This window comes from Serinus canaria, chromosome 5, assembly GCF_022539315.1.
Source record: "Serinus canaria isolate serCan28SL12 chromosome 5, serCan2020, whole genome shotgun sequence".
NCBI lineage: Eukaryota > Metazoa > Chordata > Aves > Passeriformes > Fringillidae > Serinus > Serinus canaria.
Genome location: NC_066319.1, coordinates 22788884 through 22933062, shown reverse-complemented (window position 1 = coordinate 22933062; position 144179 = coordinate 22788884). Strand labels below are relative to the sequence as shown.

The 144179-nt window shown below is 36.6% G+C and overlaps 1 protein-coding gene across 6 annotated transcripts; it reads left to right on the top strand.

The window, feature by feature from the left end:
• Positions 1-36936: 36936 nt before the first annotated feature.
• Positions 36937-133424, top strand: FUT8 (fucosyltransferase 8). 6 transcript variants are annotated; one of them, XM_050975391.1, is made up of 13 exons: positions 36937-36991; positions 58529-58605; positions 79198-79292; positions 86978-87106; positions 88446-88866; positions 97091-97206; positions 97341-97509; positions 103486-103600; positions 109648-109885; positions 123273-123519; positions 124681-124857; positions 128683-128833; positions 132454-133424. In XM_050975391.1, the coding sequence occupies exons 5-13, from the start codon at positions 88664-88666 to the stop codon at positions 132769-132771; spliced, it is 1734 nt and encodes a 577-aa protein (XP_050831348.1). In that variant the 5' UTR covers positions 36937-36991; positions 58529-58605; positions 79198-79292; positions 86978-87106; positions 88446-88663; the 3' UTR covers positions 132772-133424. The 6 variants fall into 6 exon arrangements, with proteins under 6 accessions (XP_050831348.1, XP_050831349.1, XP_050831351.1 ...); XM_050975394.1 differs by having other exon boundaries at positions 36956-36991; positions 58529-58609; XM_018907775.3 differs by lacking the exon at positions 36937-36991 and adding an exon at positions 37579-37702.
• The last annotated feature ends 10755 nt before the right edge of the window (positions 133425-144179 follow it).

Sequence of the window (144179 nt, the reverse complement as noted above, 5' to 3'; positions counted from 1 at the left end):
TCCCCTGCCAAAGTAAAAGCTCATGCACTAGACAGAGTCTTTAATTTCAGATCCAGGTCCTATTTTGTGCAGAGCAGTACCTGCAGAGTCAATATTTTGACTAAAATGGCAAAGTCTCTCATTGCCTGTTCTTGGCTATAAATGTATCCTCAGGTAGAGCTGTGTTACTTCCTAAATTACATTTTCCCATGATGGGATTTAAAGGACCCAATGGGTTGATGTAATTGTTAAAAAATTATTCTAATGGGGGATATCTTGTTGTTTTATATGTTTTAAAAGATCAGGTTGAATGAAAACTGGTATCTGCTACCAATGAAACAAACCCACAATCCTCTTTTTCAGATCTCTTTCTTCCTAACAGAAGTATTGTATTCTTTGGTGTACAGCATTTCTGCAGTTAGGTAGTTCCTACTTGTTTCCTTTCTTTGAACCAAGACGGAGAGCTGAGATAAAGTATCTGACTACGTTACACTGAAAGAGACAGAAAATCCCTCTAAGTTGGTGGTAAAAGATGAAGATCAACTAAGACTTTTTCAATAAAGAACTGGATTTGTTTTCAAAATGTTGTGCTAGTGTCTCCTACAAACCAGATTCGGCAATGAATGGGAATATCAGCCTGAAGATAACAATTCTTTCAGAAACAGCATATCTGTTGCAGTGTTATCAGGAAGCTGCAAAAAGCTTGGATTTTTGTTACAGTAAATTCTGGAGCTGGTTTTGCCAACAGCTTAAATAATGGAAATCTTTGTCTCAATTTATAGGTGAAGATCATTCAGACATATCTGAAGATGAATGCAGATATCATCTCTCTTTGCATGATAGTACCAGCCATTTAAAGACTCAAAAAGATGATGGTGTGGGAAGCCATTATCAAAGAACTTCCCTCTTCTCTGCCTTTTTCCAGACTGATGGACAGCAGGTGCACTAATACTTTACTTTGCAAGAATTAATGCTTTTAAATAATAAAGCAGATGGCAACATGGACTGCTTTTATGAAGGGCAGTTTGCAGAGACTGCAGTTCCCTGTCTGTGATATCACACACATGTTTGAGTGGAGGATCTTTGGAGTACAGCGGAGGAGGAGCAGCCACATGTACCAGTACAGGCGTTAAGCACAGAAGCATTTTTTCCACAGCCCCAGGGGAAGCTGACAAGTTGGTTTCCAAACTAGGAAGGGAGATCTAAATATTATGTGTGAAAATAACTTGATGCATTGGTAAAGCAGAATTCCCTTTCTCTCCTGTCCTGTCCTGTCCTGTCCTGTCCTGTTCCCCTGCTGTTATGAGAACTTAGCAGTAAAGGCCCATATCTAAATAGGGTAGGAAAAAAAAAATTACTAGAAACAACAAAAAAATAAATCTAGGGCTCACATACAAAATCTAAAGGAAGCACCTGATGGAGAAAAAGGTTTCAGCTGAACAGATTTGCCAAGGATTTCTTTTTGCAGACAGCTTTCATTGAGGGGGAAAAAAAAAATCAAAGGTTTGAACATTTTTTCAAGCCATAAAATGGATTTGGAGAGCTATTTTCAGTCCCTGGATTTGTCTGTCAAACTTGATAGTACCTGCACTATGGAAAAGAGCAAGAAGAGAGGTCACTGTGCCTCACAGAAGGTGTAAGCTGAAGGAGAGCTCAGCCTCCAGGGGAGAGTGTGGGCATGAAGCATATGCCAGTCTAGGGAGTTGTGGCTCATCATTGCGCTGAGACAGAGCAAAATACTTTGTTTCAGCTTCATGTATTGGAACCTAAGATTTCTCTCTTGGAATACTGAAACATTTAATATCATATTTAAGGGGGAAAAAGAAGCAGAAATATCATTAGTTTGACAATTCTGAAAGTCCCAATTACCCAAGAAAACACCCCAAACCCCAGTATGTTTGTAGAAAATGACCCAAAGAGAAAAGAATGGTCTGTCCAGCCTTTATTCCAGTAGGAGACTGTCATGTTAACTTGTGGGTAAGAGATGAATTGAAGGTCTTTCAACTTCAGAAAGTGTTTCTACAACTTGGACAAAAGCACCTTGGGAGAATACCTAGAACTAGGTATTCTCCCAAGGCAGATCTTAGAAAAGAATCTGGCAACTTTTTGCCCTCTCTCCGACCAAAAGGAAAAAGGTAAAAGGTACGAGGAAAAAGAAAGCAAGTAATCAGGTTTTGTCTGCATGGGATGAAATCTTGTAGATGCTGATGGAGCACCAGCATTGCAACCAAAACCGCGTGAGGCTGTTCTTCTGAGAACAAAGCTGCTTTCAGAGGGCTGTTGTTTCCATTAGAGAATATTGTGCTCTGGCAATGAAATCTTCATGTGTTTTATGCATTCTGCTTTCTGTCAGTGAAAGTGCTTTATCACATGTTTGTCACCCTGCAGGATTCAGGCCCAGATCTCTTCTAAGTGACTAATGCTATCACCTTTCAGCCTGCCACTGACAAGCTCACAATCCCCTATTACTGTTAGCATTGTGGGCATGCTGAAGTATTAAAAGCTCTTTCTTGTTCCATCAAAGGAAGAATTAACCTTTTGATCTACTTTGCAGCATTCTGAATCTTGGGTTGTTTGTTTCATGCTAATGAAACTAAATCTGCGCAACAGCAGAGGCTTCTTAAGTCTTACAATTCTTCAACAGAGGCTGGGAATGGAAACCTGATCTCACAAGTATGGTCTGAAGTCTTGCTGTCAAGGTCATTCAGCCTTTTCTGAACAGAAAGTAACTGCAGGAAAAAAGAATATAAAATGTTTTCTGCTTTTTTTTCACCTTTTATTGGACAAAAGATATTTTTCACCTTCATCTTTAATATTAGCTCTAATAACAGTCCTATAAACAGCCTCCTCAAAAAATTGTCTCAAAGCAGTGCTGTGAAAATGTATTCTTAACTCTGCATCAGAGAATAGCTGTGAGGTCAGTGCTGAATTAATTATATTAGAGATTATTCTAGGTATTTGTAAGACTTTGGTTCATCTCTGTATATCCAGAACACATGTAGAACAGCATCACTGGGTTCTTTTTTGAGGGATACTGATGGATGGCCTTTAGTCCAAGAGCTGAGGATGACACAGTGGAAGAGTGGTAATGACACTAGATTCTGTCATTGATCATTAAAATAGTAGAGCTGGGCAGGAAAGATGCTGGCACTGTCTGGCTGCAGGGCACATTTGTTCTTCAAAGCATAGTTTGCAGTGTTATGCCACGTCATACAACGTGTGAGGAAAAGAGGCTGCCTTGCTGTTGGCAGCAATTTTCCACAGCCGTTTTTCTTGTTTGGATCCCTTGCATGGAAGACCTGCAATTTCCATGACTCCGGAGCAAGTTTTTCTTTGCTTGAAGTAAATCAGTTCTGTGCTGAGATGGGGAATGCACTACAACTGCAGAACAGTGATGCCATAAACCTTTTAAATTCCTTTTTTGTTTTTGAGAGGCTGTAGGGTAGGCAGCTTGCAGCTCATGCACTCGGAACTCTTTGCCCTTGTAATAAAGTTATTGAAATGAATCTTTCACAAGATATGGTTCAGATAATACCACAAGAATTCTCAGCAGCTTTTTTGGAACTTACTTTGACTGCCAGACCAGTGCAGACAGGTGGCTTAGTGTGCATGTGTGTGAGAGGGGCAGAGCTTTTTCATGTGACTGTGGCTATCACCTGGTTCTGTACAGGCTGCAAGATCACCTTGTATCCTGATGCATCAGCACTTGCAGTGTAAGCTCTAAGCACAAATACAGAGGCACAGCCAACAACAAAACCCTTTGAATAGATGCAAGACAGAAATAGGATTGGTTTTGTGTCTACATGAACAAGCAGCAAGATCCACTGTCTGCCTTACAATTTAAAATGTAATGTGAATTATGACTGTCATACTTCCCCTTGTGTACCAACAGAAATTGAGGCCACAAAGAGAGAAAAAGCCTGGCTTGAGATGATACAGCAGTTCTTCAGCAGAGGCTGGGAATGGAAACTTGATCTCACAAATATAGTTTGGAGTCTTAATGTCAAGGTTATTTAGCCTTGTTTGTACAGATTAAAACTGCAAAAGAGAGAACGCAATCTATTTACCATTTAATTTTGAACTGTTTATTGGACAGAACTACAAATTTCTGTCTTACCATTAATACTGCTTCTTCACCCTTGCTTTGAAATGAAAAATACTTCAAGACATGGAAACTGTCTGAAATTGGTAAATGTTTTGTTATCTAGTCCCACACTGTATCACTACTCTTTTTTGCTTCTTGTTTTCTTTAGGAGTGAAAAGAGATGTCTAAACGCTGGCATTGATGCTTAATTTGTAGACTGTAAAAACAGATGTTTGGAATGGTACATCAAAATTGATTGGAATTGTGTCATTCCCAGTGCAGTTCATTCTTGTGTAGAAGACTAAACTCCAAATTCCCTGGTTCACTGATGACAAGATTTTGCAGTAATCCTAATAGCGTGGCATTTAGCCTGCAAGGGCCAGAGCTGCATGCAGTGGTGCCTCCCTGGCCTCTTTTAATTCCTCTTCAACTCTCTGCAAAATAAATTTACAGGTAGAAAGTCTGGATGTGGTACAAATGCCTTCTGCTCATGTCTGCTCTTATTCCAATGACAGAAATCCTCTTTTTCTGGACATGTGTCTAACTTTCTGACCAGACTGTATTTGCTTCCTTATTTTCATCTATCATCTCCATTTCTTAAATAATTAAAGAGCTTTCCCTGATTAGATCTGTACTTTAATGCTTTGAATGCATATATGCAGCTGCAATTTTCACCCTCAAGCATGAGGATAAATAAGGATATTGTGCCTCTGAACTGTTCCACCCTTGTGGTAACAGTCCTAAAGTAATCTGAGTAGCCAAGATGCTGAAGGAAAGAAGTTGGTTTTGATCTGTCCCACTAAATTAATTTTCCTTTGCATCTCTTTGTAGATTAGCTATTTGTCCTCTGTAAATTAAAGCACTTGAGTATGAAAAAGAAACAGAGAAACCAAGAAAAGAGTCTTTTTGTAAAAAATTTAAAACAATCTCTTCAAAATTAAGAATATGAATTTTTATCCATTTGCAATAAAAACATTTCCATTGCAGTTGCTGTGGTGGGCATTAGGACAGCTTTCTATGTGACTAAGAATACATAACTGCATATTGAGTGTAGCTGTCCTCTGTTTTTAAATTTTATGGATAATTAACCTTTTCCAGTAGCTTTTACTATGGAGCTGAATATTTGCCAGGATGGAGGAGGTGAAAATGCTTTGGAAGGAAGGCAGTATAGGATATTAGAGAAGGAGAAATACCCAATTTAATTATTTTTTCCTTGGGATAGTCTTTGCTTCTTTTCTTTTTACAAGATTGCACTATCTGAATCAAAGCTTCTCCATAAGCTCAGTTCTTCTGCTGTGTAATCTTTTCTCTGCAAGGTACACCACCACTTTTGTCCAATTTTGAGAATTTTTGTGGCACTACTCACAGAATATGTCAAGTCTTCCATTATTAGATACTGCACTGACCATTTTTTTTCCCAGTCATATATAATGGGAGCTGTTCCTTGGGTCCATGGTTTTTGGATTGCTTTTTTCTTTTGCCTACAAAGAGCAGCAGCAAGAGTAGCTTCCTCATGCCCTTCTTAAATCTTCTGGATGGACCAAATCCCAATGCACACGTCTATAAGTCCTGCTCAAGTTCTGTCTATAACAACTTTTTATTGCTTTCAAGATGAATTTTCAAAATATTTTTACCATCTAGTATTCCCATTTTGTATGTATGATGGAAAACCAGACTGTTTTACATTTCATACAGACATCTGGGGCAATATTACGTATTTTGTGAGATAACAATAGGGAAATACAGATTCTGTAAACTAGATTGTGCTGAATCCTGCCTGACAGTTAGTTTTGGAGCAAGTATTTATCATGTGCATGATCTCATCTCAGTCTTCTGCTGGTATTTCATATTTACAGTCCAGACTAAATAACTTAATAGTTTGTATGCAGTTTGTCTTTTAAAACCAGCTATGAATCATACATTCTAGACATAATCTTGATCATGGAAACTTCAGCCTTTGCATTATACTTTCTAATGAAGCTAGCCTAGTTTGTCTCTTGTCCGGAAATATTATAAATAACATTAGCAAGCAGTGTACATTTATATTGAATGGCCCTTTCTCTTTCCCTAGCTTTCCCCCTTCCTTCTGGTAAGAAATCATCTCTTTGCTGCAGTTTATTTTAATGGAGATATGAAAGAATTTTTATTTTCCTTCTGATTAAGAGAAATTTATAATTTCTTTTTTTTTTTTCATTTTCATTTTTTTTCTTTTTGGCTTTATAGCTTGTCTCTTATGCAACCAATTAGTAACTATAGTTTTAATTACCAGGTGATATTGGTGATATTTCATGGGTGCCAGAGTTTTGGGGGAAAAATCTTGTAACTGCTATAATTAGAGTTATTTTGCCATTTTATGGTTGAGTCATAATTACCTTCTAATGCCCCATCCTCCAAAGGTTCTCATACACATGACATTAACATGTTTTAAAAATGTTCTCAGTTACTGTGTTTTAATCTTGGGAATTGGAATCTCTTCTGAAATGTTTCTTTGTGCTTTTGGCTTTGTTTGCTTGTTTTGATGAAAGAGGGGCAAGAAGTTCCTGAATTTTACCAGATAATTTCACCTGCTTGAGCTACCACACAGGGCTCTAATTAATGTCTTAATTTATACACAATGATTTTTGTTTAGTTTTTCAACCTTTTTCCCCTGCATGATAAGGCAGATGATTTTTGTAGATAATTTTGATCCATTTGAAAATGAATCACAAAATAATTTCTCCAAAATATGACGCACTTACCATTGATAGCTAAAATGTTAAAGTTTTCTTCTTCATATTCTGGGTGTGCTATTCCATATGGAGAAATCCTGTTTTATATTTTCATATTTATATATACCAAAGAGCTACTTTTTTAATAAAGCCTTTTGGGTGCTGCTTCACCCTTGTAAATATTTCTGTGCACAATCCTCAACAGCAGCATTTAAAACTCCTTCACTTGCATTCAAGAAGGAGGTCCAGAAGACTCTGGATTAAGAAAAAAATTCCATATTTGGTTTAAGTTTTAAAATTGCCTCTTTGTGACAAGTTGATGATCAGCAAGCCTTCTGTCACTAGAGTGAAGTGTTCTTATAATCAGGGAAATGACTGTATCTCAAACATTATGCAGCATTTATGAGCATGTCCATTTGTTCATGTCTCCTTCATTTCTAAGAATTTCATTGTCTTACTGAGTTCACCAGGCTCTTTCCTTATATTAGAATCAGACATTTTTAAACCTGTTTCATACTTGCTCTTGCAGCAAAACAAATTGTCTTGATTTTCTTGTTTACTAGAGCTTATTTTCTAAAATGCTCTGAAGTTGCAAACAGCCTTGCTCTTTAAATATACCATTTTTGTCTTTAAAGTGTAGTGTGGCTGGCTGGACACATTCATTTGAAATCACTCAAATTCCTAACCTCTGTGACTTCCCCACTTGCAGAGTCTGTCTTTGCCAAATAGATGAGCTGTCTGGGATTTTCATGATATCAGTGGTTTAGATGCCATTTGCATGTTTTTAATCTCTTGGAGAAAGTCTGCATCATTCTGCAGTCATCTTGCATTTTCAGGCAGCTCATAGTGAGATTCTGGGAGGTTCTTAGAGACCACCTCACCCCCAACTAGAGAAAAAAATGGGACAAGACCAACCAAAGCCTTGAAAAATGCTAGTATATGTGAGGTTTAACTGAAGCCTGCTGTTTATCTGTGAAATTACAGAGCTTTCTTGCATGCAGATAATTTTTGAGAATCTTTATGTTTGGTGTAGTGGTGAAGCTTTATTTAAGTAGGATTCGTGAACGCTGACAGGGAAGAAAGGTGTTTACAAAGAGGAAGCCCTTGAGTTCATTGTTATCTGGTATTTTGAAGCAAATATCTGATTAATCACAATTGACAAGGATGATGAAAATCATCCAGAAGGCTGAAATGAAAATATTTAGCATTAATCAGTAATCTCCACATTATCAGCAGTGATAATTAAGTGATTCTGTCTACAAGTGACAGTTAAATGGACATGTGGCAAAAGCTACCCATGAGTTTCTTTGTATTATCTTCTCTCTTCCTCTCTTGATAGCTCATGTGAATGGAGAATTTGCTTTTCTTAACTAAAGATGATTGCAAATGAAAAGTGCAAGCTGCTTTGTTATGCAGCTGTGGGCTGGCAGTCAGTTACTGTCAGATTTCTTTGGGAAGTTCAAACATGAAGCACATTAAGCTTCGAGTAAAGACCAAATTGGGGTAATCAGTTTGGGTAAATCAGAAGAGCTTATTTGACTTCAGCTAAAAATCTTGCTGTCTGGGTCTGATTCTCAGTGATACCCTTGTATTTACATATTTAAAAACTGGGAGTTGCAGAAACCTAACTTGTGATAGCAGCATTTTTTCCCTGTTAAATGCAAAGCAGCAGAGAATTAGGTCCCAGCTTCCAGTCAAATTTGGAAAAATAGAACAGCAGTGGGAGATAGCTTTTAAATATATTACAAAGTAAAAAAACCCCAAAACTCTAATACACTCTTCATTTATTTTTCATCACCTTCCTTGTATGTGTGAATAGTCACACTGAAGCACAACTATATTTAATCCTTGTTTAAGTCAGCTTCTGTCAACATAAGTTGTAATTGAAGTCAGTGCAACCTCACCCAGGAAGCGATTGCAGCATGAATTGCTTCAGCTCCCTGCCTCTCAGGGCACAGAAACATGTGCTGCAGTGCCTGGGACCTCACCAGGGCCAGGGCTAGAGACACCAAGGAGGGCATTCTTCAGCAGACTTGTGGTCCCTCAGACAATGCTGTGTCCCAGCAGGAAGTCAGGTAACAAAGCCAGCTCTCGCTCTTGTGAGGACAAATCCCTGTGGATGACCAATGCACTGTTGACAGCAGGAGGGGTGACTCACACGCTGGGTTTGGTTAACTGCAATACCAACAGGGTGATTCTGGAGTTGTGTTACTGTTGTTCCTACCACAGCAAAGACTCAAAGTGTCAGGAACTGTCTAGGTCTCAGTGATGTTTTCATCTTTTTACACTGGTAAGTGCAATAGAGATGTTATGAGCTGAAAGTCAGTAATCCTTGACCCAAATAGGTAAGTGGTAAATCATGCAGGTATAGAAGCCGTGTAATAGATCCTCAATTCAATGTACAATTATTATGAGATATATGAAGAATAATTGACTGTCTTAAATGTGTGCCTTTTTCACATTCTCCTATGTGAAATAGCATGAAAATGTGATTACCCAGTGAGTGGGAAATTAACTGAAAGAAAATTTCGTAGATCTGAGCAAGGTGTTTGAATTCTGCTGCATTTACACAGAGCCTCTCACATCCTGACTGATGTCATCAAGTGACATCATAGGGGAACTGACACAATGCTCTTTTAAATGTCATCAAGTCCAAAACTTGATGTTTTTGGTACACTCAGTGAGAATAAAACCTCAGGGCATCCAGTCATATTTTTTTTCCATAGACTTCTTGTGGAAAAGATCCTTTCAGCTCTTTTTGTGATTCTCTTCCTAGGTTCCTTTTCTCATACTGGGATAATATGCACCATGAATTGGTGAAAATGCTATTTAATGTATGTAACATGGTCCTGAGGATTCAGATTAGTGAATGCTATTGTGCTAATGTTACTTTGCATCATCTTCCTCTTTTATCTTTCAGATTGGTGAGTTTGTCTCTTGCACAGCTCTCCCAAAATGGTTAAGGTTCTGAGTGCCTCAGTGCCCTTGTGAAATCCTGCCATTGTTTCTCTAAAGGCCATTACATTAAATAGAAGCTGTAGTGATCTTTATGAAGGCAAGAAAACCTGCCCAAAAATGATAAAAGAGCAGCCACACACAAACTCTTTGGTAACTCTGTTATTGAGTGAATGAGTTCCTTGGTCTCTTGGGATTACTTCAGTATATTTTTGCTTTAGACTGAATTTTGGTTTAAACCATAAACTAGTTTTGTCAGCACAGCTACTCAAAATGTAGAAAAAAAATTAGAAACATAATCCAGTCAAAGAAACAGGGCTACTGAAAACCTTGACAGCAGTACACTTTTCTGTGTGGGGAAGGATGCCAGATTTCTTCAGCTGCTGCTAAGGCTGATGAGACTGGTTGCCTTCCCTGAAAACAGCCCAAGGCATAAAGCCACTGGGCTCCCCTACTCCTTGTTCATATGGAAGTGCAGATAGACAAGGAGTCCACAGAACTGGGTATCTTGGGTCTTTCCTGTGAGACTGCTTTCAAACCATGTACTCTGATCCATGGCTTCAGGCTCTTCAGGCTATGACAAGCAATGACACAGCTTTCTGCTTTCATGCCTATGAATCTGGGACCACTGAGGCCACTTGAAGGCCTCCAGTACAGACATTGATTGCTGTGCAGCCTAAAATGTTTATAAGCAACTATTTGTGGATCAATAAATGCAATGTTTCAATTTGAATGTTGTTTTGTAATGAAAATGGTGCCCTGCTGAAGGCCTGGTCAGCTAGGCTGTCCATGTGAGGTGTCTCAAGCTGGGACAGTCCCTCAGAGCTCAGATATATTGGAGCTTGTTTGCTTTCCTGATGTCCCACATGGACAAGGTGTTAAGGAGCAGAAGATAGACACAAGTAGGCAAGAGGAGGTCTCCTGAATTCCATCTTGGCTGCCATGTGCCCTGACATCCAGACTCCTGTTTGCTGTTTGGTCAGCTTGTGTGCACTCTTTAGAGGAGATATGATGACAGCCTCTCTAGTCCAGCTGCAAGGGATACCAAAGAGGATGCTTATATTTTAGACTTCTGTAATTTCAGGGTAATGTTTACCACCTAAGGTTAATTACTTCATGCCTCAGTTTACCTACAGTACAAGCCATCCACCTCTTGGATTGGTGCTAATGGATACCTCCAATGGTACAGAGCAGAGCTGCTCTAGAAGCAAGGGTTGGGAGCTTCACCATCTCCAGAGTAGTGTCTGCAGGTAGCTGAGGCTCCCCAGCACCTGGATTTGAACTTGGCATGAGACAAGGGCTGCTACTGATCATTTGCCTTAAGGAGGCAAAAATGCTCTTGAGCTGGTAGCAACATGCCTGAGCTAAAACTGGAACAGCTGATTTCCCTGCAACAGCAAAGCTGAATGAGGATTTCTTCTCTTCCGTGCAGAATGGGACATGTCACATAAGGATCTGAAAAGTAAAATTCCAGAAGTATGGCACTGGCCAAAAAGTGTAATCAAAACAGCTTGGCAGTTAAATATCTTAAAAGAACTTTTTTTTTTTTTTTTTTTTTTTCTGAACTTCCAAATTTCAGAAAATATTCCCCAGGAAAATTTAATAAAATGAAAACTGGTTTTGGAAAAAATTAATATCAGAATATTGGTATTTCAATTTAGCATATGGTGCTTTTACTTTAATGTATTTTTTTCCTTAAGTTTTAACTACTAGTGAATGTTTTATGTTACTACTGCCATATTTTTGGTAAAAGAGCTGTGTTTATCTCAAAAATAATTATTTGAGTTTACTATTTTGTAATGGTTAGGAAATTTTATCTGTTTGCTAGATTAGAGTATTATAGTATTATATTAATGGTATCATAATGAAACTATTAATATAAATAGACAGCACTTTGATCTAGAAAAAGTACTTGTTTCAACTTATTGTTGTTAACAACTTATTGTTCTTTCAGATTTTTAAATGAAGGAGTATCTATGTTTCTTCAGGAAGCTCTTCCTGACTTCCTTTAGAATTCCACAGTAAAATAAATATATTTTTCTCGCACAGCATAATGCCAATGAGACAAAGGTTAGGGAGAATTTTACACTGGTACAAATGCATTTGTTGCTCCTTTCAGCACTCCTGCAGGAAGCAGACAGGGAGATGGAACTCCAATGTCTTTTCCTGGCCAGATGCATGTGATCAAAGCTCAGGTGTCTTGACCTTTGACATCCTGCCTGCTGTTGTGGCAGAAGGGATGTGCTGCATGTGTGACTGAACTGCACTGCCCAGCTTCCCTGGGCCCCAAGGCAGGGGTGGGGAGGGATGGGGATTGTTTCTGCTTATGAATGAGCACAGCCTGGCTGACCATGGTGTTGGGTACAAAAAGCTTTCTTCTACAACTGCTTCTGGCCAAGGGTTGCTTACCTTGTTCACTGGACTGAATGCAGCCTTCCGTAACATGGGAAAGGGAGCAAGGGGATTGAACAGGGTAGGAAGGAGAAAGCAAGGATGGATTTCTGGATTGCTTCACATGGAGGAAAAGGCAAATGTTACTCTTGTTTTGGTGAAGGAGAAGGTCATTTCTGAAGCATGAAATGCAAACAGAGACTCTTGTGTCATTCTGGGAAAGGGAATAAATTGCTTGGAAGAAACTTTAAAGAGGATCTTGATTTTTGACGATAATGGCTATCAGAGAATGATTACAGGATTTTGTGTGGAGAGGACTATGAGACCAAACGAAGCAGAAGAATCACAGAAAATGCTGATAGAAAAGATATGTGCAAGATTAAAAATAAACACTTGTTTTTTTCTGGATTATTTTTGCCAACTGCTGGAAGTAGCTCTTTATTCCTGCTGGAAAATATCTCACTGTGTTCTCAACCACTTCATTTTATTCCAGCAGGTTTGATTACTTAAGGGCATACATTTGTCTTGGTATATGATTGTGCAATGCATTTTCTAGTGGCTAGAAACCAGAAGTAGTATCAAGGTCACACTTGGTAAACAAGGAAATAAGATGCCAAGGTTTATAGATATATCTTTCACCTGCAGAGGTATCTCATGTGGATCAACATAAAATAACAATAATTGCAAAGTCTGGAAGAAGTTTGTACTATTGCTGTTGCAGGTTTGTGGCTGCATGGAAGATTTCAGCCTCAGCAGCCACCATCTCACCAGCATCTTCTCCACCATTACAACATATCTTTCCTTTTGCTCAGACCAGCCTGAGCAAGGTGCTTTGGGAAGAACTGTGCGTGCTATTTGTAGGTAAAGGACTTGCACAGTCTGGTCTATTTATAGATAATACAGTTAATCTCATCTTGAAAACAAGGAGAAAAGTGATACAGGCAGTGGCAGCTGTGACACCAATATATTATATTTAGCCGTCGCATCCTCCTCTAACCTGCTGTTTATTGAATGTCACGAATGCACACAATTAGTCACTGTTTTGTTGTGGCTGGTTGTCTCCTGCTGGTCTGCTCCATTCAGCTTTGCAGACTTGTTAATAGTTAACTTGTGATTTTCTTCAGGGAGCTTAACCCAGTTTATTCAAATGTTCAAACCGTATTTACCTGGGAGGTTTATATTGTTCCAGCTTCGTTTCCCACACAGCTGTACGTGCTTCTTGCAGACAAAAGATCTGTACAGCCCTATTTATTTATTGATTACAAGATTCACACTGCTTGGGAACAGGAAGAAAACAGCAGCCAGTGGCAGGTGAAACACATTTTTCCAATTATAGTTGAGAAGTCTTTATCATTAGTCCAGTTATACTCATCAGAGCATTCTGGACTGACCTGCCAGTATATCTTCCTTGGAAATTACCCCATCCAAGGCTGTACTGAACAAGATGGTCAAGACTGCATCCAGCATTGCAGCATTGTGTGTTTCCTTGAGCTAACCACTGCTTAATACTGATTTTTTTTTTTTTTTTTGCTATGTTAAATATTTCTCTCCTGTATATAAGAAATCCAGAGCTACAGATTAAAATTGACCGCGAGACCCATGAGAGAAAACAAATGTGGTTATATCAGCAAATGATCTCTTCCAGATGGCCATGATTCTACAGTTCTTTGCTCAGAAAGGGCTTGGTCATTATTTTTGTTTTGTCATAGACCAGAAACTTGCTATAAAATCCTTGTCCCAAAGCTCATCTATGTATAACACTAAACTCATAAATAATACAGAGAAAATGTTTATATCTAGAAGGATGAGTCTATCTTATAAATACTTGAAATGTGAGACAGTAATGGTACTAGTAAAGATAACCTTACAGTTACATAATGCTCACAGTTGAGGGTTAAATATTTTTTCTATATTTTCCATTTTTTAGTTACATCCCAAAACCAGATAAAGAAGACTATTTTTTCTTGTAATAGAAATATTCCTTTCTAAACTACAACATGTGACATAATAAGGTGACATTTTAAACTTGGTCTATGTCAGAATGATACCAAAAGAACAGCTAAGACAGCAGCAAGGAGAGATCATGTTAAAGGCAGCTAACTTCTTCCTGATAAGTAACATGGAGAGTAGCTCCTGCCAGATTGTCACTGCAAGAAACAAACCCTGTGATCTTAACCAGTTTCTGTGTTTCAGCAGTGGCTGACAGAGAAGCAAATCTGCTTTTTATTGTCCTTGTGCAGGCTGCTGTAACGTCACTGTGGCTAACCTCTGACTGTGTGAAGGACAGGACATTGCAACAACCTCAGAGAACATGATAGAGAAAGTCAAGAAATGCGATACTATAAATTGTGAGGGGGAGGAAAAATTAGCTGAAGAAATATTTTGGAAGAAATGTAACTCTTTTTAGTTTTGTGTCATCTTTTGTGTCTTTAGAAAGCTTGGATTTTAGTGAAGCTGTATCCAAACATCAACAAAAGAATTCTCCTCCATGCTGTCCCCAAGAAAAGATCCACAGGCATCTTCTGGCCTGTGTATACACTAAAATTACTGGGGTTGCATCTCAGAGTATAGAAGCCTGTTTCCAATTTATAGATGGTGATATACAAGTGCAGTAAATAATAGGTTGAAATTTTCAAAACTTCTCTTGAGTTGAGGAACAAATATTCCCTCGGAAAACATCAATGATGAACATTTACAGTTTATTGACTCAGTTTGTACTTGTCTGTTCTGCACCTTTGCTGATCTGGAACAGTGTCAGCTGAGGGTCTCTTCCCCTTTGCATGAACTGCATTTGAGAAGATCCAAGTCATGCCAGAAAGATTTTATGCACATTATTAAATCAGTGATGTGTGTTGAAGAATGATGCACAAATTTCCAAGCGCAAAAACTTTTTAATGATTCACCATGACTCAGAAATCTATGATTCTGCAAATTGTAAATATATGTGGCAAACAAAGTTGGCCAAATCTAAGAAATACAGATATATTTTATTTAGACTGGGAAAGAGACCATTTTCTGATGTTTCCTGTAAGATGGATTTTTTGTTGTAAAGATGGTCTGCAAATACCAACACATGAAATGAAGTATGACCCCTGGCAGCTGCTGGCTGAAATTGGTGTGGTGCTCACTGGGCTCGGTGCTGCCCACCTCCTGAATAACAGCTGTGCCTTTCATGACTGTGTTAATTTTGCTCAGTGTCTGCTCCCTTCCCAGGTCTGGATTGCTTGGATGTGTCTGCCCTCTGGAAGCAGTTTCAGAGTTTCTAGGCCCCCAAGCCAGTTGGCTGCCTTGCTTGTAGGGGCTGGATGCCTGGCAGTCTCTTGGAATTCCACTCCATGATTCATCAAAGATGCAGATCTCATTCCAGTGCTGATACCAGCCTGCTCTGATGAAGCCATGTCTTGTTGGAGAGTTCACAACCATCTTTGAATGGTAAAAATTATTGATACTCCCAGAGACACTGATACACAGGCACAACATTATCATTAGTTCCCTTGCTGTATAATTACCAGACATAATTCAATATTTCTCCCATGAACAAAACATTTACCAGTTATGCTCCACCTGCCCCTTTGGCAGTGTCCACAGCACAGAGAAGCTGAGCAGGCCTGCCAGCCCTTTCCAACCTCATCCTCACGCCCTGGCACACAGTTGCAAGGCAGAAGTGATCTAATGCCCATTGCCCAATTGTCTTCACACAGCTCATCCTTATGCCAGCCCATCCTTTCCCCATCTCTGTCCTTGGCTACCTGGGCCCAGTGCCTTCTGTCACTTCAGTAAGGTGGCACTACTGCATTTTCCACTGCTGCATATGCTCACTTTTCTTCTCATTATCTCCTCCTTCAGTTCACTGAGCTCTCTTCTGCCTTCAAACCTCTTTTTCCATATTGCCTGTCGCTGGGGAGTCAGAGCTTCCTCTTCCCTTCCTACTTCAGAAGCAGTCAGCAGTCAGACACAGCCTTTTCACATCCCATCCCTTCCTCTCCTGCTTTTCAATAAATCACTCTCTTTTGCCTTTTTCTCAGGTCTCTATTATACACTGTCTTAATATGTTTTACCTCCTCTTTCACTATTTTTCCTGGAGCCACGACAAAGTCGGTTTTCTCTTTGTCTTGCCTCATTCATCTCCTTTCCACTCCATAACCCCAACTCTTCTTCCACTGGGATTTGTTCCACCCAATTTGTCTTATTTCTTAAGGCTTATTTGATTCAGCTATGTGTGTGTTTCTGTGAGCATCTAAATCTAATGACCCATTCTTTAACCCATTGGTAAGCTGAAACCACAGCAATAACAGTGAAGATCTTACAAATATCAACTTCCTGCAGTTTTCATGAAGATTGAGGACTAGGTGACGAAAAAAGATTTGCACTGGCCTTTCCTGCTGGAAAGGCTGCAGCACGTGCTCCTTCTTCCAGTGAAAGTACAATTATTAGTTATTATTAATTGTCAACACCAGGAAAAACTTCACTCAGAGTTTGCATTTTCCTTGACGAAGGAAAGTGTAGTCCTAAGAAAGAAATTTTTAAGAAATCAGACAACAGGAATTCTGTTGCTCACAGAACTGCTCCTTTTTCACTCTTTAACTCAGTGTTTCCTTATTTAACTTTGAAGTTTTACCTTTTTATTTCATATCTACTTTTAGCTACTTTTATCTTGGTTTCATCGAAATGTCTCATACAAATTTTTAGTTGCTCAGGTTTCTGGTTTGACCTCCATTTGTGAGTCTGTTCTTTCTGCATCTTGACTTCTTCTTCAAGGTATCCCTCTTCATGTCTCCTTTCACCTTTATGCATTGTCTCCTCCCTTAGTGCTTCTATTTCTCTTATTTTCTCTCTGAGGGCTCTTCTCACGAATGTCAGTTCCTTAGTTTTGTAGCTGCTGGTGACTGCCACCATCCCTGAGCACCTTCTTTATAGTCTTTGCCTCTGTAAGGAGAAAATTGCCTTTTAAATGCAGAACTAAAAAAAAAAGAGAAAAAATAAAAGGCATTGATTTATCTGGAAGAGAAGGAAAGAATATAGAACCTTTCTGAAACCTTGTAAATTAATTCATAGCCACAGTGAAAACTGATCTGCCTTCTTATCAGACTTGATAAATTTTCATATAAATGTGCACAATTCTGTCATGTACAGAAGAAATCTTTCTCTTATTATGCAGATCTGTTTCTGAGACATGTAAAGTTATTCTGCACTACAGTTCATGCAACGAGAAGGCTGTATGGCTTTCAAGTCACACAAGTCTTATTTTGCTTATTTTATTCTCAATGACCTCTCAATAGTATTTAAAAAAATAGTGGGAAATGAAGTTGGGACCTTCTGAATAGAAGAATATCAATACTTGGCATAGAAATCTAATAAAAACCAAGAAGACATGAAAAAAAGGAGCAGGATAAATTGTTCCTTCATCCTGGAATACCATCTGAATTGTTTCATAAATACCACCAATGAGTAAAATTCAGCATTTCAGAGATAAGATCCTAAATCATATACTTGCAGAGAGAATTTCTTACAACCTGAAATAAAAATATAACTTTTGCAAGAAATCAAGGATAGAAGTCTTTTATAATTGAATGACACATAATGAGAAGCAGCAGAGAATAGATGCTCTCTAGTGGGCCTGGTTATGAGGGATGCTCCTCATTTTCAGTCCAGGAGCACATAGAGCAATCTCTCCAGCAGAGTTTTCAATCACTGTATTACATAAATCCCACAGACCACACACAACTGCCTGCATAGGAGAGGAATTAGGATCCTGTACTAAGTGAGAATTTGATTTTGCCCTGAGCAATTTCTGCAGAAAGTTTTCTTAGTACTTCAGCCTGTGAAGTATTACAGGTCCAGTGTTACAACAGATAGCTTCATTTCCACAACCAGCTAAGAGCTCCTGAGTGACAGTAGGTACAGCTCCCAGTTTCACACCTTAATTGAGTAAATGGAAATCAAATAAATAGGAGCAAGGAAATTGCAGCTTGCTTGTGTATGATCAGATCAGACCAGACCATAGCTCTTACACTAACATGAGATGAATGGGCACATCATACTTGACAAGCAATAACCTCAGTTCTGACCAATACGTGGAAAGTTTTGAATTTTTTTTTTTTTTTACCTGGATTTTAGTCTTTATGTCAGGCTAGAAAAAGAAAGCTTCTCAAAATATTATTTAATATATGTGTCAAAGCCTATTGTGTGGAGAGCAGTTTATGCTTTAAATTTGTAATAGCTGTCTGCCTTGTAATGCACTGCCATTCATGTAATTGCCATCAAATTTTAGTGTTTTGGTCAAATAGTTATTTGCTGTTAAGTCACAATCTGCTTCTTATGCACTGCTTGTAGGGAACTATGAAATTATCCATCTATGATAAAATAGCTTATGGAAGTGGGTAGCAGTTGGGGCTAATAGTAATAGTTATGTAATTGCAGTGAAATGTGGAGAGATTCTTTAGGTCACTATTTTTCTAGGGTCTGTGCAGACAAGTAGTTAAAAAGTGCCTACTTAATTACAGGAAACATTGACTGTACGAAACACACAGGAGAAAGGGGAAGCAATTATGGGTACATATAAACATAGCTAAACAAAAATAAAAGTAGGCCCACATATTTTGTCAATGAGAATCTTCTTCATGTGAACATTTCAAGTGGAATACAGCAGACATTGCAGACACACTGAATCAGCTGCTGGAAAAAAAAAGGGTAAATTGATTAATATTATCTCAATGGCACTGATTTTGTACTTCAGATATCATAATGTTCATCCTTTGCTCCAGACTGCTTCAGTGAAAACAGTAAATAAGTATACTTGCCTTACTGCCTCATATTCTTAAGTCTTCTCAAAAATCTCCCTTGCCCCTGGATTAAATGCCAAACCTTTCCTCACTTGATTTATTTTGCTTTTCTTCAGCTTTCTGTTTGCTGCTGATTCCATTTTTCTGGCATTTCCTTTTAAATTTGTGGGATTTTATTCAATAAACTTTATCCAGGAAATTGAGTGAAATGCAACCACTTTGGTAGAATATTTTCCCCAGATCTTCCATAGCAGAAAATAAAAGCAATGTAAACCTCTGCCATTATCTCATTTAAATCTGTTTCTGCTTTCAGATTATAGCCTCACTAAATTAGCATTAGAGAAACAGACCTTTATGTTAAATTCATTGCAGGGTTGTGCCAGCAGGACTAGTTGCATTTTAGCGGTCCCTCATTGCCTGTTTGAGCAAAATTATAGCAAAGCCTTGAATAGTAAATTAAAATGGAACACAACCTTTTTATGTTGTACTTTGAGTAGTTGAAAGCTTAAGCTTCTGTAGAACCCCATTACTATTGCATAAAGCATGTTTCCCATATTTAAACCTCTGATTAATTAAAAACACTTGCAATAATTAACATGCATGCTAGAGGAAGCCAGAAATTACCTACACAAAATTGCTTGTGGTTTATTTTGGTGTACATACAAGAAAACTTGATATACAAACTCTTTTCCTGGACTTCTGACTCCATGAAGTAACACTGTCTGGGTGTCTGGTTTTATGGTATTCCTTACAGCAGGTTTTTCTCTTACAGGCAGCTCTGTCTCTTTGAGCAGATTTCTGCCTTGTATTTCATGTCCCCAGTTTGTGTCCCAGCAGTTTGTGAACAGTTCTCCTCTTGCTTACTACCTCTACCTTTTTCTGGCCAATGAGCCCTTCTTTGTCTTCTTCACATGTATTACTGTATTAATCTAATAGTGGACACTGTAGGAAATGTAATAATTAATAAGTGATAACCATTGCAACAAACTGCAGTGCAACCAGGGTTGCTGAAAGATGTTGCCAAATGAGGTGAACTCAATGGCACTTAACAGTATTTTTGCCAGTATTTTGCCTTACCTCCCTGCCATATATTTCTTTCAAAACAAGGGTTCTCTGGGCCATAATCCTACAAAGATCCATAATAAGATGAAGTGTCTGTACATAATTTAGGACTAAAAATTGCTAAAAGGATATACTAAACACCCCACACAGTTTTATAGCATTGTATCCCAGTAAGCTCCTCTTTTATTTTATAGTCTGAGCAAGAACAAGAGTAAGCCAAGCCCATCTAAACAGTAAAGATATAGTGCTGGTTTTCATGGAAGTTTTTAACAAAATCTACTCTGAAAAACAGATTTTACATGATAGCTAACCTGCAAATGCACACTGAATGAAATGTGACAATACTGAAATGGCTTTAATTCTTTCATAAATACAAATAAGATCCATATCAACTTGTACCAGAAAACAGGCAAAATATTTAAATATTTAATCCACAGTTTGTTTTGTTTTTGTTTGGGTCTGGGTTGTTTGGGAACACATGGCTACTACATGTGTACTAGACAGACCACTGAACCTGCTTCAGTATCGTCACAACATCTTTTTGTCTAATCTCCACATCTTGAGATTTTGAGTTGATTTTGATCATACTTGTAAAAGATACTGTAGAGTCTGTGGGTGATCTGTTTATTCAGAGTGCATATGTGTCCAAGCACACCCACTGAATGGAAATTACTCATCTCATAAAGCTGGCAGAAGACAGATACTGAGTCTGCAGCTCCCCCGAAAGCTCTCCCAGAGTTGCAAAGGTGAGCTCACCTACCAAGACTGACTTACTGGATCTGGTTTTCCTACCTATTCCTAAGGCTGTGAATTCAGTGTGGTGCTGTTGGTAGATGCTATTCTTCTCCCCTGTTTACTAACCAAGGAACAACTGCGCTTCTTCATGGATATGCACTTGTGTATGAACAGTCTGTGGAAAAGACAAGCTCAATGACTTTCAAAGACCTGTGCTTTCTTCCAGTCAAACCCAGCACAGCCCCCCAACTTTACAACTAATAGCTGCAAGTGTATTTCAAAGAAAAAAATGTTTCTTCTGTATATGCAAAATTTCCTTATTAAAATAACCTCTGTGCAGTGCCTCATATGGGCAACTACAATGTTTTCCGTGCATTAAGGTGGAAAGACTTCAGGTGACTAAAAATGATTTTTAGACAATAAAACTCATCTTTAGATGATTTTTAGACAATAGAGAGAAGGTTTTTAGCAGTTAGAGACCATGATACTGCTCACAGTGTCTGTCACTTATAACTTTGTGTAAGTCTAAGTTGTCAGGTATAAGATACTGTGACATTAATTTTTTCCTGCATGTGGAAATAGACTATAATAGTTATTGCAAGCTGGCTGAGATGTTGTGGATTTATCTCCTGCTTTATTGTGCACTGATTACTTCTTGTGGACAAGCCCATTAGTCTCTGTTAGTGTGTTAATGGTTTCCCCAGACCACTCTGCAGCAGGACTTGTGATGATGGAGTCACCTCACTTTACAAGTAAAGCAATTTGAATGAAAATCAAATTTGAATCAAAGCTTTCCTAATTGTTTAGGAAGTTGTTTCCTAATTATTTATCCCTCTTTGTTCTTTCTCTTGTTAGTACATAAAGACAATTTTATTTTACCACACCACCATGAAAGTTTTTTATCATTGTTTGAGTAATTGCATAACTCAGTCAAGAAAAACATAACTAATATAGATTCAAGGTGGTGACACCTTTGAATACCAACAGTTATGCATTCTGTATATCATATAAAGTATTATTAACTCTTTGGGGTTATGCAGAAATCAATTAGCCAGAGTGTGAGGATGTCAGACTACTAGGCTACGTATTTGCTGGTATTTCAAATTTACACTTGTTGGTAATTTATTTGATTAAAAATTAGCATATCCAGATTTTGCCACGCTGTGATTATGAGGGCTGATTTAGCAACAAATTGTAAACCAGGCTTATTTGGTAGTGTGCTGCTCTAGAATAGGAAGTGGTGCTTAAGTTTAATTTTACATGGGGTTGAGGAGGTAAGGCTTCATTTACTCTGAAATGCATCGCTGATGTTTTCACCCAAGAACCTGAATCCTCTAAGAACCTGTACTGGGTGTACTGGGTCAGACAAGAGGCCCAGCTAGCCCAGTGCCCCATGTCCAGCACTGGCTATACAGAGAGGCCCAGGAAAGAAGCACAAGGCAGGCAGGAATGACCTTTCTCCTAACACACTCCGGCACTCCAGCTGTTTCCAGCCATTTTTCCTTGGGCTGAATGTTGTTTGGCAGTCTTAAGTAACCCGTACATGACCTCTCTTTGTGCCCCTGTGAGATTTACAATCTGCCATTGTGACAAGATATTTCACAGGTCCACCACCTGTCACATGAAAAATTACCTTTCTTGCTTGCTTTGAACCTGGCTGGTGCTACCCTCTTCTCCAGATGATCAGTATCCAATCCAATCCAATCCAATCCAATCCAATCCAATCCAATCCAATCCATTCTTTTCCAGACCTGGGAGCCCTAACTAATTTAAATTATGCTCTAAATGGACATATTTCCTTTTGCCTTTCAGCATTACTGCTAGATTAGACCTTCCTGCCCTTTCATAATAGAAATTGTTTGGTAGCTTTTAGAACAGCTGACTCCACAGCTTCTATTGCATGGAAATATTTAAATTCTGTATATTTCTGCATACACGTATGTCTGATCCTGGAATGGTGCAAATCTGTGAATCTGCTGTTTTCAAAGCAGCTCTGTTTAGACCAAATGAAGCTGTCACTGAGGATTTGCCTTTCTGTTTATTGGTGATTATTTAATAGGTGTTTGAAGATTTTTACAACTTTTGTAGCCTACCTTAAAGATAATCAATAACCTGAATCTTCAATATAATCTCTGTACAGAATTAAATGATAAAGAGAAGTGTGTAAAACAAAGTAGAGCTGTGTTTTCTCCTTTTTGGACTTAGGCCTACTTGCCAATTGATTTTCATCTGATGTTACTGATCTGGTGAGAATTTGGATTATCGAAACAGGACTGCCTTATGTCATTTATTCCATGGGTAGTATGAGAACACAGCATGTTTCAGTAGTGAATACTTCAGTGCAAATCTGACAACAGTGATTGGCATGGATGAGTAGCCTCTATAAATGAAAAGTCCTTTACATTGTGTACATTTGGAAGGAATATTCAGTAGCATTCAAATTAAATGTGAACCGTAATGAAACAAAGGAAGATCATAAAATAAGCAAAGTGAAGCTGCTTTATTTATTTATTTATTCAAGGATTCTGTGGAAGAAACAGGAAAAAGTGTAGGCACAGTCTGGCTTTTTAATTACCATGTTAAAAATCAACATGCAAATTGTTTATGCAGAAGTTAAAACCAAACCAAGCAAACTACCTCAGAGCTGGGCAGCATTCCACCCACAGAAGATTTGTTACATCATGCCTTAAAACTGCCAGCAAGAGCTTTGGGGAATATTAGCAGTGCAATGTTGCAACCACCCAAGGAACTGGCACACAGAGTGCACAGCTGGGCTGTGCTTTGTAGGTCTGATCACAGTTCTATTGCATGAATTCAGTGCATAAATATTAACTTTGAGCCCCACATACGCCCCTTTTCAAGAGTTTGAACAGTCATCTGAGACAATAATGCAATAAAGATCCTGTTTGCAAGTCCCGAATGAGACAACATTTAACAGGAAGCAAGTCAGATAACTGACTTCTGCATTGAAACCTGTCACATGACAAATGGTATTTCACATTTAAGATATAAAACAACTCTGTCATTCCTTGTTGCCTTTTGAGCCAAATTTTATGCCTTTTTGAGAATGGATTTTAGCTTCTTTATGGCTTAGTAAACTTTGGGTAGAAGGTGACAGCCTGAAGAATTTGCTGATGTGTCATAGTTTCCACTTCTTCGGAGATACAGATGTCCAGTTTTAAGCAGCTGATTTTGCTAAAGCAATGAAATTAAAGGTTGACCAGGGATATAGACTCTCACACTAAATGCCTTTTATTACTGAATAGAAGATGGAGACATTTGCTGTGGCAGACAGGTTATTTGGATATTTGGCTAGCTGCAGATCTTCCTTTGGCACTGCTTTATTAGTCTCAGCTTACAGGGAACCTTCAGCAGTGCCTTCAGAAGACCAGGGAATGCTGAGAGGCCATGGCAAGTCACAGCAGAGGCAGGGCCCTGAATGCTGAATGAAGTTTCAGCTACCAAATCCTCCGAAACTGTCAGCATCAATAAGACTCTCTAACACTGTCTTTTTAGTGTCACTGAGTAAGGCATTACTTTATTCTTAGCCTGGAGGCATGTGTGTGGCCAGCAAAATTCCGGCCTCTACACAAATGCAGATACAAAACTCATTCACTTATTTATACATTTTTAGCAAACAAAGAAATTAATGTTCATTGGTCCTAAATTACATAATTGCTCTTCATTAATCAGTATTATGTTTTCTATTGGTTATTGGTTTCTCATTTCTCATGCTAATTATTTTATATTTTTCAGTCTTTTTTAGTATTTATTTTCCAGGTAGAGACTTTTCCGCACACATATACTGAGTCTTTATTAGCTTCTTCTCTATCTTCTGGTTTCTGCAAAATGTCCTTGCAGTCCATAAACTCTGTGCTTCTTGTATCCAATTTCAACAATACATGACTCTCTACCAGGCCTTGTTCATTGAAGCATATCAAGGTTAGCTTAGCAAACTTAAAGTTTCATTAATTTTCCCACGCTCTATTCCCATGGTAGCTGCTTATGACAACTTTGCTAAATGCTGGCTAGGAATAATTTAAGAATAACACACTATTTGTAATATATATATATATAGGTTACAATGAAACAATTAAATTAAAACTGTTAATTAAAATTATTAAGAGGTTCTATTGTTTCCAACACTTCCAGAATAATTTCACTATTTCTGTGCTATTTCATAGTGCCAGCTTGGGACATCAGCAATGCCTATGCTGCTGTCTCTTAGTTACTTATACAATCAGCTGATTTATCAAAGAATAGGAGTTTCAACCAGTTTCCCTAAATTAGGCATGGCACAAAACCTTTTCCAAATTATTTGTCACTCACACCCTTTAGTGTGGATTCTGGGCCATAGCTTCCTCTTGATGTCAAGGAAAAGGACCAATTCCTTGTGAAACTACTGCCAGAGCCATACCATTAGCTAGAATTAAGCTGGTTAGCCTCCTGCAATGAAATGCCTTCTGTGCTACATGATCACCTAATTTGTGAAGCCTTATTTAAAAATGCACACAGTGTACCAGGTGGAAAAAAGCTGCACGGAGCTTGACACTATTCACACTTACCTGAACACAGGAATTATACTTCTATTGTTCTGTGTCTACATTTCTGACATTTTCCTTTGGAAAATTGGTAGCCATGGAGTGTTCCCTGGGTGTGCATGCAGCAGCATTTTGGGAACTGTGGCCTTATATTCTCTTTTGGCTTCTAAACTGACTCTGTAGTACCTGAGGTCCATTATACAAAGCCATCTATGTAACAGGGAGTATTTTCAACTCCTCACCCTGCAGGATCTCAGAGCATTTTCCAAACCAATATACATGTGTCATTTACTGAGCACTGTATGGGGCTTATTATGGCTTAGTAAATATTTTACCTGTTCAATAAAACCTACATTCAGAGCCTACATAGGGTCCGTGTCTGTAAGAGTTCAAGAGGTGAAGAGAGGTGGCAATACCAGAGAATATAAAATTTACTGAAATAAAATTTGAACCAATAGGACTGTTAAGAGCCAAAAAATCCCCCAGGAACAGGGTGTGTGATGAAATCTTATGATAAAAAAGCAGCTTGCCTGCATTCACTGAAGGTTTGAACTTTAAAACAAAACACTCCAATGCAATTAACCTCCCCAAGATACCAATAAAAGAACATCTTTGTCATGCCAACAGAGAAATAAAACTTTGCAATAAATTCTGATGAAAATCCAGTGTCCAATACAATTTAAAAAGAAACTGCAGCATCGATATTTGATACATCCCATTGCTGTCCTGCGAGAGCCACCTTCTATCTGGGGATTTCAGATCTCTCTGGCACAAGCTGGCTTGCTGCCTTTGAGAGAGTTGTTATCTCACCATTCTCCAGATGAGAGCAGGAAAAGTAACGATGAATAGAGTTATATACTGATCAAAGTTCACACAAAAAATCAACAGCAGAGCTGACAGGAGAAATACCTTCATTCCAGTTCTTCTACTGTAACCACATTTATCCTGCCAGGTTAGTGTATACAAAATGTGTCAGGTTTTGTGGGGCTGCCCCGCTGGAGGCAGGGGTTAACAGTTATAGTGGGAATGTGGGTTTTACTGGTATTTGGGTTATAGTGTAGCACAGCTACACTATAGCCATGCACCCCAGCACACCAGGTCCACACCTGTCCATCGAAGTGATGGACTAGAGTTTTACCATTTGCTTGGCAAAAAATTTCAAAAGTAGACAAAACCCAAATTTAAAATCTGGGCAGAATAAGTTGGAGAAGAGTGGATTGGAAAAAAAGAAAGATTTATACAGGAAATCCAGATCAGTTTTACAGTGCTGGTGAAGCTCATAGGTACTTCAGCCCAAGGAAGCAATTGGTCTTGGTGAAAGGCAGATTGCATGAATTGCATGATTATTCAGCAAAAGCCATTTCACATGTTTATCTTCCAGCCACTTCACATATTTCTCTTTCTTTGGAAAGAGACTGCCCACACTCAGAGGAACAGAATAGCATGAAAGTTTATCTTCACTAGGGACCAATAATAATTTCTGGCAATAGCAGCTACTTTGTTCATGCCAGATATTTTGAAACATTTCAAACTATTACAGAGAGATTTAAAATGTTCTTTTACATGTGCATACTCTGATTCAGAATATTTAGAAACTTGTTAACAAGAACAGCTCTACTATTTTAAGATGTGAAATGGTCAAAGGCTTTGTTCATATTTTTATAGCTGTATTGATGATGAGAGTGAGATATGGCTGACTGCCACACAGAACTCAGAGAAGTCATTGGCAGATGAAACATGACCTGTATCATTCGTTTAGGTGGGAACAGAAGCTGCTTTGCTTACCCTGGATATGTAAAATATAATGTCAATCAGATGGGCACACACATTTCTTTTCATGAGCTGCTGCTGGTCACCCTCTGGGACTCTGCCTTTAAAAAGTGCTCCTAAGTTGCTTATGCAACCAAATCCTTTTGGGTTTTGACTGACTGACATATTTGCAGTGAGTGGGAAAACATGTACAGGTATTTCACAACAATACAATTTATCATTTAATTCTCTAATTGCATTATTTTAGCTATATAAAGTTTTCTGTTACTCAAGTGTGAAAGAGAAAATAATAAAAAGCAATCTTATAATAATTACTACAGGTCTGAAGGCTTTCTGGATTGAGACCATCCTTTCTGGCATTGCTGGAGGAACCCTGGAATGATTGGACCCTGCTATATAAATCTTCTCCAATACCTGTGCTGCCATTAATGTGTTTTTGACTCAGTGTTTAAGCTGTATTTACATATGTCAGTTTTTACCAGTTCTCTCTCATGGCACTCCTATTTCTCTTATCAATTATGAACTTGGCTGTAGGATCAAGAGGAAATAGAAACATCAAAAGGAAGTAATAATTTGTATTAAATCATGTTTGTAAAAGATTATGTAAACTTTTCACCCCTGATGTTTCCAATGACAGAGGAGCTAAGCCTTCTTCAACTCTTCCCTGGAGGGAACTCTTTGAGTTCAGACAAATAGCAAGCCTTATTTGAACACAATATAAATGTAGACCACGTTGGCTTCATAAGATTGCTTTGCTGCACTAGTCATCATTGAGGGTGGAGTAAAATACTGCAACTTATCAGTTGTTCTGTGGCCACTCTGCAAAGATAAATTCAGTTAGGCGGAATTAGGAAAGAATTTTGGTTTACCTCTGCTAAGATAAGACTAGATAGATTATATATGTGTTCCTAGCCCAGTCTGTCTACCATCTGCAGCATACAGGGGAAGGGAAGAGTACAAAAAGAGGCTCACCCATTTTGAGTCCTTATGAAGTAGGAATCTGTACTTTGGGGGTAATTGCCAAATTAGTAAACCACTTCACTCTCAATTCCCTGTGCAAATTAAAGTTTTGTGCTACCAGTTTAGATAAAATAAATTTTAATCTCACACATGCATCATATTCATGTCCAAATTTTACCTTAGAATTGGAAAAAGCTTGCAAACAGTAGACTGCTTATGATTAGTGCAAATAAGCACTACCACGGTAGCCAAACACATATGTGCTTAGAGAGCAAAAGTGGGTCTTTTAATCCTCTTTCTGCACTGGCCAGATCAGTAACTGCCTTTGGTAGTAACCAGGTCCTAACCTGGGCCTTGCTCTGCTGCTTTCTGTGTTGCTAAAGGGCGTTGCAGCAGCTCGGCTAAATCAGGCACAACTGAGGAGAGAAGGCTGCCTTAGGCAATGCTTACATACTTAATCTAAGAACTATCAGACTTCACAAAAAGTGTACCTGTATATTACTGGAATTGAACCCCCCTGGCTGATTGATAAAGATGCTCTGAAATAATCACTTGAATGTTAATTCAAGAAAGGTGAAAGGTTAGCAAGGAAAACTGTTTCAATTTTTCATATCATGCAATATAATGTTTTTCAAAATTACTAGAGAAGTTTTAATTATTTGGCTTTTCTAACTATATTGAATAATTTTCCTTCTTAAAGGTTAGAAGTAAATTGATTATCAAAAGAATCCAGAGAAAATTACTAAATGGGATAGCCAGTTCTAAAGCCTGGTAACAGTGCAGTGCCTCTGAGCATTACTGACAAAGGCTTTGTTTCTCTCCACTAGCTGACAGCTTTGTGATTACAGTGGGACACTAAGGGAGCTGCCACCAAGTGGGAATGCTGGATGTTAGAAGCAGAACCTTAAACAACCTTGGCATTTGGTGGAGAAACAACACAGATGGGCATACCAGAGTAGCTTGCTCTCAACAGCCCTTCCTTCCCTACAGCCTTTCATTCCCAGCAAAGAGCCTGGTATGTTTTTAACCATCTGGAAATCGGTTTTTTCTTTGTTTGTTTGGTTTTGTTTTTTGTGTTTTCTTTTTTTTCCCCAGAGTTAATACAGTTTAATAAGTTAGAAATAAAGTCTTGAGTACATCTGTCAGTGTAGCAAGACCCACTTCCAGAGTTGCAAGTAGATGTTTTACTTCAACTATAGAAGAGCTGGTGGGAGTGAAGGCTTTATTTCTTTTCTGGCTTTTTTTTTTTTTTAATAAGATACAAAGCCATGCTTAATTGTTAGCCACAATCTTTACTTTGTGTCAATGCTTCTACAAACAGGAATGCAACTCCAGTGAAGGCCCTGCACATAACTGTTAAATTTCCAGGTGGGGTACAGTATCTGGTTTATCTGGCACTTGCTAGGAGGTAGATCCTTTTTCTTAATCTACTTGCTAATGGAAGGAAAAACTGGTAGTTCAAGTTACATGTGGGACATGTGACGTGAGAATGGGCTGATAAGTAAATTGCACCCAGAAATTGATTTGCTTGCTTATTAGCTGTTTTCCATTTGCGCCAATACTGATAGGCGCAATAACAATGAAATGCCCTTGGGAAATTGAAGAACTATTTCAATTGCAGCTACTGATGTAATAATAAATTCAAATAAATTACTCAAAAGGAAAACAAAATAATTGAGTCTAATGAAAGCTTAATTGAATGAAATGTGTTGGTCTTGCCTGGTTTTAGTTTACAGAAGTATTTATGTCCAGAATGCAGCAGAGTTCCATGTGACGTGCCAGGCCAGTGCAGCAGACTGCCCTTCTCCAGCAGATCTTTCATTGGCTGCTCATTCTTTGAAAGTGTGTGCATAAACCTCTTGCAAAGGCTGTGCTGAGAAAGAGGACAGCTGGGGTTATTATTTGAAAAGCCGATAGTACTCTCTCTATAAGCCACAGATAAAATGTTTCACATTTCTATTTCAGGCTGTAAACCAAACCGGGCTGTTCTTGAGTGTAAGTTTACCTTCACAGGAAATCCATTGTTTGGAAAGCTAATGAAATCACCACACCCTGTGAGCACACAGATGAGGCTCTCAGATAAATTCTTGTTCTCCATGAATACCAAGAAATTATCTGATAATCTATTGTTAAATTGCAATATTGAAAATCTTACAAGAAATGATACATTTATTTACACAAATCTGTTGGGCTCGGGAACTTGATCTGAGAAAGGAAGCAAAACAGCAAGCAGGAATTTTAATGTCCAGTGCAATGCAAAGATAAATGATCAATCTGGAATAAATCACAGCAAGTTAGCAAGAGCGAGCCTAAATTCCAAGTCTAAGATCTTAAAGCAAGAGAGCTTGACCTGTTGTATAAAAACATTGGCAACCCAGTAGCTTTATTTATTCCCCTCTGGATGTACACAAACCAAAAACCGCTCTGAAGAAACATTCTTGCAGAGTCAAGCATTCAAAAAAATTTAGCACTTTCCCCTTCCCTCTTGTGGCAGAAATAGGAGATGAGTAAAGATAGGAAATTTTCATGTGAAAATGTGTGGGTGATGAACAAGTGCATTTTCTCCCTAGATGGAAAGAAGTCCAGAAGAGAGAATTAATACAGCTGTAAAGTACTGTGAAAATAGTGTAGACACCAGCACTCTTTTGAATGTCTTGCATTCAGTTCTCATAAAATAAATCTGAGCCAGGAAACCTTGAAGTATTTAGGCAATTAGCATCTCAGCAAACCACAATGACATATTTAGAAGTTTGTAATTACTACTCTGCTCTAGAAATGCTGCTTCTTCTAGTATTTTACAGTAAAAAAGTGATGAATTTGTCTGTCTGTAAGGATACCCTAGCTACTCCAGGCATAAGAAATGCATGGAAATGATGTGAAACATGAGAGAGAAGACTTCCTTCTTTTTGTCTCCATATACAGCAAGACCAGGAACTCAGTTTCAGATTAGGTCCCATTAAAAGAGCAGGCCACATCCATTAGAATATTTAGAAAATTTGATAAGAAAATCTAATTGCAAAACTCAATTTGCTTATATGACAGTTCTGAGGGTGTGAGACATCTGATTTTTAAAGTTATATCCTCCCCCTTGCTCCTTATAGAAGTAGTCTGGCTAAATACACATAGATTTTTAAAGGAAAAGCTAAAGGCACGTTTTACCTGCCTAATTCTGACACATTTGAAACTGTCACTCCGAAACTTAAGGGACTTGAGAAAAAAGGGACACGGCTTTAAAAATGCTGGTCCAAGCATCTGAGAGTTTGTGAAAACAAGTATTTCTGCTGTCAGCAACTGAAATGAGATCTTAGAGTGGGAAGTGCTGGGCCAACTTCAGGTGTTAGTGTCTACATTGGTGTGTTAGTGTCTGCAGCTCGTCCAGCTCGTAATGCAAGTTACATTGTTGGACTTTAATCCTGAAGTAGCTTTTACTGTGCATAGTTTTGGATAATCCAAATCACAAGTTTTGGATAATCTGTATTTTACTTACTCATCTGCAGGGAGAAATGATTGTGTTTACACAGCTGTACTACTTGAGGCTCAGTTTAAAGGAAGAATGTACACATGGAGAGGATCCTTTTGCCTTTGCATTTACATTACTGTCTTTCCAATATAACACAAGAATGGTCTCTGTTCTGCTGAGCTGTAGAGACTGCTGCTGTTAGTGCAGCTCTCCCTGCTTCATTTCCCCAGAAGAGATACCACTGTGCAGCTGTATTTTCCATATAACCATAGGCATCTCTGATATTTAATGAACATCCACAATATGATTTTTGATTACACAACCTACCCAGCGCATTTTGTGTTTGCCCTTTGTTCCTTTTGACCTTTAAGCCTTTGCTTGCAATAAAACCAGTAAATAAAAAGAAACAAACTGCTATATCACATCAAATCAGACTACAATTCAAGGAGAAGAATTGTAAATGTGGAAGCGTCAAGAAAGAATAAGTTTGTCCTGATTCATATAAACACTTTACTCAAATGTTTTGGGTGCAGATAAACAGTCCTTGTGCAATGTTTATTATGGTTTCACCTGCTTCAAGCTGGAAACTGAAAGTGTTTTGGTTAATGGGACAGAAAAGTTTCTTGAGTTGCTCTGCAGCTGCAAGTACTTCTGTATGTTGTGATGAAGCACTATCTCACATCTTTTAACAGCAATGCATCTCATCTTCAGATTTTTTTTTTGTTTTGTTTGTTTTGTTGGTGTTTTTTTTCCACAGAGGAGGAACCATTGCTTTGTAGTGCACTTACAATGGCTGGCTGTACTTGCTGGCATTTCCTGGAAAAGCAGAAATAAACACAGATTTTCTTAATATCTTTTAATGGACACAGATATAAGTCTCAGTAAAAATGTTTTAAAACTTTTCTTACAACACTACTAATTAGAGGTGGGGGGGGAGGGAGGGTGTTTCAAGTATTTGAAATTGTTTTCTGTGTGAAGCTGAGACTAAGAAGTATGAGACCTGATTTCAAGCCAGTGGAAAAAGCAGAAAAAATTCTAAGGGCTACAACAGAAACATTTGATGGATCCTTTAAAAGGTTCTTTAGAATTTAAGAAATTCGGTTTCATATTAAATGATTGGTAATAGTCTTAGAGTTTTTTTACAAGTTTTATGTAATATTGGCAGTGTCTGTAATCTCATTCCTATTTTCTCTTGAACTACCTTTAACCCTTGTGACAAGTTTTCTGTAATTCTTATGTTAGAGTTGCATTTCTGCAGTTTCCTGACTGGTGCAGTGTCTGGGTACTCATTGCATGTCGACTTCTACATGGCGGAAAAATTAACTGATTTAGATTTTTGGGGTTTTTTTCCTCCAACTCATCCTCCTCAGTATATACAGTCTTCATTTAAGAGGGACAAAGGCTTAACACCCTTCCACTCCAGTTTTTTCAAGTGTAATTTCTATATTTCTTTCTTGAATATACTGGCTTTTGTGCTGTTCCTACCCATGTCTTCCTACTTCACATGACAAAACAAAGCTTGGATAAATGATGTTAGAAACTGTATTATTCTTTATAGCAAGCAAAGAGAAAAATACCTGTAACACTCTCCTGTTCTGATTTTAGTTTTAGTGATCTTTGAGTATTACCAATTTACAGTGGTCTGCAACAGGTAACAGAGAATAGTTGGTATGAAATAAAGCAAATTTGCAGCACCAAGGTGCATACGGGAGGATTCAGATAAGTGTGTGCTTTAACTCTGGTGTCACCTGGAGAAGTGGATGTCTTTGTAAGTGAAGTATTTCTAAGGTACAGCTATACTGCAATAAATAAAAAGTGTCTACAAAACCTAAGGTAACCAAAGCCCCTAACTGATGCTTAATTAAAAAAAAAAGAGAAGTACTTTTTAGCATCCCTTCCAGCTCTGGTGATTCCTTCTTCTAAGTTTACTTTTACTACTGCAATAGCTAAAAACTGAAAGTGCTTCTAATCATTTAATATAAAGGGATAAGGATTTGAGGTATTTTTTGGAGGAGTTGTTGTTATCCATTAAGAATGCTTTATGGCTCTCAGGTTTAGAGATAGTGAAGAATAAGAGACAACTTGTTAACACTGCACAGAGAAATAAAAAGTTCACGAAAGTAGAATTTTGTTTCTAGGGAGGTTTAAATGTGGACTTCAGTATGTGTTCATGTATTTGGGGGAAAAAGTCAAAATATCTTTACATTCCATTTTAACTCACATTGCTAATCAGAGGAACTTCTGAAACAGGTGGCAGGATGTCTCATCAAAGTGAAACTGGAGTTGCCCTGCTGAGATTCCACCTGCTTAGTAAAAGTCCTACCACCTTCTTGCCAACTGGAAAGAATTAGCTGACTCCAGCAGATTTTGGGTCTGTATCAGGTAAAAGTGATTCTTTAGGCTGTGAGATTGAGCACTAGAAACTGCACACTCCACAACTAGAATTAGAACCCTCCACCTTAAAATTGTTTAAGAAAATAAATTTCCTAACCACGGTAGTGAAAAAGTGTCCCATATTCTAGTGTAAAGTTCCCTTCCCAAACATTTCAGAGCACTAACAAACTAAGGTTCTGCCCCTTGATCATGGGATGAAGAAGTTTTTGGAGTTACAAGAGACATTCTACACCTAAAAATGAGCTTTTTGTGGTGAAAATAAATTAGCTGCTGGCCTTTCAGTATAATTTGGGAAATGTACTTCAAATTGTATGTACCTGCTGCATTTAGCATTGGTAAAAAGTTAGTGCTCTGTGACAGCACTCCCCTCACTAGCTTTTCCTCTCTCTCCCTAGTAATTTAATTTTCTTTCTCCCATTATGTCATGGCTTAGCACAGCTCTGGTCACAAATTCCTCAAAATAAAAATGAGGGTGATAGCAGTAGGTGCTATAACATGGTTAGAATTGCAATATAAATAAAAATAACTCCTAACCATACAAGTTATGTGCAGATTGATCACATTTTACCCACTGGCATCTCCAGTGGATGCTGGGCATAACACTGTGTAATTTTCTTCACTTTAAGATCATATGCCTGTAGCACAGAATATCATGGCCTTGAAAACAAGTAAACCAGAAGTAGTTTCCACATTGCAATAAACAATCATTTGAAATGAACTTAATTTCACACCACAGTAAGTACAACTGAAATCACCACCAGTGTATCAATGAAAGAGCCCATCTATTTTGGCCTGATTTTCGTCCAGTTTCCAAACATTGTATCTAAGAACTCTTTGCATTGAAAGTACCCTAATATTTTTGGGTTAGTAATCAGGCTTATGTCTAGAAAATAGTATTTTCCTACCAGACAGAAAAGACCCACCACTTTTCATAAGTCTCCTGAACAATTTTACTTTCTTTTAGAATCCTTCTTTAGGTGACATCCTCCAAGCAAAGGCAACATACAGTTAAATGTATCATTTGGAAAGCCATGCCTTGGTTTCTGGATCAACAGCTTTGAGTCACAGAATGATTTGTGTTGGAAAGGGGCCTTTAAAGGCCATCTAGTCCAAATCCCCTGGAATAAGCAGGGACATCTTCAGCCAGATCAGGTTGCTCAAAGACCCATTCAACCGGACAGGTTGAATATTTCCAGGCATGGGGGCTTCCTTCTCTTCCCTGCATTGCACACATTTTTGGCCATTTTGCATATACATAGACTTTTAAAATGTTTTTGATTTATGGAACTGGATTTTGGAATATAAATCCTTGACTAAATTTGTAGGCAATATAATTGTTAGTAGGTATAACAACTGTTGCAGTCACAGGAGCTAGCAACTGCACTCAGCACTTGACAACCATCAGCAATCTGCTTATCATCTCAATTTCTCAACTAATCTCTGTTATTGTCAGTTAGGAATCAAAACCTTAGGGAAAAAAGATATATTAATTATTTCTGCATTTCCAGATCGCTCTGGAAGGTTGCTATGGGCACAGAATATTGTAACTCTTCTTGGCATCCCCCAGACAATGCTGGCGGTGGTTGTGCCGCAAGCTCCATGTCAGCACGCAGCTGATCCAGAATGTATGAAGTCAAGAAAGAAAAAACAACAGACAGTGGCATAATGTCTCACACCTTACAAGCACAGTTGTGAATGTTTACTAGTTCTGGGGAAAAAAAACCAAAAACAACAAAACAAAAACCAACAAAACAAAAACCAACGAGAGGGCTAGTGAAATAAACCAGGGAAGACAAGTGTGAATGAATACAGGACACAACACCAATATGCAGGACAGCTCGTCTGAGCACTGGGACGGGGTGCAAAAAGGATGTGATACTTACAAAGTATCCATCCTTACCAGCTCTGGCTTTTACCGAAATCACAGTATCTTCGAATATACTCCTACTACAATTTCTACTTCACCTGCTACCTTGCCATCTCTGCCATTTCGTCTCCCAACATTACTGAAACATTACATTTGCACATTGCAAACTTTTAAAATGTACGTAGCTTCCCAGATGAATCTTTAGGAAACTATAGATACGTTAAATGCCTGAAATTCCGCATCCATCCGAATTCATCCGTTTACGTGCACTTTTGGGAAGGGTTTTGTTAAGCCACAAAGGCGGAACAGTCAAGGGTGCTTGGAAGAGAGCGGGCCTCTCTCCAGTCCGGCTGTCACCCAGCAGACAAAGAGCACTCATTTTTCTCTCATAATAGAAAATTTCGTGAGATTTCTGTCTTTTCTAGGGATATTTGCATGAGAACCACTAAGCCTGTTCCCAGGCAGGATGCGCTGGCGCTGCGGGACCAGCCTGTTGCGGGCAGCAGCGCTGTTGGGGGCAGGAGCGGGGGCTGCGGGCGGCTCTGTCCGCGGCTCGGCATCGCTGCCGCGGATAAAGGCGCCCGAGGCAGGGCCGCCTTCCCGGAGGGATCAAGCTGCAGTTCGGGGGTGCCCTGCAACACCGCCCCCGCGCCCGGTTTCCGCCGCGCTCCCTCGCGGGAGGCAGGAGCGCCGCGGCGGCGCCCAGCGGGCGCTGCTGCTCCGCGCTCACGCCCATCGCCGGGGTAAACGCGGCCGCTCCCGCGCCTCCCGCGGGCTGTCGCCGCCGCCCCGCCGTCCCCTGCCCGGGGGGGACAGCCCCGCGCGGCGATGCGGGGACGCTGCCGAGCCCGTCCCGCCCGTCCCGGCCGCTCCCGGGGCGGGGGCGCGCGGGAGGAGGCGGCGGGGCGGGGGGAGCGGCGGCGCTGGAAGGTCCGGGGCGCGCATGCGCGCTCCGTCGCTCCGTGACGGGGGCGCTCCCGCGGTACCGGGGCCCGGCTCGCGCTCCCATAGGCTGCTTTCCCCGGCAGGCGCGCGCCCGCGGCGCGGCTCTTCCTACCGCGCTCGCGGGGGCGCGCGCTGCCCGGGCCGTGCGCCGCTGTCACAGCTGCCCGCGCGCCGCTCCCCGCCCTCGGCGCGCGCCCTGCCCGCGCCCCGAGCCCCGTCCCCGCCAGCTCCGCTCCGCCGCCGGCGGGTTCCTGCTTCCGTCTCCTCCCGCCGCTCCCCGCCCGCCAGCCCCGCCGCCCTCCCGCCCGGCACCCGTGGCAGCGGCAGCGCGGGCTCCGCCGGCGGCGCCGGCACTCCGGTAAGGGGATGCGGGGGCTCAGCGGCAGCCGCGGCGGCGGGGAAGCGGGTACCGAAGCGAGACCGGGCTGCTCCGGCCAGCGTTCCCCATCCCTCCCCCGGGCCTGGCGCCGCCGCTTTTGCGACTCGGGCGCTGTTCAGCAACCGCTGCTGCCGCCGCCGGGGTGGTGATGGCGGGGAGGGGGCCGGTCCGTGCCGTGTGCCTGGGTCCCCGTGGGCTCCCTCACCTGAGGGTCGCTGGTGGGGCCTGAGGCCGCCGGAGAGCGCGGCAGAGAAAGGGGAGGCCGGGGCTCGGCGAGCGGCCGGGGCATCACCGTCGGCGGCGGGGCCGGGCCGGGCCCGGGAGGGAGATGCGTGCGAGCCCCGGGCGGCGGCGTTGCCCCGGGCGCGGCGCGGGCAGCGGGGTTCCCGTAGCGCCGAGCGCGGCTGCCGCCGTCCCGTGCGCCGCGGCCGCAGGGCGCCGGGGGCGGACTCCAACTTTCCTTGTCCCGGGAACTGCGGCCGCCCGAGGGGACGCCTGCTTTTGGCAGGGAGGAGTACACGGGGAGCGTGGGCTGTGAGGACGGACCTCAGGCTCTAGGGCCGCCTGGTAGCTCGAGGAAGTGCTTGCCTGACACGGGTACAGAGCCATCGGTTGTTGCCTGGGGCTTTTCCCACGGCGACCTTTCCTGTATTTCGGCACGATTGGCTTTGGTCGTGGATCCTGTTGCTGGTAAGGCTCTGGCGATTTAGCTCTAGGCGAGTTAGTGCTTGATGTATGCACAGGTCTTTCACACGTGTGTGCAAGAAGTGCCAGCACTGTGTTCTTGATGCGCTGCAAAGACCAGGCTGCGACCCTCTGCTTTCAGAATCTGCTCCTGGTTGCGGGTACAAGAGGCAGAAACTATAGTGCTGTGGTGCAGATTGTACCAAGAAGCCTAAGGGCAAAGGCATGAGCTTGTAAAATTGCTTGTTGAAAGACTGTAACTTCCTCGGGGCAGTACCTGCTGTCCTTGCGCCCTCAAGGCACACATGGCACGCTGTGATGCACAGGATGCCGTGATGCACATGCTGTGTGTACATGGATGTGGCAAACAACCCTGTGCTAACAACATTCGTGTGCTTTATCTGCGATCTTCTATTAGCACTTGGCACCTCTTGTTCTGTCTGCGTTTGTATACTGAAACATACACATCAGCTGAAAACTGTATGTTTCAGTATACGTGTGTACATATATAAATACACACATACTCTTTCTGTCCCGAAGTACGGGATCTTAATGTCTAGGCCTGAAAGTTACTGGAGTAAATACTTCAGAATGAGTGAGCCTGAAAAGGTTTCTTGATTTTATAGTGTTAATCTTATTTATTTTCCCAAGTAATTTTCCACTGCAAGTCATCAAAAACTTCAGAAAAGTCTGAACTGCAAAAGTAAATAAGTGGCCAGCTTGCCTGTGCTGCTGATACTTGGGGTGCTTTTACAGATGACTGTTACAGTTCCTTTCATTATTACAGAAAACTAGTTATGAGGAGTTGGTGATTCTGCTTTGATGTATTTCCAGTAGGGTCTGTTTCTCTGGTTATTGCAGGTATGCTTACTGCCAGAATTTAGTGATGCTTGTTAGGGTTTTATATGTATATCTACCTTAAGCAGGCACACTAGCATATTGCAAAGTTTGCATATTTTCCCAACTACGTGTATTAAGGCAGCCTTTTTCAAAGCTGGAAGTGCAATTAATTACTCATATTTTCTGAGCAAAAAGTTCAACAACAAGGGAAAGGCAGGAATCAACTTGGAGTGTTGAATCAGGCAAATTCACTCTTTCAGTGATGTAGCTGCCAGGACATTTGACAACTGGGAAATACAGAAGATCAGTTGGAAGTTGTAGCTTTCTTTCCCTTTTAGTCCATTGTCTTCATTTGTTTAAAATTTTGGTGGTTTCATTAGCTGAACAACTGAAAATACAGTACTTCTAAGTAATACGAGAAAAAAAAAAGTTAGCTGTACATGCTGGAGTAGAAATGGAGCTACTTCACCTTAAGTGAATTGGTAAAGGTTGTATTAAACCACATAGGGGCTTCCCTTTGGTTTGACATCTGTGGTTTATGATCACTTTATTGTGACTTCAAATAGAGACTTGATTGTATAATTGAATGCTTATATAGTACAAATATTGCAGACCATTCAGAGTGTAAAGATTTTTAATTGTGATCCATTTCTGTCTTTGTGTAGCTGTATGGAATTGGTGCTTTATCTGTCAGATCTTTTCTAAACCAAATCATTTTCCCAGGCTTGGAATGTATGCAGTTAAAAATAATAAATGATAATTTTATTTATAGTTTATCAGATCAGTCTGTTCATTGACATTTCAATGGATAAAGAAAAAGAAGGTTTGGATTTGAGTATTTATATCTTGTTGCAGTCAGAATTAAAGTAAAAAGTCATGACTATAATCTTAGACTGGTCTGGAGGGGGAGCTAGTGTCAAAGCAAAAGTGACTTAATTAAATCTTGTTGTCTGGTCATAGAATATGCTTCTAATAGAATAAGGAAAACAAATATAGAGGATGCATGCTTTGTATGATTGCATTAATATGCATCTCTTGTATGATGAAAATAATCTGAAAATGAAGTGATGTGTGATTTTTTTGGGAAATAGAGTGTTTGTTTTGCTGTTGTGCGACAAAAACTATGTCCAGAGAACTTAGAAGTTGCAAGATCAAGCTCTTACACATCATGAAATGGCAGAATCAGAGATTCTAGTAAGACATGCAATGTGGCCTATAAATGTAGGGTTAAATTTTACATTTTTCCCTACAATGTTGCTCTCAGTTTTTTAGCATAGAATGGCATAGTTGGTGTTCAATGTGCCACACTGAATCCTTTTTCTTGGTATCAAATAATGTGTGGCCTCAATATTTGTTTATGTGCTGTTCATACTGTACTTTCTTAATTTCCTCTTTTGCTGTTTCATTACCTTCAGTCTCTAGTGCCTGCATGTTTCACTAGTAATATTTTCACATAAGTCTCTTGAGATATATTATGTATTCCTTTGTGTTGAATATTCAATTTAGGACCTTTATGATATGATTTTTCTAAATAATCTATCAGTGTTTTAATGATTTATGTGTTCTAAGATGTTTTCCCATAAAGGTCTAATTTACTAACGATAATCTGGCTTTTTTTGGTTGTTTTTAATAAACCCCTCAACAGGGTTCCATGAATGCATATCTAGAAAGACCTCATTGCTTGATTTGTAGTATGGTGGGTTGATTTAGACTCCAGGTATAAATACTTAGATCTGTTGCAATGTTAACCCCAAGGTACTAAGTCCATAATTTTGATGAAGAGTGGATTGCTCATTAAAAGTTTGTTGGGGGTTTTGATATATTTTTTTTTTCTTTTAAAGTTGACTTGTGTGCAAGAAAGAAGAAGAAAATAAAAATTTCCAGGACAGTATTAATTCCCTCACTTTTCCTACAATACCTGTCTTATTAACAACACACTTGCCAACATTTGCAGTGCATGTGGCAAGGTCCTTATATAATATAATGCTGTATATATCTTTTTTCTAACACATTGTTCATTAACACAGCAAGAGTACCTTGAGTGATCAAATAACCTTTAATTTTTGTGATGTGACTATATATATTATTTTAACCTATACTCAGGTTTTTGATAGTCAGCTATTTTAAAACTCCACAAAATTATTTGCACATAACCAAAATGTTCAACATTCTAGATTAAAAGAAGTCAGCAAACCTGATGGACAGGAGGAAACCCTCTGTCCTGTGGGATTGCACATATGACTAATATGCATATAGCATATAAGTCTTTAAAAATGCTGAAATTTGTCTATTTTGCCGTGCGACTTGTGTCACTTGAGCTGGCTGGGAATGTGATACTAGTAATTTGTTATTCAGCTGTACTCCAAATGATGTTGTCTGTGTATGGTTTTCTGAGATTTCCTAGTCTTTGAAAGTAGAGGTGAAACTTTGGAATCTTGGGCCCTATTTCAGGCTCTGGGAGTGAATATATTCTGTTGGATGCTGATTTTTCTGCTTATTCCTTGTGTGATATCCCTGTCCCAATCTTCTTTGCCCTATCCTGAAATTTTTATTACAATTCTATTTTCCCCAAGTAAACAGTTTGTTTTTTGCTTAAGGGCCTCTTTTCTGGGGTCCAGTACCATCCAGTGTGCATGGAGGTTCTAATTAATAAGTTGTTTATCCAAGTTTCTTTCTTTCACACTGAAAAAAAGAACTTTTCACTGAATCCTTTCACAGTCCTGTCTGCTGGTCTCAGGTTTCTGTCCACTATCCTCAGTTTCATATCTAGTTTTCTGTCATAAAAAGGATCTCTCCTCTCTGTGTTGCATTTCCACTGGCTCCTGTAGTTCTGTATTGTAGTTTTCCCCCTTTAATTTTGTGCTTCAGTCTTCCTGGCTTCCCTCATGTGAATTTGTTTTTTCCTTTCATGCCTGTCTTCCCAGCCATCTCAGACTTGGTCTGTATCCCAAACTCAAGATTGTGTTCATTGTTTCAGCTTTTTCCCACGTTGCAGTTCTTTCTTTAGTCAAATTTTTTTGGTTCCTCTCTTTTCCATCCTTTTCTTTATGTGGATAGCTTATGTTTTCATTCTAGTTGAATCCAGCATGGATATCACTGAGAATAAATTTAGATGCCAGTGATCCATCCTGATAGTCAGGAAAGCAAGCAGGCCTATCAGGAGATGACTTTGTGGGGAACTCATGTCTGAGCTGCAGTGCAAAAATGGGATACGCAAACAGGGGCAGCTGGGATAGGCTACAAAGGGAAAATTTAGAAAAATTATCCTGGTATGTAGGGATGAGATCAAGAGAGCCAGTGCTCACCTAGAGATGATGCTTAGGAGGGAGATCTAGGTCAGCAAGAAGAGTTTCTTCTAGTACTTGAGTAGTGAAAAGCAGGGCAAATAAAATACAAGCTTCTTCTGGAATGTGATGTGTCAGGGACAGTGGATCCAGATAAGGCTGGGGTACCCTGATCCTTCTGTTCCTTAGTGAGGCATCACCAGCAGGGTCTCCCAGGCCTCTGTGCTTAGTAACAAGGGTTTGAGGAGAGCAGCTGCCAGCAGTGGCTGAGGATTCAGCTGGGGATTATTGAGATGACTCAAATCCTTCCAGTGCAAGGGGCCAAAAGGAATGCCTGTGAATGTTGATAGAGCTGGCCAGCGTCACAGTGAGGTCCTTCCCTAGCATCTTTGAAACATCTTGGATACCAGGAGACCCTCTCAATGGCTGAACAAATGCATATGTTGCACCCTCCAAAAAGGGCCAAAATACAGCCCAAAGAGCTGCAAACTGGGTTGCTTGCTTTTTGTCCCTGGGAAAACAGGGGCATGGGTTTTCTTGGAACACATTTCTGGTCACAAGAAGGAAGCGAATGGGAGCAATCAGCATGGATTTGTCAACGGCAAATCAGGCATGACAAGGCAGATTGCCTTCTATGGTAAGCTGACTGAATATTTGGAAGAGGTAAGAACAGCAGATTTAATTTTCCTGGACTTTACAAAGATTTTCAACTCAATCTCCGATGATATTCTTGTATCCAGATTTGGACATAACAGATTGCTGGAGAACTAGAAGATATAAAAAAGACTGGTTGGATGGATGGATGGATGGATGGATTCAGAAAGAAGTGCTTAGTGTGTCATATAGGGAGGTTGGTAACAAGAGGGGTACTGCAGGGATTTGTGCTGAATAGTGACAAAGAGTGCTCTTGTGCTTGCAGATGACACCAAAGTGGGGGGAGGTAGTTGTGCTTGATGATGGGGCTGCCATTCAGGGGGACTTTGTGGCTGTGAACACAAGGTCCATCTGGAGCTTTATTCTAGAACAGCTGCAAAGTCCTAGAGTGGTGAAACAGGAGCACTTTTCAGTGATACAGGCTGGAAAGCAGCTCTGCTGGAGAAACCTGGGGTCTTGGCAGACAGCACTCTGACCATGGATCAGCAGCAGCATACCCCTGCAGAATCATAGAATGGTTCCCAGCTACCAATGTAAAGCACAGCACTGAGGGCTGCTATGGAAAAGGAAAAAAAAAAAAGAACTCAATCTCAGTCACACCCTATACAAAGGGATATAAAAGATCATCCAGTTCCACCCCCCCTGCCATGGGCAGGGACACCTTCCACTAGACCAGGTTGCTCAGAGCCCCATCCAGCCTGGCCTTGTATGCTTCCAGGGATGGGGCATCCACAGCCTAGCTGGGCAACCTGGTCCAGAGTTCCACCACTTTCACAGCAAAAAATTTATTCCTACTGTCTTATCTAAACTTTCCCTCTTTCAGCTGAAGGCCATTCTGCCTTGCCCTATTACTGCATGCCCTTGTCAGAAGTTCCTCTCAAGCTGTCATGTAGATCCCCTTTAGGTACTGGAAAGTGCTCCAAAGTTTCAAAGGAGCCTACTCTCCTTTTCCTCTTCCTTTCCCTCTCACTCTCCACAACCTTGACTCTCTCAGCCTAAAGAAAGGAAGGACAGCAACATCCTGGGCTCTCTGAGAAGGAGCATAGCCAGCAGATGGAGGGAAGTGGTTGTCCCTCTCTACTTGGTGCTCATTAGACTGCATCTAGAGTGCTGTGCCCAGTTTTGGGACTCTCAATACAGGAAAGTCATTGATAAATAGAAGTGAAGTTGGTGGAGGACTACCAAGATGATTAGGGAACTGGAACACTCATCCTGTGAGGAGAGGCTGAGGGAGATGGTTTTGTTCAGCTGGAGAAACAGATGATCTCAGTGGGATCAAACAACAACATACTGGGGTTTTTTTTGAGGACATCACTGAGAAGATGGAGTCAGGCTCTTTTACTGAGATATGTGGGGAGAGGACATGAGGTGGTGTTCATCAGTTGAAACACAGAAGGTTCAGGCTTGATATAAAGAAAAACTCTTTCCATGGAGAGTATTGAAGCTGTGTAGAAGGTTGCCCTGAGGAGCTGTCTTAGAGGTTTTCAGGACCCAAATAGGAAAGCTGAGCAGCCCATTCTTATATCTGACTTTGAGCAGGAGTTTGGACTTCTAAACTATGTTATCCTGTGAGTCTACAGCTGTGGATCTTTAGTTCCCAGAAGCCTTACAGAAATGGAATAAGTACAGACAGAATATGTAGGTGGCTCAGCTGTAACATATCAAAACAAAATCAGTAACAGTAACATTACAGTGAGCTTGACAAAAGCATCACTTGTATGTCAGGGTAAGCATTTTGCTGTCTCTTAGAAAGATGCATGTACAGCTTAAAGCATACAAGTGATTAAACATTTTGAAGAAAACCTTTTGTAATGAGGCAAAAGTGTGTTTTTATGTAGCTTTCCTTGGAAGGAGGAAAAATATGTTTTGCATATTTGCATACCATGTGAACTTTGAAGCAGCTTTGACATGGACACCTGGCACAGAATGGGTCGTCTTGAAAAGCCTTTGGCAACTTAAACTAAAAAATTATTCTTCTACAAGGAAGTATCTGTCAGCCTTAAAAATTGGTGATCTCTCTTGGTCGTTTGTCATGATATGTATGTATATTCATATTATGTAGCTCATAATGCATCATTTCAAGGTGATGATTTTCTGACAACCTGTTAAATCAGTTGCAATCAATTCTGATTTCCACCTCCCCCCCACCCCCCCTTCCCCAAATATTATATGCTATATCCCTCAGATGATTATTTTTTCTTCCTGCTCTTTTCTCTCTCCCCTGCCACATTTTCAGGGTGGGGAATAAATAAAGGAAGAGATGTAGTCTAAGATGCAAGAAGCCCAGGAACTATTTTGGAAGACTTTTGGCTAAAAGTTTGCAAATCAGAAAACTTGCCTGTTGCAGAGAACTACTATGAAATAACAGGCTGGGTCTACATGTATAGTTAAAATTCATTTTTCTTTTTTGTTTTTTAAGTATGAGATGTTATATGAGGAATGATCTTTTTCTGAGGTTTTTGCCTCTTCATTTGTATTTGCTAACCTGTCCTCTTTAGATATCCTCCCAAAAACAAATGATGATTTCTGTAGAAAAGTGTAGTTCTCACGAATCAATGATTGTATTTAGCTCCTTCAGATATAAGTATTTAGAAGCAAAATGTGTATAATTTATTTTCAGAATATATAACATGGTAAAAATAAATACTTCATCTGTTGGTCATTCTAGAGCTTGATGAAGTTAGTGCTGCTGCAGTTGCTTTGTGGTAGCAATACTCAATGTAAATGCTTTTTAGGAGTGTGCTTTCATTATATGTTTGCTTCATAATCTTATAGTATGATGAATAATTTTTTGTAATGTTAGAGAATTTCTTTTGTGAGACAGTTAATAGCAATAAATATCACCATGACATTATTAATTCCACAAGCTTTAGAAGCTTGTGGAACATTGCTGTGAATATCTTATGGACATCAATTTTGACTTGCTGTGAATTAAACTCTTTCTTCAAAGCATTGCTCTTACAAAAGGTTTTGTAAAAGAGCAGTAGGAATTCTCTTCCAATAACCTCCCAATGTTCATCTTTAGTTTGTTATATTACTTTTGTTGGACTTCGCCATAGTTTGTTTAAATGTGACATAGTAACTTTTCAAAGTAAATCTGATTTATATGGGTACCAATATATTTGTTAAGCTTTCTGGAATTTATTTTTTGAAGTTTTTTTTTTTTGAATGGATGTAATAAATATTAAAGTAAGTATTTATCCAATATGCTGTTTATTGAAGAGTTCATAAAACATATTGTAAAAATATTTGCTTAAATTATTAATGTATTCAATTACAAAAATTTCTTCTTAAAACCCTTTGCCTCTAAGGAAAAATCCTGTTGACCAAGTTCAGAATGTGAGCCTTCAGATTACCTGGAACCTTTGCCTTTAGCTCTGTGCTTCTATTTATGATGATAAAATGTGTAGTGTACCTGATATGCTATACTTAGCTGATATTTTTTCTCCTTTTGGGTGCTTGCTAAACAGCTTCCTTTGTTTGACAATCAGTGCTCACACAGCAACAGCAAAAACTGTTCCCTCTCAAGGATACAGTCATGTAATGGGGCTGTAATATGTTGATGGATACTCTCTCCCCCCATCCCCTTTTTGATCTTCTCCAACCCCTAGTTGTATAAAAACATTCATGGCAGGGCACCTATGTCTTTAGTTTCTCTCAGCTGCCTAGGCAAGCATTTCTTTCTTATTTAGGGCAAGATTTGAATAAACAGAAGAAAAACTTAAACCAAACATAAATGTTTTCCTTACTTTTGAGGGTTTCACTGAGACATCTTTGTGGTATTGTGCCATGTCTCAGTATGCTTAGATAGTCTCTGCCCTTCCCTTTTCTGTAGTCTGGGATTTAGAATGACTTGTTCACAGTTTACAGTCTTCTTGATGCATGTCTTCACATTTCTGTTCAATATCTAAATCTGTTTCACAGTTATCTTGGGATTTGTTTTTTAACAGTGCAGCATGTGACTTTTTGATCTGTTTATTGCTTGGGGTGTTTTTAAGCTATAGCAGCCAGGACAGCATGAGTTACACCTTTTTCCTCACGTGGCCCACTGGAGGCATTCAGTGGCATTGAAAGATGTTCTCCTTGAGTTATTCTTCATTGCAGATGCTTACTCAGCAGCCTGGATTTTGGATTGAACTGCTAGACATTCTCTTTGCAATGGTTCTTGCCTTTTAATATCGATGAGGTGCTGCTGGACTAGGTATCGATACTCTGAAGTTTGACAGACTGTAAAGATGGATGGCAATTTTGGTAATTTGGCAGCTTACTTTACACCCTATGACAATATTTTCAGATTCTGTAGATACATGCTTTGTGTACGTCCTAGGGAGCAGGGGATATCCCTTAGGTTGTTGATGCTTTTTCTGATGTAACTTTTTTTTCAGTGGCAGCAGGATCCTTGTAATGCATGTGAGAAAGCCCTTTTATCCTTCTTCACTTAATTACAACAGATAGTGCTCTTACAGATGAGGAATTCAGTACAAGTGGAGCACAGAAATGTTTGTCTCTCAAGGAGCCAGGCATACATATGAAATACAGAGAGATCAGCATAATTTAAAATGCTTGTTTGATTTTCCTGTACAATGTACTGCAGCATCATGCATAGGTAGTGTTAATAATTCTGCAGATTTTGTGTCTACAGAAGAGCTGAGAGAACGTGGTCTGGACTCAGTTGCTTGCTCTTAAGACCCTGCTGTATGTGTGCACAAAGTCACTCACAGTTTATCCTTAGGCACACTGAACACGTCTGGTTGCTTCAAGCTGTTGGAACAAGAATAGGAAATATCCCAAGGACTGAAATCTGACACAGGGTCAGAAAACCATGTGTTGAGATGTAACAGGGTATGCTGGCATCTCTTCACCAGAGATGTTTTGATGCTAGACTTTCTGAAGGATGTGTTTGAAATACTGTTTTACAGAGGATTGATTTTTTGCTTACTTCCAAATCCGCTGTGTCCTGAAGTCCTGCAGCAGATAAGATCCTGCTGTCCTGGCTTTGAAGAGACAATCACAGTTTTGTGACCAACTGTATTTTCAGTTAAGACTTCCCAGTCTGTGCCTTTTGTGCACATGTTCTTATGTAGATTGTGAGTACATTTACTATTCCAACTGTATTGGTGTCAGGGTTGCTATTTGGGTGCTGTGGCTATTTGGGGTGGGCTTGCTCATTTTTCACAAGCATGGAAGGGAAACTGACACATTTGTATGCCTGCTTATTTCCTTGTGATGCTGCTGAGTGGATTGGTTAACTGCATGCATGTCTCCAGTGTTGGTTTGTTCACAGTTACAGGTTTCACCTGTGGTTAAAATACCTTTTTATCCAACTTTCTATGTCAAGTGGACATCAGTTGTCATTAGAAGAAGATTAAATCTAAGTCCTTTTTAGCTGCCGTTTTTGTTGATGTGACATGTATTTCCCCCCCACCCCATCTGATCTTTGATTGGTCCTTTCATAGCTGTTAACTTTGGGGATGCTTTTGTAGTACTTTGGCCTGTCTGATTCCAGGTTTTCTCCTGCTTACCTAACATCCTGCTTTCTCCGATGGAGAGCCCTTTTCACAGAGGAGAGATTTGAAAGATGAGCATAAAATTGACTGTGGTACAAAATAGTACAGATTTTCAGGTGTTTTCAAGTCATGCCATGCTAAGTAAGGCATTGGTATGATATCCTGAATGTCATGGAGTCATAGAATGGTTTGTGTAGGAACAGACCTTAAAGATCATTCAGTTCCAACGCCCCTTTTCACCAGATGCCTTTCACTGGACTCCCTTCAGGTACTGGAAGGCAGCAATTAGGTTGCCCTGAAGCCTTCTCTTTTTCAGGCTGAAAGAACCCTTTCCTCAGAGGAGAGGTATTTTGGTATAGATTGTTTAGAAAATGAAGTGATTAAATCTTGGCCTTTTGATTTTATAGATTTATATGACTAATTTTTTGTGCCTTTAAAAATCTGAGCTAGTGAATGGAGGTAATAGTTTAGTGTCCTATCAGAAATGTTAACCAGAGTTATATTTGGAAATAAATGGGAAAAATAGTAAGCAGAATTATATCTTACTTATTTCACAGTCTATTTTGAAGGTGCATGCAGATTCTGAACAGCTTTCACGCTGAGTCAGGCCTTTTGACTTTCTTCATGTTCATATTGCTAGTATAAATACAGAAACATTTTTTCACAGTTCTTAAATTTTCATTTAAATATATTTCCTTGTGACGCTGATGTGAAATGCTACAATATGGTCATACTGTGTTAGACAGCAAAGGTGCAACCTGGGTGTTCCTGAAAATAGTTTCTTGCTGAGAAGTTTGTAAATAGTGGGTAAAACTCACTGGCAACTGTAAGTCAAATATATTTAGCCAGTTTTTTGTTTCTTAAAGGGGTTTACTGTGATCTGACTTCTAGGAGTGCAAAAACCTGCTTGTGTACCTAATGTTCTCTGTGCCATTCTGTTGTGCAAGACCTCCTTGAAGTCATAAGCAAATAGGAAATCTTTAGATTGCTAACCTTTTGTTAGTGGCTTTTCTCTTGAAGTCTTCTACAGTTCTGTAGTATTTAACTTCTTACTGTCCCTGGCAGAAGCAACCACAATGAAATTGATTATTTATCTGGTTTAAGCATACCTTGTCAAAATGGTTGTAGTTTTAACTGTTCTTTTTGAAGTCATTAATAGTGTGAAATGGAAGCATTTGGAAGGCTCCTTTGGACATTTATTTTCTTGGGTTTTGCTTCAAAATATTTTATTAATGTGTTGTTTATTAACTGCCATCACCTGGTGTTGAATTGTATCTAGAGCTCAGGGCTCTATTATGGCTTTTTTTTTTATTCTTATGTTAGGTCAAATGTGATTGTAGGTAAAAAAATGCTGTGAGCTGTGGATTCCCGTCTGAGAATTCTTCAGCTGTGTTTGGATATGCTGTGTGAAGACTTACTGTTATTTTGAAGGTAGATAGTTCCAGATGTGCAGTTAGTATGTGCTAACATAAAATATACAGTGTGACAGTATATAAGAATAAACAATGGTAAACGAAAATGGAATACTTTCACTTGAACTGATTTCTAATGACGCTTGTAGTATTACAGGTGTCTGTCTCCTCTTAATTGCACTAATTACATATGTGTAATTGGTGACAGCACATATAGTGTTAGAGAAAAGATATTTAGAAGGCAGACTCAGTACTTGAGGGTGCATTTTGAGCTTCAACAATTTTTTCTCTCATTTGTCTTTTAACTTGTACTTTCTCAGCTTTAGACTATTTCCTGATGGAAATGTATGAAGTGTAGTGACAAGTTTGTCCTTCTTTATCCAGTAGGCTCTCTAATGAGTTCACTGATGGACAGCACTGATGTCAAACTGTGTCTCTGTAAAACTAAATGTACAGTGAAAGCTGCTGCAAGTTTTGCTTGCATATCAGGCTTAAGATTACATATGGTTTTTTTTTTAATGTTGTCTCAATGTCTTTTCTTCCATGTTCCCCAGAGCTCCTCCATATACTACCTTTTCTTTTCCTACTGTCCTGTTACTGGGATCAGGATTTAGCAGAAACCCCATTTTCATAATTCTGTATCTCTTGGTGTTTGAGTACTTGTTTTCTTGGCTTGGTGTCTGCCAGCATCTCTTGACTGAAGGGGAAGGGTGACCTGTGGTTAAATGAAGCATCTATTACAAAGGGAAACAGAAGTGATGCTTGGTACAATTTATAAAGTTCTTTGCTGTTTGAAAACTGGGTTATATGTATAGTGTAGATTAAACTTATCCATATTATTTGCAAATAGACAGAGGTATATACAAAAATATAGAATTATACCAGATTATAGGTATAATAGGCATATATATAATATATATATATAATATATATATATAATATATATATATATATATTATATATATACACACACACCCTATAATATATAGATTATAGAGTGGCTTGTGCCACAGTCATTGGCAAACCTGACTTACTACCAATGTATACTTGCCTTGGGTATGAATGAAGCACTTTTTTGTGGACTCTTTAACCCATAGTAAATTCATTGCAGTGTCTGTCTGCTCTCCTTCATACATTATAAACTGAAAAAGAAAAAAAGATGAAATTCAACTCGATTAAAAATCAACATGTAGCTATTTTTGCTTTTTTGTCCCTAAGTAGGAAGGACATATGTATAATTTGCTAAATATTTTCTTCATAAATTAAGCATGAGAGGAGTAAGAAAGTTATACAAGATTGGGTAATGGATAGTAAAAGTGGGAGATAGGAAAACAACAACCACATCAGGAAGAACATTGAAGTGTACATTTGAAGGAATAGTCTCTTAATATCACACTGCTTTAGTCTGCTTGTGGTGTAGCCTGCTCAAGGAAAAGATGTCAAAAATTTTTCAAATACCAGCAACTTAAAAGACCTGAAATCTCTCTGAAATGAAATGTACTCTAGTATTAGTACATGTTTTCTTCCCTAATATTTAGGTTCTGTAATACTTGGTGTGTAGTGTCAAGGAAAATATTCAAAGGCATTTTCTGCTGCTCTGAATGATACAAATTACATGGATTTTCTGTGTAATATTAATACTGATGGAATTATATTTAATACAGATTTTCAGCTTCCTTCATTATCAGGCACTTAACAGACATTGCAGAAAGGTTTTTCAGATTTTGTTATTGAAAATCCCTGACCACTTCTTTGATCTTAATTCCAAGGATCCTAAATTTGATAGTCTTCTTGACTTTGTTTGAAGATTTGTTTGAAGATCTACCTTTGATTAACCTGTCTGATAAACATGAACATTTACCATGTCTGATAAACATGAAGCTGCACTGCTCTCAAGGGAACCAGTGTTGTGTGTTCCTTTTTTTCTCAGCTTCCTGGTTGCTGAATGCTGCTTGCATCTGTTCTTAGCCTTCCCACAGAGGAGCAGTGGCAGCAGTACAGAATTGATACTATCTTTGAAATCTGCACAGCTGCTGGTATGGCTCTGAGTCACAGCAGTGAGGTTGACCACAATCTTGTTAATGCACTGCTACTTGACCAGTCAGTTAATAAAAGCAGAATCACTCAAGCTGATCGATGATAGACTTTGAAATAAAGTGCTATGATTTTTATTTGGTTCTTGTTTGAAAAGCTTTAAAGGAAAGATGAAATTACGTATGGATTCCTAGTAAAATTTCCATAGCAAAATCAAGCCATGTGCTCACTGTGGGTAGATTTGAAGAACATACCCTTTTCAGAAGGTAGAAAAAAATGAAGAAAGAAAAGAGTGAGGCATCTAAGGCACAATAGAAAATGTGGTTTCTTTCTTTTAATTTACTAAATGAATTGTTTCAATTCATACGTAGAAGATTTTTAATAATTCTGTTGGTGTTTCTCTTGTGTGTTCACATCTCTTTCAATATAAATTTTCTCTGACTGTAAAAGACTTGAGTAATGGTAATTGTAGGGGTAGCTGGTATTTGCAATGTAAGGTGTATACTTTTTTAATTTTTAAAAAACTTTTCCTGCTTGATGTCAGAACTTTGATAGTGTGAATTAAATTCCACAGTTTAAAATGATTCTGCCAAATTAATAGCAAGATTCTCTAGCTTTTTTAAAATGTAAATATGAACTAGAAACAAATAAGACTTTTTTTTATTGGCTTACAGCCATGTTCCTTGTTGTGTTTTCAATATCACAGTTGTTTTTCAGTGAAATGCATGGTACTGTCTTTCTTCTGTGAAGCTTGCTGATTTTTTTTTCCTGTGACTGTCAAACATTGTCTTTTAGTAGGATGGACTTTCTCTTTTGAGCTAATTACTGCAACTGGTAACAAATAAACATGAGGCTGTACTGAATGAAAAATTTCCTCCCTCAAATTCAAAGCCTTTTTAAAAAAAAAATCGTTTTTTGACCTGATTTTAAATGACTGGGTTTTGCCAGCATTTCAGCTTGTGGATTGATACTTCTTTTATATGTTGACTGTATTCTCGCTTACTGGGTTTTCCTGACAGCTTTTTTCCCAGTTTTTCATTCATTAGCCAGCATCTACAGAGTGTTCTTTCTGTGCAATTTTCTTTCCTTTAAATTTTCTCATTCTTTTGGTTGAATTTCTAAAGATAGCTACTACTTTCTCCTCTTTTTTTTTGTAATGTACTTTTCCAGACTTTATCTGCACTTAATTTTAGTTTCCTTAAGCTGGTTTGATTTCAAATCCCTTTTGACTGCATCATCACTAATAAAGTGGACCATTGTCTGTTACTGAGGACAGCTGGCACAGATTGAGATCTGTCCTTTCTGTTAATCTTTCAGCCTTAAAACAGGTAGCTGTGTGTGCAGTGCTGTTGGAAGTTTTCCCAGCCATGTGATAACCCTCAGATTGTTCCCAGAGGTTGGGAGAGTGCAGTTGGCCTTTATCAAAAGTATTTCAGGACTTGTCCTGACATGATGATTTGCATTTCAGTGTCTGGGAAAGTTTTAGTCATTAATATATTGATGTAACCTTTCAGGTTAACTTTTGTAAATGCAATAGTTAAGCCACTTACTAACTAGAGGTTAGCTCAGTTTTATCTAAGATCTGCTTCCTAAAAGTTCTGCTCTGTGAATCATTAATATTAAATCTGATGCTTTGAATGATTCTGCTAGCTGTCTAGAAAAAAAAACCCAAATTATACCCAACAGCAAAAAAACCCCTGAAATAAACAATCTCAACAGTCCATCCAACTCCCTCATCCACTTAAATTTTCTGGTTTGCTAATTTGTAGGAGGTCTGCATTTTCCTGCTCATTGTAACTTTCCCATTCTAATGTTATGTGGAGTGTTTGGCTTCTTTTGCATTCTGTATTTCAGAACAGACATCCTCATCTGAAGATTTTCAAGAGAAGACTTCCTGCCCCACCCTATATACCTGTCCTCCCTGAGCCAAGCAAGCCTGCTAACAGGATGGAGTATCTCATAAGATGTGTCACTGGAGTTATATTTTTGTTTACTTTCCGAAATTTCCAGCTGCCCTTTTTTTATTCCCATACTTCTTGTGTTAGCTTACTGAGAAGCAGAAGTTTACAAAGATGCTCTGGAGATATTCTACTGTTTGCCACCTTCTCCTCCCTGTGAACCTTTAGCTACCCACACTTGCCACTCATTCCTTTGGAGCTGTGATCTAGGTTGCCATTTGTAAGTCTTGTTATTTTATTAAAGAGGACAGTCTTTGCCTTTAATTTGCTCACTGGTGATTTGAATGACGGCAGAGTTTTAGCCTGCCAGGCTGGGAAGCACAGATGGCACTTCACATGGCTGAGAAAAAGTGGAACTCTGGGGAAAAGAAGCATATGTTTTCCTGGATTTGAGAGAACTAAAAGAGGTCCAGTGCTTGAAATGTTTTTCCAAATTTTCCCCAAATTTGCACCACATGTGCAATAGTGTAATGCATTAGCAATGTTTCTCAAGTATACGGGAAATTCTGTGAAGTGAAAAATGTAGGGCTGCAGACACTGAACAACAGTGATGTGTCTTCAGGAATAATGGGCTGTGTCAGCTAGGGCCATGTAAATAAAAGGGAGAAATGAGTCAAGTAGTTGGGCCATTGAGTCTTGAAGGAGAGGAGCAGGAAAGAACTTGAGAACTGTGCAACAGTACGTTTATTACCTTCTGAGTCACCTGTCTCCTGGCAAGTGGATAGGTTAGAAATGTGTTTATATTTGAGATGTTATTTTGTAACTTAATTCTTCATTTGGCCCTTTAATAAACCCATGAAAGGAGTCAGGGGATTGTGCACTGTTCCGTGTACTGCATCAGTTTTGTAGAGTGTTCTGAGTTTGTGCCTTGAGAAACCATTTTGTGTCAAAATTTCAGTATCACAAAGAACCTTTGTACCTCAAAGCAGCTATTTTATATTTTCTTCTCTAAAGGATAAGCACTTAATGATAATAAGTTTTGTTCCTAATTGTTATTTATGCTGTTAAAAATGGTGTACTCTTAGAACAGCGTCAAAGTGGCAAAGTACTATGTTACAAAGATAAACAAGTGTGGGGAGATCTTTGTCTTTTATGCTTATTTTGATGAATATTGAGGAATAATGCTCCCAGAGCTGGCTTGATTGAAAGTGGAATTTCATTGACCAACTTCTATGTCCTTCTCAAACCAGTGGTAATCAAAGCTTGTTTGAAAGGGAACCTCCTGTACCGAACTGAACTGCAGAAAGGATCCTGTGCACGCACTTCTCTGCAAAACAGATGATTCCTGGGAGCTGCTTCTCTCTGCAGTAGAAGCTTGATGATTTGACTTTGTACCTTGCATATGCCAGCTTTTTTAGCTCTTAGCAGTAAGGAATCTGAAGGAAAAAAAAGCAACAAACCCAGTCCCCAAACCATTATGTAATGTATGTGAAAACCCTATATGATTTTTTAAATATGTACATTAAAAAGAATAGCTTTCCTTCTGTCTCTGTGGGATATTTTTCTTTCCATATTTGTTTAAGGAAATATGCTTAGTACCAGCAATTAACTGTGCTACCAGGCAGATGTATTGATAGGTATAGGAGAAATGAAATTCAGTTTTTTAGTTATATGCCTACTTCTCCATTAGAAACATACATTATCTCTTAAAACTGGGAAAATTATGTTCTGAGCCTCACTTGGGTTTACAGAAGGAATAATTTCCCATTTCTTTTTCTTTAACAATTTACTGATTTTGTTTGCTTGTTGGAAGTGGTTTTGTTATGTTTAAATGTTTTAAGTAGTTTTAAATAGATTCTTTTCATGCAATGTTCTTCCTACCATGGGTTCAGTCACTTCTCCTGAAACTTGAAAGTGTAGAGCTGGCAGTGGAAAATGTGGGTGACTTTACTAAAAAGCTGGTCTGTGTGCTTCAGAAATTGCTTGTACTAGAGAAGGTGGGATTATTATGCTTAGGAGTAGATTTATGTGTTTGGAATAATAGAAATAGTTAATAAATAAAAAAAATGGGTTGGAAATTCATGTACTTGAGCACTGGTGAGAAATCCAGATAGACCCAGATTGGTGACCAGAGGCAGATTGCAGTTGTATGACCCAGCTCCTGATCTGCTTTCTTCTCAGATGATGTGGCTTGGTGAGAGTAACAGGGTTCTAAACCACACCAGCTGGTTTCTAGCTTTGAGAAATAGATTGTTAGGACCAGCCAACAGGGCATTTGTTGATTAACATTCAGATTTGCATTAGCTCTGATCACAATCACACTCAGAAAAGAGCAAGTCATTTGGATAAGAAGGAACTGGTTAAGCTGAACTTGCCTTCTTAAAGGAGAAAGAAAGCAATTGGCAAGTAGGACCTGGGAAGAAATAACAATAGTCTTTACTGAGTGTGAGGGCATGTATGGGAGAGAAACATCTGAAAATAAATATATCTGAGGCATAGATTTATGAGCAAATCTTGTTTGAAAAGGATCTTTTTTGAAAACCTCATCAGAGGATGAAGTCTAGTCCTAGAAATGGGGAGAAAGAAACTCAGTGGCTCAAGATGATCCTTTATATATTTACCTAAGAATACTGTGTAAGATGATGATCTTGGACTCAGAGGGTAGAGCAGATAAGGAAATATGTGATTGTTATTTGTCATAAAGTTTTCAGTTTTCTGTTCAAATTCTGTTCCTCAGATCTACCGCTGGTATCCTGTCCATATCTGAAGGGACTGTTTATTGGTTTTATTTTTTCTCTTCTTAGTGCGTAGTTTATCCTCTTCTGAAGCAGAGACAATTTGCATTCTCTAAAGGTGGGATTTTGAGTGACATGTCTGATTTGTCCTGTGGTATTGGGAAAGTAGTCCTGGCCTGGCATATGGGTCTAATGTCTGTGTTCAGAGTTAAATCAGTCTGCCCCAGTCAAATGGACAAAGGATGAGAAAACTGTTTCCTTTTTGTCTTCCTCTCTGCTGCAACCCTCTGTATTCCTAAGGTGATATAGGTATTTTCATCTGACACCTCCGTAGTTACAGTCACTAAAGCGTGGCATCCTTGAACTCTGTTACCTTGGACTCTATTACCTTGCTCTTGAGCTTTCAAATTTTGTGTCTTTTTGAAATGCAACTTAAATTACATGGAAAGTGTTGATGAAATGTTTTGGGCTTGGTTTTGGTTGCAATGCAGGAGACTGGATTGAACACTGCAGATGTTATTGAATCCTTGTATAAGGATATATATATATATATATATATATATATATATATATATACATGAATTAAAAAAAAAAAGAGATAAAGATAATGGCTAGTCTTTGTACATCCAGCAATTCAAAGTCAGAACTGGGCATATAACTAAAATTTTTCTCTGTAAGTTCACTCCATGACCTTTATCTCCAAAAAGAGATGTGTAAGAGAGCAAATTTATATGGAAGAAACTACTGTCTAATATGATTGTAAATACTCTTGAGGTGGTTGAAACAGAAATGTGAAGATTTTTAAAAATACTTTCAGTTTTTACATTATGAATAAAATTCAAATCTTGGGGATTTATTAGCAATATTGGGCTGTAAAATTGTAAACTTTTTGGTAGTTTTGAATGTTTCAGAGTAGACTGGCTGTTTTAAGATAATCATAATTTATGTAAAGTGACTGTATTCTTTTTATGGAACTGTGGGAAAAATCCCAAAGAGCTTTATTTCTGTCCTAGTAGTAATGTAGGACATGGTGATTTGCCCAGCCTGGTAGGACTGGGAGGCCTTTTGGTACTGCTTGCAATTCTGTTGCTTACAAATAAATCAACTTGTAAATTTAGTAATAGTTCTTTTCATTATATGAAATGTAAATGTTTCCACTTCATGTTTACCATGAGCCAATCTGTCTATATCTTTTTTTCCATATGTATGGCTCACATAATGTGCTACCTTCTACTTGTTAATGAGGTTGGAGATATGAACTTGTAAGAAAATACATCATAATGCTTCATACAAAAGTTAGAATGAGCGTCATTCTAGACCATGCTCTAATGTGTTTAGGCTACCTCTTGCAGGTACCCTCTGCAAGTTAGCCCTGCTGAATTTTGTTCTGCTTGGCTTCTTGAGTCACCTTCAGCTGAAAGGTTCATCTCTCAATTTTTGTGAAGCAGGCAGTGTAGCTGATTTGATGAGAGCTGCAATAAAATAATGAGTTTATTTTTTCTGATTTTGATTTTTATATATGGAGCAACTGAATTGTATTTTTTGGTTTGAGTTTCTGAGATACTTTATCACAGCAAAAGCTATAACCTTTTGATTGAGTATACTTTGACCTTAGCCAAAGTATCCCCAGATTATCAATTTCAAATAGATGTGAAAATAGGCTATCTTCCTGTTTCCCTCAGGCTTTCCATTTTTGGAAGTTCATGGGCTCTGACTTTTTAGGTGCTGATTACTTTAAATAATTTATTACATGAATAGGAAAACACAGAATTCAGATTTGTTTTTTATCACTGTTGCTGCTTTTGAGAGCTTTAGAGTTGCCAACTCACCTTTAACAGTACAGCTGCTGAAGCTTCTCTTTAAAATAGAAAATTGCTTAATTTTCATTCAAAAATAACTAATTTGGCAGAATTCTCATTGCAGTAAAAGTCAGTTATCTGAAGCATTTATAATTTTTTCCCTTTGTTCCTGTTCCTGGTACTATTGTTGCTTTAATTGGTTTCCTGTTTATTTTTTTTTTCTTTCTTTCATTCCTTTCCTTGAAGTTAGGTTCACAAATAAGCTTTTTCAACAACCAATTTCTTGCTGTTTCAGAGTCTGATAGTGCAGCTTTTGATTGCTTTTCTGTTAAATGGCCAGGAATCATCCTTTAGTTCAGTAGTGTGCTGCCATTCTGAATTAGTGAGACAACTGTTGGGAAATGATGTACTAACTCCATGCCTTGATAACTCCAAAGTAAGATGTTGTTTAAAACAGTTTTTTCTTCACTGAAAGAGTTTAAAAGATATGTATTTATGAATTTATAAATTTTATGAATTTAAAAGATATGTAGGTGTGGCTCTTAAGGACATGGTTTAGTGTTAGACTTGGTAGTGGTAGCTTTATGGCTGGACTTGATCTTCAAGGTCTTTTCTAACCTAAATGATTCTGCGATAAAAACTAATGAGCTTTTCCTCTTCTACTTTCAGAGACTTGCCTATGCCTCAAAATGAAAGTGAGGAAGAAGAATCCCTGGAAGTATTAATTTGAACAATAATTTTTGCTTGTAAGTAAGTACTTCTCATTCTTTGTGATGTTGCCTTTACAATTGAAAACTGCTCTTCTGATGATAAGACTTTGTCAGCTGAGAAGAGGAAACTTTGCAGAAGAGAGGTCAGGTCCTTCACTTTTCAGTGATCACTGGCAAAACGGGTCAATCAGATACCCATTTCACCTTTTGTTTCTCCTTACATTTCTCTCCATTTTTCTCCCTTCTCCTCTTTGCCTCTTTGCTTCTCAAAGAGAAATTCTTTTGTAGGTTCATTATGTACCCTCTGTCTTACATACAAAATCCTGTATTTCTGGGCCCTTTCCATCTGTATTGCAGATATTACACGTATTTCTCAGAGGTGAGCTGTACTTCTGCAGAGGCTGGGCACAGGCCCTACTCCATGAAATTTTTCAAGAGTTGTAAGCAACTAAGCTGCTGTGGGTGGAAAGTATTGTGTGCTCTGGGTATCCCAGATGCAGTGCTTCAGATTCTTATGGTTTTGAAGGTCTGTGCAAGTACCATCATAGTCATGTTTGAGGACACATTATTTTTTATTGAAATACAAGTTAGCAGAAAGGTAACTCTTCATTTCACAGAAGAATGCTTAAAGAATGAACTTCACTGAAATATGAATCTGGGTGTGAACTTGGAAACCAAGAATATTATGACATTATTCTTTTTTCGATGCAACTGTAGAAAAGATTGTTATGATCAGTATTCTTAACTATGATAAGAAAGTTGTGAAAATTTCTTAAACTTCCACAATTGAACAAATTAGACTAAGAGTTCAAGTAAATTTGTTGCAGATTTGATGCTTTTATAGTTCACCCAACTTCACTAGTGGCTGTCAAGCTGGCGACATCTAAAGTGCTCTAAATTATTTTGACTTATTTTGTGCATATATAACTTTAAATGTACTGTGATATTGTAAGAGTTTAATGGATGGTTTATTAAAAATAAAAAAAAAGAAAAAAGTGGGATTTCAAATAATGTTCTAGGGACCTTCTGACCAGGCCATGATAAAGAATGTGGTGATAGCTTTCCAAGTGTGTCCAGGGTTAGCTGTTGTGACTTCTTCCTGTTGGTGAGAGGACTTGTTTCCATTTCCTGAACCCGGCTTTCTTCTCTGTCTGACTCCTACTGAAATGAGTTGCCTGATTTATCTCACAAATCCAGAGGAAAGGTTTTATTTCTTGGCTTTTGGGATGGATCAGCTCAGATGACTTTTCAAAAAAGTGTCCAAATGGTGCAGAAGAAGCAGAGATACTCTGCCGGCAGGAGAAAAGTGTGGCCATGTAGGAACTTGTCCCTTCAGGCAGCTGTCAGTGGACTTGCCCAGCAGTTTGTGGTAATGCTCTCTTGAAGTTGTTAGGCTGGGAGTACATGATTTGGCTTTGGAGAAAAACAGGCTTCTGTGGATGCTTCAGACTAGAAGTGGCTAATGTTGCCAGATCCCTGCTAGCCGTTGCAGTTTGTCAGAATGGTTTATTGATATGGAGTAGAAACAATGATTCAGATGGAAAAAAAATCTTAGCAGGTAACTAGGGAATCTGTAACTGTTTTTCCCCCACTCCACACTCCAGCTCTCCAGCCCCATGTGTAGTATCTGTGTGCTGCAGGCTCTGAAAGTGAATGAAAAGTAGGAGAACTTTCATGACTTCTCAAAACCTCACTTGTAGTCAGAATTGGCTGGTCCCTTGTACATGATGTTATGTAATAGAACAATTTGTAACTTGATTTGAAGTTTTGTCAATTAAAATCTGTTTCCTTGTGAGAGCCTGCTTGCAGGCATGCATGCATATGTAATCACCTACTTTTGTGCTTCCTGTTGTCCTGTGTTCACACTAACTTGCTTTGTCCGGAGCTGTGGTGATGGTTTGACTGTCTTTAGCAGAGATGTCTGTCTTCCTTTCTTTAGCAAGAAAGAGGCACAGTGTTTGAGAACTGCATGAAACCTCTTCTTGCCTTTTCTGTTTGGTTTGTGTGGGAGGGTAATTAAAAGGATTTGAGCAGGTCTATAAACTGCAGTGCCTGGGGCTATAGTTAAGCCAGTGGTTTGGTATATGCATTGCTCAACTGCTGAAGGAGGTTAGCAGTGGAGGAAAGCTGATTTGGGCTCGGTGTCTAGGTAAGATCTAGGTAGTGCTGGTGGGTTGAGACAGGTAACTAAGCACTACAGTGAGGTGATATCTTCCCTGGAATATGTGATTATGCAATCCATGGATTGTGTTGGATTCATGCTTCCAGTCAGATCTTGTAATAAGCTGCATTTGGAATTATTTTCTGCTGTCAGAGTATGGCTTGGGGACACTGTAGTATCATCCATATACTTATTCGATATTTTTTCCTGATTCTTTTCAGATATAAAAATGTTTCCATGGTAGCCTTTCCTTTTTTTTCCCCAAATCATATTTCACGCTTAGTCTAATCCATTCCATCTTTGAACTGCTGTTCTGTAGTTTGTTGAGAAATAAAGATAAAATCAACATTTTTTATTGCATTCTAAAACACTTTCTGATCCTTTCTCAGATATTCTGTAAGTTAGATTAATCTGCGATGGCTTTTCAAGATAAACTAATCTCTGGATAAGGCCTGTATATCTTGAGTTTATTTATTGTAAGGGCACCTAAAATCTCAGATACATATTCTCTGTTTCTACGTATTTAAATAGATCAGTGTATGATTCCGGATGGAAAATACCTTTTCAGGAGGGTATGCTGCTGATTTAGCCCTGCCATTTTATTAGAACTGTCTCTCCGTGGTTCTGGAGTATTGCTGATCTTACTTGCTACTTTCCCTCTTGCCTGAGGATCAGCAAAGTCTGTTTCTTGTTCTAACACTTGGCTTCAGCGTGCTCTTCTATCCTGGTAGGCAATTGGCTTGGATTCTTCTTTGAAAGATTGCTTCCTGCTCCTCTGTCTCTTTGTTAAAAGTGTGTTCTAGATAAGTCATTTCTGATGCAGAGGCACAAACAATATTCTTTTATGTTTTTCTTTTCAAGAAAAGAGGATGCTAATGGATCCATTGACACATGTTTACTGCAGTGGAAAGTGCTACAAGGCTGAGACACTGCAGAGAGGTTGGAAGATTGGAGGAGGATTTAACATGAAGCAAGAACTTAGAATGATCAGAGGGAAATGGAATTCAAGCCATTAAGGGCAAACTTAAAATCCTGATTTTAAATTAAAGAAAAAGAAAACAGGGGAGTCCAGGATAAGGAATGGCTGAGAGTTCTGAACAAAGAAATTGATGGTTAAGAGCAACCTTAAATCAAGAATATCAGTAGTTGTAAGAATGTAACATCACACCAGGATGAATAAATGAAAGTGCTGTCATACAGCACTGTAAAACTGATGTAGACCTCTCTGCACAACATGGGGTAGAAATGGAGTCAACTAGGTCATTGTGTCCAGTTTGGAACCATGCACTTAATGCATGCCAAGAAATCAGAATTATCCTGCTGAATTGGAGAGTCTAGGAGAAAATAGTATTGAAAGTATAATGTTTCATCCAAGACCTGTGAGGAGAGGTTGAAATAATAAGAGGCTGATTAAGGAGCAAAATTTCCCCCCCCCCCTTAATTGTCTATCTCTTGTGAATGAAACATAGGGAGAACAGGTTTTTGCAAATGATGCTGAGAAGGAGCATAGGATCTCTTTCTGCATATTGCAGTATTTCTTATTTAGTTTTTTTTTTTTTTAATAAATCTTTCAATGGACCAAGTAACATTTTATCTCGAATGCATCTAAGTTTAAACTTAAATAGTTCAAATCTAAAACATCAACTGAAAACTCGAAAAAAACTGGACATGATAACCTGGTAGATATTATTTGGCTCTAAATTAGTACTATTTTTACAGTGCCTGAAAAGCCAAATTTCAAATACTGCTGGTAGTCTGTGCCTTTTAAAATGTCTAGGATTAGTCTGTTACATGAAACTAAACTTTTGTAATGACAAATTGTTTAACGGGACAAGATCAGAGGAAATAGCCAGGCAAGAAGTTTCCTGCTTCACAAGCTCTTTCAGTTAAATAGGTGAGGATTTACATCCCAGGGTTTTAAAAATTTTGTTTATAGTATGAAATACAGAGAGGTAGTGTATGTGGGATAAATGTATCTGTGAGTTACGATTTTTTATTTAATATTATAATTTTTAGATGAAATGGTAAGAGGGGGTGATAGTCTTGCACACTTTTTGCTGTTGAGCGAAAGAAGTTGTACTTGTCATGCAGAGGACAAGATGTGGATAAGTGTCAAGGTGACATCTATAGTATAGAAGTATTCTGCAGTTGTTTTGGCTTTGCTTTTTTTTAAATGATGTAATTATACTACATTGATAATTCAGTACTTCTTTATAGTTTGAATTATATTAAATAGTGCCTAATAAACACATCTGAAACTGGCAGATCCTGTTAGCATAAGAAAATTTTCATTTAATTGTTTTTGCACTTCAGTCTTGGTGGGGTTTTTTTGTCACTTCTTTTGTTCTTAAACAAATATTGAAATAAGCCTAGTCTAAGGGGAATGAGAAAAATTTCATGTTTGCCAGTATGTGGAAAAAAAATCTAATCAAGACAGAGGTTAATTGTAGGGTGATTCACTTGAAACTGATCCTAATGATACTGTCTTAATGAGATTGATTTTGCCTAAGCATATTTGTCATAACTCATGTTAACTGTATTAAAATTGGTTAATGGATCCAAAAACCTGTCAGTAAGGGGGGAACTTTCAAACTCTAAGGAAGGCTCCCTCTTTGCTACATGGCACGAGGTTCTTGGTCATTGGCTTTAGCTCTTGGGAAGAATACATTGCTCCTAATAAATGTCTAAATTTGATAGAAAGAGATCACTAACTGTTAAATTGCTTGGCAAGTTGAACTGGAAAGTATTTGGATAGAGCCAAATGTGTGATCTCAGGTCTAGAGACCAATATTGTAGATTGCACTTATGGATTAGAGACAATGGTTTTGAATAACACAAGCAGTAGAAGGGATGTAGGGGAGGTGATATTAACTGCTGTATACAATATTAATGGGCTGTGGTGAGTGTCTAATGGTTAGTTTGGGGTTCCTAAGATTAGTCAGAAATAGTCTTGAGAGGTTTAGAAGAGAGCTGTAAAAATGCAGGTTCTGGGAAAGTATATCTCATTTTAGAGATTTAAGAAGCTTGTTCTGGTAAAGTGTTACTTGAGCAGTTTTGAAGATTTGAACTTTAATCCTAAATGAAAGGGCTATGGTGAGAGCTGAAAACAGATGTTTGGTAACTAAGTAGGTGAGCAATTTATGTGGGAATCATTTGTTCTCATTTTCTCTTTTAATCATGGATGGTTTTAGTAAAAACGTGTGCCTTTTCTTGGAGAACGTGTGTGGTCTGATGCGAGAAACAGGAGAAAGTGTGTGATCACTGCATCACAAAGCAAAGATGTATTAGAGTGCAGCAAGACAGTATAGCAGAAAATACACATTAGATGGGGAAAAAGCAAGGATTGCCATTGGGTTTGCAGATGGAGCTGAGACCTCATGTTGTGGCTTGGGAAACTAAGATATTACAGACTGCTGTGGAGCAATCCCAGTCCAATTCTGGGTGCCCAATTCCCCTCGGGAGCAGGCTGTTAATATACCCTCACCCAAGTCAGCCTCTTACTGGTAACATTTTTGTCAGAAATACTATGTAAAATAAAATGTATCACAGTAAAAGGAATATAAATCTGTGACATCCATCCTTGTCTCAAGGCATTACCAGCTCCTTTTCTGCCAAATGCATTTTCAGGCGTCGTACTGAATCTTCTCATGCAGTAGCTGTATTACTCCTTTCTCCTTGCTAGATGGTGTGTAGATTTTTCACCTGTTGAGCTGATGGTAGAATCCTTCTGAGTGAATGTTGGCTTTGCAACTCTTCCACTGAACATGTTCCTTTCCAGGAAATATGCTAATGTTTTCCAAAGTTCTTTCTCTAAAAGACTGCTTTTTGCACCTTCCTTCCCAACCATATTAATATTAGTATTAATATTCTTTTTTTAATTTTTAACCATGGAAAAGTACTCCTTTCCCCTCTAAACTTAAGATTGGCTTAGGAAGGCAGAACTGCTGTATATCTCTCTTGATTCTTCGCAGTGTAGAAATTCCCTTGTGTTAAAATGTGCATTTTTCCTGCATGTTACAGTTGCAGTGCTGGGCAAAGGTCATGTTTTTAGTGCCTCTAAATGTGTGAGAATAGCACATTTACTATTTACTTTATATTTCCCTTCAAGCAGATAGTAGTCTGGAATTGCATGCTTCTGGAGGGCAATGTTTCCATTTTGTGCCATTGTCAAATGACTTGGATTGTGTCATCAGCATTATGTGCAGTTGTGTTTGGCATGAACATAGTGTGAAGGGTGCAAGGAGATTGCTGTTTGTCCTGTAACTGTAAGAACTTACGGCTACAGGAGTTACAACTCCGTGCTTTTCTCACAGACCCGAAAGCACCACTCAGCACTGTGCAGGTGGTCAGTGAACACTTGCAGCAGTTGATGGTTTTTGTGCACCATCTGTGTCATGCATCCTTTCTTCTTGATTATCTTCAATGTGTTTTGGTAGTTGCTGAAGTAAAAAAAAATGGAAAAATTATGTATGCTATTGTTACATGTTCATAACACTCCTCTGAGAAGAATTGATGTATCTTCTGGAGAGTGCCTGAATGAAAACTGGTCTGATGAGCCACATGTATTTCATAGAGGGGACACTAAAAAGCCACTAATGAAGTTGTGGGAAGTGGACTCTTGAGTCCTCATAATTTCCTGAATGCTGTGATTAGCATCCCACAGAGCATTGTAAAACAGTTCATTAATCATAGTCAGTGACAGAGAAGGCTCTGGAATGTCAGCTGTATTGTGCACCTTTCTGTGGTTACAAGATCTCGTGAACAGGGGCCAGGATATTTACAAAAATAAGTATATGTGTGCTGTGATGGGCCACTCTTAGAAGCAGTATGACAATTAATGCTTTCTGGAATAAAGAATAAATGGAATAAAACTTCTTCTAGTGTAGCAATACTATTAGAATAGGTTCTTAAGTAATTTTGCTAAAAAATATTTTATGATCTTTGTATTTTTCTGTTACTAAAACATTTCTGTTTTGAATGAATGTTCATATTAAAAATTCTTGCACTAATTTTGTCCCACTGGTTCCATCCAAACAATTCATCTAGTTGTTTTCAGTTGGCTGATCTACATGTTTTCTTATAATTTTATAACATCCTAGTATTCCAGGTATTCCAGGAAACTAATTTACATATATCTGGAATCTCTGTTTTTCAATTAATAATTGTTGCTGTTAACTAATATGTATTTCTTAAAATGTGTTCTGATGTAAAATGATCTGTATGATGAATCTGAGTTACTAAGCTCCATTGGATGGGAAAAATTAATGCAGATATTTTTGGAAGTTAGTTTGCAAAAACTGAAAATGGAACATTCATTCTACATCAGTGCTACATTGTTTATTTGAAATGGTATATTTCTGAAAACTGTTCCAAAGCATAAACTTGAAGTCAAAAGTCACTAAATCAGAAGTATTCCACTGATCCCTAGATTTTTCAGCTAGCAGCTTTTATTTAGTTTTGGCTCTTTAGTCCGGGTAGCAATATTCCAGAGAGTGTTGTTAGGATACGACAAGGGAAAAGTAGTCTCAGAGTTTGGGAGAATTTTCCAGCAGCATATATTAGAGTGGGCTTAATGTTTTGGTGTCTCACTAGCAGGGAGCATGGCTTGAAGCAAGGTCAAGAAAATGGATAACTTGAACTCTGTTCAGAAAATTAGTGGAATATAGTTCATGCATTCTAAAGGCTTCAGAGAGTATTTTAACATAAGCTTTCCACATCTTGTTCAGCTTTTTTTCTTCCATGTGCCTTTTTGGAGCACTGATCTTTCAGTCTTGAGCTCTGCAAATCCCTTAAATTTGGAAGAACTTGAGGGTTTTTCCATTCGTCTTCTATTGCCTGCTTTTCATTTATTCCTTTGCATCAACTTTTTCATAACTGAGTAACTGTAATGGTTGTAAATGTGTCATCTAGAGATGGAGTGGATGGCAGAGAGAATGGGATCTTTTCCTGGTCTGTGCCAAATATAATGAGTAGGTTATGTGTGCTTTCCTAAAAATACATGCATTTTCTCCAGATCTCTGTGCACTGAGACTCAAATCTCTTCTGTAAAGAAGCATCAGAAAAATTAATTGATAGCTTGATACAGAAAGTAATCAGAACTTTGATGCAATTCAGTGCTCCTGTGCATGTCTGTGCTCTTTCCATGTAGTTGCTCACTAAGTCATGGCCAACTACTTCTGTTGCTGTCTTGTATTTCAACAGTATTTTAAACTCTGCCATTTCTTTAGACATGTTAGGAGCATATATCCATATGCACACAGAAAATAATTTTTAAATTTTTTTTTATCTATGCCCTTTTTAGCAGTCATAGTATGAAGAATATTTTTTCCTGTTTTCTGTTTTGTTCACATCTAGAGTACTTTTTCTAAAATGTAATTTATTCTGGTACTCTGCTTCAGGATGTAACTTTTTTTGGTCTAATTCCTCGCCTGTTCTGATGAGTAATCAAGTGTTTCTTTCATCTGGTAAGATTGTTGTGTTTATGAAATGATTATCTTTCTTCAGCTGCTAAATTTCTCAATTCTGTTTCTCCGAGTATTCAGCGTTCTTCAAGGCAAGAAGAATTTTACCCTTTTTTTTCCTCTGTTCCTCTGTCCCAGTCCATGCAATCAAATTGTGGAGGGGATTCTAGACTTTTTTGCTGAGCCTGTTTTTATCTTTCTCCACCTGTCATTTAATTAGACAAGATTAAGGAATGAAGTATAAAAATGCATTTTTCCTAAGCAAACAGGGAAGACAAATTATTTCATAACAAGCTAATAACCAGATAATTAATAAAATATTGTGGATTTTTTTAATATAAAATATATTATTTTTGTAATTATTTCGATGAATTAGTTAAAAAGTGGTTGTGGCAACATAATGTTTTTCTTTATTTATTGTCATAATTTATTCCCATTGCCCCATTTTCTTGCTGAGAAGTCTCCTCAAACATTTTAAAATAATGATTCTCATTTCTAGAAAGCTCAGAACCGTAAGTTAAGAATGTTTTGGCAGTGTGTGATTGTAATGATATATCAATTTTCATGCCTTTTTATTGGTATCCTAACATTCAGTGTGTTTGATCTATAATTTTTTTGGTCAAGCAGAGAATATCTGAGAGAATGGGGCAGGAGAGAAGAGTCAGCTCAACATCTAAAAATTTAAAGTGTCCCAAACCAACAAGCAATCATACTAAAAAAAAAAAAAAAAAGAAAAGAAAAAAAGAGAACAAAAAAATATAAAAACCTTAGCCAAATTGTTCCAAAAGTCTGTGTTGCACGTGAGAAACCTTTGTCAACAGCACTGCAAAATGATGGCCCACATTGCTCCTTGTAAATGTGACTCCTTCAAAGGTTACACCTTCACCTTAGTTGGCCGTGTGTCTGTACTAGGATCAGATCCTTCCCATGGCATGTGTAGAGCTGACTGCCTCGTGTAACTCTGGCTTCTGTGGGTCCCGATACCGGGAAACCGGGAGGTGCTGTGCCTAATGGAACCTCATTTTACAGGAATCCTGAAGATGGTCTTTGAGCTAAAAGATCTCTGAGTTTAACTCCTGTTAAACACAGCCACAAAAAGAGTTATTTGAGGTGTGTTCAAGTATGGTGTGTTGAAGAAGAGCCAATGCAGAGGTGACCTGATCAATAAACTAAAATTAAATTGCCTGGTTTTGGCAAGGCTCTTCAACAATTGCTTTTAGAAAAATGAAATTTTGGGGAGAAAAGAGAAACAGGGTTTTCTTTGTGAATTTGTAACCCCATAATGGAATAGAAAAAAACAGAATATATTGTTATTTTCATAATGGTAGCAGTGTAATGCAAGGTTTCATCTTATCCTGCTCAAGGGCCTGTGCTGGGTCATGTGTACTTCATCATAAGAATAAATTGTCTGGAAATAGACAATAGACTCTATTTGAAATAGAGTCTTCTGACCTTTTCTGGATAGAACCTTTATAGGAAACTTCAGCATTATGGTTATGATCAAATAATCTTGGCATAATGTTTACATTTTAATATTTTTTTCGTGTGTGTGCTTCTCTAATATAGATAGGGAGTGAAGGAAGTTGGAAGTGAGTACATATTTAGATTTGGGAAGAGCTCTTCCTATGGTCAGGTAATGAATAAAAATTCTGAGTGGTAGTAAATGAACTTGTGCATGTAGCATTCCATGAAGATATATGTTATGTGTTACTTGGTACAGTATGTCTCGTAATGGATCCCTTTAAAGCACATCATGGTTGTGTGTGAGGGTTTTTTTTAATACCAGTGTTGAATTTTCGATCACCCTTTGAAAGTCTTAAATTTTCATCTACCATCATTGCTGTTCAAAACAAGGTATACTACTAGTGTATTTAAAATATGTACTCCACTGCATGCTGTTTTAAAAAAGCTTAATTTCTTTTGTATGGCTCAAATGAATAAAGATCTTAACTCTGGATCCAAATTATTTATTTCTTTCTAGAACCAGCTGTGTAACTCACAGTGAGATAAACACAGTGTATGAAATTTCTCTTCTGTCAGTTGTTGCATAGAGAGTTTTTCCTAGGGAAGTCTTATGAAATTAACTAATAAATATTTAACTATTTATAAGTGGTGTTGTATCGAAGTGGGAAGTAGTGCTTCTTTTTATATATCATTAGGGAACCTTTTTATAATGGAATATGTTTCTGTGAAATAATGAGTAAATGTTTACAACTATAAATTATATGCTTACCACTCTGTTGTTTTTCAAAAGAAAACAAGAATATTTTGCTACATATCTGGTATTTGAAAATTAGCTAATTTAGCTAATAAACACATCCTGGGCTAGTGCAGTAACAGGATGTGAAATTTTTTAATAAATGTCTGGTTACTCTTGACTGTCTTTTCCTCAATATTGCTGTCTTTAATATTGATTTGAAATGTATTTAGTAAGTAGATAGCAAAATTCATCTTGCTGTCATATTCTGGTAGCTGTTTTGTAAAGTTTCATTTATTTAAGAAAGCTTACATCAGTTTTAACCCCCTGATATAAGGAAACTGATGTCCATCACCACTGTGCTTTGGAAAAGTGGTGGCTATGTTGTGAAGTAGAATATCTTGCAGCCAGGCCTGTAAATATTTTAAACTGCTAAAGAATTCTACTGACCATAGCAAAAGACTTATCATTCACTTGTGTTGAACAAACACTGTGGTAGTGAGAGACAGGATAGCAATGCCAGTAGTAATAAGTGGTGCTGCTGTAGGTGAAAATGAAAAGCACAGCATTCTTGTTTAACCTTGGTGTTATAATTTATTGAAGCAATTTATCACTTTGTTTTGTTCTGAAGTTAAAAAGGAGAAATGTTATCACAAAATTTTTGCACCTCTTCTGAAAGAAATTCAATGTGAATGTTCCTTCAGCCAAACATGCTGTTTAACTTCATCAAGGAAAAGGCTAAAGTTTTACTCCAAATAAATTTAGTGGCAGCTACTAACAGTCCTTAAGTCATTTACAGGGAATTAATCACCACCTGAAAAGCTGGCTGAACAGACCATAAAACTTATTTTCAAAGGAACCATATTAGTATTACATTTCAAGTTGGTGCCTTTATGAAAAATCTAAAAACAGCAAATATATGTGGTCCAAGATTATTTAGGTTTATATCAAATTTTAATTAACTGTGAGCAGAGGAGACAGATTTAGAATTGCATCTGAGATACTGTAATGATATTTTGATTCTCATGTCTTTGCAAACAAGTCAATGTTTGCAAGTTATAGAGGTTGAGAGAAAGAAAATTGTAAAATACAGGTGGTATTGCAGACTGAATTTTACAGATTTAAAATTTACAATTGTTTACAGGTGGTAAAGTGCAATCAGAATTTTGGTGGCTGTTTAATTCAGTCTCTATGAAAGCACATGTATATGCAGCAGGCAAAAGCTGCTGGGGGGCTGGTATATCTGAAAAGTTGAATTGAGCATAAGGGATCTGTTCTGAATTAAGAATTCCAGTGCTAGTTATGTGGGTAGTATTGTGTAGTGATGGATGGAGTGCAGGGAGAAAATCAGTTACCACTTTATCAGTGTTACTTGTCCAGTTTTCAGTTCATGTTTCCTTATGTACTACACTTCTGGGGTATCTGAATAGCAAACATAAAGAATTTTTAGAATTTAAAACATATAGTTCCCTGAACTTTGAAAACAAGTTTTAGTATTAACTAAATGTAATTTTTCCCCCCTCTGACTTGAATTGTAATGCTTTATGATGACGTATATTTTAAAGGAAGTCTCTGGGATTTGATGTTTTGGCAATCTAATTATTTTCCTCTGTATAATGTGGTTAGAAAATGGGTGAGACACTATTGTGCTCAGAATGCAGTGTATTCTCAGCACAATTTGTGGGTATTTGTGGGCTTTGCCCCTCCAATAAGTGTATTTAGTAAATAGTGAATTTATTTGACATCAGTTGTATAATTGCATGTAAATGAAAAAGGAAAAATGAAGTTTTCCTCTGAATTGATGATTGGAGCTGAAAAGGTTAGCAATAATTCAGACTAGTTTTCAGAAAATGAATGTATTTGAAATCACATAGGTGGTATGGGTTTGTGTTTTGTTTCTGAGAACTCTCCTGTATTGATTGCAGCTGACACTTTGGGTGTGTATGGATGCTTCTGTGAATGCTGGTTGTAGGATCAGGATCTAAGTCAGGGGTGCAGAGCAGGAACAGTAAGTCCTTTCAATACAGAAGAACTTAATTATACCAGCAGCAGCATGTGACACCTGTGAGCACTTCTGTTTATTACAAGGTTCTGAAAAGTGCAGTCTGCCTGTGTTTTAAGTAGTCCATATTCAGATTAAATGGTGAGGTTCCTAAATTTAAGCATGAACACAAAGAGTTCACATGCACAGATTTCAATAGGATATAAAAATCACATACAATTACAAGATTTATTCAATCTTCTTTTCCTAATAGACTGCTTTTTGGAGCCTTTGTGTTTGTCCTAACAATGCTCTGTTAGTTTGTAGAAGAACATAGTAATCACTGCATTTACAAAACTTATTAATGGGATTTTGAAATAAATTTGTTATGGGGGGTGGAAAGCTCTCTGATTAGAACAAAGTTACAGACAGAGTATAATAAGTTTGTTTCTTCTAAGCTCCAGTTGTTTTTTAAACTACAGGTAAAATGTAGTTTACCATCCAAGCATCTTACATAACTTTTTTTTTTTTTTTTTGTAGAAATGCTTGTGTTGTCTCATCTTTCTCCATTTTCACATGACTGGTCACATATTGTGACTTCTTTTTTTCTATGTCTTACTGCTGCTTTTCATAAAAAGAAGAGTGTGAGAGAAAGCAATCTTAAAAGTAAAATTTATTTTCTCTAAAATATATTTAATCTGTATTAACATTGACATTGGTAAGTTTTAGTTTAGAAAAAGTTTTTTCTAAATGCTCAAGCAGTTTGAGTTTGTTGTATATCTGCAGAATTCAGCTCTTCTACTTCCAAATGCATACACATGCACTGTACCATCCCAGCCAACTCCCAAATAATTGCTTTTGAAATTCTTGCAGTTAAAATATTCTCCCTAACTCTGGTGTTTCAGAAGTTCAAGTTTATTATATTAGATATCTTGAAGACTCTTAAGAGCAGTATCAGAGCTCTAGCAGAATGGGCTGAGTTCTGTGGCACTGTTTATTTACTGTATTTTGCTGCAATTTTCTTCACTTTTTTCCTTCACTTACTGAATAGATTTTCAGCAATGACCATGCCTATGTATGATTCAGGCAGAAAAAGTCAGACTTAAAATTCATGTGATCTGAGCTTTTGTCTGCAGAGGCTCCCTGTCCTACTCAAATGTCAGTAGCAGTTATCTGTAGAAGTGGAAGCAAGTAGCCATGACCCTTCCAGTTTACTTTCTGAGCTTCCAGGTCTTGGGCTGTTCTCAGACAGATGCAGTGTAGTATCCATGGATGGATTTTTGTAGAAAGAATATCTAAGTCTGCTTTCTTTAACATGTCAAATTCTTTAAATTCAAAACATTTTAATTACAGTGAATTTCACAATCTAGTAGCACCTCCTGAAAATCCTAATATTTTACATCAACCAGGTCTCCCTAATTCCATGCTAATTTAGTTTATAAAACTTAGTCACCCTCTGAGGCATGACATCCCTCAGAAAAACAATGTTCTTTATTTCCCAGTATCTGGTGTGAATCGATGTGCCTATTGTTTCTGATGGGTATTGTAATTTCCTAGCTGCAAGAATTCTTCTGTCATCTTCTTTGTGAATAAAGATTTCAATATAGGCATCAATTTAAGTTCCTTCTGGTAACTGTGAATGCATTTATTTCATTTAACTTTTCCTGCTGTGGTCCTGTATTTAATGTGCGCTGTAATAGTCACCTCAAACATAATTTGCACTTATGGCATCTCTGTCAAGTCTTTCAGTTCCACTGTGCTTTAAAAATATTTGATACAGCTTTTATGCATGTAAGAATTGGCTTGTCAAAACTTCTGTAGGCTATAAATTTAGTATCTTCTAATTAAGCTTCATCACCTCCTCTGCTTGGTTTATGTGTGTCATGGGGAGCAAAAACTTGGTCACTGATATTTTACAAAACAGCTTAAATTGTCGTCCAAAGACTTCTTTTCTGCTGCTTCTGGTCTTGTTACTGGAAGTGATTGTGGACTTGAAGTCACCAGCTCCTTCCCAGCATTTTTTAAAAGACCATTTAGTTTTCTTACTGAATTCTGTCTTTATTTTCAGCAGTCATTTCACCACAGAGCATTCAGTAGTGTTAAACAGCTTGGTATCTTATACAGGTGATATTTTATACCTTATGGTATAATCTGCCTTCTATCCTTTAGAATCCCTGGTAGTCTCCACATAGGAAGGATGTTGGTACCATCTATTTATGGGACCATTTATTTTGTCAAAGTTTACTTGAGCCCCCCTTGTCTTGGGAGCCCAGGTTGCTCAAAGTATTAAAAATTTGTTTGTTGTACTTACGTGTAGACGTGACCCTCTGGGACATGGTTTGGTGGTGGCCTTGGCAATGCTGGGTTAATGGTTGGACTACATGATCTTAGAGGTCTTTTCCAACCTAAAATCTTTTATGATTGTATGAGTCTACTTATCTGTCTAGAATATTTTAGCAAAACCAACTTCAAAAGCCATTGTTTGACTTAAGTTCCTCTTTTACCTACCTCTATGTAGATAATCATGTGTATAATGCAGCATGGTGGGGTAGCCCCTGCCTTCTAATCTGCTGCTGCCATTTGTTATAATCTTCATTTGCAGTTTTCAAGTGTGGGAGCAGACAGATTTTCTTGTTTCCTTGTTGCTTTTTGTGAGTAACTTAAGGGCTGGAGATACAGATCCTTTATGCCCCCATTCCTTGTGGAACTGAACTCTAAAAGCCATCCAGACTCTCATTTAAATTACTAGGAAATTCCATCCTGAGACTCAATTTGCTGAAGCAGGGTTGCTTGCTTTAAAAAGAATACAAAGATTTATAAACCAAAAGCCTACTATCTGTATTTGGGCCTTGGCCATACTCAAGTAAAAAAAAGAGTTTGTAGACTGTGTGTGAGTCTGGCAGGAGGTAGCTCAGAACCATGGAGAGCTCTTTTAAATTCCAGGATGGGGAATAATGGGCATCCTTTATTTTTTCTGGTTATTGTTGCTAAAATTAGCCTGAGCTATTCAGAAATGAAGGAAGCTGGAGGGCTAGAAAAAGCCTACACTGAAAGTAGGAACAAGACTGTAATACCTGTTACAAAAGAGTAGGTGGAAAAAGCCCAACTTGCAAGTTAAGGACTTGTGAGATACTGCTGTAAAGGAGCTAAACATAGGAGCTGCTGGCTATGATAGTCACATCCTTACTATAATGTGTTCACCACAAAGCAAAGTACTGCTTTTCTCACAAATTACGACTTTATATACAATTATTCTGTGAAGGAAATGCTTCTCTCTGTGGCTGTGTAGGTTTACTTAGGAAACAGTAAGAACAACATGATTTTAGGGTTTTCCTACAAGTGCTTGAGTTCCACATTGATTCAAATGCTGATTTAAAATCCTGCATTTTGTTACTCATTATCAGTCTGAAATACTTGAATGGGATTTCACTAGAATTGCCTTTGAGAAGATATGCAAATTTAACTTTTAAGTCTTTTGTTACTGTAAAGTATTAATATTGCTTTAATAATTACAGACACTTATATGGAAAATGAATTTTAAATCCTATTTTTAGAATGTTTACCTTATAGAAAAAAGTATTATTTGGTAAAAAACATCAAGCTTGCTTTAATTGCTGTAGAAAAAGTTATATATATCTGGACACAGAGATACAAAAATCCCATCTTACAAATAAAAGAAAATAGCTCACTCATTAAAGCACCCACTGTGGTTTGACAGCAAATTTATGCATTAGGGATAGTTGTTATAAATAAAAATGGGAATTCTGATTAACATTGTAAACTTAAAGTATTAAGTTTAAAAGGACATAAAAGGAGCTAAGCAAGAAGGTAATACTTTCAAAGGTGTTTTAAACTCAGCTAGTTTTAAACTCACCTGCCATTTTTCCTTAATAATGTCACGCCAGTTTTGAGAGGAAAAGGCATTGGCAGCATTCTGTGAGGTTTTCTCTTGCAGCTTCATAGCTCTGTTTTATTCTTAGCCCTACTATTGTACAAAGTGCTTTGAGTTTTTCAGTTCCTTTGCTTTTACATATATGAATAGATCTTAGATCAGTGGTACACTAGAGCTATGGTGATGGTGAGGATCACATGCAGAAAGCAGTCAACTTTTGGTGGCCTGGAGCTCTACAAAAGCTGCAAACCAGTGTAAATTAGACAGCATGAACCTATATGCTAATGCAAGTAAATGGCTACTTGAATTAGCTCATTAGGTGCCTTTTTTGGTGCATTTTAGTGTGTAAAGTTCTGTATCCCAAGTAAAAGGAAACTGAAATGACAAGGGAAATTTTTGCAGGCTAAGATTCGCATATTTTGACGCAGTGGAATTAAGGTTAAGGCAGATACTTTTTTATCATATGGCAATATTACTATTTGCAATCCCCAGTAAAATTTGTCTTGCTCTAATAAAAGTCCTGAATAAAACATGGTTCAATTTGAGCTAGAAAATGGTGATAAAAAAGTAAGTCTGATTATTTAGTTAATGATCCCATTTGATATTCTTTCCCTGATGTGGCCCACTCAAAACTGTATTCTGGCATTTCTGTCAAATCACCCAGTCCCCAAGCCTGCCATGTATAAGAAGAAAGTCTTTTAGCTCAGTTCTGTGACTGTTTTTGTTTTTTTCCCCCAGCATCTGAATACCATATAGCCTTCACATGCTTTGATTTTGCAAAACCTCCTGGTTGCAAATATCACTTCAGTTTTCTTACGGCTGCCAAGTGTCATGCATTTTTGCATAACTATTACAAACTCAGCAGCTCTCTCATCTGCCTGTTTTTCATCTTGATTTATAAACATCCAGCTGAGTTGTGAACAGACTGATGTTAAGTTTCCTGGTTATTAGATTTTTGCATGTTGCTTTGATGCCAGCCAAAAGAGAAAAGATCTTACCTCTGATCTTGCTTCTGATGTCTGCAGCCATTAAGGAATGACACAGGGAAGCAAGCGGAAAAGAAAGGAAAGTTTAGTGGAGCACTGCAGCAGAAACAAGAATGGAAAAATCAAATATTACCTTAAGGTTGTTTTTTTTCTTCTTCTCTGTTCCTTTCCCAAGGCATCCAGATTATTCTCCTGATAGGGAGCTGCACTTTCCCCAAGAAGAGGCAGCTGTACTTTGGTCCCAGATGAGCACTGAAACAGGAGGCAAACACTCTATTAAGTCTGTTAAGAAAGGGATGCACTGTTTCTGTGTTGTTAACTCTCAAATGACTAATGCAGGGCAGAAAGCCTTATTCTGTTCAGCTTCTTGATTCAACTACTGTGTATTTTTGAAAGCATTTTTGGTGCTTTAATTAAAAGGGAATAAGGAATTGGGAATCCTTTACTTAATGAAATCATCTGTTTCAGTGGCTGTTTCCTTTGTCTGTTTTGCACTTATTTGTTTAGGAGCTGCTTTCTCCTACCTCATGAGCCAAATTTATCCAGGTGGAACTCCTAATTCTCAGAGTTTGTTATGTGTTTATTTGCAAGTGTAAAAAACAATTCAATGTCACAAATTCTTTCTTTTAAAACACATAAGTTATGTCCTTCTAACTTCCACAGTCTGATCTTTCACTTCATTGCTTACAAAGATTCTCTTCCTGGTTTTCTTTGGAATGAGGCTTCTGCAAAAATTATCAGTAGATTATTAATTTATTACTATGGAGGAAGATCATGCTTGATGTTAGAGGTTTGAATTTTTATTATTCATCAGCTGGGGTTTTATTAGAATAGGGTTCTATGGAGTCAACACAGTAAGTAAACAAGAGAAAATAAACCTTTACTGTCATGTGACTGTCCTGTTCATTTTCTGAGGTAATTTTTATCTTACAACACCATTTCATTAGTTCAGATTAAACGAAGGGAACTTCTCACTTCACTGTGTTTCTGGTTAATGTATTATCCTAGTAGCTAAAAAGGACTGTAAAAGTGAAGGCTGCTTTATCCATTGCTTATTAAAATGAATCCATATATGTAATTTCCTTGGAGGTGTGCATTGTTTCTGTAATTGACTCTTTTATCATTCTAAAAGAAGAGTCACCAGTAAGTTTTTGTCTGTTTGACAGAAAATCTTGTATATATTTGTCAAGTACTCTGCTCCTTTTCTTTCAAGGTACAATTCCCTCTTTTGTTCAAAATAAAATTGATTTAAAAAGAAAAGAGAAATTACTGTATCTTTTTTGAAGCTTTCAAATGTAATGTGCTACAAGAACTATGAGCACTTCTATTTATTACTGGAGTGCTTATTATTTTCAAACTGTATGTGTTACTGTTGATGTACTGTTGATTCTTTTATCTAGTTTAGAAAAGTAATTACTTCTGATTAGATTCTTAACTCCTGATAAACTCTTTCAAGGTCAGTGTTCTATGTATAGCTTTAGCTTAAAAGCCCCCAAGTGCTGTGGGTGTGGACTCCTCTGAGCCACTGCTGTTGTGATAACTGAACCTTTAGGTGTTCATGTGGCATAATTTGGAGGAATAATTGGTCTCTGATATTAAAAGTACCTAAATTGGTGTTTTGATAATTTGTTTTTTATCTCTGACCAGAAGCTATGTAGTTGAAGTAGGATTAGTACTTAGCTCCATTGTGTTTTTTGTTATTGTGTGTGTGTGCTTTGGGGTTTTTTTTCTTCCAGTAGAAATAAATTTAGTAACTACAGGGGCATCGGACCCTGAATTTTTCATAATTTTCATGTGGTTCACCTTAGGCATTCTCTATGTAATTAGCTCTGCAAAGGAAACCAAATGTTTTTTAATTGAAAAAGTGCTCAGTTTTATTAGAGTAACAGTTAGGATAATTAACAGTTTAAGTTTTGCAACTCAGTGAATAGGGAAGAAAGAAGAAAAGGGGAAAAAAATTGCAAGGTTTTCTCTGCCCCCCTTATCATTCTCAATGTACTGTTGGTTCTGCTTGCTCACAGTTAATTCAGTGCCTTTAAGCCTTGAACTGCATGAAGAAAGCTTATGTTTCTTTGGAAGATAGCTGGAATTTCCTTGAAAGTTTGGAAGTTGTATTCTTTTGCTGTGGAATACTTTTAAAGAGCTGTTCAACTTACTTGTATTTTGTTTTCTCCAATTTTTCAGATCTGTGATTTTTCCAGTGATTATTCTAGTGACTTTTAAAATTTTGTTTGAAAAAAATTATTTACAAGGTTTTCTTAACAAATTCATAATTTTTATAAATGATAAAAATACATAAATGATAACAGATATGAGAGAATATATGAATACTTCTCTATTAATTTTATTAAAATTTAAGTCAAATATTCTATCTTGGTTTTTTTTATTTTATTTTTTTCCATTTCAAAGTTTTGCCTGATATTTTGAACAGGGAGTAATGCTTAGAGATGGGTAAACAATTATTTGACAAAACTGCTAAATGGCTGAACTGCTTTAATTGATTATGCAGATTTATATCTCTCATTCAACATGTATAACATCTTTCAGCTGCAAATTTGATGGTATCTGTAAATATTAATGAATCAACTTCAAACATAATTTTGAAGTTGGCAAATATTGACAAGGGAAATTGGGGCCTGGTGAGACTGACTTGTAAAATGTACTCATAAAATCAATACAGAGCCTAAAATATTCTTTGATTTAATTCTTTGGTTGCTAGATCACATTGTATCTTAATCTAGATATGATGAAAGATGGTAGTTAAAAATATTCTGATTGAGTGATTGATCTTTGTGGATAATCTGTGATTAGCTGAATAACAAGAAGAAAATGTGGTATTTTAAAAGAAAACATTAGATTCTTTCTCACTGTTATGATGAAGAGTAAATGAAAAGGAATTTATTCCTACAGAATGTGAAATTAAAGGGATTTATTTTTTGCTTTCAAACAGTTGCTCATCTCACTGACTGCTGGAATAGTGGAATTACATGTTAACCTCCAGCCTCCATGATGCAGTTGTGTTTCCTTCCTTCTGTCATGGACAGGGTAAGCTGTTCTTCATATATGTTACAAAGTTAGGATTTTTTAAAATGCACTGCTGTAGATGTGACTGATAAAATACATTTTATGTTTGCATGTTATGCCTTTTGGAATAATATTTTTTACACACCAAAAGCTGTAAAAGTTTTTATTTCATGGAATCCCATCATAGCTGCCTTTAGGAAGTTTATTTGGGGATCTTCTAGCCCAACACCAGTGATCAGGGTAGGGTTGATTGGAATTTCTTGCTTGGGGCTTTGCCCAGCCTCCCAGGATGGAGACTTCACTGGCACTTTCCTGCTGCACTTTCACCAGCGTGACCATGTGATGCACTAAATACAAGGAATTTAATCCAATGTGATATGTTGCATAAAATAAGCTATCATGGGTACTTTTAATAATGAACTGGTTTTTTTGGTCATGAAAAATGAATTACTAGCAATTGTCCTGCAGATTTATTTTTCTAGATATTTTGAATCAATCTTTTATACTTTCTACTTTTTAAAAATTTTTGCATCAAACATTTATGTTTATTATAACCGCTCCTCTTTTTTTTTTTTTTTTTTTTTTTTTGAGGAATAATTTCAATAATTTCCATCATCATCTGATTGATTTATTGATGTGAAACTTCCTAAGTATATGGGTTTGGTTTTGTGGGATTTTTTTTTTTGTTTGTTTTGGCTTAATTTTGTTTTGGTTTTGTTTCTGTTTTTTTCTTATTTGTGGATATTTAGACTTGCAAAGGATAAAAATCCAGAAATTACCTGAGTAATTTTTACCATTTTGAACAGCAAGGAGTTAATGTAAAGGAATAGAATAAAATAGAAAGTAATATTAGAAATTATTTTGATTTGAAAGAACTAAGACTGTGTTCAGTGCTTCAGAGAATATTATTGTTGATAAGAGCTCAGGTATTGGTGGTAGTTAGGGATCACTGATGGAGGAGGAGGCTTATAGGAAATAATTGCATGCATTGCTTATTCTGATTGAACTTAGACATGTGAGGGAAATTGCACTTACTATTCTCTCAGCCTCAGTTGTTCTGGTACACACCACCTTGAGGACTTGAAAAAAGCAGTAGCCACCTTGGTTTGGTGATCGCTGTTGTGTCTTTTTTTAGGAAATTTGTTGATGCTACTTTGGTTGCAAATGCAGCAACCCTTGGGCTGTTGATGATCCCTTGATCCCTTACTTTGTATTCTACATGTGCTTATCCTGTTGATTTTTTTTTTTTTTTTTTTTGTTGCATCAGTAAATATTGACTTCCTAAAAGAAGAATAAATTTGGCACAAGATTACTAATTGGTAATTCTGAATATTTGTCTGTTTATTCCTCTGCCTTCCCTTTTGAAGGTGTTTTCATTTCAAATTTTTGCAAAGTTGTTTTCAGGTATCAAATGCCTGTTAAATTGAAAATAGTTTCTGAGCTGCTCAGCTGAGCATTTAAAATCAAATACACACTATAAGCTCCAAAATAATACCAGAATCTTCCCCTACATTCACCTGCTTTGAATGTTTTGTCTGTATTATAATATGTATTGTGCTAAAACTTCTAAATGAATCTTCAGATGACTCATCTCAAGTTGATAATCTTGCTTTTAGACTCGAGGTTTTAATTCCTCAAGTCCTATTAATTTGCCTTCTTCATAATCTCTGTAAATCTGAAAAAGCATTAAACTTCTACATTCCATTACAGAACCTCTGTAGTGAAATTTCAGGAAGGATAAATCACACTGTGTCTTTCTCCAAAGCTTGTTCTGATTGGTTAAGATTTTGTATTCTAACCATATGAGTGGCCCTGGAGCTCTGAAACAGTTAAGAAAGTCCCTCAGTACCATCTCTTCCTTCTCAAATGTTTAATCTGAGAATAATCTGCAGATTGTATCAGATGCATAGACTGTATTTATTCATGTACAAGTATAAGGGACTGTATGAAGAGAATATCATGCAAATTGCTCAGAGCAATCTGTGCAGGTATAAAATTAGACTTTTACAGAGAATTACACTAGTGAAGAGGGAGTTATGGATATACGAGTAAATAGTGAGTGAGTCTAATGAGTATGTCTACTTATGGCCTCTGATATATGTGAATAGAAGTTAAGGAAAAAGAAGTAAATTTATACAATCAGTGTATATACATGGAATACTATGAATTTTATGTTCTTTGTTCCAGAAAAAAGAGGAAGTGGATAGTTTTTATGGGGAGAAAAAATATAACTAAACCAGTGAGCTTGACTAGGAAACTAAATGAACTCCATTTTGGATACTTTTAGAACACAAACATTAATACATGCTCTGTCAATGAGTTTCTGTTCTCTGCTTGAAGAAAACAATAAATATAATTTGTATGTTAATAAAGGTAATTAAAAAGTTATAGATGAATGAAGTGTTTTCCAAATTGTTTCCAGTCACGATTCTAAAAATGTTTGCAACTAAATGGGAAAAGATCTCTTGGGAGTGATATATATGAATGCTAGAATTAGAAATAATTACCAGTCCTGGCTTGATCACAGTAGTGTGCAAAGCATGGAGAAAAATTTCAAAGAAATGATGGTTAACAAAGTAGAGGTAGATATAAATGGGAAATTAGATAAATGCAGCATAGATTTGTTATCAAAGATTTTTTGACCTGTATTGTTTTGGGTTTACTTACCTACTGTTTCAATGGAGTCAATTTCCCAATGAAACACAGTTGGGGAGATAATGTATATGTATCCCTTTCAGCAATTTTGGCACATAGAAAGTTCTATAGTGAGTGAGAGAAATTGTGGATGAAAAATAGAATCCTTTGTTGGAAAAGGAAGTAGCTGAAGGGATGAAGTGACAGGGGCTTGTGCTGCAAGGAAGAGTATCAACCTGGAGGAGAGATCCTGTTAATGCAATTGATTACATGTGTTATTCATCTTGGGTGTTTTCAGTAGTGACAATGTCACAAAACCATAATAATTTATTATGAAAGGTCACAAAGTAGAGGAGGGTTCTGATGGGGTCAGAAAAATGTACAAGAATTTTTTACGTGGGATACTGGAGTGGTAGAATGGGATAAAGTGTAATAACATAAATTTAAAAGGATGAAAAATAAGAATCTCTGTATATAAGATAGGAGCTTATAAATTTGAAGAGAGATGCAAAAAGGTTTGAATGTATTATGTCCTTGTAAAATGGTTGCTGGCTGCCAGAGCAATGTGGCCATGAAAAGAGAAATCCTGTTTTGGGATACATCACATGGGCCAGGTCCAAGAGAGAAAAGCAAGTATTTGGTTCATACAAGACACCAGCAATGCCTTGTGTTACAGGCAGAATTTTGATTCAATTACTGTGTAAGTCTTCATAAAGAATTCATTGCATACACCATGAATAATATTTGTAAGGTTTGCTTATTTTTATCAAACACTACAGAAGGATTTACTTGTTACTTTTGTTCTTTGATCCTTAGTTTTATTTTAATATCCTAAAAGGATTATTTCCTTAGGCTCTAATCCTTTGTCAGAGGCTGTGCCATCACATTATTCTTAAATAAGAACTGGAATCAGAAAGTTGGTTTTAATTTTCATCTTTATGAGAACACAACAGGCTAACATTACTTAGAGTAGAATACTTTCCTAAAAAGGTAATTTTTGTTAGTGAAATCTTAAAAATATGAAATCCTAAAAATACTAGTTTAAGTTTGCTTTTAAGGGAAACTAACAATGTTCTGAGAGTTCAGTCTAAGTTGCATGTCTGGTGTAACATGCTTTTTGAGTATTTCACAGTTAAGGTAAGTCATTGTGATAGCTCTTGCAGTGGATTGAATTTCATGTTTTGTGCATTGTACAATTTCAGGTGATGTACATGCCTTAAATATAGTCCTGTATATGTTTGCTGTAGTGAGGGTGTGTGTTTTACTTTTTGAGTAATTTTATCCTTTTCAGCTTACATAAGGTACATTTTTTTCCTAGGCCAGTAGGTGGTTGAGCCAAAAGTAGATTTGCTTAGTTTGCTTTGAATTTTATCTAAAATAACTTGAAGTTGTACATTGCCAAGAAAAATCATAATGCTGTTCTGGGGCCATAATTCTGTAGGAGGCAAAAATACACGAGGAGAAAATACACACTGCGTCACTGAATTTACTATTGAAAGCATGTGTGAAATAGTACATTTAAAAGAACCTTATTTAAGCCATAGAAGATGTCCTTTCATTTGAAATTATATAGTATTGAGCTCCTAAAATTTTTAATTCTTAATTACCTTTTAAAGCTTTAAAATAACTTGAAGGCTTTGTGGGAGCAAGATGAAGAAAGGTAGTATTTTTTGGGGGGGTTTTTTTTTTTTTTTATTAATCATTTTTGCTATAGCAAAATAACTTCAACATGGATGTACATTATTAAGATGCATATTATTAAGATATTGGTGCTACACTTCAGTTACTTTTTTTAGTTATCATTTTAATCAAGTCTCTTTAGTGTTTCATTTAGTTGTTTTCACTTAGTCATTCAGTGCATTACATTGAAGCAATGTTGTTTTTTAACCAAATTTTTCCTCTTAATTTGGCAACAAAACTTTATCACATTCTTACAAGCAACTGTGCTTTACATGTGTAGTATGCACAATTTGATTTCCCAATTAAGGCTTGAAGCAGACGCTTATTTTAGGTAAATATTCTGTCTCCTCTTCATGGAGTCTAAATAAGTTTGTGACACTAACCACATTTTCTGTGCTATGCACTTACAATAAATAAATTTTAAATTGAGTTCCTTTCTCACAGTGTTATTTTTCATTCAACTGATGCATTGAACATTATGTATTCCTAATGATTTATGGAAGCCACTTCTTACCAGACCTATTTTGTTTCATTAGATAATGCTGCAAATTTTGTAGTGACTTTTTATAATAAACCTTCAAGATTAAATTAAACCTGAAAAATAGGTTACTGTATGTGATGCTTTCAACTCAGCATTTGCTTTTTATGTTATTTCGTTCTTATTCTACAAAACTTTTTCCTGATATTGGTTTGATGTCTTTCGTAGCTGAAGTTACAAATCAATTTGTAAGGAGTGAAAGAGAACTTCTACATTTAAAACCAAAAAGCATTCATTTTAATCATCATCAATGTACTGTTCATTTCTCATTATGTTGAGAAAATTTTATAGATCTGTAGGCTCTTCATCTTCTCTCTCAGGGAACCAGGAGACCTTTTAAATTTGTGTATGGAGGATTTTGCACTGTTAGTGTCATACCAAACTGCTTTATTTCATGGCAGCTAAAAGTTGCGTCTTTACAAGCATACATTGAGGAATGACTGAAGGTTACCAATTTCACTGTGACATCTGCAGTCCCACACTGATACTGCATTAAAGCTGGCTTTGATTTGCTGTACTGATGGAAGCTGCTGCTTGTTCTGAGCTTTGCCTTTCCATCCCATGTTGCTGGGAATTCTGTGGTTGCTAGCTGGGCTCTTCTAAATGGGACATGATTTACCTGAGGGATCAGTTGAAAAACCCTCTTAACTGTGTGTAGTGATGAAATTTGTTAAGTAAATTAGCTTGAAGGACTGCTCCAGAGCTGCTGAGAAGAATAGAGGAACACATTCTTTTTCATTCCATCTATCCAGGGTAAGCCTTTTGAAAGAGATAAGAGATATTTTTTTTACATTATTTTATAGAGTAACGTTGTAAGAATGTAGTTGACCATTCTCATGATCCCCTAGAAAGGAAACAAAACTAATCTAAAATTGAAGGAAAAAAATAGCTAATTATCAATATACCATGTAATGTATTTATGTCCTGGAAAATACAAGTTTATGGGTAAATCTAATCAAATGCAAGACAAGGAATCATGGTAAATCTCAGGGGAGGACTAGCTACTAAATTAAAATTTATGGCTTTCTCTGGTAAAAGAAAACTAACATAATATTCTTAGATAAAGGACCTTCACTATATAATTATAATATAATTTTATAATAACACTAACAACTGCTATTTAGGCATTTTTCTGTCTCCTGCTTAATAAAATGTATTTATTGGTACTGCTCTGCCCCACCTTTCAGGTTTGGTGGACTCTTACTTAGATGTTCAGTGCCAGATGGTGTTAATAGCCATGTTATGATCCATGACAGGCTTGAATTGTTGCATTTGTGGGCTGCTGCTGCGGGGTTTTTTCTAACTCAAGGCTCATACTTTCAGTCTTGGCAGTCTTGAACTTAGTTTGCAGTGTGAAGCCTCATAAACAGCTGTAGAAAATTAAACAAGTATAAATATTGACATTACATCTTGACTTTCTGTCAGGCAGATAGCTGTGGCATACGTCTGCACGTGGAGATCTTTCAGAAACCTGACACAAGCTATAAAAATTGAACAGTTTTAAAAATGTGATGATTTTTCCTTTGTTTTGATTTATATAAAGATCTTGTGTGAATTTTGAAGTAATGAATCACAGAATGATAGAATGGTTTGGTTGGAAGGAGCCTTAAAGATCATCTAGTTCCAACTGCCCTGCCATGTGCAGGGATGCCACTAGATGAGGTTGCTCCAAGTCCCGTCCAGCCTGGCTTTGAACTCTTCCAGGGAGGACACATCCCAGGATACTGGATATCTCATCCCTGGAATGTCAGATACTTTGACAAAATGTCAAATATGTTGACATTTTGCATTTCCAGAACACTATGAAATAAAAGAATTATTGTGAAAGCCACATTAGAGTACCAAGTGGATAGTTAAGTGCTGTTGGAGCTCATGTATAATAGATGCACCACATTTGAGATACAGGCTTTTTAATGTTCATTTCAGAATGTTCTTCCTATTCATTCAGCTAGTTTGGCATCTGTACTTTAGAGTTAACTCTACTGTGACCTAACTTAAGAAAAGAACAATGACATCTTCAGAGATTGATAGCAATCTGATAAAACCTGTGAGGACTTTGTTGCATTTAGTCCAATGCTGAACTGATTTTTCATACAATTGCCAATCACAGCTAAAGCCCATTCATAATGGGCCTCAAAGGTCGTTTATACACAACTCTGCAAACTGATGAACTGGTTTTTTTCCCATTTTTGATTTTTTCCTCTTGAAACATCTTGATGACCATCTCAGGTCATTGCTATCAGAGTTTTTCACATCATGTTTCACCTTGTTTTCCAAACACTTATGAATATGTCAAGCTCTGTGGAGTCTGCTGTGGGTGCAGAGAGATCCCTGCTCACTCTTTCCACTTAAACTGATTGATCTGGTCTTACTGTACATTTCTTCTAATGGAGTGGGCACTCACATGACAATCTTTCTTCCATCCAGCTTAGGTTTTTTGGAACAATTTGGGAATCTTGTTGAATGCCATTTGAAAATACACATTGACCAAATCAATGATGTAACAATTAGAACTGGTTCTGTCTTGCCTGTGTGTTTGTTTACATCTTCAGAGGAACTTTAATAAATTTATGGGGCACAATTTGTCTTTCTAAAAGTAATGTTAGTACTTTTATACATCGATTACTTTCATCTTTATGTCTGCAGATTTATTTCATCTTATTATTTCTGCCAGTTTGGCTGACACAAAGATATTTTTTTCCTGGTCTGTAATTACAGGATTCCATGCTGTGAACTTTGGAAATAATTCAGTTTACTTTTAAAATTTTCCATTCCTTTGCTACAAAGTCCTTATGAGTAAGAGGTTGCACACCTCTGTTAATAATTAAACTATTGCATTCTTTAACTTCTTTAGAACTGTTGGAAGAATACCATCTGTTCCTGATGAATTGTTATATCAATTTTGTGGATTTTTGATTGTCTGATCTACTAACACTGTTGTTTGAGACAGACCAATGCTGCCTCTGATGAAGAAATCTGATTTGTGAGTCTGCTTAAGCTTATATTTTATGAAAAACGGATTGGAAAAAAAAGTCAATATTTTGCTTGCAAAGTACTCTGTAAACTTGTAAGATTGTGTCCCATCTTTCTAGTCATAAGTGGATTTTTTTTTTTCTCTTTTAAACATATACAAACTACCTCTCTTCTCAAGATAACTTGAGAAATTTTTCAGCATTTTCAGTGCTGTTGAAAACACTAAACATTTTCAAGGTTAGAATTACTGTATCTGGAAGTGTGTGCTCCAGGCATATTTCCATAACTGGATGAGTTTGGAAGTTCCTGCAATTTGGGAAGATTTTGCTCTAGACTTTAAATGAGTGGGGACAGAATAAAATAACTAAATGAAATTAAAAAGAAGTTAAGGTGAAAGAAGGATCAAACAGAAGAGAATAATTTGGGAGAAGGTAGATGTGGATGGTATCTCAGAGGAAATACTGTGCATTTAGAGATTTCAGAATTTAAAAAATGGGTTACTTTGAAAATTGAGTCAGAATGACATGTATGTGCCCTTTAAAAAGGGTAGAAATGTTACATTGCTGAGAAAGAGGAAGAGAGGGTAGAAGTACTTTAAGAAGACACTGGACATGCTGTCAGTTAAAATTTGATCTAGATAGATGAGGAAATTTGTTCCCTAGTAGAATGATATTTTGCCAAGTAAAACTGAGTTGAGGTGATTTTGCATTTTTTTAAATGGCATGGTGGTTTTTTTTGTGAGAGAAGGTATTAGCTTTGGAGCATTTTTTGCTTTTTTTTAGTTTTAATAATAACAACTTGTCAAAATAGGTTTGATAGTTTTGAAACAGCAGAGAAGTGTTTCTAAAGTCATGCCTGATTTTTAGATACTTGCAAATAACAGAATATACTGTTAAAATGGCTGTAACTCATTTGTTAGAGTGGCAGTCATGATAAAAATAGAGAAGAAGGTTAATAAAAGTGAAAAAACGAAGATGGATTTGTAGTTAAATAAAAGCTCTTTGTTGATAGTAAAGGAAAATGTTAAGTTTACCAGAGTGACTTTTAAGCTATTTTAATGTCTGAAACAACACATGAAATGGTAAATATTTCTCTTATAAATAGCAGCATTCTTCTGGCCGTATGAAAGCCAGGATTAATTACATAGTCTTTGTCATTCATTTGTGAATTCAGCATAATGTTCTGTGGAAAGTTAAAAGCTTTTTTCTTTGTCTCTGTGACAGAAAGTACTAACATTGTCTATTGTCATTCTTGAATGTTAATGACAGTACATTTAGCTCAGTTGCAGTCCACTATATTTTTACCTATCAGAATTATAATTTCAGATTTATTTTTATTTTTTCCCGCAGAATATAAATGAAGAATGATGCAATATTAATGCTTTCTATGTACAGCCTTATAAGAATCTTCTTTAAGGAGCTGCAGTAAGACAAACACCGAAAATAATTTTTCTCTGGTACAATGTGTTGAAGCAAAGGAGCTGGAATTGTCCACCTTTGTACAAGCCAAGAAAATGTTTGCTATTTTGTGAGTGGAAGCAGCTCTGGAGTGAATTGAACTTCTGAAAATGCGGCCATGGACTGGTTCCTGGCGTTGGATTATGCTGATCCTCTTTGCTTGGGGAACTTTGCTGTTCTATATTGGTGGGCACCTGGTACGAGATAGCGAGCACCCAGACCACTCCAGTCGGGAGCTGTCCAAGATCCTCGCTAAGCTGGAACGGTTAAAGCAGCAAAATGAAGACTTGAGGCGCATGGCAGAATCTCTCAGGTAGGATCTCAAAGTAAATAAAACTGCTCAGAAAATGTTTGAAACAGGAAATAGCAGAAGTTAAATTGTAAGGGTTGTTTGTGGGAGTTTTTGCAAGATTATATTTCATGTTTAAAAGTGTATGTAAGTGTTTTAATCTGTGCTGTAAGTAGATGGAAATATGTTGCAAAACCTTTAAATAAATAATGTATGTTTAGCTCTGGCCTAATGCAATCATTACTTAAGAGTCACTGAATGGTGTGGAAGTGTTACTGTCACAATAACAGAGTTCTGTAGGTGATTCACCCCTCAATGCCAACTTCAAACAAGTGCAATTATTATGACATTCATACAAATGAGAACATCTAGTTCTTTGTACTTCTGCATGCAGTAATTGGAAGAGCTCATTTTAAAATTGCTGAAAACATTTGTACAGCTTGTTGAAGATAAATGCTGACTTGCTGAAGATGATCTGCAATAGATTGCTGCATTATACAAATTCTTTTATCTGAGTTTTCTTCCTTGCCTTGCTGCTAAACTTGTAGAAATACTCGAAAAGCAGTAGAAGCATCTCCTTTTTTACAATTACACAGTCACTGGAATATAACCCATTCAAATTACACAATGGCTGGAAGAGAGTAAATGATTTTACTGGTGCTAGGGTACTGTTTGCTGCTCAAGAAGAAGGCACTAGAGGCAGGAGATGCTAAGTAGAAGCTAAACTATATTTTAGGAAGTCATAATTTTTCTAAATATCTTTCAATATTTCACTAACCTTATCTATATTCAGATAAATATTACATTTTTGGTGGCCAATGTTTAAGTGATAGCTTATGCTGTTGATAATTTCCCATGCATTATAAAAATAAAAACCTTGGTTTTTATCTACTCTAAACCTGCTACAGTATTTCCACATTGCTTCTCTACGATCCCATTAAAGGTGTCAGGAGGCAGGAATTAGATGCAAAACTGTGTTGACTGCATTCTGTTCAGCTTTTTTGGAAATGTGTCGTTCAACTATATTTCTGAGACATTTCCTCAGAGTGTTTGTATATCATAACCACAGGAAGATCTGAAATTCTGGCGTGAGAAATCCTAAATTACTTTAAATACCAGTTGAACAGCTACTCATGTCCAGATTCAGTAGTCAGTGCTCTCCACGAGTGAGCCAGCTTGAGGCTGGAAGATCTTCAGGCATAGTTTTTTTGCTGGAAGTCATGAGATTGGTGAAGTACTGGACTTTGAGGGAAATGATGTGTGACAATATAGGGCCTTTTCATTGTTATTACTGTGCCAAATCCCTGGTACTGTTTACATAGAACCATCACAAATAGGTTTTAGAAATATCCTGTTCAACCTGTATTATTAAAGTATTGGTTTATAATGTGGTACAGAATTTCAGTAACTCACATCTTTGTTTGCCAGACAGAATAAGCTGTGTTGAAGATAGGTGTTAGCTTTAAAACTGTCCCATTTATAGTTTTGTAGCAGTGTGTCTGTTTAAAACAAGGCATTAACCAGCAGTCCATGGATTGAGTATCTGTGTCCTGGAAGAGGTCACTGCTGCTGAGAGCATACATCATAGAAACAAAACACCTCAACTTCAGAAATCCAATTAGACAGAAAAGGTTACTTTTGCTCCAGTTTGCATCTTAAAGTAAAGATGTAATTTTTTTTAGGCTTTACTGATCAAAGACAGAAAGACTGGAACGATTATTTGAATAGGATTTAATTGCTAGAATATTTTGTTTTATGCTGAAAACTCTAATTACTGATAGTGTCAGTTAAGTCTGAGTGGTTAGACAGCACATAACAGGCATGAGGTAGAAACTTGGTTTTGCTGCCCTTTTCCACTAAAATTTTGTATCAAGAGAACAAAACAGCACATGTTTTTTGGTTAAAACAGACAATATATTATAGTATGCAGCAGGGCTGAGATAATGCCTCAAATGAGGAATATTCCAAATAAGAACTTAAAGTTACTTATGGAGGATTTTATACAAGATGAGAATGTCTGCCTGTAAAATTGGAACAATAGACAAACATCTGATTAACTATACCAGTTAACTATACCAGTGAAAGTATTTTGGCACTATTAGATAAAACTTTTGCCTGCTAAAAAGCTCCAAGTTAACAGAATTTACCTTAGTGGGAAAAGAAGTTTTGTGGATGTTAGAAAATTTTCATAATGAATAGTTGTGCTATTAATAATAGCTAGTTAGGGCAGGCAGGAAGGAGCAGAAGGCAGTGGTTACAAGAATTAGTAGATTAGTTAAAGTGTAAGTTGTTTTTTAATTTCCATTTTGAAGTTGGAGAAAATTGATATTTCGCCTTTAATTGTTAATTAAAATGGTAATTGAAATATATATGAAATATATTTCAATATATTTCAATTGCCTAGTCTTTCCCATTAGAATGGGTTCCTGAGACTCCTCAGACTTCCTTATCACCTGATAAAAGTATCAATCTTCTGGGATGGTTGAAAGCAGGAGTTGGACTGTGCTTGTTTGCATCTCTCTGTGAATGCCAACATGCAATGACAAGAAGTGATCTTTCCACCCTGAGATTTGAATCCTCCTTTGCTGCCAATTTATGTAGCAGCCCCTCATCCCCAAAGACAACAACAAGAAAGAAAACCAAAAATCTACCCTGTGAAACATCCCTTATGTGCATGCACAACCAACCATTCAAAACTTGACAAAGTTCATGTCTGTGAAAAGGCTTTATAAAATCTTGCTTAACCCTTTTTTCCTCTGTGATAATTAAATAATATCTGATTTTGTAATTTTCTCCTGCTTGCTTATGTTTGCACAAGATGTGTAAGGAATACAATTAGGGGTTTAGGGCAGGGGTAGGTACTTGTTTGGGTTATTCTGGTTCCTACCCACTGCAACCATTTTTATGTTTGATTTCAAAAAACATGTTCGTACAAATTTATGATTTTAAAAATATTTCTAATTTATTACCCATATTAGTTAAGAGTAGGTAGTATTTTTACATGGATTTTTGGTGAGCATAGTATTTGATACTTATTTTCTAAGATGTACCTTAGCAAGAGTGCAAGTTGGAACAGTCACATCTTTTTGTAAATGGCCTGAAATAAAAAGAATATTCCTTTAGGAACTGAGTACACTTTTGTGGTGCACTTCTGATTACTTGAAATTGCATCAGGTACCACATAGTTTTTATGGTGTATTTAAAAAGCCTTAGCTGAGAAGTTACTGTACTGTTTCTTTTGCCAATATGATGCTTTGTAGAAACCTTGCTTGTGGGCGAGAAACAGGCACAGAGGTATGTTAATGATGCCGAAGATAAATGGAATTAAAGGTATTTTGTAGTGTCTGAGTTTTAAAAATTATGTGCATGAATATTGTAGTTTAGTGAGTTTGGAGAGCTACCATAGTCTGTATATGATTATAAACAATATTGTGTGAGCAGATCTGGATTGATTTTAGAAGCATTCTAGATTTCATTGGTGTAAAATAGTAATAAATCTGATTTTTTTCATAGGTTGTTCAACTATTCTGTATCCAGTATACCTGGAAGAGCCCTTTCAAGAACACTTATTACAGATGTAGAAAGTGTGACTGCAAAACTGGAAATCTTTACTGCAATTTTTGTAGTTATTTAAGGGAAACTCGAGAGGGAGTAATAATCAAATCAAAGTATTACATAATGTTGTTTCCTAAAACCAGTAGTTTTGCCTAAAAGTTTTACTTAGGGTTATGCTATGACCTCCAAAGACTGTCCCTGTTGCATATGGATGCTACAAGGCTTTTAGGAATAGGAGAGCTTAAAATTACAACATTTGTAATGTCCCATTTTCTTGGATGGAAACTGTGAAGCTGCGTATACCTTCATCCTTGTCCTAGGCTTTCTTTATTTTTGCAATACATGAATGCTTCATAGTATTCATGTGCTTCTTTACTGGGTGGTAGTCAAATTTTTATATTTTAGGGTATTTTGGTGGAAGATAAACCTGGCAGTTTAGGAACCAGTAATTTCGGAGTTCTCCTCAGGGGAATAGAAAATCTTGTTAAATGGATTCACACTGTGTTCATGTTATGACTGTATCACATTTGGACTATATTTGCTTCCTAGACTCATTTAAATATTGCATTTTGTAGAACCTGCAATTCTTTTAATAAATATGATAACCTGTTTCTTACTCTGAATTAGGAGCGTGTGTTGTAAAGCAGAACAGAGGTGGAAAAGGGCAAAATGTCATCAAACACATAAAACCAAACACCTACACATTATTCCTATAGTTCTGAGTATAGCTTCAGAAAGAAGAGATCAGCTTTAATTTTGAAAGAGCACTAGAGTTGCTTTAATGTAGCTGGTGCTGAGGCTGGTGGAGAATCCGAACTCAACATCAATTAATCATAAGCAACTCTATTAAAGTACTTCTGTCAATTACTCTGGGCAGTTTTTTGGTCTTTTAAACCTGTAGAAAACATTAAAGGGGCTTGGATAGAAGAATGGTTTTGGGTTGATAAAAGTTTAAATACTAAAGTACAGTTTCCTACTACATGTATTTAAAATATCTCAAGTTTGATGCTGAGGGTATTGCACAGGCCAGTGTGGGAAGAATGAAGATAATTGAACTAAATGGGGGCCACCTCTGCTCTTTTTACTGTTTTTTTGTGCAGTTCTGAGTTAAGGGAAGCAAGACGTGCAGTGGATATAAATCAGTGCTGATCAGGGCTGTGCTGATCTAAATTGATAAGGGAGGCTTGCTCTTTATTTTCAGATAACATTGACTCTTTCTTTCAGTTTTATTTACTGAGGAGGTTTTATCTAAGGAGGATGAAGTGACAGCCTGTATTCTTTTTGTTCGTGTGTGCTAGTGGTCATTAATAATTGAACATTATTTTCTTCTTGGGAAGAGACAAAAGTGAGAGGGGAAAAGGCAATCATAATGTGGCTCTGGGTAGTTATAAACCTTCTAGCCCCTTACAAAGAACTTGGATATAAATGAAAGAATGAGAAAGTATTTAGTATGAACTAGTGAAATCTTGCATTTTTCCTTTTGCTGATAAATTAGTGTAACCTTTTAGAGATATCTTGGAAATAGGAAAAGGTTAGAATGGTTTTTATAATTTATGGATTTTTAAAAACTATTCTTACAATTATTTTACACAGTATGGCAGTTCTTCTAGCTAAATTGAATGTCACTATGATTAATTTTTAAGAGGCTCTTTTTGCCTTCAGAGATCCAGACTAGAGATCCATTGCTTTGTTATTGCCCCTTTGTCATTGCACCTGAAGGTGATGAGAAAGTGGCCTCAGTCATATGGATTATTTACACAGAATTCTTTAAAAATCTGGATTACTAACAAAGGAAGAAGCAGAAATAGCTTGTCTGTACAGCATAATCTTTTTGATGCTTAAAGTTATTCAGTAATATCTTTATTTGATGAGTTGATTATGGGAAAGATAATTTATATTTGGTATCAGATGGTAGGAAGCAGCACGCAAACATCACACCTTGTAACTGTTGAGAATTGAAATAAGCTTCATTTATTAGCTTGAGTGACCATTTAAGTGGCTTATATTGATGTTTATTTTGTGTTCAAAACTTAATTACAGTTTTACCATCGTAATAAGTGAAGGATACTTTGTGCTAGATGCTTACTGATGTGGTTTTTTTAGTAGTAAAATAGTTGTCAGGACTTCGGTAAGAATTTGTTTTTCCTGTAAGGATTCCTGTTTTTCAACAGGCATTCTTATTCATGAGTATGCATAATTGCCAGGATATTCTGCACTAGAAGTTACCTGCATACAGGATGCCATCAGACTAGACAAGGATTTTAATTCAAACACTTTTCCCTCAAATGTTATATCCAGCTCAGCTGAAATACTTGTAGAGGGTAATAACTGCCAAGCTGTGCTGGCTGCAGAGAAGAATCTTTTCCTTAATTTTGAAACTGGATGAAAGTGAGGAAGACAGCAATTCCAAGTCTGATGAGGTAACAGATGTAGAGACACAACTGAAAAAAAGAGTAAGCTATCTTAGTTTCATCCTAAAAAGATATGATTTTTGGAAGTCTAAGCAACTAGCTTAGAGAATATCTCCCCATCCCAGCTCTTTTGTCTAACAGTCTAAGTATAATAAATTTTTTTTATTGCAGTGTGCCAAAGCAAAATGAATGTTAAATGGCAATATGGTACTTTTCTTTTTAAGACCTTAATTATATCAAATGCTCAACATTACTGTGCTTATTTCATATCATCCACAACCATCCTTCTGTGGGATTCTCTAATTGCTACTTTACAGACTTTCCTTATGCTAAGAGGATGTCTGCCCTGTCTCAAGACTTCTTATGGTAATGATTTTCTATCCTTTCTATTGTTCTACACAGACTCTACCTTTAGGGTATGTGACTTGTACAGGATAAACTGTTCCACTTCTTTCTGGCAATTTTGTGGCTAGTTGTTCTTTCACAACTCAAATTGTGGTACCAAGTTGGCAGATCACAAACACATTTCCATCTGGTAGTTTTAAATTAGTGTAAGAATGCAAATGTTTTCCAATATACTTTTTAAAGGCTTGTTTGTATTGTCTTGTACTTGCAATCCAATACTCTATCTCAGTAGGATATAACACCATACATTTGCTGTAGAAATAAATTTACAAATTGATTGTTGAAATAGTTTATATTTAGGAAATGAACATGCTTAAGATTAGGATATTTTACACAGTTCTGACATGCTTGTTCCATCAATGCATGAAAAAGCAGATGTACAAACAGTTAATGAGAATTTCTTTTTGTTTACTGTAGTAGTTTTAGAACACAAATAATTTTTCAGTAATTTAATTATCCCTAGTAGGATAGGGATAGGATAGCTTTAGTAGGAAGCTTTAAGAATGGAGAATTTATACTAAATTTCTGTCAGGCTGTGTAGCTGCTTCTTCCTCCACCTCTCCTACCCCCTTCTGAAAAAAGATGCTTGAATGCTGTGCTTTGTGTGATGCACCTTTCTTATGCTCACATTAGGTATTTGCTTTCTTCATTTGTTCCAGGGAAAATTAACTTTTCATCAGTCCCTGAAATTTTATTGGAATTTAGTTATCCAGACCTTGGAGACATTAAAGAAATAACATCTCAGTAGGATATTTAGAATGCTTTCATTTCTTTTTTACAGGGAAGGTGCTCCCTCAAACCACTGTTTTCTCTATGCCAGAGACATCTTTTGTCTGTCAAGGACTCTTCCTGTGTATGGTGCTGTGAAACTCTGTGTTTGTGTGTGGAGAGAATATCTGTTTCTTTTTATGCTCATATTCCTCTATGAAGGAAGAATCATCTTCATGTTCTGCAAGAATTCTGTATTCTTTGCAGTTCTAAAGACTTCCCATTGCACGGCTGCTTGCTCTTTCTCTTTCTGGGGTCAGCTCTTAGAAAAGCTTATAAAATGTAGAATAATTTTTAACCAGAAGGGCAATTTTTCTTGAAATTAAAAAGGTTCTTATTTTCCCTGCATTAAATTTGTGAGGCAAGAAGAAGTTAGCATCTAATTTCTAAATGTTAATAATTTTGCTTTATTAATATGTGGATTCAAGTTGAGATGATGAACAAACCTCAGTAATGCCTTCAGGGCTGATTTATGGCTCATAGATTTCAGGGTATGTGTTTCCATACTTCTCCCGTGCTCACATATCAGAAATTTAACAGATGGATGTTACAATTGCTGGTTTTTTAGGTGATCTACACTTTAGAATGCTAGAGTTTTCATAAAAAATCATGATAGTGGTACATTTAAGACAGTTGGATCTTTTTCTGAGTCCAGACAATGCATTGAAATCATCCTGTGTGGTTGTGTAGGAAGATTTAACTGGAGATCAAGTGTTGGTGCTCTGGTTCTCCTAGAAGATATGGCCAGGGTTCAAGAGCAGAATGGCTTTGTTTGTGTGCCAGTCAGGTTAACAGTTAAGCTGCCTCAGATATTATTTTCACAAGCAGAGCCTTGGATTGTTCTTGTTGGTGAGTGAAAGTCTTGTAAACAGCACAGTTGTTACAGGACCTTGCAGCTGTGTTGTGCACTGTTTTCTTCTATGGGATTGTGCTTTTAAAATCTTCTTATGTTAATATGTTTAATTTCTTCTGGTTTTAAAGAAATCTGATGAAGGTTTAGCAGTAAAACAGTATGAAATAATGAGTGAAGAGCTGAATTGTTAATGCTGATAATTTATCAAATAATTATATTTATAAATCATGCAATTTCTTTCTTTTCTGTATCCTAGGATACCAGATGGTCCCATTGATCAGGGACCAGCTGCAGGAAAGGTACATGCTTTAGAGGAGCAACTTCTAAAGGCCAAAGAACAGATAGAAAACTATAAGAAGCGGACAGGAGATGGTTGGTAGATAATTTTTCTTTTAATTCTAAAACAAATTTTGATGTTTTAGTATTTCATATCACAGGTGTATTGGCTTCTTAACAAGTAATTGGTTTTTTTACTGATGCTTGGTTTTTTGGTTTTTTTTTTGCAGTAGAAGGCCTTGGAAAAGACCATGAAATACTGAGAAGGAGGATTGAAAATGGGGCTAAGGAACTTTGGTTTTTCCTCCAGAGTGAACTGAAGAAGTTAAAAAATCTAGAAGGAAGTGAACTGCAAACACGCATTGATGAATTTCTGTCTGATTTGGGTCATCAGGAAAGGTACTTCCATTAGTTGGTTCTGCCCTTTAATTTAACTGTCATTATATTGTTCAAAGATGTGTGGCAATTATATTTTTCATTGTTGTCAATCATCAGGCCTCCTTATTGCTGGAGTACCTTTTGTATTATATTAAAATATTCTGCATGAGTTTTGTTTATACTGAACAAAATTAATCCAGGAACTGTTAAAAATTCAGTGACATCTGTCTTTAAGCATATTATAACTCTGTTCCCAACAGGATTGCAATGACAGTTTGTGTCTCATCAGTAAACAGTTACACAAAAATAGCTGAATTACCTAAATAAATACACTACCTTAAATGAATGCCCCTGAAAAAAGCTGTGATCTCTAAATATGAACATCTGTAATAAAGCAAGAGCCTTTGAAAATAATAATATAGTACAGGGAAAAAATCATAAGAATTTTCAATTACTTAGAAATAATTCAAACACTATTTAAAACATAAAGACAATATGAATTTGATTATTAATATGGGCAAATAGTATAGTCCATTAAATTTTGTAATTTAATATTCCACAATTCCAAAATCCATTTTGTCACAGATTGATTGAGTTGAAAGTGAGAAGGGACTATTCAATTATTGAGAGGTATTATTTATATAGAAGACATGATTAAATTTCATCCAATTAGTTCTCTGCCAAGTGCAGTTTTATATATTTGACTGAAATAAAAGTAGTGCTTGGCTGAAGCGGAATTTTCCAAAAGACCTGAAGTCTTCACTTGAACAGTGAATTGGCAGAGAAGTGTCACTTCTCTGGGCAGTTTCAATAGTTATCTCCTCTCAGAAATATTTATTTTCCACGGAAGTTATTTCCATCTGGGCTTCTTGAACTTTAGGTCATGGATTCTTATGTACCTTTTAAACTATCTCTGCTAAAAACTGGAGCAAGTAGTCTAATACCAGACTTTCTGACATTTGTCATGGTAACAGAATCACTTTTGGGCATGTTATTGCTCTGTTTATAAAGTCAGGATGAGGCAGTCACCACAGTGAAACCTTGAATAATGTTGTGTGTGATTGGTGCCAGAAGGTTCTCATGTTGCTGCCTCCCAGGATGAGTCCTTTTCCTTAGTCCTTTCCGTTGTACACCAATGATTATTAATTCATTAAGTCTTAATTTTCTGGTTTCTGGTTTCTGCATTTCTGACTCCCTTATGTTCACATGTCACTGTACTTCAGGATGAGGTGAAACCCGTTCAAGAGGTGCATAAACTCCTTTGCATGGAGTTATAAAACTGCCTTGTGGACCTCTGGAAGTTATGGGATAAATCTCACTGTGGTACTGAAAGAAGTTTGAATATGACGCAAGCAATCACAACTGCTCTTTTTTTTTTTCTCTGAGAATTTTTGTGTTGAGTACAAGTATTCTGTCCAGGTGGTTATTAAATATTGAGTAACCTGAAGTCTATTTAGTCTTTGTAATAGATCTGTGTAGACCTTCCTGTCTGGTGAGGTCCTTAAAGAAGACTTAAGTAATTTAAACTAAAATCAAACAGTCATAAACTAGTTTTTATTAAATTGAATCTAGACAATCTGTTTACAGTGGAGAAATTCAAAGGAATTGCATTAGAGAAAAAAAGGTAAAAAAATGTTTATACAGTATTCAGCCTGTGTTCCTGGTGTATTTGTAATGTTGCCTTCAGGCAGTAGAATTATTTTGTGTTGCAGAATGCACAACTTGGTAGTCTCTAGTCCTGAGGAAGTTTTTTCCTGCACCTTTGAGGCTGAGCTGTCTCCTTCTTTCCCTTTAATCTTTCAGCCTTGTTGTGTGAATTGCAGGCAAATTCCTGGTTTGTGTGCCCATCCTTTGGCATGTGATGCACTACTGCCTCTGGGGTCTTCTTTGCCCTTACAATTCACAGTACCTCCCCAGGGAAGGAGCAGTCTCTTCTTCCCTCCACACTGTCCATCTGCTCGCTTCTCTGAAAGAAACAGAGCATAAGTTTGGAATGAGCAAATCAGATGTTTGTCACTCACTATGAGAAGCACATGATTTTGCTTTGGTTTTGTTTTGGGGGGGGGGGTTGTTTGTTTGTTTTGGGTTTTTGTTTGTTTGGGTTTTTGTTGTTTTGTTTTTTACTTATTGCCTGTATGTTTGTTGGTTTGGTTTGGTCTTTTAAGTATATCTGCACTTCTTGAGTTTTTTTAAAGGAATTAAACCTGTTGCCAAATACTATTTTGTTTACAGTGCTGTCTTAAAAAGTTATATTTTAGAGAAATGGAACACTGCAAGTGCAGCTGGTATTTCTTACTTTTATAGATATACACACACATAAATATACATAAGGATATCTCAGAAATTTTAACAAATATTATAATCTACTGTTTGGATTAGAAAGATTAGTGTTAATTATAAGTACTTAGAGGAGTTTTTCATGCTCTCCTTATGTGGCAAAACAAAGAGGTGGGTATCAAATGATGAGGTAGCTATGTAAGGAAAGAGGCTCAGACTTTTATTGTTTGGTTTGTCAGGAAAGCCTTCTGTGTCATAGATTATGACTTGCTTTCTAAGAGATGATAAACTTTAGTTTCTGTGGCTCTGGAAAGCAGTATTAGAGTTCTTTGTTAATTTTGGTGATGTAGAGCAAATTGTTTACTACTCATATGATAGTGCTTCTTGTTGGATGCCTTAGTCACTGTTGGTTATGCCCTAGGAGCTGTGTGGATTTTCTCCAGGGCAGTGCTGCCCCCGCCAAAGTTTTTGTCAAGTATTTCAGTACTGATTCTGTTTGAGAAACAGTGTTGCCCAACACAAGATTTTCCTTGAGAATTACATAATTGTATTCTCATAGCTGCTATAGGGAAGAGGGCTGTTTGATATTGAGTTATTAAAACAGAGCAAATTAATCCTCTAGTTGTCATGGTTGTTTCCTGTGTTGACAAAAGTTGTTTGCAAGGTGGCTGTTACTGAGTTAGTTTCATTCCTTCTCCTGGGTAGTAGCTGTCATCAGGGATTTTGTGGTAACTGGCCCACATTTGATGCACAGTGTTTGCACAAATTTTCACATTATTTCCTTTGACTTACTTATTTTCCTTTGAGTTTTTATTTGTTGATGTAAAATTTTAGGAGGTTTAAATTTTTTCATATGACTGATGTCATTTTTTCATATGACAAATGTCTAGACTGATTGTTAAAATCACCCACCTTTCCCCCTTTGTTTTGGCAATCAAATACAGATGAAACACAGCCGGATTTTTTCCTCCATTCTGCTTTCCAGGAAAAAAAAGGCTTTTAAGTGCAGCTCCAAGATTTATTTTATGATATGAAGCAACAACAGCAACAAGTTGATGTTGTTGGTTAGTAGCCCAGTGAAAGAGCAAGTTTGATGCAGTAAATATCTGCAGTGCCACTGTGTGAAGTTTCCTGACATTTCAGCACCTGCAGTAGCCTCTAATAACCCTGTGCAGGCTCATCCTTTGTCCACACTGAGCTATCTTGGGCCATGGATCACCTCTCACTGTGCTTTTAACTCTCAGCACGGAGCATGACCCGGCTCTTTGGTATTTGTGTCTCTTCTAAATCTGCATTAATAAGTTATCTCAGTGATCTGTCACACTAAAAAAGCTCTAGCAGATGTAGCTAGAAAATGCACATTTCTGAGCAGTAACAATCAAAGAAAAAAGGGCTCTGTGGCTGTGTCTTAAAATAGCACTACCTTCTAATCATTTCTGTGTGATAACACCTGTGAATTTTTCACTTCCTGGTTTACTTCAGGGTTTTATAACTTTTTTTAAAGAAGATTATGGATACTGTCTGAAATCTCTTTCATGAATTTGTAACATTTCCTGCAAATCATTTGATACTTTTTATGGTTTCTACTGAGCAAAGCTGCCTTTACTTAATGTGGTGAGTCAGTGAGGCTGTGTAAGGACACTCTCATCCATTTCTCCTACCTCAAAAATTATCAAAGTAATTATAATTAATCCATAAGGCTGATTATTAAAACTAAGCCACTGCCTTTTCTTTGTCATGTTCACCATAGCTGGTAATGTTAAAAATTAAATTTGGGCAACACTTTTTTCCTGTAGAAATAGGAAAAATCACTTAAGAACTGACAGATTTTTTAATTGATGTTTTTAATTGGTAAAATTTGTATTTTCAGTTATTTTTCAATATTTAATGGAAATAAATTTCTATAAAATATAGGGAGAGTACACTGATAACTTGCATCACAGGTACTGAAAAGATTTGTTTAAGGCTAATGACAGAGCATTTGAAAATGGTTGAAAATATGGCTATATGGTTGCACAGCTGCTTTTAATGAAAGAGGATTAAAAAAATAATAAAATTAATGTTTAAACCTCAACTTTGTATTTTATCTTTTAACACCCAACATGGTTACATCCTGACTGGGAGGGAAAACATATTTAAACTCCCAAGAAAATGCATTGTTTTCCTTTTCTAGAATGCCTACTAGCCTGTGTGTTTTCTGTAAGTAGGGAAACTGTCTTAAGAGGAGCAAACCCTTCATCTGTTCAGTTATCTGTAAATAATGCATTGTATTAGAACTAGTCTATCATTAGTTCTGTTCTAATTCTCTTTAAACTGTGTGTGCATGTTACAGTATTATGTGTCTTTAATAGTTACTGATTTAAAACTAGTTACCCAGTGATGCTTTAAATGAAGTTTTATCCAAAGCCACAATAGGGTGTTTCAAGCTCAATTACCTTGTAAAAGAAAATCGACTTTATATAGTTTCAGATTAGAATGTAGATAAGGGTCTTCCAGTTGATTGACAGAAGGTGAGGATTATTGCTGCTGAATAATTTGGGTAAAATATTTGCTACAATAATTGTAGATGCTATAGTCAGTGTCTCTGTTACCCTGTGTAATAGCATGGGGATAAAGACCAGAATGAGTGTATGAGAATAAAATTAAAGGTCCATAAATCCAGTTATTAAATTAGCAAGAAAAGTTTGTCTCTGATAACTCTGCTGATAAATCAAATTAGGGCAGCCCTATCTTTATCTCAATGTTTACTGCTTCAATATTGTGTCATTGAAGTAGTTTCCTTGTAGGGATATGCAGCCTGCTCCTCTCAATTATGGACAAGGGGTGGCCTTGGCTAATTGGATTTGTGCTTCCAGTGCTAACAAGTGCTGCCAACAGCTTAACAAGACCACTTCAAATGTTTTTAGGAAATGTATTTTTCTTACCTTCACACTGTTTTTTGGTCACCTCCCAAATTTCTCTGCCTTTGTTCTGTTGCTTCTCTTTCTAGTGCTCAAACTTTTGGTTTATCAAGAATTTCAGGCAATAAAAGCAGCATCTGAAGTTCAGATGAAAGTATTAAGAAAAGTGGTTCAAACTTATAACTTTAGCACTGTTATGGAGAAATGTTTAGCAATATTAAATATTTTCGATCTATGAAACCAACTCTGAAATTACTGGTTCTGAGTTGGGCCATCTTTTACTTTTAGAATAACCATTAACATTTCTAGACTTTGAATAGTTTGTCTCTAGTTTTCTATTTCTTCCCAAAAGAGATTTAAAAAAAATCTTTTCCAGGGTGGTACTGTTTGGACAAAATCAGTAATTTTGACTTATCTGCAAATTTTAACAAATGTCGTTTTTATTTTCGTGATAATGAGTTCTTTAGTCTCTTATTTGGCCAAAGAAATGTAATAACCCTAAGAAGAGAATCTCTAATGTACTAGATAATCTCAATTTAGTTTTTGATAGTTCCTCAAAATTCATGTTTTGTAGTATGGACTTGCATGGTCATGAGTCTGTTCAGAATTTTAAATTTTTAGTTGCTAATGGGTGTGGAACATTTGTTAGATGAAGGATGCAGTCAGTCTGTCTTGGCTGCTGTTTGAATTGAGCAGTAGGAGGTGTCATGAAGAAACTGATTTTTGAAGCTGCAATTCAAATATCTCTTTAATTTGTCTTTGGTTTCATTAAACGCACCAAATTAGCAATGTTAAGATTGTTTTCCATTATTGTTTATAGGTCAATAATGACCGACTTGTACTACCTCAGTCAAACAGATGGAGCTGGAGATTGGCGAGAAAAAGAGGCCAAAGATCTAACAGATTTGGTACAGAGAAGAATAACTTATTTGCAGGTAAGAGGATAGAGCTTTTGAATCAAGGTAAACATTTTTTCTTCTTATATGTGTAGCACTTAGCTAAAACCTTGCAATAGAATAATTGCACTGCAGTTAAAAAAAGAATGTTGGCATATGAACAAATTATGTAGAAAATAAATTATTGCATTTGTTTCAAACATTATTTTATATGTATATGGATGGTAGTATTCCAAGGCAATCATTGAGGTTTCTATTTTTGTTGTTGGTTATTTTGGTTTGTTTCTTTGTGGGGGTTTTTTTGGATCCATGGTTTTTACTGGGCTGTTCTTACCTGTTGGAATTCTTCCCTGATTGTAAAAGACAATTGTCTGGTTGATTTTTAAAATTTTATTCTTTAGAGTATCAAAATACATTAATATGTTTGCACAGTTTTAAAAACAAAATTTAAAAGTCCTTGTATCAAACTTCTGAACTAGCAGCCCATTTTTAAAAACATAAGCAAAATTGAAGTGCTTGTACAGTGTACTGTTTAGTCCTAGATTGTTTCAACAGATGCTTGAGACTTCTCTAGATGCTCATATTTTTGAGTTGATAAGGACTTTTTAATATATGTGTGTGCGTGTGTGTGTGTGTGTAAAATCTAAATAAAACTTGATCTGAAGGTGTTTGGGCTTTTTTTCATGACTGAATGCATGCAGCTCTTTATGCAGTGATCAAAAGGATATTTAATGTAGTCTATTTTATTCATACTTGGTTTATTTTTTATGGTATGTGTGCAGCTGTTTTGTATGGTCACTCCTGATACCTGATCTTTTCTCTTGTGTAAATAGCTGAATTTGTTTCTCAGATTTTTGTTATTTCACAGTTCAGCTTTTGGAACCTTCTCTTCTGTGACCAAGCTATGTATTTGTTGCTTGTTAAATAAAAAAAGACACCCTTCTGAGGAAAAAAATCTCTCTAAATTGTGCAGGAGTCATCACTTTATTGTACTTCTCCAACTCCTTTCTGAGAATTGTTCCTTATTTTTTCATTTTGATATCACAGTTTGGCAGAAGTACACCATAACTGCTTTTCATGCTGATAAATGTAGCCTTTCTCTACCTTTTCCTTGTCTTTCACTATCCATTTGTTGTCCTATTTAGTAGTACAGCTCATCAGTGCAAGTCATCAAAAAGAGCACAGAGTTATTTGCTTTAACAAATATGCACCAAGTAAAGCAGTCAAATGGTTTGAAATTACACACATTTATCTACCTCTATTAATAATAAAACTGTATTTAAAAATAAAAAAAAATTCAACAACTTTTGTCCCTCAATTTGATGCCAAAAAGAACTATGTGAGACATATTTGTAATTGTTTTTTAGCTAAGTATGAAAGTACTGCATGGCTTTTTTCTGGTACATGTTGAACATTGACAGCTGCATTATTTTGGGACATCTCCCTGGGAAGTCATTTAGCTGAATGATTGTGAATAGTGATGACTGCTATTTCATTTGGATGACATTACCATACATTTAATTTAATGAGGCTACATGCAACTAGTTTCCTATAGTTGGAGCAACATTTAAAAAGCTAGGACTTTATATAAGGAAAAGGCCTTATTTTCCGAGATGTTTTTTATCAAACAGGTGAAGAAAATGTGCAAGAGACATCAGATAAGAGCACCTGTAGTGCTGTAATCAAGTGAATAAATGATTATGAAGGCAGCAGTTTTCTGTCCCTTCTCTTTTGTGCCTATTTTTGTTCTGTTTATTTTAGGAAGTTTGTGATTCAGCATGCAGTCTTGCAATAGCAGAATATTTTTGCCTCTCATTTAAAAAGAAGGCAAACTTTTTGTTCAGCTTTGAAGGTTAAAAATACAATCAGGTGAGAAAGGTTACTAAGTACTCAACAACACATCAATTATGTTAGTCACAGTTTGCCATATTCAAGTCATATTCTTCCATACTATTTAGCTGGGGCTTTGTATGTATGTAAAGAAAAGAAAGTTGCTCACAAGACTTTTTTCTGAGCTTTCTGGACTTTGCAGTATTTTTGATGGTTTAATGTGTCACTTAGATTTTTCTGTCTTAAAGTGTATTAAATCCTCTCCTTCACATTAAAATTACTGATTCATATTTTTAATTAAAGTCCTCGTGCTAAAATGACAACAATAGAAAAGGCTTTGGGCACTTCACATGCATGCAAGGGAATGCACCCCATACCACTGTAATCAGTCAAATGCAAAGTATATGATATGGTTTTAGTGTAATAACCACCTAAGGAAGTATGGTTATTGCTGATATCTCTGTGAGGTTTCTCTAGGATTGAGGAACACAGCGTATTAAAGTCCATCTGCATGCGGGGAGGTTTCACTTAAGCTGAAACTTGTGTGTCACAGAGGGTAGGTGCAAACTAAAGAAATTTATATTAAAGGAATGTTTGAGGTCTCTGGCTCTCAAATCAAATACCTACTATTTCTGATTTGGGAGAGAAGAATGTTTTCTTCCAGCAGCTGGAAGAAACTTCTGGGGGGTTTGTTGGATTTTTTGTTTCTTTGTGTGGAATGTTTCTACCCCCAAAGTCTTGAGGGGAGCTGGTATGAAAAGGAAGGATTACAAATGACATCACAAAAGAAGGGGAATAGAAGATATTATTAATTGCATTTGTGACAACTAGGATGAGAAACACCAATTTTTGACATATTTCTCTAAAAAAATGGGATTTTCCAAAGATTTTGGGTGGGACTGTCCTCTCCAGCAGACTAAAGAATAAAATATCTATTGAAAATATAAAAAAAGAACAACTTTGTTAATGAGCATCATACTGTGTTTACGAGGTTACTCAGTAAATGGTAGCAGAGTGCTTTCCCACTCCACTCTGATCTGTTGTGATTCATTGGACTAAGTACATTTCTCTGAACTGTAAGTTCATTAACAGCACAGCAGTTTCTCATGCAGTGAAAAGTATGTTAAGGAGCAGAGTTTACTTCTGCCAGTTTGTCATGTGTTTTGATGGCTCACTGCACACTTGAAAGCACTGGAGGATGGTGAGGCATTGAGGCAGCACTTGGGACTTCATTCCCACCTGAGCCTGCTTTCTGTGAATGGGCCAACCAAGAGCCCTGGAAGAGGAAGACAGTGGGAACCCTGAATTTTGTGAGAGCAACAGTACATGCCCATGTTCTTTGTGATGGAAGACCATAAAATCCATCTTGCCAGTGCAAAAATCTGCTTTTGTTTTAGAGGGTATTCTCTTCTGTAGAAATAGGTAATTCTAACCATTTTGATATTCTGAAAATTTGTTAATTTTTTCAGTTGCATTGTTCATAGAAGTTACTCTTTTTGCATACTATTTGCAGTTGAATTGTTCATGAAATTATTCATAGAAGATAAAAGGTGTAAACTCTGGAATGGCTTGATGATCTAATCTTCTATATATTGAATTAGGTTTTATGTAAGTGGTCAGGTATAAGTTTTTTTGTTTGTTTGGGATTTTATGTGGATTTGTTTAATTTTTGCTTGAATTTTTTTTTTTTTTTGTATTTCCTTGTACTGCAGTTTTATGGCTGTTACATTACAGGGCTTGACATTTGTGGAGGTCCCTTTCATCCCTCTCTTGATTATATAGATCATTAAATTGGAGATAGCAGTGTGATCAGCAGTGTCATTAGGGTTGAGAACAGAATGTACTACCCACTCAAAAAAGGATTATAAATCAGGGATTTATAATCCTTTTTTGTGACTTTGTGCCAGGAGGAAAACTCTTTTGTCAGTCTTTGTTGGTTTTGAAATTGTTATCCTTTATCAGCTCAGTACTGGTTGCTTTGGTTGGCAGTTTTGGTTATGAACACCCAAGCTATTCTGATGCTTGAAATGTAACTTTTCTTCCTTATCAGGGGGTAAAATTTTCACTTTTTCCTGGAAACACCAGTTGAAACTGCAATATATCCAAGTATCTCTATTCTTTTTTTCTTTTAAAATTCTCAAGAGACAATTGAAGCTCAAATACTGCTTTGTCTTTTTGCTACTTGAATATAGCAATTTGAAAAAACACCACAGTTATAAAGAAATTAGTTAAATAACTTCCTTAAGTCACAAACTAATATATATAGTTTTTAGTTAAGTCTACAAGCAATGATAAAACCCAAGTAAGTGCATTTTATTAACATTGATAAGCAGTCACACTGTCAAGTTATGTTTCATTTTGTGATTACTACTTGATTTCCATAATATTGTTCATAAGCTATTATGTGAAGCTTGCATTTACATGAAACAAAGTGAGAAGGGCATACCTTGACAATATTTCAAATATGCCATTGATTAAATGCTTTCATTTTAGAGGACACAAGCATTTGGAGGTAATGACAAGTGTAGAAAACTTTATTTAAGGACATTTTCTAAACATTCACAGAGACTATCCCTTTCAAAAAGAGTGATGTGGCTTTACCCAAGCTGGCAACAAATACCCCCCAGACACTCCTCTTCCTCTCTGGTAGACAGGGAGGAGAATCAATGGGAAAAAAAAACCCAAACAAGCAAAAAAAACATCCTCAAAAAAACCCCATTGTGGGTTGAGATAAAAACAGTTTAATAACTGAAACCAAACAAAATATTATAATGACAATAGTAATAATAATAAAAATGTAATACTGCTGATAATCATGAGGAGGTATTTTTTCATGGAGTTCTTTCTGTGTGGACTTGTCCAGAATACTAGAAAGGCCCTCTTTCTCTTCTGGGAGACTGTGGGAAATACATTTGTTAGAATCTCAAAAGATACCTGTTGTATTTAGTCTCAAACTATCCATTAAATTTGTGATGACAGAAGTACTGGTCTGAGGAATAAAAATTTGGAACAAAATTTTATTTCATTTATTGTTTTCATACCTAGTTAGGCTTTGAATCAGGTATATTTAAAATGAAAAAAATAAAATGTTGATGGTATAGCAGATGTTCTAGAGTTTTGGATTTTTTATTACTCCCTACCTCCACCCCTCCCCCATCTGAATTGTTGTCTCCTCATTTACGTAACTGAATGCACAAATAAATTTTAATTTAAAGTATTTTAGGACTCAGAATATTCAGATTACCTGTAAGATCACTTGAAGGAGGGATCTCAGTTCTCCAGATAGGGATCATTTTAAAGATTTGATTTGATTCTCATAAATTTACAGACAATTTTATTTAAAGTTTAGATGTGAAAGAAACAGAATTTATATTGAAGCTCAAATATCAGTATTGTTGCACCTTATCTGAAACTTTAATCCTGGAGATTTTATAGAAGACCTTTCTGGAACTTAGAGCTATATCTAGAGCCATGCAAGTATGAATACATACAAAAAAGGTACTATCTTTTTTGTAAAGAAAAACTTATGTTGATTATGATGTTGTGGTGTCCACATACCTAAAAATTGCGCATGCCTAAAATATTTATTAGTTTGTACTTTTAAACGTAGCATTCAAACAATGTAGGCATTTGCCTGCTATCGTGTGGTTTCTTAGTTTATGGAAGTGAAAGATGTTATTTTATGGAAAGTGTATGTAGATTAAAATTCTGTCCTTTATCAGTCTGCTTGGGAATGTGTTTTACATTCTGTATTTGCTATGTGGTCAGCTAGCCTGGGAAGCAGTCCCTTAATAAGCATTTGTTTTATTCTGTACCATTTGTTTTATTCTCTACGTCGTAGACAGGTGGAAATTTTCTTTCATTGGGTGACATGCATGCTTATTGAAAGAGAACTAACAAACTTGAAAAAATGCCAAAGGAAAAAGCACTTTAACACCGAGAATCATGTTCATGAAATGTGAACGTGGAGTCCAAATGTTGGCTTTTTCTGACAGATTTACAAATGAGAAAGTAATTTAAAATCTTGAATGTATTCTGTTTTATATTAGGATAGTGAAGTATGTTCAATAACTATTCACGTTCGCAGTGAATTCACATAAAATTTTCATGGAGCTGAAGCTTACTCATCCATTTTAGTCGGAGATGTGTTATAGCAGGGTGGCTTCCGTGATTTATGACATTTCCCAGTTTTCCAGAGAAACGCAAGCCTTTGGTGTAGCTTCTCTTCAGCTCCACTTTTTCACCCATCTTTCCAGAACCCGAAGGATTGCAGCAAAGCTAAGAAGCTTGTGTGTAACATCAACAAAGGCTGTGGCTATGGCTGCCAGCTTCACCACGTGGTGTATTGCTTCATGATCGCCTACGGCACACAGCGCACGCTGATCCTGGAGTCGCAGAACTGGCGCTACGCCACGGGCGGCTGGGAGACCGTGTTCCGGCCCGTCAGCGAGACCTGCACCGACAGGGCCGGCTCCACCACGGGCCACTGGTCAGGTAAGGCCGGCCACCACACCGCTCCTCCTGCTGCTCTGCAGCCTCCTTCCCCTGGAATTCATTCCTTGTCTCTTCCACCTTGTGTGGAGCATGGTAACTGTGGCTGCAGTTCTGGTGTAAGAACCTTGTACATCTTGTTTGCACACTGTGTTAAAAAAATTCCTTCATAAGATAGCTCTGCATTGGCAGGGTGTTTATAATACAAAAGTTTAGTATTTGAGACTTAAATTACAATTTTTCAGCAGGGTGCTACTGTGTTCTCTGCTAGATATTAATCCAATTTTCATGGGAGGGCAGTGTTAAATAGAGGCTGTTCTTAATAAACTTCTTAGGAAATAAGGGATGTTTCCAATATTAAGCAATAGAAATATAAAAGAAATGGTATCCGATAGTCACACCCCAACAAAATAAACAAATAGTTGAAATAACTCTTTATGCAAGCTGAACAGATCCAAAATTCATGGCAATGTTAAATATGAATTTTTATTTGTATGGCTGCAAGTTGGTCTGTTCTTATATCATGCTGAACAATTTACCTAGAGTAAGTAGATGGATGCTGATGTTTCGAGGATCAGGTAGCTTTGTTTGTGTCCAAGTAAACAACATTTGTTTTAAATGACATCTTTGTCCATGTGATTGGTAGTCAAAACATATCAACATCTTCAGTCTTTTTACTAGGACACTGCATAGCCAGTGCATATGGAATCTTAAATTAACTCTCAAAGTTTTACAGGTCTGAAATTACCTTAATCAGATTTGCAAAATCCAGTTTACAGGTTGCATGTAAACTTGTGTGTTTACACATTGAAACAGCATTTGCACATTGAAATAGCATCTGTTCTTCAGAGCTTCAAGATGCTACAAAATTAGCTTTGAGGATTCTAGTTAGTTTTTGTGAATGAGATTTTTTTTTGTTTTTGCAAAAAATGTTTCTTTGAAATGGATGTTTTATAAAAACAACTATAAATGGACAACAGATATTGAGAACTCCAGATGAAGTGTTATTTGTATTTGACAAAGTTAGTAAGTGAGACTACAGTCTGAACATAGCTCTTAGTGGACTCCTCTACGTGACTCTAGAATTTAGATGCAGGCAGTTTTGTGAGCAACTTCTGAGCTCTGTAAGCTGGAGAACAGTTCACTCATGCACACATGGCTTCAAAAGGTCATATACTTTAATGAAAATCTGTTTAAATAGATGATGATTTCCTGCAATATAGTCTCTTGATGATGAAAATACAAATAATGCTTTGTTTTAGGCACCTACTGTTTGGGTTATTTTATTTTCTTTTTTCTTCTTTTTTTTTTTTTTTTTACTTTTCAATTAGTTTCTAGATTGGGATGAATAGGTTGAAGGCTGAGCACATTAAATACCCTGATGCAATCAATTGGTTTTTTAAATAATGGATGCCACTAATTTGAGTTTTGCCATTCTAGAGCTCGAGGGCTGTGAAAGAGAATCTTTCTGTAGTTAGTGTGTTGGTGAGCCACACATGCTATAAACTGTGTTAAATTCTGATCTTGTGCAATGGCTTGGTCAGTGAGGATGAATGATACTGACAAGGGATCTCTTCACTAGCCTCAGCCTGGCTTCAGTAGGAGTCATCACTGGATATTTAATTGCTTCTAAATTTTAAAGACAGTGCTTCTTGCTGAAGATTCCTGTATGCTTTTTAGGTCTCCCTAAATCTAGATAGATTTTTATTTACCTATATATCTGTTTATTTATTCCCTGTTTTTTCAGGGACAAATAACTCTGAAATTCTTAACTCTAGTTAGGAGTAGTTGGTTTGCAAAACCACACGTGTAATTTTTTTTCTTTACAAATTCTGAAATCAGCCTGGGATTTTCTATATTTTCAAAATAAATGTATTAAAATGCATAGAAATTTATCAGTTTTCATTTTTCATAAAACAGTTCTCTTATGTGTTGTTGGGATTTTAAATTTTTTAAAAATTATGTTTCAAAAATATTCATACAAATGAATAATTTTAGCAAGTGTTCAATGTAAATTATGGAAATAGGCCAACAAGTCAGAAAAATAGATCCTCTGAGAGAGATGCTTTCATGTAATTTGCAGAGCTGAATATATAATAATATAGTAAAATGTGCTACATGACAAAATTGTTTAAATTTGTTCATCTATTAATTGCTCCTGCTTGACATTTTTTAGTTTTATTTGCAGCACAAAATTTTGCAGTTTTTGAACTTTGTCTTCAGTGAAACAAAATACATTGTAATAGCTTCTCCAAGAGTTAAGAAGCTTATATAAGCTGAGAATACAAATAGTTCTGGAATTTTCTTTGTCCAGTCCTCTCCTAACTAGGTATAAAAGCTAAGCTTGTTTTTGGAATTTGGGAAGTAGAGTGACTTTTAATGATCAAGCTGATATTTGGCTGGTAGCAGAAGATTAGTTAGACATGTTCTCATCAGTGAAGCATTAAGGGTCAGCTCAGCCCACGTCATGTCTTGCTGGAGTTGTTCTTTGTGTTTGACATGGTAGTTCTGGACTCGAGTTCAGCTTTTCTGGCTTAAACATATGAAAGGATTGAGAATTCTATTGCAGATTTCTGTAAAAACAACAGTTGTTTTGCATAAGTTTTCCTTGTCCTTTGTTTCACTCATACTGTCATTCTAGAGAAAAAAATCTTAAGAGATGGTTGGATATATGCTCTTCTTAGTCTAAAATTATATCTTGCCTGTAATTGCATCCTGCTTGTAGTTTGTTTTTCCTTTGATATCTATGGTCAAACTGCTTATGAATAATTTAGCTAGGAATTTTTATAAGAAGCATGAATGATTTACTACTAATAAGAGCCAAGACATAGAGAACTTGCAAAGACATATTTATCATGAAATTTTTGATTAATTTTCTTTAAATTAATTAGTTAGCCAGGTCATAATGTCATTATCATTGCAGCATGCTAAAACGAAGCCTCGTCTTGCCAATTTTTACTTGCTGATTCATGATGTTATGGTGGCATTCCCCAATAATAAATTGAAAGAGGTCTACAAAATAACTAGACCAAAAAACCATAAGTGAAAAAGAAAACAGATTAGTAGGAAGGACAGATTAATGTACTGTTAGAAGTCATACCTGCATTTCAAGCTGGAGAATGAGGGGATGTGGAAGTAAAGAAGCCATCTACTTGCTTTAAATAACAGTATGTGCTCCTTCCCATAAGGCCTAAAAACCAGAAAGATCAAAGATAACTTGAAAAAGGAAACCTGAAACAAGATTTCCTGCAGTTATCCTTGAATATTGATTTTGCTGCCTCTAACTATGGTTTGATGAATTAATGCTTTTGAGGAAGGGATACCCAGAGGAGAGAAAATGGCAGAGCTCTTCATTTGTTGGTAGTGCCAGCTTTTAAGTATTAATTGAACTACAATCTTAAAATATGAATTAACTAATATGTTTATATGTATAATTCAAGAATGAGGATACTGTGGGTACACAAAACGAATTTTTAATTTATTAAAGTCTATCTGGCAACAGTAATCAAAAGGACTAAATAAAAATTGCAAAATCAAACCATAAAAAGTTGTACAGAATTAATTGCAATAAATTAAGAAGTTTCACTCCATGAACTAGATATTCCTTGACAGTAGTTTTTTATGAAAATCAGCTGAATATTTAGTATTGGCCTAAAAAAACCACTTTACTTGCACACAATTGTATGAGTTATGTTTTGCTCCCACATCTCACTCTTATTTATAAAAATTTGCAGAAAGAATGGGTTCATTTCTAGTTCTAATTCTTAACATTGTGTTTATATAGTGACTTTCATTAGTTACATTTTAATTCAAGAAAGTTCCATTTCTCTGAGGTGAGCTGGAGAATGATGATTTGAGAGAACAGAGTGGGACAGCAACCTCTCTGAATTTCCCCTTTTTTCACTTGTGTTAATCTTGAAATCAAGCTCCTGATGCTGTGTAGATTTTTTGTCTTCAAGGGGCCTTGTAAGACACTCTGTGTAAAGACATTTGTCTGTGTAAACACAGAAATATATTTGGGAAGTGGTAACTTTTAAAAGGACCTTGGAATTCTAAAGAAGTAGGTCTGAGTTTTCAGAGCAATGCAGTAGCCTAAAAGAGCTAAGTGTGATCCTTGTTCATGTCTAAGTGGAGGGTTATGGAATAATAGCAGGAAGTTATTTTCACTGTGCAGAGCAAAGACAGGCTGCAGGACACTGTCTACTTCTGTTATCTGGCCTTCAAAATGAATATTGATAAATATGAAAGGATTCTGAGAAAAATCTACACTGTTTCAAGGACATAAAAACCTGATTTACAGTCAGAGATTAAAAACCATAATTCAGTTAAAATAACGCAAGTTTTAAAAGCTGGTTCTGCCACATTTTATAGGTATTTCTACATGTGAAATATTTCTACTTTTAGACCAAGATGTGGCTGGATTATTTTGATTAGAGATGAGGTCTGCTTTTTAACAACAACTTGCTGCTGCTGTTGACCCCTATATGGCAACTGCTCCAGAAGCAGAAAAGAAAAGGAAAAAAAAAAAAAAAAAAGGCATGATCTGACATTGGAATTACAGGGGATGCAGTATTTTCTTGTAACTAGCTTTATTTCTTTTGGGGATTTTTGACCAGAAGAATATTTGCCTTTGGCTTTTTTGGATTGGGTATGGGGTTTTTTAAATTTGTTTGTTCTGTAGTGATACTTTTAATATTGTCTTACAACTTGTGTCATGAAGTTCATTTGTGCAGTCCCAAATCTGCCATACTAAACTAAATTAATTTGTATTTTAAGGAGGTTGTAATAAAATACATCTGTGTGTTCTTTCATGCTATAATCAATCAAGCCAAGTTGATCCTAATTAAGCCATTTATGTGGCCTAAATGTATCACTGGTTCTCATCTAATTATATGAAGAATTACATCAAATCTATTCTTGGTAAAAGAATGGTGTTCTTGGAAGTTGTTTTGCATGTCAGTGGCATCTTTCAACAGGATGGGAGATAAGTGGGAAATACTTTCATTTAAATACAGCAATTGTCCAGTAAATTTTCTGACAGCAGAAGTAAGAATGTCTGTATTTCTTTAAAGGTTGATGTATATAATCATGCTATCAAAAGATGTGCAAGAATAAAAACATTGGGCTTGTATGCAGTGAGTTCTCTTTATGTCATTGCTAATTTAGGTTAAGATTTGATGTCTGTATAAAATGCAATTGAGTGTTTGGTAGTAGCTCCTTGCATGGGCAGGACCATAAGCAGAATTAGCAAACATGTTCCATGAGAATTCTTTAGCTGCATTGAAATGAAGGAAGGCAACTGAAGATAATTACTTTCCAAATAGCAGGGGCTTCTTTCCCTACATTTCTTGATAAGGGGAAGAAGACTTAGAAATCCAAAGAGTGCATGGAGGTGGGGAAAAGAATCCTTGGCTTTGTTCTGTTCAGTGGTAGGAATAATGGATTGCATATTTGATCACAGATGCTGTTTGTATGAAATACTACACTTGAAGCATGACTTTCTCTTTTTCCTAACAGACTGGTGTTGCCCCCCCACAATGTAGTAGCAAAACTAGTACCTGTAGGTTAGTGGTTAATTGCAAACTTTCCTCATGAACATTAAATCATGGATGAAAAATTACAGATTGATAAATAAAATGCCCATTACAAACTGAAAAAAAGTTTTTGCTTAACTGTCACCCTTCTAAGGATTGTTTAAAAAGAAAAAAAGCTACAAATTGGCTTACTTGATATTTGTTTTGAGAAGCTTTTTTCAAAGAATTGTTACCTGAAGAGTTGTACTGCAGCATGCATGGTAGAAAAAAACAGTGTGTTTTCTACTCGAAAAAAATCATTTTATATTCTTAATATGAAGTGATTGCATGAGGTAAACTGAGTATGTTAGGTCTCAAAAAAACATCAAAGTTTGAAATGTTATCTGACTTGTTTGGCTGCATAAATTTCAATCCAAACTGAAGCATTGTTAGATTTTTGGGGAGTTAGAACCTGCATTCAAGTTTTGAATAACTTTCTAATGTATTACACTGGTCATTACAACGTCCTAGTTGAGTAACATCACCTATTTTTAAGTAATCTTTAAACAAGGGTGACCTGAGCTGGCAGCTGTGGAGTTGAATTCAAGTCATCCAAACCCTTCCTATGTCTTGAAAATGTCTACTGCCCTTTCCAGGTGGGGAGACATCCCAGAGCTCTGCCAGCACTGTGGGTTATGGCTCTGGTGCTTGGGAATGTATCAGTCATTTTGGTGGCCATTCTTCCTCTTCATGCAGCTACTCTTAGTTCTAGTAGCACAAAGCTGGGGGCTTCATTTGTTTCAGTATAACTTCACCAAGTTTTAAAAGGTCTTTTTGTGTTTGAGTAATAAATTAAAAGAGAACCCTAAAATGCCAGCTAATTCTCAAGTTATATCTCTTGTCTAGATTTAGAATGTCATATTGAAAAGCTGCTTTTAGGCAAATGGCTCTGAATAAAGTTTTTCCACTGTTTGAAATAACTGAAAGTTATACTAAGACTTTTAAGTCAGAAATACTTTCTTGCATTTTATATTTTTTGTTTCTCAATCTTTAGGCCTTCAGCCCACTGATTTATTTCCAGTCTTGTGAGCAGAAAAGAAATTTGAAAAGCTGCCTTTTATTGCAATGATCTACCCATTTTTGAAGACCCACATTAATTTTAACATTTGATTTAATTTAGCATTTCAAATGAAACAATAAATATTTTATATTAAAAGAAAAAAAACTTACTTTAGTACCAAATTTTTGGCACTGCATGTTCATGAATGCGATTGTGCTAAAGTTTTGTAGAGAAATCTTTAAAGATGTTTTCCTTTAGCTGGTATTACATAAATCCTTAACACAAACCTGAACAAAACAGGTAATTTTTTTTTTTTTGCAAGTACCCTTAACTAAACTAGTGGTTTTAAGTTTCTAATAATGTGAAAATTAAGAATAGTTTTTTACTATAATAGTTATGGAGAAAGCATCTCTATTTCTGTGTGATTTTCTTGATTTTTTACTTAATGCTTTCCTTACATTTTCCCCTATAACTGAAGATCAGAACAATTTCCTTTTCCATTATTGCAGGCTTACACTCTTGATTTTCTCCTTTCATGTTGCTAGACCACATGAAGTAGAATGCATCCTTGCTTCTTTCAGATGCATTGTTAAGGTGATGTGTGCCTCACTGCTGTGAATCTCAAACAACATGGAAAATTTATTCTCTCCTGATTTATTTATGGGTAGCTAAAATGTCCTTTTGTCTGCAAATACCTTGAGAGCTGTATTCCATCTGGACTTGCATATGGAGATACTTCTACTAATTCATTGAAAGAGGAGTCCTCCAAGTGTTCAGATTAGAACAATACAAGATTGGGAGTTAGAAACCACTAACTCAAAAAGACAGTAAATGCCTTGTCTAAACTCAGAGTGCTTCTCCATTAGGGGCCTGGACAGGCAGCTGCAAATATTAAGCTCCATGGTCATGACCTGTTGGAAACTTACAGATCATGAGATGTGAAATACTGTCTGCATGTTGTCTTGTATTTTACATGCTTATACATGCCTGTTACAGGCTGGAGTGTGTGTCCAGTCAGCATATGAATGCAGGAGATAAGACCCTGAAGCTGTTGAAGGATTATTATAAAAATAAGCTATTTTCTATTCCAGAAGAGATAACCTAATATTCAAAGCAACTATTTGGAACTATTTTCAAAATATAATAATTAACATAGACTGAAATAGAGAATAAGCTTCAGTGCAATTGTTTGAAATCAAATCTAAAACTGGTTTTTCATCAATATCGCTGGAATGGTCTTTTTAATGTGTTTCTGAGTTATTTCAACTATCCTTACATATGATCTTACTTTTAAAACATCAGTTATGTTTCCTTGAATGACTAGACTTGGGTAACGTGGCAAAACCCCTTTGCAAATGCATTTAAAGATATTTTCTGGCAGCCAGGGAATCGAGCTCCTTTTTAGCAGGTACCCCTTTCATATCGACTGTTTAGATGAAATGGGGCATTGTTCAAAAGCAGTTTGAATATATAAAGATAAAAGGAAAAATAAATTGCTAGTAAGCTTCTTGATTTCTACCCAGTTTGATGGTCTCCTGACTGCTCTGTGAAGTCCATTTGTGCAACCTCTTCATCTGTTTCCAGATCTCTTTCCAGCTGACATGCTGGGTATCTAAACAACTGAGGATGGGAAAAATCTTTACTTTTTAATGTTCTCTCAAAGTGATGTGACAGTTGCCACATAAAGCTGCTGGTAAGAGATGAGAAGTTTTCAGCAGAGTGAAACAGAAATATAGGTCTTTACAGTGCAGCTCACCTGAGCTGCTAAAAAGGGAACAAAGGCTCTAAAGGCACCACTGCTTTTGTTTTTTAAGAGGCAGAGCTATTGCAAATGCAGAAATTGTTACACTCAGTTGAGGCCTCCATCAGGTCAAAAAGGAAAGCATTCTCTGGAATCTCATCACTTGTTAGGACAGTAAAAGCACTGTTCATCTTTGTGCTGTGGTTTTGATTACAGGTAGGATTAGCAAAGAACTGGAATAACATGGGAAAATAAATATTATTGCAAGACTGTCACTTTGTGTTACAAAGACATGTTGGTAGTTCAGTAGCTCTGGGAGCTACAGTTTTTGCAGGAGCAGAAAAGACTATCATTAAAGTTTTACTTTTCAGTAGGGAGATGATAAAATAATATCTTTACAGATTTTTTTTAGACAAGTTTCTTGAGAGCAAAAGTTTTATCATCATGCTTTACCTTTCTATCTGCTCTTTTTCTTCTTAAACCTAACTTAGTTTAAGTCCTGAACGTTGGATGAATTTTGGCCGAATTTGACTAAAATTAATGGGTCTTGTTAAAAGTCTTCAAAGTAGGTAGACTGTGTGTGTGTAAAGAGCAACTGAAGTCAACATTCAGGCCTGTGAGGAAGTGAGAGGCAGTGACTGATCACAGATGCCACTTTTCAACACACAAATGGTACCCAGAGAGGTAAGAGACATGAGAGCAAGTGGGGGTAGTTGCAAGAGTTATGCATCAGAGGAGAGGAAAGAATGCAGGAAAAAAGCCTTGGAAGTGCTGGATTGAGAAAAATAATAGAAGGCATGTTGGCATGTTTGAAAACATTTTGGTTTATTTACTCCTGAAGGTATTGAGATTCAGCCCCTTGGGATGACAAATGGGACAACACTATCCATATGGCATGTGAAACCTGGGAAAAAAAGGACTATATTCAGTTTCTTTAAATCAGAATTGCACCAAATTTATTTAACACCTGTCTGCCTTTAAAGGCTTGATTACATAAAGGATGATTAAAAACTTAGTAAGTGGAACACTAGTGAGAAATAGTTCAGAAAACCAAGTTCAAAAATTCAATATTAACATTGAGCAAAGCAAAAGCTTAGAGAAAAAAAACAAAAAACAATTTAGATGTATGAGTTGAATTTTACATTGACTAGTTCAAAAGAAAAATATGATTTTTACCTCATGGCAATTCCATTTTATAGTTCAACTATGGCATAAAGCTCTTGTGAGGTAACTTTATATTCATGAAGAGCACAACATGACATAACTTTGCATAGTTTTAGTTTTTTGCTATGTCTGAAAAGAAAAGCACTGAAGTATCACGGATGAGCCCTGAACCTGCTGTTCTTTGCAATATGTAGCAAGAACCATCAGGACATTAAGGAGCCTTGAGAGAGTTCAGCACAATCCTCTCACCACACCCTGTGCTAGTCAAACAGCTTTCCCAGCACCCCGATACATCTCCTGTGAGTGAAGTTAGTTGTTCACTTGGGTAAGGTCCAAATTGGGAGTCACTGTTTGTGCTGTAGAGCTTAGCAAAGTAGATCTGTGATAAGTCTATGCAAGTTGATATCAGCTTAATTAAGTATATTATAGAAACAGAAAAGCAAGGAAGCTATTCCATTTTTACATCAGTTTATTCAGTTGTGTTTCTAGCAAGACAAACTGAAATTAAATTGAAATTCTCAGACAGGAGACAGGAATGAAGACAGGAATGTCCTTAGTTCTTTGGCATACTTTTAAGGACTTCTTGAGAAAATCAAAATTACCTGATGAATTTTGAAATATCAGTAGAGTGAATGATCAAACAGGTTTTCAGCTAACATTAACTAATAGTAGTGACTGTATGGTAAAATCATCCCCCTTTCAGGTAAGAAATTAATAAACACCCAATGAAAATGCCCATCCAAGTGCAGGTATGACCCAATGTTCAGATTGGGTCAGGAAGTAAGCTTACCTAAAGGACAAAATTCCAAAGGTCTTTTTGAGTCAAATCAACATTTTTCTGGCTTCTAAAAGAAGTTGATAAGAAAGATACAAACAGCAAAATTTTTTAAATAGGCTTTAAATTAGAGTAAGTTTGAGAAGTAGGCAGATGGTAAGGTTATGCCAAATCACAAAAATTGTAGAAGTCCTGAGGGGTATAAAGTGATTAAGGCACATTGGGATACTGCAAAGAAGTTATGCTTTTTATAACACAGAGAGCTCATTTCAGTACTTAAAAAGTATTCAGTGTGTCTTGTGAAAATTGAAACTGTGTTACTGATGTATTAGTGATGAGCATATACAAAAACTGGTAATAAATAAGAACTGGATGGTAAAACTGGCATGGGTCATCTGAATTAAAACAATTTTCAGTCCAGAACCTTCCTCCTGAGTGTGTTGTTATGGTCAGAATGAGTGTTTTCAATATTGCAGTATTTTATGACTCTTGCAAAAACACTCAATCTTTGGTTACTCAGTGAAGTAAAAACCAAAACAGGATTAAGTTGCAGAACTCTGGAAGACAGTTATTTAGATTATTCCAAACTGAAAAGTAGCACCTGGAGTCATATGAAAGTTAAACTGTAAATAGAATTATAGTGGAAAAACTTTGACACCTGTAAAAGTAAAATAAATCACATCATTCATAATAGGGAGTTTTTCCTTCATATTCTTCATATCCTTCAGATATGATGATATAGGTAATACCATCTAGAGAGTTGCCATAAGGTTTTCTGGAATTGTACACATATTTACACATATACATCAGCAGATGATAATTGTATGTAAGCAGTTAACACACTACAACATCATTGAAAGAGCCATGACCAAATTTATGATTTGATTAGTAATTTTTTTTAAAGACAACACTGGACCTCCTAGTTAATTTTAAAGAATCAAGTTGTTTTTCCTTAATGAAATACATTTGCAACTTCATTACTATTCAAACAACATATCACATAAAGTTGAAAGCTGAAATCTGATTCTTTTTCATAATCTTTGATATTCTGTGATTATGGTATACTTTAATATAGTTTGCAATATATGCTGAGAGTTTTCCTTGTTATTTCTGGCCAATCTCATTTACTTCAAAACCCTTAGACAGCCTCTGGGAATTTTTTAGAAGCACACTTATCCTTTAAATAGGATGGAGCAATGTATTGAGTGCTTTTCAGGGTAGGAATGTCAAATAGTAGGTCAGATTGCTCAATCAGCTTTATCAATAGAAAGACTTTACAACAGACCAACAAATTTATTCAGTCACAGAACAAAGTTTTAAAGCTTGTCAGTGATGCTGTACTTGATAAAATCTACCTTTTATATGCAAATTTGCATTACCCTCTTTTTTCCTTCAGAAAGTTTGCAGCAAATTTCCTTCCCTAATTTAGGATTGAAGTCTTTTCCTTCTTCTCTTGGCTAAGACTGCTATTGTTTTGTTTGCTACCCTGTTTCTTCTCCCATTCTCGGTTCAGGGGAAAAAGATAATTGAACCTCAAACACTCTTTCATACCATTCCCTAGCTAAACATTTATTGTCTAAACTTTTGCCTGATACTTCACATCTGCACCAGATTTAGCACTTCTCTGGCTTCACGCTGCTTTTCTTTATTGCAGCCTTCTGAAGTCATTCTAATAAAGTATTATCCATCATATTGTAAGATTTAAATGCCCAATTTTTTTGCTGAATTTATGAACTTTTATTAAATATTTTCCTGTGCGTGTGATTTAATAGATGGTAAAAAAATGAACTGTCTTCCTGAATTAAAAAGAATCATCCATACCTGTAGTATAGGAAATTCTTCTAAAGAATCCCTTAGAGTGATGGTATACAGTGCAGTGATGAAATACTGACATATAGATACATCTTAGGAGATAGATTTCCAAATCTGGTAAAAATGAATTGAAAATGCACCTGAGCATAACAAACATTCCTTATTTAAATAACTATATCTCAGAGAGTTACTGCAGAATTTTGACTAGCCTTGCAAAAGTGTTCTAACCTTTGGGATCTTTAACTGTTCTTAAACTCGTTATTCCTTCCTTGAATTGATTTTTTTTCAGCATAAAGATTTACTTGGTCATCAAAAGTGATATGAGTTTGTTTTGCTTTTATTGAAAGCCGTTTCTTTTTTCCTGGTTGGTGAGCACTAAAGGGAGAGCTAACCAACTTTGCCAGTAAATACTGCAGACAATGGAAGCATTATTTTGGAGGAAATGGGCATATTAGAAATATTAGCTAAAATGTTCAGTGCTTTAAAAATGTAATGCTTTTTTTTATGTTGTCATGTGTTATAATTTATTTCAGTATATGAATGTAGCTTTGAATTATCAGTTATGTAGACTGTCATGTTTGTGTAATTTTTAAAAACTCTTAAAATATGTTGGTGGCAATTTAGCCTTGAATTAAAATCCCATCTAAACCATCTGTATATTCTACTGAAGTTAATATTTAAAACATAACAAATTCTTACCTGTATGTACATCACATGCTTATACAGTGCTTGTGTTTTCCATGGTCTGTTTAATTTAGTACTTCATAGTTGAAGTTTTTGAAGACAGGAATTGTCTTTCTCCTCTTCTAACAACAGGATAGCTGATTCAGTGGTTATAATGATGTCTGAAACTTATTGCAATAAAAGGGGGTCAAAATAGCAGCAGCACTGTAGTTATTTTTTTAACAATTTCCTATGCCTTAAAATATTTGTTTAATTTTTAAACAAGTAACTGAATATTAGACATTGTAGATAACCAGACAAGGCTTCACACACAGTAATGGTAAAGTTGTACATAAGAAGATACCAATATATACTCAGGAACACATTTTATATTTTATTAACTACCAGCTGCTAAGAATTCAAGAACCTTTTGTTCTATTTGAGGTCATTGTTAGATACTGCTCATATATAAATTTAGTTTAAAATTATGATTTTTATTAGATTTGTTAATGCTGTTCTTGAAAAAGTAGAGCAAGGTTTAGGTAGTCTTTTTGAAACTGAAGATTCAGATGAATTTATATGTTTGGGATATTATTTGCCAATGGTAAAGCTTATTAATAAAGTAAACTACTTGACTCATCTTAGTATGTATTTTAAAACAGGTGAGGCTAATGATAAGGATGTTCAGGTGGTGGAACTTCCCATTGTGGACAGCTTACACCCACGGCCACCCTATTTGCCCTTGGCTGTCCCTGAAGACTTGGCTGATAGACTAATTCGTGTACATGGGGATCCTGCAGTGTGGTGGGTCTCACAGTTTGTGAAATACTTGATTCGTCCACAGCCTTGGCTAGAAAAAGAAATAGAGGAAGCCACAAGGAAACTTGGTTTCAAACATCCAGTGATCGGGTGGGTATTTAGTTTTCTTTTTAACTGTCTGTCCTTTAATATGTGTATGTAGTGATTCCTGTTCAGGAAAAAATTGTTTTATGATGATAATCAGAGTCTCTTAAGTATTTTGTGGGGAGGGAGAGTGATATCTAGATGAAGCTCTTATTTTTTAACTGTGCATAATACAAGTTGATTGCAAGTACTTCTTCAGCACACTTGTCTACCTGCAGTTGGGCAGATATGTAAAAGACAGCTCAATAGAAGGTTTTTTAATATGTCCTTCCACATCTGGTAATAGAGAATTTCACTAATGTAATTGCCTTACAGCTTGTATTCCAGGCACTTTACTCTTTGAGTCTTCTTCCCAGTGGCTGTAGCTTTTACGTTGAGGAAAAAAGGCTAAACCTATAGTTTACATGCCACAATTCACAACTAATTTTATCACTGGCTAGATATGAACATGCTATGTGCCTTTCCCTTCCCTGCTGGTGTTTTTGCAGTTGTTGTTTTTCAGCTATAATGATGAATTGGAAAGGCCTGTGTGAGGAGATGTGGGGAGAAGGAAGAAAAGCAGTAAAAAGCAGCTTGTGGGAGAAAGGTTTTTCCATCATGTAGTCTGAAAAATGTTGCTGCTGCTGTGCTAGAGCCTTCTTTCGTTGCCAGAATTCCTTCAGTCCTTAAACTTTCTTTTTGTAGGAGTACGCAGTAGGTTTTCCAAATGTTAGTTGGCTTTCGACCTTGAGCCAGTAGGACACCTCACCACTGATGTGTCTGGAGACTTGTTCTGTTTCAAGGAGGTCAAAAAAAAAGCATTTGTAACTACTTTAATTCAAACTATACATTATATGATGCAAATATTCCTCTTTTCCTTTTGACCTGTATTGATCGAGCATTATCTGTCTGCAGTAGATAACTTAACCTTGTGCACAAAAGGAATGCCATCTTAGATACTATAATTCAATGTCTTTCATTCCTTTCTTTCAGTTACCCTTTGCCTTCCTTGTCAGATTATTATATTGTTTTTGAGAACAGACTGACTTCTTATTGTCAGTGTGTCGTGATGTACATGGATGAGTTTTAATCCCTCGTTATTTGATGTATTCATTCAATCTGACACTTCATTTGCTGAAGTATATGTAGTATTTGTAAGTGTAATTCCTAGTCTTTCCCTTTTTCCAGTGTTCATGTCCGAAGGACAGACAAAGTGGGGACGGAGGCAGCCTTTCACCCCATCGAGGAGTACATGGTACACGTGGAGGAGCGCTTTGAGCTTCTTGCTCGTAGGATGCACGTTGATAAAAAAAGAGTGTATTTGGCCACAGATGACCCTTCCTTGCTGCAAGAGGCAAAATCCAAGTAAGATGAATTATGTTTCTCTTACAGTTCCTCCCTTCTGGTTAACTTTACAATTTATGACTGTTATGCACCACAAGATTTTTTTAAATCCTTTATTCAGTTAAGACTGCATTTAATTTTCCAGTGATTTTGATTTTTCTCTCAGATATGCTTTTTTGGGATTTTTTTTCTCCCAAGTATGCTTTTCAAAGCTTAATGTTAAAAATCTAGAAGAGTTGAGCAAGATACCTGTGACTATGTAAAAACAAATCAATGCTGTAGAAGGGAGGTAAATACAAATAATATACATATGAACAATATAAAATATAAATAATAAACACATAGAATTTATTATTGAACATACATATTAAAAATAAACTACTTAGAAATATTGTAAAAACTGGTTAATATATACAGAAGTATACAAAACCTTTCCAAAAAATGTAAGCAGTTGCCAGAGGAATTCTGTAAGTGGGTTGAAAAGCTTATGATGCAGCTCTTCCCTCTTTCAGAAGGGCTTCTATAATGATAACATAAAAGACTTTCATCCTACATGTTGAATAATTTTGTCCTTAAATATAGGGATTCTCAGCTTCTTACAGTGTCTTTGTCCATTTTTTTACTCTGTATCCTCTTCTAGCTCTCTCTCTATCTATGGATACACAGTAAACATTGATTTGCTCCTAGATGGCCTGTATTTCCTTGTAAATTAATATGTCTAATTAATTGATTAATACTTTCTAAAATAAAAGCGACTCATTAGTGGCAAATTTTTGCACTGTTCTGTTCTTGGTGACATTCTTGGAAAAATATGTAAGATAACATATTAGACAATAGATTTTCTTTGGCATGTGCAAAGTAAGCAGAAAATGTTATTTTTTAGTAGAATAATTTTCTACTACATTGAAAACCTGTCTATTTCAACTGTGCTGTTTCTGTTTTTCTTTCATATTTATAAAAGGCTGCTGTTTAAAATGATGGTGTTTTGTGAAAACTAAATGAACATACTCAACTCCAGATGATGGCAACCTAATCCTTTTTTGTATGTGTAAAGGCAAGAATAATAGCAGAAACAATTATAGCATTTAAAGTGCAAATCTAAACAATGACAGGACAGGTAATAGAAAGTTGAGGTTATAATATTTAATTCATTATATTGTCCTAAATAACTTTAAGAACTGTTTGTAACATAACAGATTTCAATATTGATGTAACAATCTTAGTTATGCATTTTTATATTTGTTTAACTTTCAAACCTTAGCATTCTTTGTGAATAATAATGAGATGCTCTGCCTGTATAAACATATCATCTCAAGTTTTTAGTAGCAATAAAAACTTATTTAATTGTAATTTACTCAGTAAAATAATACTGAATTTTATTAAGAATTATAACTCAAGGCCATTCCAAATCATGACTTTACTTTAATATGGTAAGATACAGCTCAGTCATACAGCAATAATTTTATGTTTTCTTCATAAAAGGCATAGAATATGTGAGTATTGAAGAATTTTTTATGTGTTACTGCTGGGTTTTCAGGTCACAGCTTACACTAAAACATAATTTCCTACGTTGCTTGCACCCCACTGTTGCTTGCAGCCTCAGATGCCTTCAGTAGAAGGCATTTGAAACTTCCTGTGATTCACAGAAGGCTGGGTGTAATTTGATGTTTGGGCATTTAATAGCATCTGAAGGCAGGTTAAGGTCATGTTTTGGCAGCAAAGAAGCTTTTCTTTCTCTTCTTGTGAATTCAACTATAAATTGGTTTACGCTTCTGACAAAAATGTTCAAGTCACACTGAACTACCAAGCTTTGATAGAAACAGCTGTCACATTGCAGTAGCTTATGTAGCATTCATTATTTGGTGCAATAATATTAGTAAGTCCTAGGTACTGTATCTCTCTACAAGAGAGTGACTGGCTGTCAAACAGTGTTGGCATTTAAGTGAAGAAAATGTAGCCAACATTCACATGAATAGGCATGTTGTTTCTAGCAGGAGAAGTATTTAAACTAATCATAGTCATGAAAACAGAAATGTTTTGACTTAAGTTTCAGAAACTTCCCTTGCAGTCAGATGTCTACCAACTGCAAGTGCAGTAGTAAAGATAGTGCAGTCACTACCAACAGTTTGTAGAGTGTTTGTGTTCTATTTCCAAAAGAAGGAAAGAAGTGATATATTTTCAGAATTAGGATCATGTAGAACAATTTTAGTAGAGAGTAGCAGGGTTGAGAGTTCAACAACTGTAATGATCAGGGGATTAAAGCATTTGACAGCTTCTGGTAAGCAGAGGTCCTGGTATTTATCTTGGATAAGTAATGTGTTAGGGATGGTGTAAATTGCTTTTTCTTTGGCTGATTTAATCGTTTTCACATGCAAATTTTTGAATGTCTAGTACATTTATTTTTAGTCCATAATACTCTTACAGTATCTTCACTATTAAGGTATTCAAAATAATACAGATTATCTATACATAAATTCTTAAAGAGACCATATTTAATTTATATCTGGCTTGTATATGAACCTATAGGTTTTGTTCTTTTGTACATGAGCACAAAAATTCAGCAAATCACATTCTTCCTTACAGAATTTTTTCCTGTAAAGTCATCTGTATTTTCTTTTTTTCTTTTTCTTTACTGTTTATTTACTTCCACAATAGGAGGTAAATGTCTTTTCTCCCTTGCTACTATCTGCAGTTTGGCTAACCCTCCCCACCCCCAAGTCATAGTATGCCTGATATACAGAATTCAGCAGTGCTTCAAAGTACTAGAACTTAATGAACAGCTCATATATTTTCCAACTTTTTTAGAGCAAAACCTGAGAAAACACATTATTTCTTATTCAATCTTTTTACACATATACTCACAATCTTCTTCCAGAGGGAAGAAAATTTTCAGTGCCTGTTCTGCACACCTCCACAGGCCTAGCAATTGAGAACCTTGATTTGCACCTGCAGTGGTCAGCTGTAGTTACACAGGGAGTTGATCAGCTTTTGAAACCAGTGGAAACTCTAAGCAGTCCCATAACTGTGCTTGATTTGTAGCCTTCTCTGAGGCTGTTCTGTGCAGGGAGGAAAGATTTTTAACTCTCTCTCTTCCCCACCTTCTTTTGTTTTCCTGTACCCATAAGAGCAGAAAATAAAAGGATTTTTAAAAATGTTTAAGCTATTGTTACATGAGAAAATATTTTATTTTAATATGATTTAAACTAAGGTTTCATATTTAAAAAAATGTTTTGACTTACAGTAGTACTAATTTTTTTTGTAATAAGTCAAGAAAAGTGTATTGTCATGGAATTTTACATCTATTTCCTTTTGACCAGTGAATTGCAGAATTTGTTCTCCATACAGACTTAAGAACTGTGAAAGACCCTTTTTATTGTTTTCATTAGTTTGCATGCATTTATTTAATATGTCCCTTCCATAGGTGACTGGTTTTTTAGCCCAGTGTCCCAATCAGTATCTGATAGTATGGTAGTAAGTGTAGCCTAGTAAAGTCAGAATCCCACATCCTATTTAGCAATAGAAGAAACTTAGTGGTCTGAGTATATTTCATCTAAAATCAGCATCATTTGCAGAATGTGGTATATGCTTCCTGATGTGTCTTTCACTTCTACTTTGTTATGTATCTGACAGACTTACAGGATCTTTTTATTTAATTTTTTTTCTAGATAAAGATAGGGCGTGCTTGGAGGCAACAGTGACATTCTAGAAGGTTCAACAAAATTGTAATTAATTTCCTGTAAAGCAGAGACTCAAAATGAATTATCAACCCTATCTTGCAGCAGAGGTAATGCTTCTTAAAAAAAATAAACAGAACAATGCTATTAACTGTGTGTTGTATTTTCACAGGTATCCAAATTATGAATTTATCAGTGATAACTCCATATCCTGGTCAGCAGGACTCCATAACCGATACACTGAAAACTCCCTGAGAGGAGTCATCCTGGATATTCACTTCTTGTCTCAGGCAGACTTCCTGGTCTGTACATTTTCATCCCAGGTAACGTGCAATGCAGAGACAATGCTGATTATATCTACCACTTCTGAATCTTAGTTTTCTTCATGCTTCTGTTTATAAAAATTTGTTTTAAGAGAAAAAGCACAGCAGAAATTCACCAAGCTAATTGTGCTGATCCACCTAATTCACATATGGCAAGATTTGATTTCTATCAGATTGAATGTTTTTTACTTGCTGTTGTTGTTTTTCTCTTAGGTGACACAATCACACGTGATTGTCACACTGTTAGATGGAAGTGGACACTAAACTCAAAAGTTAAAATTCACTTAAAAACTAAATGTTTTCCATAGCCTGAAATGTAAATTTTCTGCTGCACTGTAATGACAAATAGAGAACAAGCTCATATTAATATTAATAGATGGTCAATACAGTGATATATTCACCTTGACAGGCACAATTCTTAATAAAATTGCAGTGGCAAGAAGACAGCAAAACTACAAAAAGTATAGAAAAGCCTCTTATCCCTCAATCATGCTTGTGCATACACTTTATTTACCATTCACCACATCCTGTAAGAGAGAATGACATTTTATAGCATATTTAGGAGGTTATTAATACAGGCTGTTTCAGACCAAGAACCTGAGTAAAATCCAAAGTAAAAATCCTCACTAAGAAGAGCTGTGAGGAGCCATCCACTTTAATAATAATGTTTGATTTAGCTGAAGCACATCCACTGAATGCATATCACAGAGAAAGGAGCAAAACCTGCAGCTATATGTCTGAAATGCCACACATGCATTGGTGTAGAGACAGTTCATAGGCTGAAGGAAGAATTGTGTAGTCTTGGATAAAGACTTAATGAAAAATCTGTAACATTTTCTGCTATTGTTATATTCAGATAGCTGTGTTAAAAGTGATAAATGTTTGCTTTAAATAAAACTCTGGGTATAAACATAGTTTAAATATAGCTGCAAATGGCTTGGCCAGAATATATTGTAGACTAATTTTAAGTGTTAAAGAATATGTGTTTAAAATACATCAGCACAGTTAAAGTGATACAGGTTGATCAGGACCTCTGGAGGGCACCTGACACTACCCCCTTTGAGGTACATGGTGTCTTTGAGCTCAGCCATTCTCTTTCCCCATGCATTTGACAGTAGACTTGTTTATTGAATAACATATTCGGTTTTCCAGAGTTTCAGAAAATTCTACTGAAGTATAGGAGATCTAATATTAGAGTGTTACTGTCAATAGCTATGAATTTGGTCCAGCAATAAATTTATTCTAGGCAATTTAGTGTGCTGTAATAATTCAAGCTCCTCAAAAATAATTTAATACAGTTTTTCTGGGCATTCAACATTGTGGATCGCTACAGGATCTTCATATGTTGGGCTTTTTAAGGTCTGTTGCAAGTTTTCCCACTATTCATAAAGTTTCCTTTTAAAGAGTTTTTAATTTGATTCTCTTATCTCTAACATTTGAATTGCTACCCTGGTCCTTTCATCAGTTAAATAAACTATTTGATATTTACTTTGGCATTGAAGGTAAGCAAAATAAGGCAGTTAATGACCATCTTTTGTCCATTAACTGTGAAGAGAAAATAAGGTTAAAAATGTATTCTTATTTATTTTCATTGTGGTTTTGGACTTTCTCATTAACCAATTCTATGCAGACTTTGTTTTCCATTTTTCCAAAGAGACTCTGAACTTCATTAGAGAGGTATTAAGAGAAAATGTTGCTATATATGAATAGAATCAGGAATTCCCCTGTATTAGTTAGGAATTAATTAAGAAAAATTAATTAACTAAAAGAATATTGGTAGAAATTGAAGATTAGGTATTTCCTTAAAGTGCTGTTGTTAAAGAATTAGTCCTGTCATGTAATGGAGAGTCAAGGGAAACAACCTGCCTTGGCACTACATTTCAGCAACATCACATTAATTAAATAGATTAATTTCATTTTATAGGAAAACCAAATGGGAGTTACACAAAAAATAACACAGCAGGAGAATTAAGATTAAACATTAGAACAAAGATTTTTTTTTTGTCTCTTCATTCTTCATTTAGATGAAGTCATAGCTCCCTCTGACTGACATAAACTTAATTTCCTTCCAAAATTATTAGTCTTTGTGTGGGACCCAGGTTTGGTGCTACACTGAAAAAATTGCTGAGAGGAGGTGTTAAATGTTTTGTGTTAGATATGCAGGACACACTTGCTTAAAGCATTTCTATTGAAAAGATTTAGAATCTTTATAGTGTGCATTATGTATGTCTCTTTCTGGGGTACGTACACACACATGCAGAGAACAAAACAAATACAGTCACAGAAGCTATAAAATAAATAGCCTTTGGCAAATATATGGGTAATCAAACTTGTTTCTATGTTATGGTGTGTAACAGGTACTTTAAAATAATTAACTTCAGCCTGGTCTTCTGAAAGGTACTTCTGAAAAGTTTTTTTAAAGTTCAGATGCAGAGGGATGAAAGGAAATCTATTGCATTTTTAAAGCAAATGCCTCTCTCAAAGGAGCTAAGAAAGTACAAATATGTCTCATAAGAGTGATCAAAGTTCTATTCACTGTATCTTCAAAGGGAGAAAATAAAAGTAAAATCAAGCTTTACTATATTAACATGGACTGAAAACTATGAAAAAGCTCAAATGCTTCTTTGTATTGGAGAAATCTGCTGTATTGTTAATCAGCCTTTATCAAACTTACATGAAATTGGAGAAAGATACAGTAATGGAGGTCAGAAACCAGAAAACCCACAGCAGCCAAGTCAGACACCTGGCAGAGAAGAGCCTTCTAGCCAGTTGTTGAAAAAACTTTTTTAATATACTGGTATGCTTTTGTGTTTCTGGCAACTCTGAGAAATACAACATAATTCTGATGTGGGAACGTGTTCAGTCTGAAGAAAATTCCCTTCATAAAATGGGGTACGGTGACAAGTAAAAATGCATCTTACTTCTCTCCGACGTAATTATTGTCTTGATGGAATTCAATTTCATTTATTTGTCTTCTAAGTTGCCAGCAATTCCATCACTGTTCTAATATAAACAGCATTTTACAGCCTTGGACCTATGGAACTGTTTGGTTGTGAAAATTTGAACTTCCTTCAGAAAAGTAAAGGCAAGGCCTCATTATTGCAGGATAAATTTGAAAATGTAAATTCTAAAGGTTCAAAGGGAAGTAAAATCAATTTTTAGTGGTCGTAGTAGAAAAAGAAAACTTACTTGCTTTTACATTTAATTGCCTACAGATCATTAATTTTAAAAAGCAGAGTTGCTAGTGTTCATATAGATGATTTCATTTTTAACTGAAGAGTAGCTTATACTAATTTTTTATCTATTTGTTTGTTTGTTTGTTTGTTTACCAAATCTGATCACCAGAGGCCTAATTAAGTTCTGCAAAATTTCATGCTTTTTAGTAGCAAATATGCAGGAATTCAGTGAGTTTTTTTTGTTTGGTTTTGCTTGTTTTTTTGATTTTTTGAGGGCTATTTTTGTTGGTTGGTTGACTAGGTAGTTTTTTTTAACCCAGATATTCCAGACCCTGATATTCTTGGGAATATCACTATATTCCTATATACTATACATTGGTTGTTGATTTCTGTGGTATATTTCAGTCACACACAATAATAATGACTTCTGTTTTTATTCCTAAGGTTTGTCGAGTTGCCTATGAAATTATGCAGACGTTGCATCCGGATGCTTCGGCGTATTTCCATTCTTTGGATGATATCTACTACTTTGGGGGACAGAATGCCCACAACCAGATTGCTATTTATGCTCATCATCCACGAACTGCTGATGAAATTCCTATGGAACCTGGAGATATAATTGGAGTAGCTGGAAACCACTGGGATGGTTATTCAAAAGGCATCAATAGGAAATTAGGAAGAACAGGCCTGTACCCATCCTATAAAGTTAAGGAGAAAATTGAGACAGTCAAGTATCCTACATACCCTGAGGCTGACAAGTAGATTAAAAGGAAGACATTCAGCAGTTATTATAACAAACTCAATATTGATTGGTTCAAACCAGTCAACAACACACTAACTATTGGTTTCTATGGGATTTGAATTTGCATTTTATCATGCGGTTAAAATCAAAGCCTTTGCAATGAAACTGGACAAGAAGCTGAGAACAAGTGGATGGGCTGTTGTCTGAACTTACTCTTAAACATTTTTGTTATATGCACTGTCACACATGCACACACAAACCCACGTACAACAGGAAAACTGTTGTTTTATACTTCTTGTCTCTTTTCAGGAGTTGTCCCGGTCATTAGTCTTACGTGAGCTTTGGGCTCTTTTCTCCGCCATTAATTGACAATAATGTTCAGACTTATAACACTGCCACATTGTGTAATTTGAGTGACATGAACATATTTTGTATGTGCAAAATTTGAAACATGGTGCCTATATTTGAAAAGTTTGTGACCTTTTTAGAAGAGCCATGCCTGTTTCACAATGGGCAAGAGTCCACTTTCATCTGGTGTTACCGTGACCACTGAACTTGCTTCAAACAAGAGATTCAGATTTCAGACTAGATTTCTTTACAAGTTTGGGGTTTTTTTAGCATTCCATTGATTACTTCTCATCATTAATAAAATAAAGCTACATTCAACAATCAAGTAGTCACTGTCTCTTAGGAGCTTTTGTAAACAATGCCATGAACAGATTCTTTAGTACTGGTAATTTCTGGACATTGCCTTTGATTGAAAAAACCAACAACACAAAATCCACAAAAGAAGGAAAAGATATCCAGAGTTTCATTGAATTTTAAAACACTTGTGGAGTACAGCAATTGCATAGGGCACAGTGCTGCTCAGCTTTGTGGACAGTCAGTAACAGCAGGATTATTTCAGTGGCTAAATTGCTTACATTTACCCTCTGACACTATTTTCTTACCTTTTCTGTTTCTCTTCTGAAAATAATTCAGGGTTTAGGGTATTATGGATGACCACTTAGCATTTCGGCTAGGTAATGTAATTACTTTTAAGTAAAATACTTCAGGTTATCCCATTTATAGAACCTGTCAGTCTGGACTACTTTAAAAAAATCTAACAGCTTACCCAAAAATAGTAGGTTACAAGAAAATATCCAAGGATGAACTTTTATGCATGTCATAAGATTATTAGTACTTCTTAGTGTTTTGAAATCTCTTGCCAGTCAGCTCTCGTTAAGAAAAGAGATAATTTATAAAATAATTTTACAAATAAGTTCATAGATTTGATGGTTGTATATATAGATACATATAATATGTAAGATGAAAAGAGATTGTTTCCAAATAAAAAGAATATTTAATAGCATTTTATAGCTTCTAGTGCAATCCAATTTGGATTACTGGAGAGCAGAAAATGTTTACTGTTCAGAGGCTGAGAAAATGCCATATGAGTAAAGGTTAAAACAGCATAGCTAGTTGACCTTAGCAAAGCAAAAATATGCTTAATTATATTTAGGAATAGACCAAGGACAGTGTTTACATAGTGAATGGATGCACTTGACCATGAATAAATTTTAGGCTGAAAACTAAAAGGAAATCTCTGGCAATGTGCAGTTCAGCAGCAGGCTTCCAATTGAAATAGTGCTGAGATGGAACTGGATTGGTATGTGAAGGAATTACAAAGTAGTGCTTTCTGACATTACTTTCAGGACTGATCCTGTAGATCCCCTCCAGCAGTATGTCCCTCAACTGAAAAATTATTTTGCATCTTGAAAAAGAACAACAAAATCAAAGTTGAAAAACTCTGAGGGAAAAAATATACATTTACCATGGTGTTAAGTAGACCTATCAGTGAAAGTGAGTTTAGATACCAAATGAGATTTAAAGACTGATTGAAAGATAATGGAAAGTTAGTAAGAGCAGTCAGGAAGTGCTAAAGATGAATTTTTGTGACAAAAGATGCCTAGAGTCAACTGGTGTTTCTGTATTTTTTAGCTGCTAAGAAAGCAGCTTTATGTAAGTTTCCTGTCTAAGTGGTGCTGGTAAATTTTCCGCTATTTCAGACAAATGCAGTATTTCAGAGGTACAAATGTAGGCTAAATAATTTTTTTTTTTTACTTTATTTTGAGTTTTACATATAAAGCTACAGCTACTTTCCTTTTCAACTTGAAAAAAATAAAAACCCATGAACACATTTCTTCCTCAGCAATTAGGTCAATGCTTTTATTTTATTTTTTTGGAAAAACTAGTTTAATTGTTTCTCCACAAATACTACATTAGCTAATTGGTATAGATTTATAGATTTTGAAAATGTTTTATTTTTTAAGCTGTTTACTTACAGCTTCAGAGTTCATTTCTAGCTCATTTCTTTGAGTGTGATTCCGAAATAGTATTCATGAATAAATTAACATTAAAGTTTTCCTGTAGTTAGGTAACTCAGTTAAAAATACAATAAAAGAAGATAAATAACAGAGTATCTGAGATGATCCCGAAGGCAAAAGCAGGTGTGTTGATGAGAGAACTGGAAACACTGATGTTGTGGAAGCCGTACCCATATAATGTGGCAATTCCTGAGCAGACTGTATCTGACAAAATATTGGCAAGGTACACATGCCTCCTTACATATTCTAAGTACCTAATGAATTATTAGGTCATCATCTTTGAGAAAATGATCATGAAATTATACAAAATTATAGCATTACTGTTAATAATTCAGAAATGTACTAATGTAGATGCTATGATCTATTCCCCAGGGTCATATGATCCTGTAGTGCTCAAAGTGCAGTACTTCTCAGAGGAAGAAATCTAGCAATACCCTGCTTGCTGGATGCATGTTTCTAGAGATTTGTTTCCTTTAAGACTACACATTAGTTATATTTTGGAATCGTGGGACATTGGTACATTAAAACTGATTTTGTTTTATATTAAACAAAATGAATATTTGAGAGTTTATTCTCGCTGTACAGTGGGGTCCAGGTTATATAGAAGGATCGATGGGTATGTGGAAAAGAGACCCCCAGATTTTTATTGTAGCTCTCAGAAAAGTGAAATAATAGGAAATAAAAATTTTGTCTTGAATACCTGGGAGAAAGCTGAATCTTTTGAAGGCTATGAACTCATTCAGTTGCTAGTCAGAATGCTTGGGAGGAAGCAAGCATACCTCATGTTTCTTCTGTTTACCTTGCAGCCCTGCAGCAATCTAGTCTTGTTATTTTTGCCACATACCAAACCACCTTCTCTGATACCCATAAAACAACAAGCCTTCACACCCCCTTAAAGAACTGCTGTTGAATTAAATTTTTTCTCTTGAAGGAACTTTGGTGTGTGTGTGTGTATGCATGTTGCATACGTAAAACCCAGTGTGAGCGGCACTCCTGCATTCTTCGCTATTTTATGTTATCACTGTCACATTCTCGGTAAAAACTTACTTGCCAGGTAAATGTCATCTTTGGGAACTTCATATTCTACATGCTGCTTGGAAGCTAAGAAATTTATTTTGAGTGATTCATTTAACTGGTCTCCTGTGACATTGCTGTGCCACCGACCTCAGTTCTTGATTTTCAGGCCGGCCCACGGTCAGATGCGTGAGATTTACAGGCTTTCTCTGCCAACATCCTGCCTATGTGAACTGCTGAGTATTATGGATTTGTTCAAAAAGGATGGTGTTTTATTTCAAAGGTTTTACATATTTTTAAATGTTTACCTTCAGATAAGTCTTTTGTTTAACGCTTCTGTCACTGAATTTTTAGAAAACTTTAGGGAAACTGGATTTTTCTCCTTTAACAATTTTCTGAAAGGAGATCTGGTGGTACCTTTTTTTACAGAGAGATATTTGCAATGTAGATGTTTCCTTTATAATGGGTTTTATGTTTCTTTGGTTTGCAATTCTAAAATAAGGGTCTTCTGAGCTAGGAACATAATAGAAAATAAGTGGATAATATTCATGACAAATTCTTGATAGAGGGAGGAAGATTTTTCTTCATGCCAGTGGAGTAGCACCTACCATTTGGAACATTTTCATAACAGTGAATTGAACTTGGTTTTTCCAGGTCATTAGTTTCTTCACAATGTAATCTCTGATATGACTGAGGAACCCAGATAAAAATAATTTGCTTAGTTTGAGAAATGGGAAGGAGAGAGAGTCTAGTAAGACATGATACTGTGTTTTTAATATGAGTTGCTACATCATCTTATAAAGCCACAAATAAACATTTCTGTACTGGGTTAAGCACCTCTGCTAGTGAAATCATACATAGAATTTGCCATCCTCCTTTTGATTTTGCCTAATACCAGTCTGAGTAGTGTATAAACATCATGGGCATGCTCTGATTCTTGGTTGTTATACTACAGTTTCATTCCTGGTTTGGTGGCATGGGAGCAGGTTGTCAAGGGGCTCAAAAGGTTGTTTGGTTTTTTTCTTGTATGGAATTAAAATTGCATTTAAAGCTCACTTAAATTCTACTTCCCTTCGGCGCCCCTAGAATTGTAATTGTTTCTCCAGACTTTTGTTCTCCCTCTCTACCTGCAAACTTACCTGAAGCAAAGAAAGTTATTTATAAATATGAAATGCATACAGGTTGTGTTGACTTCAATAGTATCCTGTTCATTTCTAAAAAGCCTGAAACATGGAACTGCATGGTACAAATGAGAGGATAGTATAAAATTCCCAAGTCTGCAAAAAAGAGTTGCTTGTCTGCTTGCTTGCATTACTGGTTGCATTCACTGTGTACAAGATTGTTTAGGAATCCAGGTACATGAGGCAGAGATCTTTCAGCGTTACTACTGAATCCCTTCCACTGATGTTTGCTAGTCTTCAGCCCTTTCGGTACTGTGCACAGACAATGCTGGTGATATTTGCTATTCACTGGAATCCCCTTATTTTTTTATGTTTGTTTCCTTTGACTCCTCAGCAGAATCCTATTGCCACTGCAATTCAAACAAGTTTGGATTAATGCAAAGGCGTCTCAGTGGTTTGCACAAAAATGTCTTTGCCATTGCTCAGAGTTAACATCACACTCAGGCTGGCTCCTTGGGAGGTGCTGTTGAGGGAAGGGGCCACCTCCACTGCACTATGCTGTACATGTTTTATAGCTGCTGGCAGTACATGTACTGGTTTTACTTTCAGTTTTGCATGATTTTTCCACTTAATCCAGACTCAAGGTTTTGTTTAGTATATTTATGATGCACTTTCTGGAGGATGAAGTCTCAAATGAGATGAAGTCCCAAATATGCTACATTTTCTTCAAGAAGTATAACAGACCTCATCCCATTACCTCTTAGCTGCCTTAAAGACATACTGTAGTTGCACCATTTTAGTAGAAGCAGCTAGATTGATGTTTCCTGAAGACTGTGACTTTTTTTCTCTTCCATTAACCCTACCACTTATATCTGATCTCGATCAACCGTGGTTGTATGAAACTTCTTCACACCTTTCTGCTTCACATATTTTGATTTCTCTACCAGGTGGTCATTACTTGATAAGGATTCCAAGGGACAAGTCTGTATTTGGTGTTTCATAATAACATGTAAAATTGTATTTCTGGCATTTTTGCATTTTTGTTTTTAGTTTTTAGAAATGTGTTTTTGTGTTGTCCCTCATTAGTATAGTCAAGGATTCAAAGATGAAACACTATAATCTGCTGTGCCTGGTGTGTTTAGGAGGCTTACAAGGCATAAAAATGCCTTTAATAATAAGGTTTACACCTCATACAATGACAAGTATCTTGACCAGATGAAGGATGTATTTTCATAACATTCCATATTCATTTTTGGCTGCAGCTTAATTTGCAAGAGACACAATGTGGCTGCAGTCTTTTTACAGGACCATACAGATAATTGGCTACTCTTCTGCCTTGGAATCCTTTTTATTAACTTAATTTCAGTGTTCCTCTCTGGCAAGTTGGGGGCGGGGGGAGGGTGTTTATATGATACAGCTGCACCATTCTCAGTTAATTAGTCCCCTGCAAGCAGAGCTGTGAGGATATTGCAGCTCAGCTGTAAGAAGCCACTGAATGTAGAGATTGCTGTCCAGTTTGGCTGAATGCAGAAGATCCATCTCCTGAAGAAGCCAAGTATATTTGCTGACACCTTTTCAAGCAGTAGCAAACTGGAATAATGGAAAGAGACCAAGAACCAGGACATCCTACTCACTTCTTTGCAAATAAGGAGGAGTTGGGCCTGTTTTATGTTGGTGGGGGTAGTTTGCTTCAGTACTTCTTCACTCAGTACTTCTGCTTATTGCTGGAGAATGACCTGTGATGATGAGTTTATTATTCTAAATCTCTGGTCAGTTTGTAACATCTATAAAATTTTTTCACTTGAGAATAAAATTGATATACACAGTAAGTTCAGACTTGTGGAATTAGACAGTTTCATTCTTGCCTCGGATGCTGTGTTAGCTTTTCTTAAAATGATGGTTGCTTATGAATAAGATTCAGTTATTCAGCAAAGACAGAAAAAAACTTGTTAGGCTGGCTTGACTATTTTTTAACCTGTACATCAGTAGAGATTATACAGGAGCTAGATAATCTTTACATAATAGATTTAGGATTGATAGATTTGTTCCCTTAACTGCTCCTTTTGTTTATAAACCATAGAAAATGTTTTTAATATTAAAAAGTTATAGTTGCAATGTATCTCCCTGCTCGAAATGTATTTCTTTAGGGCTGGTGATGTGCTATGACTGATTTTTATTACACTGATTCATATTAGCTTGTTTCTATGTTTCTGAGTGTATTGCTCATTCCTTTTGTCCAATGTTTAGACTATAAGATTTATGATCCAGGACTTGCCCTTTTTTGTGTTTCCACCTCTTTGTCCCAGTGGGATTCTTCCTTCAGTAGGATCCCTAGACAGTACAGTAATATGAATTATAATTGTAGCCATAAAATGGTTTAAACATTTATATCTGTAATCCTAAATTCAATATGATTTTGTAGTGCTTGCTTTTATTTATGTAACATTATTATTTTGTTTAGTTATATATGTTGCCTTTTGCCATTATGTGTGTATAAAAAAAAACCCTCAACCCTCAAGGAATTCAAGTATCAGAAGTCAGATTCAGGAAGTTATCTGAGATATTTCCTACCTGCTGATGACCTTTGTCATTGCTAGTATATTTACATATTTGGTTCTGAAACAACACAGTGGTTTAAGAAATTATCTTGTGTACTTTTGTGTTCTCACTCCTCTTGGAAGTTAATAACTGAGCGTGTGTATGCTAAATCTACTTACATGTGAATTTAAACAGGTTCATTTCTATGCTGATTGGTCTGGTATATATCCATCAATGATAATTTTGCAGTAAGAAGGAATGTATATCCTTTATTTCTGTGCTTCTAAAATTGAGTAGAATAAGTGAAGGAGCCATTGGAATAACAGGCTTTTCTCACCTTTTGGTGAAATGCCTAAAGCTTGCTCATGCCCTTTTTCATTCTTGCACACACAGAGAGTTATGTATCTTATATGAAGAGATAAAATCTGTTGAAGTGTCTGAAGAAGCCTCGAGAAGACCAGGATGCAACCAAGGTGATGTTTGGCTTGACACAAAGGTGTGCCAGTCTTGTAATTAACTGAAGGTCTTGTTGTTCTTCTCTTCCTGTGCTGCCCCTTCAGGACTGATTTAGCAGACGTTATTTTGTTGTGACTTCATGCTGGAGGGACACTGGTTCCAGAACATCCTGTTCCTTTCTGATGAGATGCATCGAGTTTTGCAGGTGTTCTGCTGTACTGCCTCTGCAGTAAAACAGGTTTCCTCAGTGCAGTGTTGATGCTACTCCCTCTTAATAGTTTCTCTTGAAGGGTTTCCTTTTGGTAAAGCCATACACAGTGGTTGGAAAAAAAGAAAATAATATCATTCTTTACTGAGAAGAGTCTGATATTTTATTTCTGAAGTAGCTGTGATTGGCCTTGCTGGCGTACAAATACACAAGGTAGATTTGAACTTCACTCCTGTAGCAAGTAGTTACTACTGTTAGCTGTTGCCAAAAATTTGTGCCGAAAGTAAGCTTTAAATCTCTGAAAATACTTCTGTCTCTTTTTACTGTCTGAGAAAGAGTGGTGACCCCTCCTCACAGCAGATGTATGGAGTCCTCAAGAACTAGTTAGGACTAATTCCGTGTGATACAATTTCTTCTCTCAGCATTTCCACTCTTTTGCCTAAGTCTCTTTTATCCAGCTTGATTAATTTTAGAATTTAGAAACAAGGGAATAGTGTTGTCTGATGGAAAGGGAGTTGTAAATAAGTTTTCTTAGCATACTGCTAGTACAAGGCACAACAATGGCTAATACTCTTTTCATTTATGCAATAGCTTCTGCAGCAAGTTTTCTACTGCTGTTGCCAACTTCTTTTGTTTCCAACTGATTGCCCCCATGTCCCTGCTTATACATAAAGTGGTCTTCTACTCTGTGCCTTTATATCTCAAAAAACCCCTGCATATGTACAAAAACTGAAAACAGAAAACTAAATGCAAAGATATTATAAACGCATCTGATTTTTTCATCAAATTTTATATTCTATATATCACATTTTTAAATTTTAGGTTCTCAGAAGGAAAAAAAAATCCTTTTTGTTCAGACTTCTTAATCTCAAAACAATAGACAAAAAGGTTTCTAGGAAGAGTAAAGCTTTTCCAGAAACAGTAGATCATTTAGCCCTAGCACAAACAATGAAAAATAAAAAGCTTATTGAATTCCCAAGAGTAGAACTGTATGAAAGAGTACTGAGAGTGCCAGACTGGAAATACACAGGATTATAATTTGGCTTTCTCCCCTGTTGGTTTCACAGCTCATCTAAGTTGCTGCTTATCTGTGAGGAATCAGCATTAATTTGCATCTGTGGAAGTGGACAGACTCTTCAGTGTGCAGGCTACCTGCCAGAAGAACAGCTCCATGAAATTTAGTCTCAAGGCTTTTTTAATCTTACTACAAAATTACCTTGATGTTCTTTTAGAGTATTTAGTATTTTTGTACCTTGAGGCTTTTGGATCACCACTTGTAAGTGGTATATAACATGAATGATAAAACTTTAAGTATATCCATCTGGAAAGTGTAGGGCAGCTGTTTGTGCATAAGGATGTGTCATGTTAATTGATCATTAGTCATGGGAAGTACAGAGGGAATCAGTGTTTACTGCACAGCAGTATGGCTAGCAAATGATTTGTGAAATCACTGTCCATTCCAGCTGGGATGTTTTTAATAAGGGACAGTATCTATGACCAACAATTCTAGTTTGAAGTCTTCCACTTGCTTATCATGGGACACACTCAGTGACCGAGTAATCAAGAACGTGAACTACATTTTACTATTGGAGAGAGATTCAAAGAGTAGTTGAGTCTTAAAAATCACTTAAGAACATGTTATTGGACAAAAATGCTCATATTGATTTCAGTGAAAACTCCTTGATCTCAAGTTTTGAGATTCTGTCTGGGGAGGATTCAGTTTTCCAAGTGTATTAGAGCAGTGCACTGTACCCCTGTATTCTTAGTATTACTAGTCTGAGGAATTTAATGATGTAATGCTTTCTTAGAATTCCTCACAAAGGTCAAGCTTCTATTTATGTATGACAATATAGTAATATATACACAAGCAGACAAGGTTGTTCCAAATTCCATAAATCCTGTTTCCTTCTGTATACATTATTATTAGTGCTCTGGAATGGATCCCTGAGAGCATCATCATATTATCATATCAATACTGAAGTGAAGTGTCTCTACCATGCTGCAATTACAGAAAATGTTTTTCCAGGAATCACAATTGAAGATTGCTTAGATGAGTGATCCTTATTTTCAGAAGTACCATTTACTGATGTATCTGTTTACAAGGGAAGGCAACAAGCCTTTTATCAGAGGCTGTTGGAATACGTGTTTCCCTGAGGATGCATTTTTGATTCCAGGGAGGTGTGCTGATGGAAACATTCCTTAAAGTTCTTTTGCTACTGAGACATGTCAGAAATTTAGCTGAAGCATTTTATTCTGGCAATGTCTTCATAGACAAGAAAAACTTAGTCCACAGGGTAGTTCAAATTATCTGAGAGCTTTGTGGGGAAAATGGTGATTTTCTGACTGATGACAAAGTATTTGTTTCATGCTGTAACATTTTTCAACAGCATCTTGGATGATTGCTCTTGTATACTTTTCTGATCTATACAGGCTACATTCAGGTATAGATTAAACTGAATACCAGGAAAAATGTCTACAAAAAAAAAAAAGATATGAAAATAAAGTTGTTTGTTTAACTGCAGCTTCTGATGATAATGAGTGTAATGAGTGTAGTTTTCTTCACAGTTTTCTTTGGAAGTTTTGGACCACTCCAAGGATTTACTTTGTGCTAGCAATTAGAGTCTTCTGTACCATAAAAGGCAGTATCCTTTGTCTTATTAAAATTTCCAAATTTTTTTCTTTGCAGTGTTCTTCATTCATGTGTTGCCTTTCCTTGTCTTTTTGTGATAGGTGTGTATTTTTTAAGACTGCAGTAGCTAGAAGAGGCTTTTGAAAGTTTTGGTATCAGAAGGCCCTAGACACATGCAAATAGTCTGTGTTTCATCTTTACAGAAGTTTCATTGAATACTAACCAAAGCTCCTAAAATTCTGATAAATATACCCTGCTCAGGTGTCATAATGACTGTAATCTTGACTTGGCTTGGAATTAAGCTGTTCAGATTTTTTCTCTTTTGGGAGTCTTATAAGCCTTACAGTTTGCACCAGAAAATTTCAAACTAGATATGAGTGGGAGTGCAGTGCTGTGAATGATCAAGGACAGGACTGCTCAGTGTAATCCAAACATGTCCAAAAATTTTCACCAGCTTTATTCATTGGCCAGTACAAGAAAAAAACACAGACTTCTCTAGAGACCTTTTCCAAAATATTTTTAACAATTATTCTTCTGGGTATGTTTTTTATTTAGTCATTCCTTCGATCAGTTCTGGAAAAGGACTGATTTCTTAACCTCACTCATTGATTGGAATAAAATGTCAACTGAATAGGAATAAGCAGGTCAAGAAAGAGAAAAGCTAATTGCCTCTAACAGATTTATGTTTGTAGTGTGCTGTTCCCTAATGTATTCCAGTTTCCCCAGCTTTCCACTTGCTTTTATTTCTTTATACCACATGAACTGCATAGTGAAAAAGAAATAAGCATAGAGTGTTTCCTTTATGTCCATCTGAAGTGTATTTAGGAATTGAAGAGCCTCAGTTTCCTTGATCTAGGTGCAGGAATGCCTGCCCAGCCCCATGGAGTGCCCATTATAGCAAGACATCAGGAAAAAATAAGATACTTTACAGGTATGTATTTTTTAATTATTAGGGTTTTAATATTGAGATAGTTGTGCATTTGCTCTTCTCTCAATAGTTTTATATTTATTCTGCTCTTCAGTTTGAGGTGTCTTGGATGTTTTAGTTTTCAGCCACTACACTCTTGGGCTGTAATAGATCTTTCTGAGGGTTTAG

Excerpts from the sequence above, each read along its gene's own strand:
- FUT8 (XM_050975392.1), top strand. The coding sequence starts at position 88,664 with ATGCGGCCATGGACTGGTTCCTGGCGTTGGATTATGCTGATCCTCTTT. Across the intron at positions 97,207-97,340 it reads TAAGAAGCGGACAGGAGATG|TAGAAGGCCTTGGAAAAGAC; the intron begins GTTGGTAGATAA and ends TTTTTTTTGCAG. Across the intron at positions 124,858-128,682 it reads CTGCAAGAGGCAAAATCCAA|GTATCCAAATTATGAATTTA; the intron begins GTAAGATGAATT and ends GTATTTTCACAG.